Source organism: Anabrus simplex, chromosome 2 (genome assembly GCF_040414725.1).
Source record: "Anabrus simplex isolate iqAnaSimp1 chromosome 2, ASM4041472v1, whole genome shotgun sequence".
Lineage (NCBI taxonomy): Eukaryota > Metazoa > Arthropoda > Insecta > Orthoptera > Tettigoniidae > Anabrus > Anabrus simplex.
This window is the reverse complement of record NC_090266.1, coordinates 166,502,187-166,646,365: the sequence shown is the minus strand read 5'-3', so window position 1 is coordinate 166,646,365 and position 144,179 is coordinate 166,502,187.

Sequence of the window (144,179 nt, the reverse complement as noted above, 5' to 3'; positions counted from 1 at the left end):
GAAGGCTGCTGTCTCCGAGTGGTTGCAGAACGCTGGAGGAAATTTCTATGCATCCGGCATCGACAAGTTGGTTGTGCGTTCGCAGAAATGTTTGGAGTCTCTTGGAAACTATGCTGAAAAGTGGCGTTACAGTGTATGTCGTTATAGTCGTTTTGCTGTTCTATAGGTGGTGTAATAAATGGACATAACTGGGAAGTGCAACTTATTTTCTGATCTGCCCTCGTACAAAATAATTTTATTTCTTACCTGTATGTAGTTTCGCAGGACTTTATAGAGGGCTTTGCACGTTTCAGGGATTATTCTCGAAAGTAACTGTGGTGGAATTGCAGTGCTGTATTGAAGATCTGCATAATCCCTCCCTGTTGCCAAGTATCGTAACGTGGCAACCAGTCGCTCGTCAGCAGAGACTGCTTCTCTAATGATGGTATCTTGCTTTGGTATCTGTGGAGTCACTAAGCGTAGCAATGTGCTGAAACTTTCGTTCTCCATCCTCAAATAATTACAGAAGTCATTTGTATCCAGTTCTCTTATTAACACCATATGACTAAATCTTTTTCTTGCCAATAGCCACTTCTTCGCCCACAGTTTTCTTTCTCTAACATTGATATTGCTTAGCGATGGTGCAAGAGCGATAGCATCTTTCTGACGTTTATATAAAATGGGAGGCATGATCTGCTCTGCTCTCAGGAGCCAAAGCCAAACTGACGAAATCCGGTTATAGTCAGGCCGTCTGGAGGCAAGACCTGATCTGGTCAGGCCGACTGTCGGGCCGACCAAATCAGGTCGTGTGTAGGTCGTCTAAAGGATTAATGACCAGCCAGTCATGTCTTGACTGCTGGCTGGCTTGGACTAGCAACATTAGCAGTCTTCGCTACCCTTTACTACTGTACAAGAATGTACAAAGGTCGTCTTTTATTCCTCACACAGTTACGTATTGAGGAAATTACATTTCCATAGCCTTACTCAGTTTCAAGTCTCACTGAAAAAATTTATTAACCACTAGAAACTTAAAAATCTGCACGAATCAGTTCAACTGACTGAAAATGGCTTAGTTGGCCGGATAGAGCCCTAGACTGTAGTTTGGGCAACACTGTCTTATATAGATTCCAGACCATAGGCACGTGATTTTCATTTCAAAATGACTCACATGTCTTGCATGGGATTTGAACTATGGCCGCCTCAGTGAGATGCCCGTGTAAATATCAATAAAAATAATTGGGATGTGTTACATGCAAATAATCTTAGAGCCTAACACCAAAGAATTGTAGTATGTTTTAATTTTTCTACTTAATGGTGTTCTACCGAGTAAAGTTCGAATTGGATGGTTGGTGTCCGGCTCCATGGCTAAATGGTTAGCGTGTTCGTCTTTGGTAACAGGTGCCCGGGTTTGATACCCAGCAGGGTCTGAAATTTTAAACATAATAGGTTAATTTCCCTGACACGGGGGCTGGGTGTATGTGTCGTCTTCATCATTTCATCCCCTTTACGCCGCGCAGGTCGCCTACGGGAGTCAAATCAAAAGACCTGCATGTGGCGAGCCGAACTTGTCCTCGGACACTCTCCTTCATCTTAATCTGCTTACCCTCCAGGGTTGGTTTTCCCTCGGACTCAGCGAGAGATCCCACCTCTACCGCCTCAATGGCAGTGTCGTGGAGCGTGAGACATTGGGTCTGGGGATACAACTGGCGAGGATGACCAGTACCTCTCCCACGCGGCCTCACCTGCTATGCTAAACAGGGGCCTTCGTGGGGGATGGGAAGATTGGAAGGGATAGACAAGGAAGAGGGAAGGAAGCGGCCGTGGCCTTAAGTTAGGTACCATTCCGGCATTTGCCTAGAGGTGAAGTGGGAAACCACGGAAAGCCACTTCGAGAATGGCTGAGGTGGGAATCAAACCTACCTCTACTCAGTTGACCCCCCGAGGCTGAGTGGACCCTGTTCCAGCCCTCATACCACTTTTCAAATTTCGTTGCAAAGCTGAGAATCGAACCCGGGCCTCCGGGGGTGGTGGCTAATCACACTAACCACAACACCACAGAGGCGGACCCTCAGACACTCCCGGCACTAAAAGCCATAGCCAATTTTATTTTGGATAATTGGATAATAACCAAGGAAACTTTCTCGTGTTGTTTTTTTATGATGGCGTTTTACGTTATTTTTCAACGCTTTTTAAGTTATATTGTGTGTTAGTTGTACGGTGCAGTTCAAAACTACATCACTTAATTTAGCAAGCGACATTGTTATATTGTTGCCAGGGTATCTCGCAGTAATGATGTATCCCATAGCCTACCACAGCCCATTAGGCTCCTTGGTTTGCCAACTCTACCACTACGCAGGCACAGTTCCATATGGTCAGCCTGACAACATCCCTAGTAGTATTGCGTGACTTTCCTGACCGCGTCCGCTATCTCTCGTATCTGACAGCTCCTCAGATGGTCTTACGAGGCTGAGAGAACCCCGTTCTAGCCCTCAGATTTTATTCAGAATCCGTTGACAACATGGTACTCCATCTGGCTGAAGAACAGTCGTCTTGCCAGGGCAATGCCCTTATGGACTGTTTGTGCTACGGGTTTCCTTTTGTGTATTGATACAATCGCAAATATTCAGTCCCTGAGTCAGGAGAAATAACACTTTGTGGTCCTTTATCCAGTGGGATTCAACATATATACTCTCATTATTGCAGTCCTTTGGCCAGTCCCGTAGACCACAATGTGTTCCTTTAGGTATTGGTAATTTACTCTTGTACTGGGTGTTTCCACTAATGTTATCTGGAGAGTAATCTTAATTTGTGTTCTTCATTAACCTTTCTTAACTCTTATTTGTAAACATGGCGCCTACTACCAATGACCGTGACTTGAATGGCTCTGATATTGTAGATATTTTCTTGTCCGACTCATTGGCTGAATGGTCATCGTTGAGGCCTTCGGTTCAGAGGGTCTCAGGGTCGATTCCAGGCTGGCTCTGATTAATTCTTCTGGTCCGGGGACTGGGTGTTTGTGTTTGTTCCAACACTTTCCTCTTCATATTCAGATAACACACTACACTACCAACCACCACAGAAACACGCAATAAGAATTACATCCCTCCATATAGGGTTGGCGTCAGGAAGGGCATCCAGCCGTTAAACAGGGCCAAATCCACATGTGCGACACAGTTCGCATCCGCGACCCCAATGATGTGGCAAAAGCAGAGGAAGAATAAGAAGAAGAAGAATTGAGGATATTTTCTTGGGTGAGGGAAGACAATTTGACCTCTAATAATTGTGAAATTGTTGACGAAGACATTATTGAAGTTAGTGAGAGTGATTGGTTATGAATAAAGTGAAACAAAAGCAGAATGAGAAAGCAATACAACAAACGGTTCTGGATGGAGGTAGTCCTTTCATTCATAATAGCTTTTTAAGTTCCTAATCCTGGAATTCATTCATCAGGTTCTGCAGTCCCGAAGATGTTCTCAGATTCTTTCCATTTTTTTTTCCGGCCACCTTTTGACAGAAACCTGCTCAGATTTGTGAGACACCTGAAATTCCGGAATCAGTTGATATGAGAGTTAGTGGTCTCTGTGAGAAATCAACATCTGGCAGAAAAAAAAGGGGCAGACCATCGTTAGTGGTTCACTGTGTTTCATTCTTCCAAAAGAGCAAGTGTTACGGAAGCATTGGGTGAAGAACATTCCAAAAAAATACTGGGTGCCTTCGTCCTCGAAAGTCGTACGTATTATGCATTTTGAGTCGGATTGTATACAGCTTGAAGTTTTGTAAAATGATGCCAAGAGTGAGGAAAGGGTACTATAGGTCGTTCCATATTAAGAAAATAGTATTGCTCTTATGACAACAAGGTTGCCATATCGTACGGGTATACTCAACAGCATCACGGGAAAACTGCCGCACGTAAATTTGAGAAACTCAGCATTTTATTTCAAGATGAAAGGGGGGGAAGAAAATCATATGAGAATTATTTATAATAACTCAAAGGTACGGAAGGTTTAGGGGGGGACATTTGGGTTTTCACACCAATACGGGAAAACAGTGGTGGATAATTTTGTGAAATCTGTTATTTAGGTTGAAAGTAAAAGAGGGATTAAACTAAGTTGCAAATTATGTTTATGAAATGTAGAGTAGAGGGATTTTACAGGAGGCTTATAAAGGTCTTGACAGCTAAAGAGGTAAATTGCTGCACATACATTATTAGTATTGATTTTCAAGGCAAATTGGGGGGAAAATATAAAACAGATACGTTTTTATAGACTCGGGGGGTGAGGGTTGCAATTAATTGCATTTAATACATTTTTCCCAGACAACACCGGGTACTACTGTGCCGTCGTATCACCCCACGGAAAGAATGGCAAAGATTAAATGTGCTTCTAAACGAAAGTGGTAAAACGTGGCAAAAAAATAATAATCTACAGCTAAATAACCAAACCAAGCACAGATAAAAATCATAGCAAATTTCTGCATCAGTACAAGCCAGGCTGTATTGTATCGCTGTACACAACAGTACAGTGACAGCTGCTCTACAGTACAAGAAAATTAAAACACACACAAATAAATACGTGACGTCTCTTCAGCAGTGATAAGCTAGCGGAGATTCACAGAGTAACAGATTACGCCTTACATGTAGCGGAGCGACTCAGAAGGAAAATGAAGGTAGGCAACAATGTGATGGATGTTACCGCCATTGCGCTTCCTCCCTGCGAATGTATTTATGAAATAAGGAATTAGTTATTTTAATAACTCACGGGCAAAGTCATAAGTTACCTCATCCTTTTTCTTCCTTTCGTAATACAGTATGAAGTATATTATAAAACTTCTCAATGAAAAATTACAATATTATAATATTCCTTAATCACGAGGAATTATGGGTGTCTAAAAGGGGGCGTGCTCACTCGTAAGTCCATAAGAGCAGTACTGTTTAATTAACATGGAATGATCTATAGTGTATGAGAGACCAAAATTGGAAACTGATTATTTACCAACTATTTTCGATGGATTGCCTGCGCATCTGTCAAAATAAAATCCATCAGTTGAAAGAAAACATTCAAAGCAAAAGCAAGAGATTGAAGGAATAATAATAATAATGTTATTGGCTTTACGTCCCACTAAATACTTTGACGGTTTTCGGAGACGCCGAGGTACCGGAATTTAGTCTAGCAGGAGTTCTTTCACGTGCCAGTAAATATACCGACACGAGGCTTACGTATTTGAGCACCTTCAAATACCACCGGACTGAGCCAGGATCGATCCTGCCAAGTAGGGGTCAGAAGGCCAGCGCCTCAACCATGTGAGCCACTCAGCCCGGCAAGAAATGAGAAAGGATATTGATGAAGAGATATTGCAGGTGATAAATCGACGTCTTTCAACGATGTGTGTAGGAAATTTCTGGTAAACTAACAGATATTAAAACCGAAAACAAGGAGTGTTAGCAGTTCCCACTGATGAAGTCCTGGACGTAGGAAAGATCACATTCCAGATCATAAACACGCTAGTTCTCAGCAAATACGAGAAATTATTTCATTGAGGCTGTGGCAGTCCGCCTCTATGGTGTAGTGGTTAGTGTGATTAGCTGCCACCCCCGGAGGTCCGGGTTCGATTCCTGGCTCTACTGCGAAATTTGAAAAGTGTACGAGGGCTGGAACGGGGTCCACTCAGCCTCAGGAGGTCAACTGAGTAGAAGTGGTTTCGATTCCCACCTCGGCCATCCTGGAAGTAGTTTTCCGTGGTTTCCCACTTCTCCTCCAGCAAATGTCGGGATGGTACGTAACTAAAGGCCACGGCCTCTTCCTTGTCTATCACCTCCCATCTTCCCATCCCCCCGTAAGGCCCCTGTTCAGCATAGCAGGTGAGGTCACCTGGGCGAGGTACTGGTCATCCTCCCCAGTTGTATCCCCCGAACCAGAGTCTGAAGCTCCAGGACACTGCCCTTGAGGCGGTAGAGGTGAGATCCCACGCTGAGTCCGAGGGAAAAACCGACCCTGGAGAGTACACAGATAAAGAAGAAAAAGAAGAAGCTGTGGTAAGCAGTAGGAAGTGCTACACAGATTACTAGTGCAAAAACTCAAAGACAGTGAACTCAGTGAAACTTAGTAGAAACCAGTATCTGAGAATTTCCTGCCTTGGAAATTATAAACAGAACTGTTGATATTTTGCGTAACATTTAGCTTTCAAATAAAAAATGCGCAATGATTTTCTGTCCCATAATAAGGGAGGAACTTCTATAAGAAAGTTGAAAACCCTGAAATAATAGTCTCCAGCTATGTTACTGAATAAATCACAGCACCGTCGTGTAATCAGATTTCTTGTAAAAATGATTACAAGTGGAACTGTAGGCCTAACTATTAATAAAGGATTATTATTTTTACCATAAATAAACCATTATTTAAAAAAATAATGAACGATACTCTCCCTTGTATATTTTGGAAGTGTATCGCAGCTCCAATTACTCAGATATAAACTTATGTATTTTCTGCGCACTTATTTAGCGATCGATTTACACCCTAGTGCTGAATCGGTCGACTTCGATTATCTTCGAGATTCGTATTGGCAACCTTTGAAACACAAACTAAGAATCGCTTATCATCACTGTGCGACATCTGGCGTACACTGTAAGTACTCGTACTGCTGTTGTTTACACAGCAAAGCTAAACCATAGAATTCATGCTAGGAACACGTTTCGCATCGAGAAATGTTATATATTACTAGCGAATGTACCCGTGCTTCGCTACGGTATTCTACATTGTATTCGAATATCGAAGTAAATAGTGTGCATGCAGTAAATAAGATTGTTTTAAAATTGCATGTGTCTTAGCGTTATCCGAGAAAGAGCATGGGGAGGTCCCCGTACGTTGTTTCCAATGTACAGTGTTTGTTATGGATTTGTGATATAACGGCAGGCTCACTTGCCTACTGCCATTCACAATCGAGTTGGGAAGTTTACATTATAATTGCAGGCCCCATTGCCTACTACGCGGACAGAATCGATTTGGGGAGTTTTCGTTAAAATGGCAGCCCCCCTTTCCTACTTCCAGACAGATTACAGTTTTTATTATAATGGCAGGCAATTACCCTACTATCACTCGAAATTGAGTTGTGCAGTTATCATTATAATGCCAGGCCCATTTTCCTACTTCCAGCCAGCTTACTGCCAGTCACACCAAGTTGGTGAGTTTCCATCAAAATAGCAGGCCACTATGCCTAATGCCAGTCACATTTTAGATGAGGACATTTCTTTATAATGGCGGGCACCCTTGCCTACTGCCAAACACAATCGGGTGGGGGAGTTTTAAACAAAACTGCACGCTCACTTGCCTTCTGCAAGTCAAATCGAGAAGTGAACTATTCATTACAATTGTAGACCTTCCTTACTAATGACAGTTACACAGGAGTTGGAGAAGGAACCCTTTCATACTGCCAGTCAAAGTCGGTGTGGGGAGTACTGATTACAATAGCAGACCCACCCTTTCTCGATCGCTACAAATCGACATCAGTGAATATATATAGATCGACATACGAAAGTATATGCGTGTTTACAATATTGAAGACCTTCATTTACAGATTAACTGCTACTAAACGTACGTCATATCGACAAAGGATTATACCATAAGACACGCCGGATTTAGTGGCCTAAATGGCTGGTCCTATGATATGTCATCTATTCTTGGGTCAGATTGAGTTAGAAACGTAGAACAGAGTAACGTTCTTGTAAGATTATCTCACATTACATTACTTTTCGGATAATTATGTGACAGCTACATACATAGCATTTGGGTCATATATGGCTACTGGGCGGCCAATTTTCGTGAAGAGTTTGATGATTCTGTATTTCATATAAGTAATCGAAGGTATGAATTATGCATGTGAAAATTCCAAATTGACTTAACATACATTAATAGAGAAAAATCAAACGTAAAAGGGATACAGATACGGCAAAAAGTCATAAGACCAAGGTTGTAGATCATTCCAAATTGAACGGAGATTGTGCAATCTGTTATGTGATAGGAATTTCCGAAGGTCTGCACCATAATTAAAATTGCCTGCATATTTCGATATTCCTCGGGGATAAAAAGTGAAAAATTTAATGATCTTGGATGTTTTCCGTTCGTTGCAGGCTAAAACGTATAATTTTGTCAAATTTCAATGATCTTCTTTTTCTTCTGGCAGATTATGCCGCAATCTGGATTTTGGGCGAGGCGGGTAAAAATTAGGACTTTCAGGAAACTAAACCAAAAATTATGCAGATGGTCATTATTACCCCTTAAACGGAAAGCTGTAAGAAAATTTCGCCAAAATAGTCAGTGTAGAGGCACACAGTCGTTACGATTTGATTTATATAGATAAGGAATCTGCTCCATGTAAAACACCTTTTTGGCTATGTCCGCTGGACTTAACCTGCAAAACTGACCATTCATGATATCTCCCTTATTAATCCTCCTGACGAAAAAATGCACATGAGAAAAAAAAAAAGGTTTAGAGGTGGAATTCCATCACGTTTGGTCGGTTTCCAGTCAGGTTGGTCTTGTTCTGTATATATTGTGGAAGAGTAAAATCACCATTTCGGTTCCCTATAAACCGCCAGTCCATTCCGGAAAATGAAATGTTATTTACGTTTAAAACCTACCTTTGGACAGGTGGATGCTAAATATGAATTTTGGTTCGAATGTCTTCAGTAGTTTTCAAGTTGTAAGGAATACGCTTTACACGCACCCGCTCGTGAGTTAAGTCCGATGGGACTTGTACAAAAAAACGGTCCGTTAATGATATCTCCCTTATTAATCCTCCTATCGAAATGATGCACATGAGAAAAAAGGTTTAGAAATTAATTTCTACCAAGGCAGGTAGATTTAAATTAACGTTGGTTGTGTATATTCTGTGGAAGTGCAAAATCACTGTTTCGGTTTCGTATAAACCCCCAGTCAGTTCAGGGATTTAGAAACAATATTTGCCCTAAAACCTATCAAGGACAGGTGTATTCTAAATATGAGTGTTGGTGGAAATACATCCAGTAGTTTGTAGCACTCGCGTACATACGGCGTAATTAAGGAAGAAAATAATACAGTTAAGAAAGTTGAAAGTAATAGAAAATGGATTATAACTGAGGACAGCCGGATAACGACAAATATGTAAATGCCAAGTTAATGTATTGGAAAATCAAATGCCCCTCAATAAATTATGCTAGTGTGAGTTATGGATATAATAAAGCGGTAACAGAGGAGAAATTTAGGTCCAGTGATTCCTAGGTAAACAAATAATAAGAAGATGACTAACGGTGTTATTACTTAATCTATTCGAAGGCGGTTATAACATCCAACGATATTCCGCCAATATCCCGCAGATAGGCCGATTGACGCCTCTCTTGCCTTCTACCCAAGGAACAACCACGAATTTAAAAGCATGATGAGGAAAATGGCAATACGTTACTTCCCTGCTGGCATGCAGTCAGAGACGTTGCCATGTTAACCTGTAGGTTCGTTGTCGGTCTGTCGGTCACTCAATGCAGAGCATGGTACCAGCAGAAAATTGTAAATTTCTCCGTCATGTAAAGAGTAAGGTAAATTATGAACATAACGAAAGTTGTTTATAATGAAGAGACGTTTCACGTACGGTAAACGAAGTTTACAGAAAATCAATTGTATAAGAGAAAATGGAGGAAAACCATTCTGGTTTTCCTATAAACCCCCGTCTATTCAAAGATTTTAAACTGATATGCATATTGAAACCTTCCCCGGGATGAGTATACTCCAAGGGTCTTACTAATAAAAAGTCCTTATACCGTTGTTTAACTCTTGTTTTGTTATACAGTGAATAAACCCTGAATAAGCGTTTTACATTTTTCTTACTAATAAACGAGGTATACGCATTGTATTACTACACAGCACGTATACACTCGTTCCAAGGAGTAGGAATCTCTTCCTGCAGTTCACTGACGTATTTCGCACGTTCACCGCCTTTATGATCGCTTCTGCTGGTTATCTACGAGCAAAACTTTCCGGAAAGTCGCACAGTAGCACAGCATATCGAAAAGGCAGTGGCAACACTAAGTGAGACAGCTGGAAATTCCCTTATACTGATATCAACATTTCTTCAGCTTGCTTGTGTAATGAACGCCAAAAAAAGAAATGGAATGGCTTAAGAAAAGATCAATAGCTCCTAACTGGGATAGTACGGAAAACGTAAGCAATTGTAATTGAATCGGCGAGTTGAAAAGGGTACACATTCCAAAATCCTTACTTTTCAGGAGAAAGGAAAACCTGTTTTGTAGCTAAACGAAAGGTTAGATCAAAAAAGTTTCTATTAGGCATTTATACATCATATTTCTATGTATTCAACTACAAAGTATGGAAATCATATTACGTACGGTTTTCAAGTTATACCGTTTTTTATGTCAAGGAATATGTCCCTTATACTCGAATTTGAGAAAGATCTAAGATCTTTGTAGAGGCAGATAATCTATATATATATATAAAATAGCTTGTCCTGACTGACTGACTGACTGACTGACTGACTGATTCATCATCGCCGAGCCAAAACTACTGGACATAATGAAATGAAATTTTGGGGATATATTCATATTAAGATGTAGGTGCTCGCTAAGAGAGGATTTTTTGATATTCCTTCGCTAAGGGGGTAAAAAGGGGGGTTAAATTTTAAAATGAGTGTCTCTATATCTCAAAACTTAAAAAGTTTACAGATGTAAAATTTGGTATTTAGAATCTTCTTTAAAAATAAGGAAACACGTATTTTTTTGTTTTCAGAAAATCCCAATAGGAGGGGTAAAAAAGGGTGAAAAATGGGGGAAAATGGGATGAATGCCTTTAATCAGGATACCGGTATTTATATCTCAGAAAATGAAGATATTACAGACCTGAAAATTGGTACTTTTGATCTCTTTTAAAAATAAAGAAACACGTATTTTTCTGTTTTTGGAAAATCCAATTAATGGGAGGGTGAAAAGGGGGTGAATTTTTAAAATGAGTGAATCTATATCTCCAAACTTTTAAAGTTTGCAGATCTAAAAATTGGTATATAGAATCTTCATTAAAAATAAAGAAACACGTATTTCTTTCTTTTCGGAAAATCGCAACAGGAGGAGTGAAAAGGGGTGAAAAAGTGGTTGAATGCCTTAATGAGGCTACTTATATCTCAGAAACTGAAGATATTACAGACCTGAAAATTGGTGTTTGGGATCTCCTTTAAAAATAAAGAAACACGTACTTTTTTGCTTCTGGAAAATCCAATTAAGGGGGAGGTGAAAAGGGAGTAATATTTTAAAATGAGTGTATCTATATCTCAAAACTTTTAAAGGTTATAGATGTGAAAATTGGTATTTAGAATCTCCTTTAAAAATAAAGAAACACGTATATTTTGTTTTCGGAAAATCCCAATAGGAAGTGTGGAAAAGGTTGAAAAATTGGTCGAATGCCTTTAAAGAGTCTACTTCTATTTCAGAACCAGAAGATATTACAGACCTGAAAATTGGTGCTTGGGATCTCCTTTAAAAATAAAGAAGCAGGTATTTTTTGTTTTTGGAAAATCCAATTAATGGGGGGGGGGTGAAAAGGGGGTGATTTTTTAAAATGAGTGTATCTATATCTCAAAACTTTTAAAGTTGATAGATGTAAAAATTGGTATTTAAAATCTCCTTTTAAAATAAAGAAACACGTATTCTTTTGTTTTCGGAAAATCCCAATGGGAAGGATGTATAAGGGTGAATACTGGGTTGAATGCCTTTAATGAGGCTGCTTATATTTCAGAACCTGAAGATATTACAGACCTGAAAATTGGTATTTGGGATCTACTTTAAAAGTAAAGAAACACGTATTTTTTCGTTTTTGGAAAATCCAAATATTGGGGGTGAAAAGGGGGGTTGAATTTTTTTAAATGAGTGTGTCTACATCTTAAAACTTTAAAATTTACAGATGTAAAAATTGTTAGTTAGAATCTCCTCTAAAAATAAAGGAACACGTATTTTATTGTTTCCTGTAAATCCCAATAGCAAGGGTTTAAAAGGGTGAAAAATGGGTTGAATGTCTTTAATGAGGATACATATATCTCAAAAACAGAATATATTACAGAACTGAAGATTTGTATATGGAATCTCCTTTAAAAATAAAGAAAAACGTATTTTTTAGTTTTCGGAAAATCCAATTAATGGCGGTTAAACAGGACTGACAAATTGGGGTGAATTTTTTGAAAGACTATATCTACAGAATATCTTGGAAACATAAAATGTTTAAAGACGTAAAAAGTGGGTGTTTGGAATCCCCTGTAAATATAAAGATACATAGGTGATTTGTTTTTGGAAACTCCACTTAAGGGGAATTCAAAAGGGGTGAATTTTAAAATGAGAATTTTTACAGTATATCTAAAAAAAACTTAACATGTTACAGAAGTGAAGAATTGCATTTTTTAATCTCTATTAAACATAAAGAAACGTGTATTTTTAGTTTTCGGAAATACCACTTGGGTGGAGGGGGGGGGGGTAAATGTGACTGAAAATGGTGTTGAATTATTTTAATAATAATATTAATAATGTTATTTGTTTTACGTCCCACTAACTACTATTTTACGGTTTTCGGAGACGCCGGAATTTCGTCCCGCAGGAGTTCTTTTACGTACCAGTAAATCTACCGACACGAGGCTGACGTATTTGAGCACCTTCAAATACCACCGGACTGAGCCAGGATCGAACCTGCCAATTTGGGGTCAGAAGGCCAGCGACTCAACCGTCTGAGCCACTCAGCCCGGCTGAATTCTTTTAATTAGGCTACTGATATCTCAAAAATGAAGATGTTACAGACGTGAAATTTGATATTTGCAATCTGCTTTAAAAGTAAAGAAACACGTATTCTCGGAAAATCCAATGAAGAGGGGGGGGGGTGAAAGAATTGAAAAATTAATTGACTTAATTGTATGAGAATACATACATCTAATAAAAACTAAAGTTGTTACAGACGTGAAAATTCGTATTTGGATCTCCTTTAAAAACAAAGAAAAGCGCGTTTTGGGGGGGAAACAATCTTGGGGGGCGGGAGTGTGAAGGAGTAGAATTCCTTTCATAAGGACACATAAATAAAAAACTGAAGAAGTTCGAGTCGTGATAATTGGTATTTAGAATATCCTTTACTATTAAAGAAACAAGTATTCTTTGCGGGAAAACTCACTTGGGGGGGGGGGGGGGAGTAGTGTGAAATGAAGTGAAAAAATTAATTTTTTTATGGGGATACTTATATCTCAAAACTGAAGGTAATAGACGTGAACATTGGTGTTTGGAATCTCCTTTAAACATAAAGAAACACGCGTTCTTTTGACTTTGGGGGGGGGGGGGGCGGTAAATGAACTTAACGGCGGTGGGGTGTAAAAGGAGGTGAGACCAATTGATTTTACTGTTCTTGATGTACTTATAAGGATCCTCCGTTGCTCAGGCGGCAGCGCGCCGGCCTCTCACAGCTGGGTTCCGTGGTTCAAATCCCGGTCACTCCATGTGACATTCGTGCTGGACAAAACGGAGGCGGGACAGGTTTTTCTCCGGAAACTCCAGTTTTCCCTGTCATCATTCATTCCAGCAACACATAATCATAATAATAATAATAATAATAATAATAATGTTCCGGACCGTCGTCAAATGTGCGGACCGCGCTGGAAACGGCTCCTGGACGGGTAATGACTAAGAATGCAGTCCGGCCGCGGGTTCAGTGCCGCCAAGGCACCCAATATGACACCACGCCGGATCTCCTGAAGGATTTTATCCATATTAAAATTGATTATAGGAAAAGGTGGCAAAGATTTACGGACCCAACTGACCGGGAGGAATACCTGAGCCTAGCCCGGGAAGTACGAAATCGATTGCTGGAAAAGAAGATTGAAAAATGGGAGGAAACGTGCCGTAATCTAATAGAAAACGAGTCAGATCGGGAATTTTGGTGGATTCTCGCAGAAAACGAGTCAGATCGCGAATTTCGGCGGATGATATATCTAAAACAATAAGCATTCAATTATAAATTTCAGTATGATACCGTAGCGAAGCACGGGTATCTTGCTAGTGTATAATAAATTCGCAATTTAAAGTCTATTAAGCAGTGAAATGAAATGTCGTATGGCTTTTAGTGCCGGGATATCCCAGAACGGGTTCGGCTCGCCAGGTGCAGGTCTTTCTATTTGACGCCAGTAGGCGACCTGCGCGTCGTGATGGGGATGAAATGATGATGAAGACAATTCATACACCTAGCCCCCGGGCCATTGGAATTAACCAATTAAGGTTAAAATCCCCGACCCGGCCGGGAATCGAACCCGGGACCCTCTGAACAGAAGGCCAGTACGCTGACCGTTCATCCAACGAGTCGGACTATTAAGCAGTAACACCTTATTACACAAACATACGCCCAACCATCATTTCTTTTATAGTTATTCAAATTCATTCCGTGAGACAGCTGGAAATTGACTTATATTGATATCAACATTTCTTCAGCTTGCTTGTGTAATGGACGCTAAAAAAGAAATGGAAATGCTTAAGAAAATATCAAAAGCTCCTAACTGGGGTAGTACGGAAAACGTAAGCAATTGTAATTGAATCGGCGAGTTGAAAAGGGTACACATTCCAAAATCCTTACTTTTCAGGAGAAAGGAAAACCTGTTTTGTAGCTAAACGAAAGGTTAGATCAAAAAAGTTTCTATTAGGCATTTATACATCAGATTTCTACGTATTCAACTACAAAGTATGGATATCATATTACGTATGGTTTTCAAGTTATGCCACTTTTTATCTCGAGGAATATGTCCCCTTTTATACGGTAGGTACTCAATTAAGAAAGATCTTTGTAGGGGCAGATAGTGTATAAAACTCGCAATATCAAAGGTCTATTAAGCTGTAACACATTTTTACACAAAAATACGCCCAACCATCATTTCTTTTATAGTTATTCATTGTCATTCCGTCTCTTTAAAGTGTTTTACTTTACGAAGATGTCTAGCTTCCATAACCTCTGAATGGTGTACCGTATGTCTTCTATGTTTAAAATATCGTGAAGATCATCAACGTTATCGTCATTCTTTCAACGTGTGTTCAATGTTAAATGGATAAGTCGAATATTTTACAACGATTATATTACTGTCGACAATAAATACCACGAAAATAAACTGCTCACTCGTTTCTTTTTTCCGCTACACTCTGCTATACAACGCTTATACAAGGGTCGTGGACTGTATAAGCAATTCAGTGAATAACTATAACAGATGTATACACAGGAGGCTTATACACTGTTTATTAGTAACGAATTTCGCGTAAATGGTGTATAAACCTTGTATAAAAGTTATACACCGTTTATTAGTAAGACGGTCAATATGAAGTTTAGTTGAGATTTATCCAGCCGTTCCGACGTGATGGTGGAAAAACCATTCTGGTTTCCCTTTAAACCCCCGTGTATTCAAAGATTTTAAAATGATATGCATATCGAAACCTTCCCCAGGATGAGTATACTCTAAATATGAAATTTGGTTGAGATCTATCCAGCCGTTTCGACGTGATGGTGGAAAAACTATTCTAGTTTTCCTATAAACCCCCCGTGTATTCAAATATTTTAAAATGATATACATATCGAAACCTTCCCCGGGAGGAATATACTCTAAATATGAAGTTTGGTTGAGATCTATCCAGCCGTTTCGACGTGATGGTGGAAAAACCATTCTGGTTTTCCTATAAACCCCCGTGTATTCAAAGATTTTAAAATGATATGCATATCGAAACCTTCCCCGGGAGGAGTATACTCTAAATATGAAGTTTAGTTGAGATCTATCGAGCCGTATCGACGTGATGGTGGAAAAACCATTCTGGTTTTCCTATAAACCCCCATCTATTCAAAGATTTTAATATGATATGCATATCGAAACTTTCCCCGGGATGAGTATACTCTAAATATGAAATTTGGTTGAGATCTATCCAGCCGTTTCGACGTGATGGTGGAAAAATCATTCTGGTTTTCCTATAAGCCCCCCGTGTATTCAAAGATTTTAAAATGATATGCATATCGAAACCTTCCCTTGGAGGAGTATACTCTAAATATCAAGTTTGGTTGAGATCTATCCAGCCGTTTCGACGTGATGGTGGAAAAACCATTTTGGTTTTCCTATAAACCCCACGTGTATTCAAAGATTTTAAAATGATATGCATATCGAAACCTTCCCCGGGAGGAGTATACTTTAAATATGAAGTTTAGTTGAGATCTATCGAGCCGTTTCGACATGATGGTGGAAAAACCATTCTGGTTTTCGTATAAACCCCCGTCTATTCAAAGATTTTAAAATGATACGCATATCGAAACCTTCCCCGGGATGAGTATACTCTAAATATGAAATTTGGTTGAGATCTATCCTGCCGTTTCGACGTGATGGTGGAGAAACCATTCTGGTTTTCCTATAAATCCCCCGTGTATTCAAAGATTTTAAACTGATATGCACATCGAAACCTTCCCCGGGAGGAGTACACTCTAAATATGAAGTTTGGTTGAGATCTACCCAGCCGTTTCGACGTGATGGTGGAAAAACCATTCTGGTTTTCCTATAAACCCCCGGTGTATTCAAAGATTTTAAAATGATATGCATATCGAAACCTTCCCCGGGATGAGTATACTCTAAATATGAAATTTGGTTGAGATCTATCCAGCCGTTTCGACGTGATGGTGGAAAAATCATTCTGGTTTTCCTATAAGCCCCCCGTGTATTCAAAGGTTTTAAAATGATATGCATATCGAAACCTTCCCTGGGAGGAGTATACTCTAAATATGAAGTTTGGTTGAGATCTATCCAGCCGTTTCGACGTGATGGTGGAAAAACCATTCTGGTTTTCCTATAAACCCCACGTGTATTCAAAGATTTTAAAATGATATGCATATCGAAACCTTCCCCGGGAGGAGTATACTCTAAATATGAAGTTTGGTTGAGATCTATCCAGCCGTTTCGACGTGATAGTGGAAAAACCATTCTGGTTTTCCTATAAACCCCCCTTGTATTCAAAGATTTTAAAATGATATGCATATCGAAACCTTGTCCGGGATGAGTATACTCTAAATATGAAGTTTGGTTGAGGTCTATCCAGCCGTTTCGACGTGATGGTGGAACAGACAAACAGACAGACAAACAAACAGACACGAACAATTTTATTTATATAGATTATACTAGCAAGATACCCGTGCTTCGCTACGGTATCATACTGAAATTTATAATTGAATGCTTATTGTTTTAGATATATCATCCGCCGAAATTCGCGATCTGACTCGTTTTCTGCGAGAATCCACCAAAATTCCCGATCTGACTCGTTTTCTATTAGATTACGGCACGTTTCCTCCCATTTTTCAATCTTCTTTTCCAGCAATCGATTTCGTACTTCCCGGGCTAGGCTCAGGTATTCCTCCCGGTCAGTTGGGTCCGTAAATCTTTGCCACCTTTTCCTATAATCAATTTTAATATGGATAAAATCCTTCAGGAGATCCGGCGTGGTGTCATATTGGGTGCCTTGGCGGCACTGAACCCGCGGCCGGACTGCATTCTTAGTCATTACCCGTCCAGGAGCCGTTTCCAGCGCGGTCCGCACATTTGACGACGGTCCGGAACATTATTATTATTATTATTATTATTATGATTATGTGTTGCTGGAATGAATGATGACAGGGAAAACTGGAGTTTCCGGAGAAAAACCTGTCCCGCCTCCGTTTTGTCCAGCACGAATGTCACATGGAGTGACCGGGATTTGAACCACGGAACCCAGCTGTGAGAGGCCGGCGCGCTGCCGCCTGAGCAACGGAGGATCCTTATAAGTACATCAAGAACAGTAAAATCAATTGGTCTCACCTCCTTTTACACCCCACCGCCGTTAAGTTCATTTACCGCCCCCCCCCCCAAAGTTAAAAGAACGCGTGTTTCTTTATGTTTAAAGGAGATTCCAAACACCAATGTTCACGTCTATTACCTTCAGTTTTGAGATATAAATATCCCCATAAAAAAATTAATTTTTTCACTTCATTTCACACTACTCCCCCCCCCCCAAGTGAGTTTTCCCGCAAAGAATACTTGTTTCTTTAATAGTAAAGGATATTCTAAATACCAATTATCACGACTCGAACTTCTTCAGTTTTTTATTTATGTGTCCTTATGAAAGGAATTCAACTCCTTCACACTCCCGCCCCCCAAGATTGTTTCCCCCCCAAAACGCGCTTTTCTTTGTTTTTAAAGGAGATCCAAATACGAATTTTCACGTCTGTAACAACTTTAGTTTTTATTAGATGTATGTATTCTCATACAATTAAGTCAATTAATTTTTCAATTCTTTCACCCCCCCCCCCCCCTCTTCATTGGATTTTCCGAGAATACGTGTTTCTTTACTTTTAAAGCAGATTGCAAATATCAAATTTCACGTCTGTAACATCTTCATTTTTGAGATATCAGTAGCCTAATTAAAAGAATTCAGCCGGGCTGAGTGGCTCAGACGGTTGAGTCGCTGGCCTTCTGACCCCAAATTGGCAGGTTCGATCCTGGCTCAGTCCGGTGGTATTTGAAGGTGCTCAAATACGTCAGCCTCGTGTCGGTAGATTTACTGGTACGTAAAAGAACTCCTGCGGGACGAAATTCCGGCGTCTCCGAAAACCGTAAAATAGTAGTTAGTGGGACGTAAAACAAATAACATTATTAATATTATTATTAAAATAATTCAACACCATTTTCAGTCACATTTACCCCCCCCCCTCCACCCAAGTGGTATTTCCGAAAACTAAAAATACACGTTTCTTTATGTTTAATAGAGATTAAAAAATGCAATTCTTCACTTCTGTAACATGTTAAGTTTTTTTTAGATATACTGTAAAAATTCTCATTTTAAAATTCACCCCTTTTGAATTCCCCTTAAGTGGAGTTTCCAAAAACAAATCACCTATGTATCTTTATATTTACAGGGGATTCCAAACACCCACTTTTTACGTCTTTAAACATTTTATGTTTCCAAGATATTCTGTAGATATAGTCTTTCAAAAAATTCACCCCAATTTGTCAGTCCTGTTTAACCGCCATTAATTGGATTTTCCGAAAACTAAAAAATACGTTTTTCTTTATTTTTAAAGGAGATTCCATATACAAATCTTCAGTTCTGTAATATATTCTGTTTTTGAGATATATGTATCCTCATTAAAGGCATTCAACCCATTTTTCACCCTTTTAAACCCTTGCTATTGGGATTTACAGGAAACAATAAAATACGTGTTCCTTTATTTTTAGAGGAGATTCTAACTAACAATTTTTACATCTGTAAATTTTAAAGTTTTAAGATGTAGACACACTCATTTAAAAAAATTCAACCCCCCTTTTCACCCCCAATATTTGGATTTTCCAAAAACGAAAAAATACGTGTTTCTTTACTTTTAAAGTAGATCCCAAATACCAATTTTCAGGTCTGTAATATCTTCAGGTTCTGAAATATAAGCAGCCTCATTAAAGGCATTCAACCCAGTATTCACCCTTATACATCCTTCCCATTGGGATTTTCCGAAAACAAAAGAATACGTGTTTCTTTATTTTAAAAGGAGATTTTAAATACCAATTTTTACATCTATCAACTTTTAAAGTTTTGAGATATAGATACACTCATTTTAAAAAATCACCCCCTTTTCACCCCCCCCCCCCATTAATTGGATTTTCCAAAAACAAAAAATACCTGCTTCTTTATTTTTAAAGGAGATCCCAAGCACCAATTTTCAGGTCTGTAATATCTTCTGGTTCTGAAATAGAAGTAGACTCTTTAAAGGCATTCGACCAATTTTTCAACCTTTTCCACACTTCCTATTGGGATTTTCCGAAAACAAAATATACGTGTTTCTTTATTTTTAAAGGAGATTCTAAATACCAATTTTCACATCTATAACCTTTAAAAGTTTTGAGATATAGATACACTCATTTTAAAATATTACTCCCTTTTCACCTCCCCCTTAATTGGATTTTCCAGAAGCAAAAAAGTACGTGTTTCTTTATTTTTAAAGGAGATCCCAAACACCAATTTTCAGGTCTGTAATATCTTCAGTTTCTGAGATATAAGTAGCCTCATTAAGGCATTCAACCACTTTTTCACCCCTTTTCACTCCTCCTGTTGCGATTTTCCGAAAAGAAAGAAATACGTGTTTCTTTATTTTTAATGAAGATTCTATATACCAATTTTTAGATCTGCAAACTTTAAAAGTTTGGAGATATAGATTCACTCATTTTAAAAATTCACCCCCTTTTCACCCTCCCATTAATTGGATTTTCCAAAAACAGAAAAATACGTGTTTCTTTATTTTTAAAAGAGATCAAAAGTACCAATTTTCAGGTCTGTAATATCTTCATTTTCTGAGATATAAATACCGGTATCCTGATTAAAGGCATTCATCCCATTTTCCCCCATTTTTCACCCTTTTTCACCCCTCCTATTGGGATTTTCTGAAAACAAAAAAATACGTGTTTCCTTATTTTTAAAGAAGATTCTAAATACCAAATTTTACATCTGTAAACTTTTTAAGTTTTGAGATATAGATACACTCATTTTAAAATTTAACCCCCCTTTTTACCCCCTTAGCGAAGGAATATCAAAAAATCCTCTCTTAGCGAGCACCTACATCTTAATATGAATATATCCCCAAAATTTCATTTCATTATGTCCAGTAGTTTTGGCTCGGCGATGATGAATCAGTCAGTCAGTCAGTCAGTCAGTCAGGACAAGCTATTTTATATATATACTAGCAAGATACCCGTGCTTCGCTACGGTATTATACTGAAATTTATAATTGAATGCTTATTGTCTTAGATATATAATCCGCCGAAATTCCTTATCTGACTCTTTTTCTGCGAGAATCCACCAAAATTCCCGATCTGACTCGTTTTCTCTTATTTTACGGCACGTTTCCTCCCATTTTTCAATCTTCCTTTCCAGCAATCGAGTTCGTACTTCCCGGGCTAGGCTCAGGTATTCTTCCTGGCCAGTTGTGTACGTAAATCTTTGCCATCTTTTCCTATAATCGTTTTTAATATGGATAAAATCCTTCAGGAGATCCGGCGTGGTGTTATATTGGGTGCCTTGGCGGCACTGAACCGGCGGTCGGACTGCATTCTTAGTCATTACCCGTCCAGTAGCCGTTTCCAGCGCGGTCCGCACATTTGATGACGGTCCGGAACATTATTATCATTATTATTATTATTATTATTATTATTATGTGTTGCTGGAATGGCTGATGACCGGAAAACCGGAGAATCCGGAGAAAAACCTGTCCCGCCTCCGTTTTGTCCAGCACGAATGTCACATGGAGTGACCGGGATTTGAACCACGGAACCCAGTTGTGAGAGGCCGGGCGCGCTGCTGCCTGAGCAACGGAGGATCCTTATAAGTACATTAATAACAGTAAAATCAATTGGTCTCACCTCCTTCTACACCCTACCGCCGTTAAGTTTATTTACCACCCCCCCTCCCCCCCCAAAAATAATTAAAAGAAGGCTTGTTTCTATATGTTTAAGGGAGATTCCAAACACCAATGTTCACGTCTATTACCTTCAGTTTTGAGATATAAGTATCCCCATAAAAATACTTTCTTCACTTCATTTCACACTACTCCCCCCACCCCCCTAAGTGAATTTTCCAGCAAAAAATACTTGTTTCTTTAATAGTAAAGGATCCTCTAAATACCAATTATCACGACTCTAACTTCTTCAGTTTTTGATTTATGTGTCCTCATGAAAGGAATTCATCTCCTTTACACTCCCGCCCTCCAAGATGGTTTCCCCCCAAAACGCGTTCTTCTTTGCTTTTAAAGGAGTTCCAAATACGAATTTTCACGTCTGTAACAACTTTAGTTTTTATTAGATGTATGTATTCTCATACAATTAAGACAATTAATTTTTCAATTCTTTCACCCCCCCCCCCCCCAACCCTTCATGGGATTTTCCGAGAATACGTGTTTCTTTACTTTTAAAGCAGATTGCAAATATCAAATTTCACGTCTGTAACATCTTCATTTTTGAGATATCAGTAGCCTAATTAAAAGAATTCAACACCATTTTCAGTCACTTTAACCCCCCTCCACTCAAGTGGTTTTCCGAAAACTAAAAATACACGTTTCTTTATGTTTAATAGAGATAAAAGATACCATTTATCACTTCTGTAACATGTTAAGTTTTTTTAGATATACTGTAAAAATTCTCATTTTAAAATTTCACCCCTTTTGAGTTCCCCTTAAGTGGAGTTTCCAAAAACAAATCACCTCTGTTTCTTTACATTTACAGGAGATTCCAAACACCCACTTTTTACGTCTGTAACATTTTACGTTTCCAACATAATCTGTAGACATATTCTTTCAACAAATTCACCCCAATTTGTCACTCCTGTTTAACCGCCACTAGTTGGATTTTCCAAAAACTAAAAAACGCGTTCCTTTATTTTTAAAGGAGATCCCATATACAAATTTTCAGTTCTGTAATATCCTTCGTTTCTGAGATATATGTATCCTCATTAAAGGCATTCAACCCATTATTCACCCATTTCCACCCTTCCTATTGGGATTTTCCGAAAACAAAATAATATGTGTTTCTTTATTATTAAAGGAGATTCTAAATACCAATTTTTACATCTATAAACTTTAAAAGTTTTGAGATATAGATACACTCATTTTAAAAAATCACCCCCTTTTCACCCCCCCCATTAATTGGATTTCCCACAAACAAAAAAATACGTGTTTCTTTATTTTTATAGGAGATCCCAAACACCAATTTTTTGGTCTGTAATATCTTCAGGTTCTGAAATATAAGTAGCCTCATTAAAGCCATTCAACCCATTTTTCACCCCTTTTCACTCCTCCTATTGCGATTTTCCGAAAACAAAAAAATACGTGTTTCTTTATTCTTAAAGGAGATTCTAAATACCAATTTTTACATCTATAACCTTTAAAAGTTTTGAGATATAGATACACTCATTTTAAAATATTACCCCCCTTTTCACCCCCCCCCTTAATTGGGTTTTCCAGAAACAAAAAAATTAGTGCTCCTTTGTTTTGAAGGAGATCCCAAACACCAATTTTCAGGTCTGTAATATCTTCAGTTTCTGAGATATAAGTAGCCTCATTAAAGGCATTCAACCCATTTTTCACCCCTTTTCACTCCTCCTATTGCGATTTTCCGAAAACAAAAAAATACGTGTTTCTTTATTCTTAAAGGAGATTCTAAATACCAATTTTTACATCAGCAAACTTTAAAAGTTTCGAGATATAGATTCACTCATTTTAAAAATTCACCCCCTTTTCACCCTCCCATTAATTGGATTTTCCAAAAACAAAAAATACGTGTTTCTTTATTTTTAAAAGAGATCAAAAGTACCAATTTTCAGGTCTGTAATATCTTCAGTTTCAGATATATAAGTACCGGTATCCTGATTAAAGGCATTCAACCCATTTTCCCCCATTTTCACCCTTTTTCACCCCTCCTATTGAGATTTTCTGAAAACAAAAAAATACGTGTTTCCTTATTTTTAAAGAAGATTCTAAATACCAATTTTCACATCTATAAACGTTTAAAGTTTTGAGATATAGATACACTCATTTTAAAATTTAACCCCCCCTTTTCACCCCCTTACCGAAGGAATATCCAAAAATCCTCTCTTAGCGAGCACCTACATCATAATGTGAATATATCCCCAAAATTTCATTTCTTTATGTCCAGTAGTTTTGGCTCGGCGATGATGAATCAGTCAGTCAGTCAGTCAGTCAGTCAGTCAGTCAGGACAAGCTATTTTATATATATAGATAGATATTGTGTGTGTGACACAGTTGTTGGCGTAAGATAATAAAGGTTTAGAAAATTCATATCGATTGATCATATTATCGAATCAATTCAGATTTCATTTCCATTCAGTTGGCAGTATTACCGGAACCGGCAGTGCTCCCTCCTTACTCCTCAACCCAGTACAACAATCTAAAAAAGTGCGCGTACAATAGTCAATGAAACCTAATGCCGCATCTTTCCAGAGTCGGCCGTATGACATCAGTAGAAGTAGTGTGGAGTGAGGAGAAGACTCCTTTCTCTAACAGAATGAAGGAAGGCATATCCACAGGTTGAGACGCTGCTACTAGTCCATTCACACAGTGTCATCCAGCATCCAGCCATTACCGTCTTACAACTGGCGTGGCGCAGTGACTGACTAATCGGGCTCGGAGCACGGGGAGCCACGGGCACAGGCTTGTAGTAAACTGAGAGCGAAAGCCACCAGTGACTTACTTACCCTTAGATCAATAAAAATAAGAAGTATGGAAATTGCACGTCTCTGCTGTAGGATTTGAAGTCATTACCTCGTTACGCATTACAATATCGATCAGGTGAGTTCACGTCTCAGTTTATGGTTTCCCATTCATGGATTTCAGATTATATACCTGATTAGCCGTCTGGCTTGTTCATAGGTTCCCGTTGGGATTCAGAATCCTTACACTTATACGGGTAACAATGCTGCTGACGTCTCCCACCGCGACGTGCTTCTCTCATTACCTATAGCATCCGCAGTATTTGTATTCCTTTACCACTTCGAGGATGATCCATTAATCGATTTCATCCTGAGTGTCTCACTCTATGTTGCCAGTTCTATCCTTCTCGCAAAACTGTTCCGGATTGGAAGCAAAAATGAATGTATTCAGATCAATAATAATAAATTTAATTACAAAGACGAAAGTTATCAAAGAAAATTTCATATCAGTGAATGGTACATCTTTGTCCGTCTCTTTAGCTGAATGGTCAGCGTACTGCCCTTCGGTTCAGAGGGTCCCGAGTTCGATTCCCTGCCTCGTCAGGGATTTTAATCGAATTTGATTAATACTTCTGGGTCGGGGACTGGTGTTTGTGTCTGTCCCAACACTCTCCTCTTGATATTCAGACAACACACCACACTGCCAAACACCACAGAAACACGCAATTAGAGATTACAACCCTCCTTATAGGGTTGGTGTCAGAAAGGGCATCCGGGCGTAAAACAGGGCCAAATTCACATGTGCCACGCATTTCGCACCCGAGACCCCACAGATGTGGTAAGAGCGGAAGAGGAAGAAGAGGACGAAGAAGAAGAAGAAGAAGAAGAAGAAGAAGAAGAAGAAGACCACCTCTTTAAATACCTATCACCGTAACGAGTGAATAAGTTATAATCCACAATATCATTCCAATAGTTCAAAGTTACGATGTGCATATGTTACGCCATTCAGTGTAGGCTAATTCTATCCTGTCTAATTTTACTCCAGAAACATTCCAGTACGAGACTTTATTTCAAGTCCTGTTACACGCAGGGCCAAATATTTGCAATTGCTCATTAAACGCAGGTAATATAATATGAAAGGTTATCAGACACAAACCACAGCGCTAATGGCACATAATAGCCTAAAGCAATCATAATAATTGTACAAAAATCACACCCACACCCACCCACACCCACACACACCCACACACACCCACACACACACGCGCGCGCCCACACACATCTTACATTGTTGGATGCGCTTGAGAACGGTTGGCTGTTGAGAGACCTCTGGCATTATTGTAGTGATAAAGTAGTGAAAACCTATTGAAATAGCTTCATTTTGTGTATATCTGATTCATTTAGTGCTGTTTATATAGTGGTGTTTAGTGCTTGTTGGTAGAAATTGGGAGTAGTAATAATTATTTAAATTTTGTAACAAGTAATTCACTTGGTCTTCAGTAAATTACGTTTTCTAGGTTAAGTAGGCTAGCTAGGTGCACCTTGTTTCGAATTTAGGTTTAGGTAATACTTTAGGTAACAATATTAACTTTAAAAATATTTGTAAATACCGGTATCTGTAGGTTCGTTGGTTGTACTTACAAAGGCAGATTATCATAAGGAATAGTACCGTAACTTCTGCAGTAACTTCTCCGGTATTTCGTATAGATATACGTTCAAACTATCGCGAAGGTAATAATTTACTACATTAAAAAACACGATACGCCTGTAAACTTCCATTTAAAAAGAAGTTAAAGAGATTACACGGTAATAGTTAACAGTCGTATTGTTAATGATTATTGTCGCTCCTCATATTCAAATATTGCATTGTTGGCTAAAGTCGTGAACAAAGGGTGTAGTGTAGTCAAGTAAATATAAATAAAAATCAGCTGACCTTGTATTCCATTCATTTGTAATTCTGAGTAGGTAGTTAGTATCCGTAATTTATATTTCGCTCCCTCGATCTTTCAGTATTTATGAGCGGTTAGCTAATAATAATAAAGTTCATATATCCCAGTAATTGCAGTTCAAGTCCCTGGAGTAATAGTAGTAGTAGTTTTGACAGAAATATTTGAGAAATTATTGTAGACAACCTCGTATTTTTCAGTAGGCCTAATTAAGGACACTTTTCTTTTCTCTGTCCCGTGGAGTAGGGAAAATAATAGTAATCCACCAGCTGTAATAATCACATAACCACATTTCAGTAGAATTGTAGTGAAGATAAGGTATTAGACAGTATCTTGCCAGTTATATTCGTGTTTTTCTTCGTGTACGGCAATCCTTTTGATATTTAAGCATTTAACCAAACGCAGTGTAGTGTAGTGTAGATACATTGCAGTATAGATACAGTACATTTAGATAGTGCTGTATCTTGCCTGCTATATTCGTGTGTTATCTTTCGTGTGTATCTATTAGACCCTAATACTAATAATAATTTGTCTAAGCATTTAGCTTCGTTGGTAATCTTTGAGTACAGTAGTTCTTGCAAATTTCATTTCTGTTGTGCTTAGTAGTGACATACGGTACGGTACTGGTATCGTAATTAGGATACGTCTGAAAGTAGTTTAAAAATTACTGTAGTGTACTGTACAGTAGTATACGAGTAATATCCTATTAGAATTTAGTGTGCTCAATCAATCAATCAATCAATACTGATCTGCTTTTAGGGCAGTCGCCCAGGTGGCAGATTCCCTATCTGATGCTTTCCTAGCCTTTTCCGAAATGATTTCAAAGAAATTGGAAATTTATTGAACATCTCCCTTGGTAAGTTATTCCAATCCCTAACTCCCCTTCCTATAAATGAATATTTGCCCCAGTTTGTCCTCTTGAATTCCAACTTTATCTTCATATTGTGATCTTTCCTACTTTTATAGACGCCATTCAAACCTATTCGTCTACTAATGTCATTCCACGCCATCTCTCCGCTGACAGCTCGGAACATACCACTTAGTCGAGCAGCTCTTCTTCTTTCTCTCAATTCTTCCCAACCCAAACATTGCAACATTTTTGTAACGCTACTCTTTTGTCGGAAATCACCCAGAACAAATCGAGCTGCTTTTCTTTGGATTTTTTCCAGTTCTTGAATCAGGTAATCCTGGTGAGGGTCCCATACACTGGAACCATACTCTAGTTGGGGTCTTACCAGAGACTTATATGCACTCTCCTTTACATCCTTACTACAACCCCTAAACACCCTCATAACCATGTGCAGAGATCGGTACCCTTTATTTACAATCCCATTTATGTGATTACCCAGTGAAGATCTTTCCTTATTTTACTATTATTTTATCTTTGCTTATTTTATTATTGTAAAATATTTGTGTAGTACTGGTGTAGTAGAGGTATCCGTAGAAACTCTTACTAAAATATTGTTGAAATTAGGATAGGCTTAATTGCAGTTTGGAATTGTGTAGTTCTTGTGTATTACTTTCGATATTCAGTAATTAACAGCAGTTTTTATCCTGTTAGGGGTTGTAGGATAAAAAAAATAGAGCACGACTAAGTAGTATTGTAGTGTAGTCGCATATTAATTACCTTATTGTTGTGTACCATCCCAGACAATATATCCCTCCGTAAAGAATGGCTAAGGAGCGCGAGTGTACTTATTGTGGGTGTGGTGAGGCATTGAAGGGTATGAGGGAGGAGTTGGAAAGTTTGAGGGAGATAATTAGGATTCCCACAGAAGATAGGACTCCCTCAAACAATGTACAGGTTACAGTAGGTGTACAAGAGGGAGGGGAAGGAAAGGGAGGAGTTGTAGAAGACAGGTGGTCTAATGTTCTAAGGGGAAGGAGATTGCAGGCTAAGGGCTCTATTCAGGATCAGAATTCAGGACAGGTGTCTGTGCGAAATCGGTACGAGTCACTCCAGGTAGAACAACAGAGGGAAGATGAGGGACAGGGAACTGTTGGTGAGATGCATGGAAGTAGGAGGAGGGGAAAAGGTAGGAAAGGGAAATGTAGAGTAGAGGATAGGAAAAGACAGGTGGAACAGGGTCATGGGAAGGAGAAAAGGAACGAGGAAGTAGCTTCTGCAGCTATCAGGAAAGATAGGGCTGACCAGGAGGGGAGGGGATCAAATGAGGTGGGTAGGGTTGAGGCTCTGGTCATGGGGGATTCCATCTTTAGACACGTGGGGAAAGTGTGTGGAGGAAAGGGAACCAGGGTAGAATGTTATCCAGGAATTAGGTTGAGGCAGATGTTGAGGAAAGTAGAAGAGAGGGAGGAGGGGAAGGAGAAGGTGGTAGTGTCTCACGTTGGTACCAACAACGTAAGGCAAGCTGATATAAGTACCAACATAGTTGGAGATGTGTGGGATCTGGTAAATGCAGCACGGGTGAAGTTTAAGAAAGCAGAGATTGTTATTAGTGGAATACTGTGTAGGAGGGATACTGACTGGAGGGTGATTGGGGATTTAAATGAGACTATGGAGTGGGTATGTGGGAAACTGGGAGTGAAATTTCTAGATCCTAATGGGTGGGTAGGAGATAGGGATCTGCGCTCGGATGGCCTTCATTTAAACCGCAGTGGTACGTATAAGTTAGGAAATTTGTTTGGAAGAGTAATAGGGAGGTACATTCAGGGAAACGGGATGGCCTAGGGAGCGGTGATAAGGGAACAGGGAACTGGAAATCAAGTAGGGATGACATAAAATTGTTAGTGTTGAACTGTAGATGTATTGTAAAGAAAGGAATAGAATTAAGTAATTTAATAGATATATATTTACCAGATATTGTAATAGGAGTTGAATCATGGCTGAGAAATGATATAATGGATGCAGAAATTTTCTCACGGCACTGAAGTGTGTATCGTAGAGATGGGATAGGAAAGGTGGCAGGGGGAGTTTTCATTCTGATGAAAGAAGAACTTGTAAGCTACGAAAAAGTTAAAGATGAGACACATGAAATTCTAGGTGTAAGGCTCATTTCTAAAGATAATAGGCAACTTGATATATTTGGAGTGTACAGATCGGGAAAGGGTAGCACTGATGCGGATTCGGAATTATTTGATATTTGATATTTGCCAGACGTAAATTGGGAAGAAAATGCGAACGACAGGAAGCATGACCAACAAATGGCAAATAAGTTAATATGGGAAAGACAGCTGATTCAGAATGTGATGGAACCATCCAGAGGGAAAAATATCCTGGATGTGGTGCTGATAAAACCAGATGAGGTCTATAGGGAAACTGAAGTAATAGGTGGTATTAGTGATCATGAAGCTGTTTTTGTGGTAGTTAAAAATAAATGCGAAAGGATGGTCTTAAAAGTAGGACTGTTAGACAATACCATATGGCTGATAAAGCAGGTATGAGGCAGTTTCTAAAAAGTAACTATGATCGGTGGAAAACGGTAAATAAAAATGTAAACAGACTCTGGGATGGGTTTAAAGAAATTGTTGAGGAATGCGAAAACAGGTTTGTACATTTAAGGGTGGTAAGGAATGGTAAAGACCCACCTTATTATAATAGAGAAATAAAGAGACTAAGAAGGAGGTGCAGACTGGAAAGAAATAGAGTTAGAAATGGCTGTGGAAGTAAGGAGAGTTGAAGGAACTTACTAGAAAATTGAACCTAGCAAAGAAGGCAGCTAAGGATAACATGATGGCAAGCATAATTGGCAGTCATACAAATTTTAGTGAAAAATGGAAGGGTATGTATAGGTATTTTAAGGCAGAAACAGGTTCCAAGAAGGACATTCCAGGAATAATTAATCAACAAGGGGAGTGTGTATGTGAGGATCTTCAAAAGGCAGAAGTATTCAGTCGGCAGTATGTAAAGATTGTTGGTTACAAGGATAATGTCGAGATAGAGGAAGAGACTAAGGCCAAAGAAGTAATAAAATTTACATATGATAACAATGACATTTACAATAAGATACAAAAGTTGAAAATTAGAAAAGCGGCTGGAATTGATCAGATTACTGGGGATATACTAAAGACAATGGGTTGGAATATAGTACCATATCTGAAGTACTTATTTGATTATTGTTTGGTCGAAGGAGCTATACCAGATGAATGGAGAGTTGCTATAGTAGCCCCTGTGTATAAAGGAAAGGGTGATAGATATAAAGCTGAAATTTACAGGCCAGTAAGTTTGACATGCATTGTATGTAAGCTTTGGGAAGGCATTATTTCTGATTATATTAGACATGTTTGTGAAATTAATAACTGGTTCGATAGAAGGCAATTCGGTTTTAGGAAAGGTTATTCCACTGAAGCTCAACTTGTAGGATTCCAGCAAGATATAGCAGATATCTTGGATTCTGGAGGTCAAATGGAGTGATAAATAAGTTACAAGATTGTGAGCAACTGCAACGTGACCTCGAAAATGTTGTGAGATGGACAGCAGGCAATGGTATGTTGATAAACGGGGCTAAAATTCAGGTTGTGAGTTTCACAAATAGGAAAAGTCCTCTCAGTTTTAATTACTGCGTTGATGGGGTGAAAGTTCCTTTTGGGGATCATTGTAAGTATCTAGGTGTTAATATAAAGAAAGATCTTCACTGGGGTAATCTCATAAATGGGATTGTAAATAAAGGGTACAGATCTCTGCACATGGTTATAAGGGTGTTTAGGTGTTGTAGTAAGGATGTAAAGGAGAGTGCATATAAGTCTCTGGTAAGACCCCAACTAGAGTATGGTTCCAGTGTATGGGACCCTCACCAGGATTACCTAATTCAAGAACTGGAAAAAATCCAAAGAAAAGCAGCTCGATTTGTTCTGGGTGATTTCCGACAAAAGAGTAGCGTTACAAGAATGTTGCAATGTTTGGGTTGGGAAGAATTGAGAGAAAGAAGAAGAGCTGCTCGACTAAGTGGTATGTTCCGAGCTGTCAGCGGAGAGATGGCGTGGAATGACATTAGTAGACGAATAGGTTTGAATGGCGTTTATAAAAGTAGGAAAGATCACAATATGAAGATAAAGTTGGAATTCAAGAGGACAAACTGGGGCAAATATTCATTTATAGTAAGGGGAGTTAGGGAGTGGAATAACTTACCAAGGGAGATGTTCAATAAACTTTCAATTTCTTTGAAATCATTTCGGAAAAGGCTAGGAAAACAACAGATAGGGAATCTTCCACCTGGGCGACTGGCCTAAATGCAGATCAGTATTGATTGATTGATTGATTGACACACAAAACACACGCGGAGCATAGAAGTCATTAATGCTCTTGATCTACAATGGGGCTGCTGCTCAATCAGATTTCCTGCAGATATCAAAGTATTACGTAGTCAGGGTGACGATATCGTCAGCCGCAGTGCTTGGGTTTTGCACCGAATGCACTATCTTGAGTATCGGACAACTCCTCAGCTGGGCTCACCAGGCTGAGCGAATCCCGTTCCATAAATCAGACTGGCCGGAAATCGAATACGGGGACTCCAGATAACAGGCAGACACGCTACTTCTACTGCATGAGGCCGGCAATAATAATAATACAAGTAATAATAATAATAATAATAATAATAATAATAATAATAATAATAATAATAATAATAATAATAATAATAATTGTTACCGTGTTTCGGTGGATCGCAGAGAGGTAAAATAAGGTGCTGGGGTGAATGGGTCTATCTAAAATATCAAAATTAATTCAAAACTTGAACTGAATTTTGTATTTGTTCAAAACAACAAACTTAACAATTACAAATTAGGGGATTAAAAATAGAGAATCCCAGAATAGGGAATTTAACAGCTTTGGGCTGCAAGCCCCAGAGTTACAAGTTCTGAGCTACCAGCTCAAGTTTACACAATTTACAATTTTATAAATGAGGTATAATTTAGGCAACTGCAGAAATCCCCCAATTCAAGAGCGCTTGCTCCAAAAGTTACAATCTCTAGCCTTCCAGAGGCACCCCTCACAATTACGGAAAAAATAGAAAAGAACTTACATGCTCTCCAACATTAAAAAATTTCTAACAGCCCGCTTAAGGCAACATTACATCAAAAATCTTACACTCTCGGACCTCTCTAGGCACGATTTACAATTGAAATTACTTTTACACAGGGGTATCTCTTACCCAACCTACTGAGCCTTAAAAGAAAAAGAACAGGTTAAATTACTGGCCCGAACACAAATGAATGGAGGTGTATACTTGCACTCCTGGATAATGAAGAATAAAATCCTAACGGGGCTCTCGGCCCAGATATACAGGGGCTAATCCCAAGCTACTGAGGTGACTCGAATGAAGGTTAATTTAAGGCATTACAGAAAAGAAGAAAAACCTTTACAAAGTCGTAGTCACCTCGAAACAAGTTGAAGGGGAACTCGAGAGGGTAACGCACTCTCTATCCCCGATTTACAGTTAAAGACTTTATGAAATTTTTACTTTAGCCGAACGTAACTTTACATTTTAGAACATGTTGGTTACATAGTTATAAATTCGGACCTTCCCCTCGGATAAGTATGCGGAGACAGCAAGAAAGATAGAATGTATGTGGCCATTACCTGGCTGATGTTCTGCCTGCCGAAGAATGAGGCGTCCCGCCTCCAGCCTTAACACACACACTCAGAAAGACGACGATCAAATGAGACAAGGAAACTTAAAAAGCCGAAACTTATATACCCTCAGGGAAGGTTCGAGAGAATTCTGGACTAATCCGGACATACCCTCTGAATTTTCATTGGCTAATTCAAAGTGAACAAGAAATGCGGGATTGGTTGAAAATGAATTACAAAAATTCATGGTTGGCCAGATTCAAAACTGGTGGAATGAAAAGGAAGTGTTGCCAACCCAAAAATAAATGAAAGATTCAGTTATGAAAATTTAGAAATACAAAACTTCTTTAAATTATAACTTCTTCCACGTTGCACCAGAGCGCATGACCAGAGTTTTTGAAATGACATCTATGGAGGAAAGTTTAAACTTCTTGAAGTAAACAAACACAAAGCAAATAAATCCAGCCAGTTTAGGCAACTTCACAATAACACAATTACTTAATACTATAGTAGTGGCATCTTCAGATTAATGTCCCAAATTCCTGTAGTAGCAATTCCACATTTTGGTCGATAGAGGAGTTCATAAGTTCATTTGAATGTGTGGGCTTGAGGTGTACCTCCTGGTACAACAACAACAACAGCAGCAACAACAACAATAATAATAATAATAATAATAATAATAATAATAATAATAATAATAATAATAATAATAATAATAATGGGGTCGCGTGTGCGAATTGTGTCGTACATGTGGATTTGGCCCGGTTTTACAGCCGATGCCCTTCTTGACGCCAACCCTATCTGGAGGAATGTAATCACTATTGCGTGTTTCTGTCATGGTTGGTAGTGTGATATGTTGTCTTAATATGAAGAGCAAAGTGTTGGGACAAACACAAACACCCAGTTCCAGAGCCAGAAGAATGAATCAAATGCGATTAAAATTCCTGACCCGGCAGGGAATCGAACTCGGGACAGGTAAGGATGAATTATTATTATTATTATTATTATTATTAACATGTATGTTTAAGTCATTAGCAATAAGACTGGTTGGATCCTCAACAGCTCCGCCATTAGTTGTCATAAATGGCCTAGGCATCACTGAAGATGCGTACTAGGGAAATGAGTAGTGAGGTAGTTACCCGTTTCTTTCCTCAACGAGCCAGAAGTTGCTATTAAATATCAGTCTGCCAAGCCCACTGAAATGCATCTGCCGACTGACCCTATGACTAACAGTTTCACACCTTTCATAGCAGGGACTGGCTGCATAAGGAATTACATTACTAGCATCACTCATACCTCAGTCACTTTCATATTGTCAAAGTCAAGTATAAGACAGAGACAGATCAATGAAAGTAACAAAATTGCTCTAGCCCATACCAGAAGACATAGTGTAATGTAAACACTAGGTCCTGCCAGCAAAGGCACATTATTATTATCATCAAATACATCGCAATTGGGAAATATCCCGGTGGCAATGATAACTTACAGTATTGTGATAATAAAGTTAAAACAACTACTACAACAACAAGAGTACAACAAGCAATTCCATGGAAAGAAAATAGTAGAAGAAATATTACCATTTTAGCATTATAAATCCAGTATGAAAGCATGTAACTCCATGGCCACACAATTGAAATATTGTATAAAATAATTTTATATCAGGGCTTTTGTATAAGAGGAACAGGTGGACAGAAAAGTCAGACATGTGTGGGTAATCACAATTTCAGTGTCCGCCATTTACAACTTTTACTTTTCACTTTGCACAATCACTAATGATCTTTTAAACGTTTTCATACCGGAAGAGAATCTATCAAAGACTGCTGCAGGTAATTTATTCCAGTCCCTTATGGTCCTGTTTACGAAGAAATAACGCCCACATCCGTATGCTGACTTCTGGCCCTAATTTTATGCCTGTGATCATTTCTCGATAAGTACGAGGAAGGTTTGAACCATTCCTAACACCACTCCAGGCAGCCCTTCCCGTGTAGCGTTTGTAACCACGACACAGGCGACCTCTAGTTTTCTAGATTCAGGACTTTCCCAATTGATTGTATTCCTCCTATTCCCGTTTACGAAACGCACCGCTTTTCTATGAACATTTTCTAGGGAGTGTATTAAACCTATCCTGTACGAATCCCAGCACGCCGATCGATATTCGAGAATCGGTCATACCAAATTTTTATTAGCTTTACTTTTGGCAATAGAATTACCTTTCTTGAGATTCCGCGTAATAAAATATAACGATCTCCAGGATTTCTTAACTACATTTTCCACTTACTCCGACTATTTTATAATTTTTCTAATAGTGACAGTAATATAAATATTACTATTTTAACATTCTAAATTCAGTATGAAGGCATGTAAATCCATGGCCACACAATTAAAATATTATATAAAATCATTTTATATCAGTGCTTTTGTATAACAGGAAAAGGTGGACGAAGAAAACAGTCAGACACATTACACTAGCACTAATATCAGCTTCAACAACACTTTGCCACCAAGTCGTAATCCCTCTTTCCTGTCTTTTTTAATTGAAACACAATTCCTTGCTTTTTCTGCTGTGGATTTTCATTAGTTTTTCACACGCCCGTTTTTCAATCATATGTAAGTCCTGCTGAAGTAATAGTTCGTCCTGCTCTGTCTTTATCTCCCGCTATATGGCGCAATCAGCAACAAAGAAGCGTTGCTCCGATTTTATCGAACCAGGTATATCATTCATGAAAAGTACGAAAAGAATTGGTCCAATAACGCTACCCTAAGCAACGCCAGACCTAATGTTTATTGGAGAAGGTAGCGTTTCTCCTACGCGCACCCTCTGAGAAATTCCATCGAGAAGTTCTCGTATCCATTTTACGACTCTGATGTCAATATCCGTTAATTTGTTAAGGTGGATATCATGTTGCACAAGATCGAATGCCTTAGCAAAATCAAGTACTACTGCACCCAGCCTTTTCGAGCTTATGGAAGCTAACAGCTGCGCGACAATAACCACACGGCTAACTAGCTCGATCGTTCGGTTTTGACCTCACCCCAAAGTGAAGGAACCATTACGTGGCAGACAGTTTAGGACACGAGAAGGCATTGTTAGTGCTGTGAAATATGAGATTGTAAAATACACATATGGTTAGGCGACTAGTATCCGACATCTTCCGCATCGTTTGCAACCTGTTGTGAACAATTTAGGGAACTACTCTGAGGGTTTACCGTACTCTCTGAGAATGACCATTGTAAAGCTCAAGAATTCCATGGATGTCATTTTATATCCTACACCTGGTAAATATACTCGGCATTATTTATACATTTCACATCACATTACGCTCCCCAGTCCCATCTGTATATTTCAAATTTTTTGATAGATCCGGCATTCATGCGAAAAAATAGTTGCCAAGACTTAAGCCCTAGCCATCGTATATATTGATTTATATCAACATAATGCACACTTGATGAAAAAACAATCAATTAATTCATCAAACGTTTATCCCCATTTTGCAGCAATAAGCAGTAATCTAAGCTATCAGTGCACATGTCTTAATGGTCAGTTGTTTATTCTAGCATTTTCGAAACAAAAGTAGTGGTGACTTTTTGTTGTCAACATATCTACGTGGTCTCGGTGTGTATAGCAAACTCCCGTATCATTTAGTCATAATAGAACACAAATACGTATTAAGTGCTTATAGGTCAGTTTCATTGCGCGTTTTACTACCGTAATCAATCCTAACTGTATTTATCATTGAACAAGAAATAAATTATTGAGATGGCACATGGCACAGAAAATTATTGAATGGGACACATACCACTTGCCCCTCCCTCATGAACACATACTAAGTACATGAGCCTACCTGTCAAAATAAAAAGCAAAGACTCTATTGTGAAACAACCACAATTGTGTCATTTTCTCGGCCAAAGGAGTAGAGTTGTACACATTCAAGATACAGCTCCGTGACATGCTCCTGTACACCGAGGAGCTGATGTACCGTATCTCCATCTAGAGTGAATCAACAATAAAAATAAGACATCAGTGATCGTCTCTATACGTCTCCCTTACAAATGATCTGAAGGCTGTATTTATACCGACATGATAGATCGGCTCGAACCATGTCCAGGACCAAGGCTAAATAACTGCCCTCCTGTATTTTGTATTTTCTAACCTTCCCTGATGGTACCAAATTCCTCTTCCTGGTATTAAAGAGGGGGCTCATTACTGGTAACACCTTTCTCAACTCAGAGTCTATGTCACAGAATTGTCTGTCACCTCTCTTGAATCATTTTTATTAGTTTTTGAAGGGGATTAGTGAGTCAGACTGGAGAGCTACCGGCCATCTTGCCGGCACGTGACGACCTCTGCTTCTCTTGATCTATCGTCTGGTGTCTCCGTGAAGTTTCTGGAAGGCGAAACTAGAGCGCTTGTATTCTGGTAGTACCCTACGTAGAAGTTCATTACCAGGTATATTAAGGCAGGCTCGCCTCGAAGAGGTTGTTGTGTGTTGTATTGAGAGTGGTGTAGTCATTTACGAATCGTGAGCTGGGAGTTCACTGTGTAGGGCGGTCACGTGACTGTGAGAGTTATCGGACTCGTCTGGAGTAGAACCAAGCTTACAGCAGTTGGACGTGCGTTTGAGACTGACCACATGGAGCTGCTGTATGAAGTGACTGTGGTGTGTGCGCAGCGAAGTGAAAGGTGAGACCTCGCGTTCAAGATTACGGAGAATCACCCGTTCCAGGTATAGACTGCCAAACGAAGACCCCCAGTGAGGAGAACTTACTTTTGTATATAGCCACTAATTATTATTGTCGAGTATCATTGTGTGTATGTACTGACTGGTTCTTCCCCGGTTAAATTAGTTCAATAAAACAGGAAGTGTTTTTTTGTAATAAAAGTTGTGTCAGCAGTGGGATGGACCCCAAGTGTGACACACTACAATCGGTATGAATCAGCGGACCGAAACCTGCAGGTTTCCTCTTGTGGTAATTTACTGCATGCCATTTGAGCCCAGAAGCCACACAAAAATGGAGGCTCAGATGTGCTCTTTGAGATGATGAAGTACAAGAAAGAAGGCCGGAAGGAGATCAAAGAAAGACAGGGTAAGATCGAGGACGGTCACCGCGAGATAAATCTTATTCTGCAAGTAGAAATAGTGACAGTGAAAGACGGAGTTGAAGAAAAAATGAACTCAGTACTGTGCCCTATAATGCCTTTGTCAATGTCAAGCAAATGCTGAGATCTGACCAAGTACGTTATAGTGAACAATACGCTCACCAACTGGTGAATCCTTTTGGCACATAACTTACCTTGTTCGACTATCCTCTTCATCAGCTCCGGCAGCAACAGCAGTAGTAAGGGATCAAGGGTGCAAAAGGGGTCAACGTGACAAATAAAATAAATGAAGAGGAATAAAATGAGCAGGAGGTGAACTAACTCAAGCTTCAAAAAGATACTATAACTAAGCTGCAAGTTCGCTTAAAGGATCTAATTTATTACAATAATATATAAATTTCTGTTATAAACCAAAATAATCTGTGAAATTTACTTAATTGTGTAATATTAAAAAAAATTCTTGAAGTAAAGAGGCATCTCGCCGGGATATCATGGCTCGGTGTAGGAGATTTCTAGCATCGTGGAAAACACCTGATACTGCAACAGCCAGCATAATGGCTCCATCAAAAGAATATAAATTGAATCATAAGTCTGCTAATAACCAAATCATATTTACAAAGAACATAACATATTCCTAAAGTGAATCTATGCCACAGTACTCGTGATTAATCTAAGCTCTAAACTAAGCATGCAATACACACTCTACCGTCTGGGAATCGAACACGAGACTATTCCAGCTCCTACGACAACATGATTTATTGCATGGTAAGAAACACATTATTTGCACCGTGCAGACACATTTCGAATAGTTACATACACCTATAAATGACACACGTAATCGTGTATGGAATTTTATCTTCCAAACCGCAGTATTAGAAGGTCACTGCTCTCCATACCCCTTGACAGAAACCGCCTTGTTCCCCAACTGTAGACTTTTGTGTTGTGACGTCAGAACGACCTACTTTTTGTCCTTCAACACGTCTTGGCTTTTATATAAACTGAGCGGCCATGTTTCTACACCATAAATCTTTCCCTCGGTTAACAACTCGTAAACAGAGCCAAGTGGCGACTCTTACCCTCGTTCTTGCCCATTGATCTACCCTTCTCGGGCCTTCTTATTATGTAATTCCCATGTAATTACTACATGCCAATTTATTCCGTAGAGTTCAAAATTCAACACTCTATTCCGGTTATGACTCAAATACAACTGGCCCGTTTATTAACTTCACACTGGTGCTCTTACTGGCACATTCATTCAAATACACCTTGGCGCTCTTACTGGCACACAAATTATCAAATTACCACCTAAGCCCTTATTCATCATGCTATTTATGGGTCTTATCTCTATACTCTGGGCCTAACAAACATATTCCTCATTTCTTATGGGCTTTTTAGTTCATGACCCACTCATTTAATACGCTAGTCCGAGTGCATTAAAGAAATATAGAAGATCTTATGCCTTTCTCCGTCTCACAAATAAAACACTACAGTCTACCATGCTCCACGCATTTAGCTATTGCCTAAACAACTTGCCCTGGCTATACTCATTTGAGACTGCGTAAGTCTTGGATAAATGAAAGTACCCGAGTTTAACTTCCTTAGATTGAAACATTATGTCTATTCAATTATGACACTAACGAAATAAAATGAGAACAACAACATGCAGACATTAACTATCCAATTAAGCTTGAGTCCCGGGCATAAATTTTACTTACATGTGCCCTCAGCCACCTACATATTTACATATTGGCGGAAGGCCAAATTTATCTATGACGGACCTATCATTTTGCTACCTGTTGTATGCTAAGAAATGGAATGTTCTGACCTGTGTCTTGTGATATCATCTGAACAATTCTCCTATGGACATTGCTAATTTAAGCCATCATTTTAACGTTGTGCGCAGGCGACAGCAATCGTACTTTGATGACTGGTGACATCCTGGTCTGCTGTGACGTTCAACTGCAACTCGTTCAGGTGACTCGATCGCCGCCTCCTCGATGTGGTCGGTGTGCTGACTGGACGTCGTTGATGGTCCACGTTCGTACCTCCATGCCGTGAAGGATGTTCTGTTGCTCTGCTTCAAATTACTGCCTCAGCGCGATGGATGAGCAGCGTCCAGTGCACACACGTGACGTAAGAGAAACTGTAAGGAAAACCATATGACAATGTGTTCTTACTCGATGCCCTGGTCTCCCCTCTAGCCTTTTATTTAATCCCGTACTATAAGGACTCGTTCTTATCACCTTCTTCTAAAACAGTCCCACAATTCTCAGGAGCAATTTACTTTGTTCATGACCGATACTAATGCTGACCGAATTGAATAGGGGACACGGAACGAAAAAATGAAAAAATAACTTTTTATTTTATTATTTTGAATTTTCTTTCTGTGACCATTTCCCTTTCCAATGATGTATAAATTTTGATAATCCTCCTGTTGGAAGTATTTTTCATTAATTCTTTTATAATATGATGCATAGGCTCCAGGCTCCAGCAAGGCAGGTAATTTGACATTTAGACTGATGGAAGCAGTATTTTTTATATATATGCCTATAGAGTGGTAGATTTAAGTAGATGAGGGAAATATATTGCTGTGGAATTTCACTGTTGGCAGCATTGTCATGGATTTGGTTGTTGACTGTCATTTGTTTGCTTTGTTTATGGTTGATGTGATTACATGGTATGTGTTTCTGTTTACTTCGGTGTTCTTACTGTATTTTGATGATCCAGTATGCCTCGTGTTAATACTAAGAGTGTTCAAAAAGCGTGTTCGTTCGACGAAGAAGGCCAGAGTTGGAGAGAACTTTGTTTCTGACCGTTTAATAACCAGTCCTACTACTTGTAATGTTCTGTGATATGTCATCAACTGATGACAAGCTCCAGCATGGAATGTGTCTGCTGGGAGAAGACAGCTGATGTAAGTTCAACAGAGGAATAGAGACAGGAGAAACTTACAGTCATTCTCACAGCCTGCCATATGCTATTATGGAGAAAATACAACCTATTTTCAGGAATCTGTCAGACATTAACCTTTTGAAAAAATGCTTCCATGGTCGCACACAATATACTAATGAATGTGTAAATAGCATTATATGGAGCCGTTTGCAAAAAACGGTGTTTGTGTCAATAAGGATACTTCATTTTGGTGTATGTGATGATGTGGCATCATTTTTTTTTTGCTAGGGATTTTACGTCGCACCGACGATGGGATAGGAAAGACCTAGGAGTTGGAACGAAGCGGCCGTGGCCTTAATTAAGGTACAGCCCCAGCATTTGCCTGGTGTGAAAATGGGAAACCACGGAAAACCATTTTCAGGGCTGCCGATAGTGGGATTCGAACCTACTCTCTCCCAGATGCAAGCTCACAGCCGCGCGCCTCTACGCGCACGGCCAACTCGCCCGGTTGGCATCATTTAACCAGGGATATATCACAAAATGTGAAGTGCTGCGAAGACTGGGGCTGGGCATTGGCTCTCATACTCGTGACGCCATGCTGCCACTCAACTTGGAAAGACTGAGATATGCTGAAATGGCTGTTAAAAACTTGCACCAGAAGGCCAGACAAGTCAGAAGAGCTAGTAGGAGAAGCCTAGAAGATGAAATGGAAGAGGCTACAGATATTCCAAGCTACGGAGCAGGCATGCACTAAAGCTGTGACTTTAAAGTCCATTTCCTGAAAGTAATTGTTTTCTAATACACAAGCAACATTTTCTCAGGTTGTGTGAGATACAGAGGATTCAAACTTTCAGGGGTCCTATCTAATGTTTTTGTGCAAATGCTGAAATAATTATTATTGTTGTAGGTCAGATATTAAGTTTTTTATTGGAGTAAAAAGTGGCAAAAAATTGCCAAAATTTGTAACTTCCAAATAATAACTCAAAAATCAGAAAGTATTTCATATCATTCAAATCCAGTTATTTCAGAACCAAGCCAAGACATGTAGGTATATGCTGTGCAATTTTCAAATTGATAGCTATAATAGGTTTTTAGAAAAATGTACCTTTGTGAAGCAAGATTTAACATTGTAAGCATAGGGCGTTCCGTGTCCCCTTAACATCAACTTTCCGAGCCTACACTAGCATGTAACATTAGTTTGGAACAATATTAGCATCCGATCATACTATGCGCCTTTACGTGAACAAATTACTAGCAGAGAAATGTTCTCACAGAAAATCAAGTCAATCTTTGCTATACAAAGTTCTTATCTATATCATAAATAGTTGTTACTTACAAGTCCCTATTAAAAGGTAGAATCTAACTGCGAATGTCGTAGACAAAGGTAATCTTCCCTTCGCTGAGTCGCTGCGTAGCAGAGACCTTCCTGATAGCGATACACACAGTAAATGACGCTCGCGCAGTCGGCAGCCGTGTACATTAACAATCGGGCACCCACGCTACAGAGCTCGTCGTGTGTGGGCCTTCACGAGCATGCCCGCGAAGAGGAAATTCTCCCACGGTACGCAGAGTAATTATTCATTCCTTCATTGTGATTACCACTAGTGTCATGTAGAATATCAAAATTTCCAGAAAAATATGCTCATTGAAATTATTACATCCAATGCTCTATATTCCTCTTGTGGGCGGATATATCAAATAAATTAATTTCCCTCCAATATAAATTTCCCAGTGGATTCTCACGGAGTTGCTCGCGTCCTACGCTATAAGTCAAGAGGTTCGCTTGGAATAATAAATTTTAATAAGCATCTTGGGAACTTCAGCTCGCTTCTGACACTAAGTTCTCTGGAAAAGCGCGCAATGTTAGATACGATTGCACAATAAAATGCCATCTAACGTCCATTCTTTGTGGTCTCACATGTTTGCCATAATCATCAGTATATCAATGTTCTTCGACCATGAACAGAATGGTTCAGTACGACATGAGATTGATTAAAACTTATGAAAATAGGCAAAACTTACGAGAAAATAGACACGATACCAAACATTTTACGCTATTAGCAAGAACCAGCATTGAGAAGTCACCAAGCTATGCGTTAACGTACGAGATGGGACGTATGTGGAGGGACCAACATCTGCAGTATCGAGTTGGACCAAGGTAAAACCTCTAACGTTCGATGAGAATATGCCGTGAAGTACGTGCCCACGGCAGTTTGAGGCGGCCATGTTATGTAATTTGCTGCAGTGAAAGGGACGAATTCCTCGTCGTGACTGTGACAGGATGGCCTTAATGTTCTCCGAGTGACTACACTATGCTACTAGCCCACATTGAAACCCAATACGGAGATAGCCACCTCCAACACAGCTCCTAGACGCAGCTGTAGACAAGGACTCGACGGAGTACGGAGACGTTCCAAGAGTTCGAGACAGATGTCACCAGTCTCGTATGCCTGTCTTCTCCCCAACACGCTTCTTTTCCGCCGTCCCTCCCAATTTTAGATCTCCTGCGCCTACTCGCAAATTCAATTACCAATATCACCACCACCCTTTACTATTTTATGCTGCACCACTTCTCTTGTCCTCCTTTCACCACTTTCCCACCGACCCCGCAACCTGATCCGCCGCCCTCTCTGTAAACCTCTCCTTCGTAGTTCTCTGTAATTTTGTATCACTCACTGTCTATGTAACAATTTTCCTTTTCTGTAATGCGCGCCCGAGATACTTTGCTGTGTAAATAAATTTCTCGTCCCTCTTCCCTCTAGTGTTTGTAGAGGTTCGCTCGTTCGGGGCTTTGCGGCTCCTCCCTGGGTCCCGGCTTGTTATCACGGTCTCCCTGCGCCATTTCAATTAATATCCTCCCTTCAGGTATGTACGACACATGCCTTCTACATTAAACTTTTCTCTGATCCTTACTTTCACATACGGCCGAAGAGCTCCTTAGTTGAGCTGATGGCCCGCCCACCCTCCTGAGGTGGGAATGAAATGACCTTATGATGATGATTATGATGCCTATCTTAACCGCCAGCACCAGAAACGTTCCTTGAGCAGCATGATCGACTGCGCGGCTCATATACCCAACAGGCCCTTTGCTCACCTAACGCAAGATTCTCGGAGACGCTCTCGGCTGCGTGTTGGAGTTCGAGGCCGTGAGCTATCGGCCAGCTGCGGGAACGTGACAACCTCTGCTTCTGTTGTTCTTTCGTCTGGTAGCTCCGCGAAGTACACACTAGGTGCTTCGCCATGGAGTGGACGAAACTACGCGGCCACTGGAAGATAAATCCCTGAGCAACTTCCTTGTAGCCATAGGAAGGTTCTATGAAGCCAATCGCAACCCAGTGAACGAGACAACGGAGCGACATTCAAGCCAGCGGATACTCCGAGGATGTGCCTGAAATTGTGAAGAAGAGAGCCCCCAGCTGATGTCTGGACGACCGAGAAAATCACTGGTCAGGGAAGCGATATTTAGCCAGCTTGTGGGGCGAAGATTGGCTCAGGACTGTCGGAAAGCCACAGCAGCCCGAGCCCGCGTAACGAGACTAAGATCCAAAGGTAGCAGCCTGATGGTATACGAAGGCGCCGACGCGATAGTGCGGAGTGGGATGATCGACGCCGGAACAACAAGTCAAGTGCAGAATTCGGTCCTTGCTAGTGAACATCTGCTTACTTCGAGTTAGTGGTGGAATTCATCGAGGAGCAGAGGATAGTGAAGCACCGGGTCCTCTTGGCAGTCATCTTGGACGGGATAATCGTCGGACTGAACTTACAGAATGAGCATAGCATCATCCTGGTGATGCGCTTCAACACGCTTTTTTATGGGGATGAGGAAATTGCTATGCAACCAATGTGGGAAGACATTGCTTTACTCCAAGTGAAACTGCGAGATGACCCGACCATCCCAGACAGGACGTGGCTGTGGATGCGCGTGGCAAACACGAAGTTCCCTACCGAAAGACCACATGGAATTTTAGGGAAACTGATATTGTGATGCCTGAATGGAAGCGGAGAGGGACGACGAGAACATCGGAGTACTGGCTGATTGGAAGAGTACTCGTGTTCTAAGGAGTGGATGGACACACGTCATCATCATCAGCTCCAAGACTAAGTCGTAATACTTACAATGAGATTCGCTGGATGGATTGCTGAAATGCATCTCGGAAATAACAACGACAAGATGTTCGGGGGAGCAGGTGGTTGTTCCAAGAGGCATGGTGGCAGAAGTCTTGAAGGAAGTTCATAGTGGAACTTCGGAAGCATTCCTCGGATCAAGAAAACTCTGAAGAAAGTTCGGGAGAGGTTCTTGTGGGTGGGATGCTAGGCAGACGTGGAAAACATCTGCATGGATTGCAACGACTGTGCAGCCAGCAAGCAAGCCATAGACGGAAGGGCGGAGTGAAGACGTACAACGTGGTAGAAACCATCGGGAGAATGGCATTTGATGCGGGCAGACCAATTTCCACCAGTAACATGGGAAATCAGTACATATTCGTCGTCAGTGACTACTTCACGAAGTTTTCGGAGGCGTATGTGCTCCATAATCAGGAGCTTACTAAGGTGGAGGAAACCCTCGCGAATGAGGTCGTCACCCGAAACGGCGTAACGTTAGAGCTACATTCCAACCAATGATGGAACTCCGAATTAGAGGTCACCAATACCTGTGCCGACCGCTGAATATCCTCAGAACTAGTATTACTCCTCTACATCACCAGTCGAAAGGAACGGTGGAACGATTCAACAGGATCCTCGATTATCACCTGTGAATAGTCGTCAGCAAACACCAAAGGGACTGGGATCGTAATTTTCTTCCTATTCCTCTTAGCATACCGGTCTGTTGTACACGATGCCACGGAATGCACACCAGAAGGACTCTGTTTGGAAGAGGACTGCACCTTCCGGTGAATTAAGCGTTTAGCCTATCTGCGGACCATCCTGCCCCAATCGATCACTACTGCCAGCATCTGGCAAGGAAAGCGAATGATGTACTCGCCACTGTACAGCAGAGATTGAGAATAGAAAGCTAATTAACGGAGGCACAATGCGTCCAACGACGCTACAGGATATCGTGAGTACGACCAAGTGTGAGTATATAATCCCACAAGGAAGAAAACGTGGGAGGGCTCTTACCGCGCTTTGAACGGAATGAATGACGTCATCTTTAACGTACAACAGAGCTCAAGAAGCTAGATTAACATAATGCATCTGGACCGACTGGTGTCTCTCCGAGGAACTGCTGAAGAAGATAACTGATTAGTTCTTGAAGATCGGCAAATGTTACGTGGTAATGTGACTGTCAGCTCTCTTGAAGTTCCCTTCGGTAGTTCGTGGAGTCAGGCTGGTGACCAACCGGCTGGCTCGCAGGTGCGTGACAACCTCTGCTTCTGTTGTACCTTCGTCTGGAGTCTCCGTATATTTTCTGGAATGTGAAACTAGAACACTCGTATTCTGGCCCTACCACGAAGATACTAAACATCATCACCAGGAATATAAAAGTACGCTCTTCGAAGAGAGGTTGTTAGGTTGTGTTGAGTGTTGAGTAGTCAGTTACGGGCCTTGGGATGAAAGTTTAGAGTGCGGAGCGGGCACATGAGTTGATTCGTTAGTTATAGGTATTGTGTGGAGTCGAACCTGGTATACAGCAGCTGTGTGTTGTGATAGCCAATGGACGTGTGATCGAGCCTGACTGCAAGGAGCTGCTGTATGTAATGATTGTAGTGCATGGGCAGCGAATCTGAAAGGCGAGACCTCTCAGTCAAGATTACAGGGACCGCCCATTCCAGGTAAAGACTGCCAGCTGAAGAACCGCTGTAAATTGCTTGTAATTAGTTAAGTATTGTCATGCATTGCCGAGTATAATTTTGATGTTCTCTACTGTTTGGGCCATTTTCGTTAAATTAGTTCAATTAATCAGTCTGTGTTTTAGTGTGATAGACGAGATTTACACATAGTGGTGGGCAAGATGGTTCCAGTTCCTACAAGAAGCTGCAAGGAATCATCTTAGCTGAGAATGTCAAGTCATCTTCCCGTATGCTGGTTGGATCCTCAAACGTCACCACGAAAGTGTATGCAGTTATCGAGAATTCACAAAAACGGACGGCAGTGCCATAATGTGGCGTAATAAGCAAGATGAGGAGGCAGGCAGTTTACTGTTGCTTTCCTCACTGAGCCACGTTATAACTGGCTTTACGTCGCACCGACGCAGATAAGTCTTATGGCGACGATGGTGTAGGAAAGGGCTACTCGTAGGAGTGGAAAGGAGGCGTCCTTGGCCTTAATTAAGGTACAGCTTCAGCATTTGCCCGGTGTGAAAATGGGTAACCACGGAAAACCATCTTCATGGCTGCCGACAGTGGGGTTTGAACCCACTATCTCCCGAATGCAAGATCACAGCTGTGCCCCACTAACCGCATGGCCAACTCACTCGGCACTGATTCTATGAGTGGCACACAATATGCAGACGCACTAGTATTCTAAATGCCGTTATTCATTAAGCTGCGTCTATCCTTGTAAATATCTTAAACAAAATTAAAGGAATATAGTCGAAAAGGTACTGAATCAAGTTTGTGAGAGGAACACAATTTAACGAAATTTGATTAAAAAAAGAAATAGATTGACAGGACACTTCTTAGCACACCCAACACTTATTCGGTTGGTAAAGGCCAATTCTGAAGTAACTGATATAAAACTTTATTGTTGCCTTACCCCAGCATGAGGAGAGGGCATGATCAGCTTATTACATCCTCTAAATATGTTGTACTCTGACAGTAAAGGTTAAAAATTGTGCCGTGGATCCGTTTGGTGGTAGCATCAAGAAACTGCAGTACTTATCTTGTTTACTGTGTTTTGAAGATGTGAGTACCTACACCCTGTTTACTGCTTTCATGCAGTATTATTTGTAGCCGAAGTATTACGGATAAGTTGGTCGGCCACGGGGTGTAGGGGTAGCGTGCCTACCTCTTACCCGGAGGCCCCGGGTTCAATTCTCGGCCACTTCAGGGATTTTTACCTGGACCTGAGGGCTGGTTCGAGGTCCACTCAGCCTTCGTGTTTATAATTGAGGAGCTATCTGACGGTGAGATAGGGGCCCCGATCTAGAAAACCAAGGATAACGGCCGAGAGGATTCGTCGTGCTGACCACACGACACCCAGTAATTGCAGGCCTTCGGGCTGAACAGTGGTCGCATGGTAGGCCAAGGCCCTTCAAGAGCTGTAGTGCCATGGCTGGGGACTACAAATAATTTAATAAAATTAAATGAAGAGATAAATTATAATATCGTTTTGAGGTATAGCATAATAAATAATAGTTCCAGTTAATAAATATTATTTAGATATTCTTTCTCCAAATGAATCACATTTCTAACTTTGTCTGAATGTTGCCAATGTTTCCCAAATAGTGGGAGGCCAAGACATAAATATGACAATCGTATTGAATTAGGTACCGTAGGAATGAAGAGGTTAGCACAGGATAGGGTAACATAGAGTGCTGCATCAACCCAGTTTATTGTCAGAGGGCACAAACAGAAACAATAACACGTCGATCCTACGCACTTCGATTTTTAATTTCTTTATTTGAACTTTTAATTGAAGTAGGTTCTAATAGCGAAATTAATTGAAAAATTACAATCACATTTTACGCTGACAATTCATGCATGTTTAGATTCAGCATACCAACCAGCTCTGTAAATGGAGAAAATATTCCAGGCTGCAGCGACGACCTGGGTCCATTTGTTTCAATTTGGTCAGCTAGACCACTGAGACAGCAAGCAAGGATTCATTTCATACACATGGCGTAGCAGAATGTGACCGGATCTTTGTTTCCACATCTGATTCTAAGAGGACTTTAAAGCATTGTGTATTTCCATCGGATCCGGTGTGTGAATGGAATAGTAAGTGGCCACAGTCTCCAGCTCCCTGGTAACGGCTGGCGCCGAACTGTGAAGCTATAGTATACTAATATTGGGGCGTGCATCCTCGCTCCCCACTTTTTATTCACTGCTGTAATAGTACCATTGCCAAGTTTTGTTCTGCACTGCTCTATGCTGAATAATACTTCACGTACTTATTTGGGATCTTAAGGAGAGATATCTGGGAGGTAAGCAGTAGGGAGGCATTTAATATCCTGATGTTGTTCACGTCATTACTCAAGGTTCGAAATCCGGAAACTGTAAATATGGATCATCTTAAAAGGTTAGGGAAGATAATTTATTTATCCTGACCAAATTAAGGGCAAATTCCTTCTCTTAAACTCAACCAGTCCTAAAATAATACATTATTACTAGTAATAACCACACCCTTTCGGTAGTTGCAAGGGCGGCAGTCTAGATGATGACTGATAAGGCCTTGTAATAATACTCAACATGGCTTAGATGTGTTGATACTGGTACACGGCTGAAAGCAACGTGAAACTACAGCCGTAACTAACTCCCGAGGGTATGCAGCTCTCTCTGTATGAATGATGTACTGATGATGGCTTCCTCCCGGGTAAAATATTCCGGAGGTAAACTAGTCCCCCATTCGGATCTCCGGGTGGGGACTACACGAGAGGGGGCGATCATCAGGAAGATGGATACTGACATTCTGCGAGTCGGAGCGTGGAATGTTAGAAGTTTGAATCGTTGTGGTAGGTTAGAGAATCTGAAAAGGGAGATGGATAGGCTAAAGTTAGATGTAGTTGGTATAGGTGAAGTGCGTTGGTCATGAAATGATATCTGAAGTTGAAGAAATTGAAGAAAGGAAAGAATGCAAAAAGATGGGATCTAGACAAGTTGAAAGAAAAGAGTGTGAGGGATTGTTTCAAGGAACATGTTGCACAAGGACTAAATGAAAAGGCCGAAGGAAACACTATAGAGGAAGAGTGGAGAGTCATGAAAAATGAAGTCAGTAGGGCTGCTGAAGAAATGTTAGGAAGGAAGAAAAGATCAACTAAGAATCGGTGGATAACTCAGGAGATACTAGACCTGATTGATGAACGACGAAAATACAAGAATGCTAGAAATGAAGAGGGCAGAAAAGAATACAGGCGATTAAAAATCAAGTGGATAGAAAGTGCAAGGTAGCTAAGGAAGAATGGCTGAAGGGGAAGTGCAAGGATGTCGAAGGCTGTATGGTCCTGGGAAAGATAGATGCTGCATACAGGAAAATCAAGGAAACCTTTGGAGAAAGGAAATCTAGGTGTATGAATATTAAGAGCTCAGATGAAAAGCCACTTCTATGGAAAGAAGACAAAGCAGAAAGATATCAGGAGCATATCCAACAGTTGTATCAAGGTAAAGATGTAGATAAATTGGTTCTGGAACATGAAGGGGCTGTTGATGCTGATGAAATGGGAGACCCAATTCTGAGGTCAGAGTTTGACAGAGCTGTGAGTGACCTCAATAGGAAGAAGGCACCTGGAATTGATGACATTCCCTCTGAATTACTGACTGCCTTAGGAGAAACCAGCATGGTAAGGTTATTTCATTTATTATGCAAGATGTATGAGACAGGAGAAGTCCCATCCGATTTTCGGAAGAATGTTGTTATACCTATTCCCAAGAAAGCCGGTGCTGACAGGTGTGAAAACTACCGCACCATCAGTTTAGTATCTCATGCCTGCAAAATTTTAACACGTATTATTTACAGAAGAATGGAAAAACAAGTTTAAGCTGAGTTGGGAGAAGATCAATTTGGCTTCAGAAGAAATGTAGGAACACGTGAAGCAATCCTGACTTACGTCTGATCTTAGAGGACCGAATCAAGAAGGACAAGCCCACGTACATGGCATTCGTAGATCTAGAAAAGGCATTCGATAATGTTGATTGGACCAAGCTATTTATGATTCTGAAGATGATAGGGATCAGGTACCGAGAACGAAGAATTATCTACAATCTGTATGAAAATCAGTCTACAGTGATAAGAATCGAGGGTTTGGAAAAAGAAGCAGCTATCCAGAAAGGAGTGAGGCAAGGCTTCAGTTTGTTCCCTCTCCTTTTCAATGTTTACATAGAACAGGCAGTAAAGGAAATCACAGAGACATTTGGAAAGGGAATCACAGTCCAAGGAGAGGAAATAAAAACCTTGAGATTTGCCGATGATATTGTTATTTTATCTGAGACTGCAGAAGATCTCGAGAAGTTGCTGAATGGTATGGATGAAGTCTTGGGTAAGGAGTACAAGATGAAAATAAATAAGTCCAAAACAAAAGTAATGGAGTGCAGTCGAACGAAGGCAGGTGATGTAGGAAATATTAGATTAGGAATTGAAGTCTTAAAGGAAGTAAATGAATATTGTTACTTGGGTAGTAAAATAACTAACGATGACAGAAGTAAGGAGGACATAAAATGCAGACCAGCACAAGCAAGGAAGAGCTTTCTTAAGAAAAGAAATTTGCTCACTTCAAACATTGATATCGGAATTAGAAAGATGTTTTTGAAGACTTTCGTGTGGAGCGTGGCATTGTATGGAAGTGAAACATGGACGGTAACTAGCTCAGAAAGAAAGAGAATAGAAGCTTTTGAAATGTGGTGTTACAGAAGAATGCTGAAGGTGAGATGGATAGATCGAATCACGAATGAAGAGATACTGAAGAGAATTGGTGAGAGGAGATCAATTTGGCTAAATTTGACGAGAAGAAGAGATAGAATGATAGGACACATCTTAAGACACCCAGGACTTGTTCAGTTAGTTTTTGAAGGAAGTGTAAGTGGTAAGAACGGTAGGGGTAGACCAAGGTATGAATATGACAAGCAGATTAGAGCAGATGTAGGATGCAATAGTTACGCAGAAATGAAAAGGTTAGCTCAGGATAGGGTGGCATTCTACGTACTGATGACTCAAACAACAACACAAAATAATGCCAATATTATTGCTGATAATAATAATAATAATAATAATAATAATAATAATAATAATAATATGTCTAAAACTACCGTCTGCAGACATTTCAATTTGACACCTTTAAGGCTGCCTGATCGCCAATGGCGATGTTCCGTTTTCCTCCACCAGATGACAGAGTAACCTGGATCTCTATTGGGGATCTATAACTGAGATTTAGTTAATTTTGTCGGGTAAAAACAAAATGTGTCACCAGAGAAATTTTACATGCCAACATCGTACGCCATGGTGTAAAGAATGTACTACATTCCACCTTTTAAAAGTCTGACTACTCTCCCGGGTTTGAACTGCGATCTTGGGATCCGGGGCCAGCACTCTACCAATGATCCACAGGGGAGCTATAAAAACACTAATTAAGAAATTTTAACTTCTTGTGTCTTGACTGCTAATTTTTGTGCACTGGAGTGTACAATTAAGACCTTTTAGAACCAAAATTTTAGTTAATGTTAGGCACATCCTATTGCTTGCTTAATTAGAATTACGTGTTAATAATGCTAAATGATTTGTAGCTTTTGCCAGATCACTTCTGATACAAGAAAGCGTAACAAGTAACAAAAATATTTCTGCAATTTTCATGTCTAGCAGATTCGATTAAGTTAAAGTGACTTTTGGAAAACACCGAAACGAAATAATGATAGTGAAAGGACCTACTTAAATCTTTAATGGATGGCAACCAAGTATTACTTAATTGATAACCAGTGTCCCTGTTGAGATTATTAGGGGCTTTGGTCATCAGTTCCCTGTTTTCATATTTTCAGGAAACGTTTATCTACCTGTATTAGTTTTAGAATTGTGTGAGTGTACCTAGGCCTACTGTTGTGGAGGTAACTTGATATTGTTCCTTGCTACAAGTTTAATGTCACAGTAACACATAGGAGGTTTTGAGTGACGCAGATGTGGGAAAGGACAAGGAATGGGAAGGCAGCGAATTAAGGTACAATCCAAGAATTAGCCTCGTGTGAATATAGGCAAACTACCGAAAATCGTCTTCATGACAACCAACAGTGGGATTTTACCGAGCTGTGTGGTTTGCGTCATTTGGGAGATGTTGGGTTCGAACCCCACTGTCTGCAGCCCTGAAGATAGTTTTCCGTGGTTTCCCCCTTTTCACACCAGGGAAATGTTGGGGCTGTTCCTCAATTAAGGCCATGGGCACTTCATTCTCACACTTAGCCCTTTCCTATCCCATCCTGACCATGAGACCTATCTGTATCGGTGCGACGTAAAGCAATTTTGTGTGTGGGATTTGAACCCACCCTCTCCCGAATACAAGCTTACAGCTACGAGATCTGAACCGCCAACCCATCTCACTTTGCGGGTAGACTGGTCCAAAAGTACAACACTAGGGATCTTGAGAGGCATCCCCGAGATATAGGGGTTGGATGCCTGCTTTTTACCCGGAGGGCCCGGTTTCGATTCCCGGATAGGTCAGGGATTTTTACGTGGATCCGAGGGCTGGTTCGATGTCCACTCAGCCGACGTAATTATAATAATTATTGAAGAGCTATGCGACGGTGAGATAGCTGTCCCGCTCTAGAAAGCCAAGAATAACGGCCGAGATAATTCATCGTGCTGACCACATGACACAAAGTAATCCGCAGGCCCCCAGGCTGAGCGGCGGTCGCTTGGTAGGAACCGGCTCGTCGGGCTGTTGCACCATGGGTTTTCTTTTAGGTACCTTAACAATCGCTTTGAGTTGGTGTGGGGTGAAAATTAGGATAAATACATTCAGATTAGTTGGTCTCAACCCAGGGTATTGAACCTCAGATCTACGAATAGTCCTATAATGAAATGTGAGGTACGAAATGTTGGCTCTGTTACCCATTTACAATTGTTAAAATTAAAACTTATTTACCGTTATTAAGCTGGAGATATTTAGGCATTAAAAATCATGTTTTAGGCAGCCTAAATAAGAGCTAATAGTAGTTTCGCGTGAATTTCCTGAGAAGCACTTGTAAAACAGCCTCTCCGACAAAGGTGGGTGATATTTGTCGTGTAGGGAAACGGCGTGTTATTGTACTGGAGGATAGTGTTGTGTGTGGTGTGTGAGTTGCACGGAGGTTAGGGACAGTACAAACACCCAGTCCTAGAGCCAGGGAAATTGGCCTTTTACGGTTAAAGTGACCGACCCGACATGGAATCGAACCCGGGGCCCTCTCAACCGAAGGCGACAACGCTGACCATTCAGCCAAGGAACAGGACAATCTGCGCCTAAAATGTTGAAATAGGCAATAATAATATGCAAATATAACCATTTGTATATACTTGTGTTAACTATTTCACAATTTAAAATTTAAATAGTCTTTTATGCAGAGTCATATATAGAGACATTTTCTGCACTCGGAATTTGCTATTGATCCCATGTCGGTGCGACGTAAAATAAATAGCATATTCATAGCAGGAAGTTGCCACATGTTTCATGATGTGACCGCAGACCTGCGCACAGACTGAATGTAGCAGAAGACAGAAAGTACTTGATCGTTTGCTGCCTGTTCCGACGATCATAAGCAGATTGCAGCTCTCTGCCGATCTTTTGTTGTGAAGATAGAACGGAAATACTGTATACTGTGAAACTATTGAAACAACTTCATCTGCGGTTGCGTTAAAGCTGACTACCGTGTATTTTGCAAGGTTTTCTGGTGTAAATGTATGCCTCGCCTTAAGTCAGGATATTTCTAATTTGAGATAATGCCATATTAATGTCACAGGATGTGATGGGACGGTACACAAACCAATAGTGACAGCTTTCATGTAATGGGTGAAAACGTTCCACAGAAGACAGCATTTATTTGTTTTACATCTTCGGAACCAGGAAAATCTCTCTGTATTTGGTTCTGTACGTTTTGCACTGAAGCTGTTCCTAACTCCTTTACTAGTTTTTAAACATATAAATCTGAATTAAATTGAAAAATATGAAAATTAATATTCATTAAATAAAATACTCAATCGTCGGACCTTGTACTCACACTTGATTCTTACCTGATGTGAGTTTCCTAACTTGCAGACTAACTTTTTAAACATATTATTATATAAAACTGTATTTAACTTGAAAAATCTGAATATCTGTATTTAAAATGGAAATTATGAAAATTAATATTCATTAAATAAAATACACACTCGTCGGACCTTATACTCACACTTACTTGTTACTTGCTTACTTACACATACGTTATTTGAAGGGCGCCAGCTTCCACTCAGTACAGCAATAATAGAATGAGACTCTTGACTATCTCTAGGGTGTGGGGTAATAAGCTTACTTTTGACAACATACCATATAAGTTCTGGGAAAAGGAGATTGGGGTTCGGTTTCCCCATTAATTTTGAGGTTAAGATATTTTACTGTCAATGAAATGAAACTATGAATTCGTTTGATAGAACAATATATATTCTTTAAATAATATATCAAAAAATAGTGAGTCTTGTTGCGATAAAACAGATGAGAATATGAAATTATGACATTGCAACTGAAAGAAACTAGGCATGAATTTGAATTCTTCTTGACCGGACATTTAACAATTTATACGAAATATTTCCCTCACTGATTCACTTGACTGTACCTTCAACACTTTGAGTGTAATTACGACGTATTCCTTTGATCTGGTGTTTACTGTAGATGTGTCACGCCTAACTTGGTGATACATCCTTGTGACTGCTTCTTCTCCATATCATCTGACTTCTTTGTAAGTCAATATGGTATTACCTCTTGGCAGGTCCAGGGTTGCCCTCTCTGACTCCATGGTAAGCCCTTGCGTCCGTGCCTTCCACTAAGTGACGGACCATTTTTGTCCTCACTCTCTCAATGACCAATAATTAATGACTCACTGAGTCTTCTCCATCTCTCGTTCACACTCGTTGACTGACCGACTGAGGCCTCTTCATCTAGTAGACTTGTTCACTGTACTGCTTCCGTTTAAATAACGACTGACGCTACAATATGCACCCACCTTTTATAGACGTTGGTTGACACAGCTACGTAATCTCCAGAAATAACAACGACATACTCCCACAACGCGGCAAATATTACATACAATGGTGATATCCCCCGGGGCGGCTGAGTCTCTGAGCGCATTGCTAAATAAATACGATGACGTAGCCATGAAGTAGCGATGACTTGGCAGAATCGCCAGTGGTATAGCATTATAACAACGTCACTTCCACATCTGATACATCGAAACTCTCACTGTACAGGTATTTAATGATAATCTACATATACGTATATATGCATACATCTAAGTACAATCTTGCAAGCAACAGGCATTGCAAAATCGAATTAAATAAGACTGATAATTACAATAATAGTAACAATATCACAGATAACATAATAATAATACTGACATAATAATAATAATAATAATAATAATAATAATAATAATAATAAAATACAGATAAAATCATACAATAATAAAAATACAGATATCATCTTGTAACGGGATTTGAACCGTTACAATTCGCCTCCCTCATAAATAAATCGAAGAAGAAAGAATCGATTGATTTATGAACAACATAATATAAATATAACACTGAGACATGTAAACACTTTAAATGAGTATACAACAATAATTTTTTTCAACATCCATACATTTTATAAAATATCACAAATATGAGAATTTTTCTCGCACATTGCCATCGTAGATAACTGTTCAGTGTCCCATTCTCTTTTTCTCTCATACAAATCACAAGAGTATATAGCACTTGATTAAACACATACAAATAATTTTACTTGATTATACTACATTCTTCTTTTTTTAACATATCAAAACATTTTGTGAAAATTCACTTATATGAGAACTTTTCTCGCATATTGTTATCGCAGATAACTGTCCAATGTCCTGTTCTCCGTTTTTTGTCACACAGAACATGACAATGTAGCACTTAATCTTCCAATACACCAATACGACACTTGGTTCACACGCAAATCGCAGATGTTAGTTTTATTTGGCAGTTTCTTACAAAAATTAATCATCTTAATCTTATCTCAACAAATCTCACGTGAAGTACTTCTTCAAATTCCTAATGTTATAAGTACCGACAATCTTCCCTTCCTGATCTTTTAAGGAATATGCACACTTCCCGACACGGTTCACAATAGTGAAATACCCCTGATACAGAAAAATAACTTCAACATATTTCCCGCCTCTGCAGATGATGAAATGGAACTCTGAGTAGCACTCTGTCACTCAAACTGAATCTATTTTGCCCTTATTAACTTACATCTCTCAATAGATCACATCCTTCCTGGCAACAATAATTCAAGGATCAATACTATGACTACAAGATGGTTCAGTTATTCCGTAATCCAGCATAATGTTTATTTGTTCTTAGACATCACTAGCATTTTTAAGTTGAATGGGGTACTTACCTCCCACAAACGATCTATGGTCATTTACTACAAATTTATGTTCATATACGTGTTCTTCCTCACTTACCACTAAATACATCTTGATGCTTACCTAACATCGAACACAATTACTCCTCCTGTAATTCACCCAAATTACCTCACGTCACTGCCTCATACCGACTATCCCTCTAATACTGGTCGTACAGGCACGTAACACACCCAACAAAACATTTCCTCTCACTAGGAACAACTTCACTTTCCTCTCATATATTTCAAAGAACACACGTCACCAACACACTTACCTCAGACCATCATAATTAACACGTACTTCTTTGCCAGTTCCCTCACAGAACAAACACACACTACCTAAATTAAAGTCTACTCTACTTCCATGATTTGCAACCAAGTCAGCCCCTAAAATAACTGAATACACAAGTTTTGGTACAACAAGGCGTGGCTGAAACTTACAATTATCTTCAATTATGATTGGTACCGCTATCATTTTATTTACTCACTTTGACTTACCCAACGTCTGTTATAATATCTAATATTTCCTTCTTCACATCACAATTTCCATCATTGGAGTTACTACTTCACTACTTACATCATATTCTCAGTATTATAAGTACTTACATCACTTAACAGAACACTTCTTACGTCTAACTTACTACTACCATTAATTACTTCATTATCTACGACTACGTCACTACTTAAATATCTCACTTAACATTGCTTAGGTCACAATCACACTACTCTTAAATCTACTTTCACTACATAACTACTTATACTAAATACCTGTTCATTTTCTACCTTCAGCCTGTCCACTTACTGGTAACTTACCCGATTCCCTGTGAATCTGAAATACTCTGACTCGATAACGACACCTGGATAACGTTCATATTAAGACTATCATAGTCTCTCTGATAACTCAAACCCGTACGCCTCCCATCTTCCGATTCTCTCTGGTTACTCCTCTGATCCTCTCTCTCATAACTTAAATACATACGCCTCCCATCTTCCGATTCTCTCTGATTACTCTTCTGACCTCTCTCATAACTCAAATACATACGCCTCCCATCTTCCAATTCTCTCTGGTTACTCATCTGACCCCTAATAATATCGACATAACTCTTAATCCTCTGCTCATCAGGATTACTACTTCTCTGATACACGGCTACCATTTTTCCCCCTTTCTCTACAATACTACTTCCCCCAGATATCATGCGCTCTCTCTCGCGCCCCTGTAAACATTTCTCCCAGAGCCTGTCAATGAACTCTTTAATCTCTCCTAAATTAGACATATTATTACGATACACTTGAAACCAGGTTTTACTTTCACCAATAAAAACATTCGACAAAATCTCCAACACATATTCCCATTCATTAATATTATTCCTCGACTTACTTGTAAATCTTTTCTCAACTATTTTCACAAATTCTATAGAATTAAACTGTTTTCCAGAAAACTTGGTTAAATCACAATCCCTACTGAATAAACCACTCGCTACTATCACCTCTACCGCTGTCTTACCTCTACCTTTCTGCCGTATCACTCCCTGGCAGTTCACAACTTCTTCTTCTTCTTCTTCTTCTTCCGCTGCTCTTTCACTATTCTCTTCCACTATTCTCACGTCTTCCTGCAATTCTTCCTCTCTCTCTCTCACCTGCTGTGATAGCGTTTCCTGTTCGTTCTGTAGTTCACTGACTTCCACAAGTTTGCTTTCAATTTGTTCAATTCTACTAATCTGTTCCCTCGTATCTTCCCTAACTGCATTGTAAATTTTGTCCAATCTTTTCTCGACTACCTCATGAATTTCTTCCTGATTACTCGAAATTTTATTACTTAACAGTACGATCTTGTTCGTACATGTTCCTTTGACATGCTCAATTTGAGTACGAAGCTCGCTCCGACTCGACTCCATTTCTTCCCTAAGGTCAACACACTCTTTATTTAACTTATTTCCTAACTTAGATATCTGATTAGTTACCTCTACTATCTTAGTATCTATTTTAGAATTTAGTGATTCACTTAGCCAATCTATTTTATCATTAATCGCACTGTTACCATTTATCAATTCTTCGATTTTACTACTTAGAGAGTTAATCTGTTTATTACAATTTTCATTACTACTATCAATTAATTCATTCAGCTCTTTCTTATTATTTTCACTCATCTTTTCCATTCGTTTATTACTATTTTCATTACTAATACTAATTAATTCTTTCATCTCTTTCATCTCTTATTATTTTCACTACTAGTATCAATCTTTTCCTCCATCCGTTTATGACTATTTTCGCTACTAATATCAATCTTTTCCTCCATTCGTTTCTGACTTTATTCACTGAGCTCGGTCATACTGGCCATCAGCAAATTAAAGAAATCTTGGTTCATTCCCCCCGCGATTTCCTTTTGAGTTTCAGTATGCCTCTCAATTTCTGCACTTTCCTGAATTACCTCACAAGCTTCCATCGTATTCACCTGCTCCCTACTCTGAATTTCACCTTGGATATCCGCCGAAGCAATGACCTCGTCGTCACATGACTTGTTATTGTCTTCCTTGTCCATCTTTGGTTCACTAGTGATAGTGCGCGATCTCAAATTAATTTCCCTCTTCAAATCCCTTGAAATATCCCCAAAATACAAATATATATCACAAAATTACACTCCTGACATTTACCGGTAACGATTCCGTTGGCTTAAATGTGCATACTCTTCCCAAAATGAACCTATGATATGCTGTCATTCAGAACAAATTATGAATTTCTTCGTGCACCACGTTGCGGAGCCACATTGTGAGTTTCCTAACTTGCTGACTAACTTTTTAAACATATTATTATATAAAACTGCATTTAACTTGAAAAATCTGAATATCTGTATTTAAAATGGAAATTATGAAAATTAATATTCATTAAATAAAATACACACTCGTCGGACCTTATACTCACACTTACTTGTTACCTGCTTACTTACACATACGTTATTTGAAGGGCGCCAGCTTCCACTCAGTACAGCAATAATAGAATGAGACTCTTGACTATCTCTAGGGTGTGGGGTAATAAGCTTACTTTTGACAACATACCATATAAGTTCTGGGAAAAGGAGATTGGGGTTCGGTTTCCCCATTAATTTTGAGGTTAAGATATTTTACTGTCAATGAAATGAAACTATGAATTCGTTTGATAGAACAATATATATTCTTTAAATAATATATCAAAAAATAGTGAGTCTTGTTGCGATAAAACAGATGAGAATATGAAATTATGACATTGCAACTGAAAGAAACTAGGCATGATTTTGAATTCTTCTTGACCGGACATTTAACAATTTATACGAAATATTTCCCTCACTGATTCACTTGACTGTACCTTCAACACATTGAGTGTAATTACTACGTATTCCTTTTATCTGGTGTGTACTGTAGGTGTGTCACGCCTAACTGGGTGATACATCCTTGTGACTGCTTCTTCTCCATATCATCTGACTTCTTTGTAAGTCAATATGGTATTACCTCTTGGCAGGTCCAGGGTTGCCCTCTCTGACTCCATGGTAAGCCCTTGCGTCCGTGCCTTCCACTAAGTGACGGACCATTTTTGTCCTCACTCTCTCAATGACCAATAATTAATGGCTCACTGAGTCTTCTCCATCTCTCGTTCACACTCGTTGACTGACCGACTGAGGCCTCTTCATCTAGTAGACTTGTTCACTGTACTGCTTCCGTTTAAATAATGACTGACGCTACAATATGCACCCACCTTTTATAGACGTTGGTTGACACAGCTACGTAATCTCCAGAAATAACAATGACATACTCCCACAACGCGGCAAATATTACATACAATGGTGAAATCCCCCGGGGCGGCTGAGTCTCTGAGCGCATTGCTAAATAAATACGATGACGTAGCCATGAAGTAGCGATGACTTGGCAGAATCGCCAGTGGTATAGCATTATAAAAACGTCACTTCCACATCTGATACATCGAAACTCTCACTGTACGGGTATTTAATGATAATCTACATATACGTATATATGCATACATCTAAGTACAATCTTGCAAGCAACAGGTATTGCAAAATCGAATTAAATAAGACTGATAATTACAATAATAGTAACAATATCACAGATAACATAATAATAATACTGACATAATAATAATAATAATAATAATAGTAATAATAATAATAATAATAAAATACAGATAAAATCATACAATAATAAAAATACAGATATCATCTTGTAACGGGATTTGAACCGTTACACTGATTACTTACACATACGTTATTTGAAGGGCGCCAGCTGCCACTCAGTACAGCAATAAGAGAATGAGATTCTTGAATATCTCTAGGGTGCGGGGTAATAAGCTTACTTTTGACAACAAGCCATATAAGTTCTGAAAAAAAGAGATTGGCGTTCGGTTTCCCCCATTAAATTTGAGGTTATGCAATTCTTACCTTGAAATAAAACGATAAATTAATTTGGTAGAACAAAATATATTATTAAAAATGTATAGAAAAATAGTAAGTCTTGCTGCGATAAGGTAGATGAGAATATGAAATTATGACATTGCAATTGAAAGAAACTAGGCATGCATTTGAATTCTTCTTGACCGGACATTTAACAATTATACACGAAATTTATCCCTCATTGGTTCACTTGACTGTACATTCAACACTTTGAGTGTAATTACGACGTATTCCTTTGAGTTGGTGTTTTGCTGTAGGTGTTTCAAGCCTAATTTGGTGATGTATCCTTTTTGTTTCACTGACGATTAAGTATCCATGTGACTGCTTCTTCTCCATCCACATGACTTCTTGGTAAGTCTTTTCTATATGACTTCATGGCAAGTGAATCCTTCTATGACTTCATGGCAAGCCTTTTCTTCCAACAGCACTGACCGACCAACTGTGGCCTCTCCATCCTTTCAACTTCTTCACTATTCACCTTCCGTTTGACTAATGACTGACGCTACAATATGCAGCCACCCTATATAGACATTAGTTGACACACCTACGCAATCTCCAGAAAGAACTATGATCTACTCCCACCCAGCGACAAATGTTACATACAATGGTGAAATTGCCCGGGGGGCGGAAATAGGTATCTCCACAAAGTGAGCTCAGCGCTACATGCTCACAATGACGTAGCAATGACTCGGCAGTTACGCTAACAGTATTGCAACATATGCGTTGCAATGTCAAAACTTATTACAAAGCAGATCCATATCTGATATACAGCAACTCTTACTGCGCATGTCTTTAGTGTTAAACTACACACACACATATACACGTAACAGTTTGACTACAATCACGCAAGCGACAAGCATTGCAGAATTGAATTGAACAATAATAATAATTACAATAATAGTAAACTCACAGATAAAATAATAATACGGACATAATAATAATAATAATAATAATAATAATAATAATAATAATAATAATAATAATAATAATAATAATAATAATAATAATAATTGTACCAGGAGGTACACCTCAACGCCGCGCATTATAAAGTAGCGAATAAATGAACTCCTCTATCAATCAAAAGTGGAACTAACAACACAACAAATTGGAACTTTAATCAGAAGATGTCACCACCAAAATATTATGTAATTTTGTTATTGTGCAGTTTCCTAAACTGAGTGAATTTCTTCTAGTTTTGTTTGCCATATATCAAGAAGTTTGGACATTTCTTCACAGATGACACTACCAAAATAAATATGATCATGCACCCTGGTGCGAGGTGTAAGAACTTATAATTGAAAGAAGTTTTGTATTTCTAGGTTTTTGTAACTGTTTGATGTACATTTATTTTTGGGCTGGCAATATTTCCTTTTTCTTTCCGCCAGTTTTGAATCTAGCCAATCACTATATCTGTAATTAAATTTCAACCTATCACAGGCTTCTTGTTCGATTCTAAGGGTAACATTGTGATTAAACAATAAAATTGAGAGGGTGTGGCTAGTTTAGTCTTGAATGATCTTGAACCTTCCCTGAGGGTTTATAAACTGAGGCTTTTCACGTTTCCTGGCTATTTGATCGTCGTCTATCTGAGTGTGTGTGCTTAAGCAGGAGGCGGGCGGCCTCTTTCGTCGGCAGCAGAACATCTATAAGGTAATGGCCACATAATTTCATTCTTTCTTGCTACCTTCGCAGTTTAATCCGAGGGAAAGGTCCGAATCTTTAGTTATGTAACAAAGTTTTCTAAACTGTAAATCTTCTTCCGGTTAATGTAAAAACTTCCTAAAGCTTTAACCTTAAATCGGGGATAGAGAGTGAAATACCCTCTCGTGCTCCCCTTCATCTTGGTTTGAGATGACTACGTTTTGTAACCCTTCTTTTTTCTACTGTAAGGTGTTAAAGTAATTTCTATACGAGTCACCTCAGTAGTTTGGGAATAGTCCCTGCTTCATCGGCCTAGAGCCCTTTAGGTTTTTAGGTGTTCATTATCTTGGAGCGCGGTGTGTCTCCATTCACCTTGTGTTTGGGCCAGTTGTCTGACCTGTTCTTTTTCATGAAGGCCCAGTAGGTTGGGTATTAAATACCCCTGTATTACATTATCTTTCAATTCGTATGTTGTGCCTTGAGGGGCCACTGATTGTAATTTTCTGATATTGCCTTGAAGAGGCTAGAATATACTGAGAGCCTGTTCGCTCTTTTTCAAAGTTTTTGTAAGATTAATGAATGCCTCTGGTAGGCTTGAGATTGTGATTTAGGGAGCAAGTGCTCTTGAATTAGTGGTTTCTGTCCTTAACTAAGTAATACCACTTCCATTTTAAAAATTGTAAAACTAGGGGCTTGAACCCCAAAATTGTTAAGGTTATGAATCTTGGATTTTTCCTAATCTGGTTTCAAGATTGGCATTGTACCTGATATGTTTTTATGTTCACCAAGTGAAAATTGTTAAGTTGTTGTTTTCTGAAAAAATATAACCTTCAGTTCAAGTTTTAAATTAATTTTGATATTGTAGATAGACCCATTCACCCCGGCACCTTCTTTAACCTCTTTCTGCTCCACGGGTATCCCCGTAACAATAATAATAATAATAATAATAATAATAATAATAATAATAATAATAATAATAATCTCACCGGTAAAATAATAAAAATACGGACATCATCTTGTAACGAGATTTGAACCGTTACAGCACACATCTCCGAGAATTTCTTCCAACCCAGCTCCTATATTGCACACCGTCTTCACTGCCTTCACTTGAAGATGGCAGGTACCAAAATCTCGTCACTCTGTACAAAACACAACCACGTTCGAAAACCTCCGAAGAAAAAAAAACTCAGAAAAGCGTCACGACTTCTCTGTTCATCGCAGTACGCCGTTTGGGTCACGTAACCGTTAGCTTGCAATCTTGAGGTAGTGGGTTCGAACCTCATGTCGGCAATCCTAAAGGCAGCTTTCCGTGAGTTCTTACTTTTACATAAGGCAAATTAAACCACAGTCCTTTCCTTCCCAGTCCTAACCCTTTCCTATCTCATCGACCTCTCTGTATCGGTGCGAAGCAAAGGAAATAGCACGTTCATCGCAGGACGTTGTCATTTGTTTGGTCATGGTGACCTGCACACTGATTGAATGTAGCAGAACACAGAAAGTACATCACCTTTTGTTGTCCACTCCGAAGATCATAAGCAGCCTACTCTTCTACGCCGACCAACACGATGTATCGAAGCAAAGAGTAAAATAAAGTTACATTTAAAATAAAATTTAAAAAAACTTTTTAGGAGCTTAACTAGGAGTTTGTTTCGAATTATGTGCAAACGGCCAAAAACAGGCATTTATCACTAAGAAATGTATTTTTTTTGGTCATAATTCGACCATACGTATATTTAAATTTAATCTGAATGTTTAGATGTTAGTGGGAAAAAATGAGCATTTCAGGAAATATCCTCAGCTTAAATAGTCTATTATCTAATACACTTGAAGGATCTCCTGGCACGTTGAGAGTTAGTCGGAGTGTGAATGGAACATCTTGAGGTAATCAGTCCTGTGCATGCCAGGCCTCCATTACTCTTAGCCTCATTGGTGCACAAAGGGGCTTAAGTTTCGTTGCGGGAGTCAAGTATAGATCGATCAAGGAAGGCAGAAAGATGAGCAGCAGGGTGGGCTTGGCGCTGGTCGTGCCAGGGACGGCACACGCCACACCACATCACGCCACACTTGCATCACACACCGTCATCGTACACATGACCACCTTATACCTAAAGACTGCGTATATCACCTGATCACATTTCTACCCATGCGTTCAGATTGCATGTGGATTTGAAGCCTTCCGCCTGCATCCTTCAAATGATATTGCGTTGGATTTCATTTCAAATTCAAGTAGTAGTGCCTTCCTCATTGGTCACTCCAGTTGCATAGTATTGTTGGTTAGACGCTTGCCTCTTATTCTTCAAGGCTGTATAATCGAACCCCGACACACATTATTATTATTATTATTATTATTATTATTATTATTATTATTATTATTATTATTATTATATCTGAGCATGATGACTACCGCCGTGTAGCTGTGAACTTGTAGATCTATTCAGAAGACGATCAGTTCAAACAAATACGTAAGCCTCGTGTCGGTAGATTTACTGGCACGTTAAATAACTCCTAGTGGACTAAATTCCGGCACCTCGACGTCTTAGAAAAAAAAGTAGTTAGAGGTACGTAAAAACCATAAGATTCTTCTTTTTCTGCTTATTATTATTATTATTATTATTATTATTATTATTATTATTATTATTATTATTATTATTATTATTATTATTATTTGCTAGGGGCTTTACGTCGCACCGTCACAGATAGGTCTTATGGCGACGATGGGATAGGAAAGGCCTAGGAGTTGGAAGGAAGCGGCCGTGGCTTTAATTAAGGTACAGCCCCAGCATTTGCCTGGTGTGAAAATGGGAAACCACGGAAAACCATTTTCAGGGCTGCCGATAGTGGGATTCGAACCTACTATCTCCCGGATGCAAGCTCACAGCCACGCGCCTCTACACGCACGGCCAACTCGCCCGGTATTATTATTATTATTATTATTATTATTATTATTATTATTATTATTATTATTATTATTATTATTACAAATGACTACCGTTCTTCCAGTTATATCTTCGAATTAATGACTCATGCTCTAACAGAAGATACCACAATAGCATTCAAGCTCAACATGTGCACAAATTTGGTGACCGTAATTTTTTTTCTCAAAATGTAACAAACGCAGAAAGAATCCGGTGACATCCTTGGTGATCAAATCAAAGCTAATGGAATCAAATGAACGCAGAAAAAGATGCTTAGCTGCAGTTGGTTGGTTATGGTCAGGCTCTCAGCTTCCATGCTAAAATCAGGTATTTATTCTAAGAAAACTCCAAGCATTTCGGCATTTCGGCAATCACTTAAAACCGATAGTTCAAGTGTTATAATGTAAATTATGTTAGTTTTTCAACGTTCCTTCAATTACTGCAGATTTTGTTAATGGACGTAGTACAAGAGTGATGGAATTTTGTCTCATAGAGTTAATTAACTGCCAGGAGACAATGAATGGCTTGGAGTTGTTGCACTTACACATTCTCAAATGTCACCAACCTCAGCCTAGCTACCTTCAGAATAACAGGGCAACGAGCAACCAGCAACAGACTGTGCCACAGAGATCGGCGGACGTTAAACGCATTGTATTAATCAAATCAAATCAAATCAAATCAAATCAAATCAAATCAAATCAAATCAAATCAAATCAAATCAAATCAAATCAAATCAAATCAAATCAAATCAAATCAAATCAAATCAAATCAAATCAAATCAAATCAAATCAAATCAAATCAAATCAAATCAAATCAAATCAAAATCAAATCAAATCAAATCAAATCAAATCAAATCAAATCAAATCAAATCAAATCAAATCAAATCAAATCAAATCAAATCAAATCAAATCAAATCAAATCAAATCAAATCAAATCAAATCAAATCAAATCAAATCAAATCAAATCAAATCAAATCAAATCAAATCACCTATTACCATATAACTGAGAGTTTTTGTATGACATGGTATGTAAGAAATAGTTTTTTCGACTTGCTTCACGTCGCACCGACGGAGATAGGTGCTATGGCAACGATGGGATAGGAAAGGGCTGCGAGTGGGAAGGAAGCGCTCGTGGTCTTAATTAAGGTGCAGCCTGGTGTGAAAAAGGGAAAGCACGGAAAGCCATCTTCAAGCTGCCGACAATGGGATTCGAACGGTTGGCCTCGATTCGAACCCATTCCTCCCGTATGCAAGCTCACAACTGCGGGACTCTAACAGCACGGCCAGCTCGCTCAGTAAGGAATAGTTAAAACTAAGCAGTTTTACTTTACTGTTGATATCATGCCTAGCCCTGTGGTATAGAGGTAGGTATAAAATCTGCTTCTGACCAGGAGAACCCCCCCCCCCCTCCACCCGTATTCGATTCCCGGTCAGTTTAGTGTTTTTTACCTGTACTTGAGAGTTGGTTCGTAATCCGAAAAGCCCACTTGAGGACAATTGAGCAGCTATCTAACCAAAACTGGTGGTCGCGAAGATATCTTTTTTGATGTCCTATGTAGATTAAATCGATTGCCTGTGATATTATGTGTGAAGAAAGTGATCGCTCACTGATAGTTACCGATGTGAAGACCCTATTCATTAACTGGGACTATAAAGAGAGTCATAATAAATCTAATTCTGGGCCGATCTGAGCACCCCTCACAACAAGAGAGTTTCTAGCAGAAAATAAGATGATTTGAAATCCACCCTACGTATTAATGGCTATTGCCTGACCAACATATACAATTTCCGAGGACTAGCCAGCAGTCCCTCGTTCCCCGCAAGTAAGATGAACGACAGGGTCTTTGTACTCAACATTAAGAATGTGATAATCACACTGTGATACTTATCATGACACATTTTAAAGAAATCATCTGCTGCATACAAATAAGAGCATTATTTTCGTACCCTAATGCAGCCATAGACCCACCTCGGACTACTGATAAGAATGACATTTCCTGTTTATGTGGACAGGTTTACGATGGAACCACGAAACGAAGCATAAAAGCAAGGACAAGGAAGCATACAAGGAACTCCAAACACTAAAGGCCTGAAGAACATAAATAGAACTTTAAGTTGCTTTACGCTGACAAGGAAACTATTCGAAATAAGGAACTGAATTTGTCAAATAATATCGTCACATCCGATATACCGAACTCGATAGCTGCAGTCGCTTAAGTGCGGCCAGTATCCAGTAATCGTTTTTTTTTTTGCTAATTGCTTTACGTCGCACCGACACAGATAGGTCTTATGGCGACGATGGGATAGGAAAGGCCTAGGAGTTGGAAGGAAGCGGCCGTGGCCTTAATTAAGGTGCAGCCCCAGCATTTGCCTGGTGTGAAAATGGGAAACCACGGAAAACCATCTTCAGGGCTGCCGACAGTGGGGCTCGAACCCACGATCTCCCAGATGCAAGCTCACAGCCGCGCGCCTCTACGCGCACGGCCAACTCGCCTGGTTATCCAGTAATCGGGAGATAGTGGGTTCAAGTCCCACTGTCGGCAGCCTTGAAGATGGTTTTCCGTGGTTTCCCATTTTCACACTAGGCAAATGCCGGGCCTGTACCATAATTAAGGCCACGGCCGCTTCCTTCCAACTCCTAGGTCTATCCTATCCCATCGTCGCCATAAGACCTATCTGTGTCAGTGCGACGTAAAGCAAATAGCCAACCATCCGATATACGTTTTAAAAATCTACTTATGTGCAAAATTCTAGCTCTTTGCAAGAAAAATAGTCGCGAGTGCTAGAAACGACATTGAACGTGGGCATTTAGGGTAACTTGGAACTACTGTAGTACATTGTTTCGATTGTAAACATTTCACAGACAGCTGAGAGGTTTAGCGTATTAACCCCAGCTCTTTAAAACGCGAAAATTGAAAATAATGTTTGTTTCCATCACTACTGGACCAATAACCCTTATAGTAATTGTGCTTTACAAATCGGTATATAAAGAGCCTCCGTGTCTCAGGCGGTAGCGCTGCGGCCTCTCGCCTCTGGGTTGCATGGTTCAAATCCCTGTCAGTCCATGTGAGATTTGTGATGGACAAAGCGGAGACAGGTTAGGTATTTCTCCGGGTAATCCGGTTTTTCTTGTCATCTTTCATTCCAGAAACACTCTCCAATATCACTTCATTTTATCTGTCAGTCAATGGGTATCATTGCCCGAGAGGAGTTCGACAGGCATCGGCCGACGCCATAACTCCCATCCTCGCCGCTAGATAGGAGCTTCATTCATTCCGTTCCTGACCCTGTAAAATGATTGGAAACTGGCTGTGGATTTTCATTTTCAGATCGGTATGCCATAATTTAGCCTACATTGTAATGTGCAATTATAGCGTGTTATTCAGCCGCCCCTTCAAATGTCTTAAACATCGAACCGGATTGCGTATGTACTCTGTTCTCGTCGTACTATCAGCATGTTCCCAGCAGTGTAGCGTAGCGGATGTAGTTAGGCGTTAGCTTAGCATTCGATGGAATGTGCCAAATCAAATCAATCAATCGAATTCTGCATCATTCGAACATTTCTGCATCGGTATGATGTTGAATACGTAGAAACAGACCCACGTTTGCCACATTCAAGCAGTAGAACAACGCTGTTATTCACTTTGTGCCCTGCGCATACTCCGCTGATTAGGTCCTGAATGTAATCTCTGTTGTCATTTGGCATATTTTTCATAAAGGAATACGTTGGCATATTCCTCATTTATCGGTAAGCAAGACAAAACGCGTGAGAGGCACTACGTCTGTACCAGGAACGGTATCCCGACCGGGGAATCCGTGCTACTACGACATTCCGCAGTGTTGAAAGACGCCTAAGGACACCAGATGTGATTTCGAAACAGCCACCAGTCTCCGATAGGTCCGTTACATTGGGTGAAACAGAAGAGACCGCTCGTAATAATCCACACTTTAGTACAAGGGCGATTGTACAACAGGTGAACACTAGCCAGGCGTCCATCTGGCGAATACTGCTTGAACATAAATTTCACCCTTACCACCTTGAGCTACACCAGGAGCTCCATGGATGGGATTTCGAAGCTCGAATGGAGTTCTGTCGGTGGCTATTAGATAGGCTGGACAATGATGCAGCATTCATATCGTACATTTTATTCTCGGACGAATCGCGCTTCCACAATAATGGGAACGTCAATAGCCACAACATAATGCACTATTGGAGTCCGGACAATCCTCACTGGGGGCGACAGGCGACCTATCAAGTACGATGGGGAGTGAATGTGTGGTGTGGAATCTTGGGGGATCGGCTGACTGGACCTTATTTCCTTGAGGGCCATTGAACGGGTCCACGCTACCTGCACTTTCTGCATCAGAAACACCCATTGCTGCTGGAGGATATGCCCTTGCACGATCGTTTGACGATGTGGTTGCAACAGGATGGAGCTCCGTCACATTCGATTTTACCTGTTCGTAACCATCTGAAAGAGGAACTGCCAGGGAAATGGATAGGACGAGGACGTCATTTTCCTTGGCCCGCCGTATCACCGGATTGAACGCCGTTAGACTTCGTTTTGTGGTTGCATTGGAGAACGTCGTTTACACTCAAGCGTCGGAAAATCCCGACCAGCTCTGGCAACTCATCATGGACGCCTGTCAAGCAGTTACACCTGGAATGTTTCAGCATGCAAGACGGTCTATTGGGCACCGGGCACGAATGTGTATAAACCAAAACGGTCATCACATCGAACATTTGCTGCCATAAAGCATTGACAGGGCAGCTGTGTTCCTATTATTTCCGGTCTGTATGTGTCCGGCCTGTCCGCCTCTGTGGTGTAGTGGTTAGCGTGATTAGCTGCCACCCCCGGAGGCCCGGGTTCGATTCCCGGCTCTGCCACGAAATTTGAAAAGTGGTACGAGGGCTGGAACGGGGTCCACTCAGCCTCGGGAGGTCAACTGAGTAGAGGTGGGTTCGATTCCCACCTCAGCCATCCTGGAAGTCGTTTTCCGTGGTTTCCCACTTCTCCTCCAGGCGAATGCCGGGATGGTACCTAACTTAAGGCCACGGCCGCTTCCTTCCCTCTTCCTTGGCTATCCCTTCCAATCTTCCCATCCCTCCACAAGGCCCCTGTTCAGCATAGCAGGTGAGGCCGCCTGGGCGAGGTACTGGTCATACTCCCCAGTTGTATCCCCCGACGAAGAGTCTGAAGCTCCAGGACACTGCCCTTGAGGCGGTAGAGGTGGGATCCCTCGCTAAGTCCGAGGGAAAAACCGAACCTGGAGGGTAAACAGATGATGATGATGATGATGTGTCCGGCCTGCTAACTGATCAGCCCTTCTTAGGGCCACAAACACATTCATTCACACACAAATTGCATGAAAGCGGGTACTGAACTTACATTACGTGTGGTACGTATTAAACAAATATATGCAAAACACTGAATCTGCTCCCCGAACTTGAACCTCCCACCTCATACTTAAGTCCTAATCCCAGTGCCTTTTCCAACTACGCTACGGTACCATAAGACACACTGCCAAGCTTATAGCTTGTATTAGGTTTATTGCGGTCACAACGTCAATTTAGTATTTAGCCGGCGTGTATGTTCAAATGATCTAGAAGGCACATGCATGTATCCCTTTGTTTAATACGAGTATAATATTACGACGTATTATCATGGTGAGGTGGTAAATACCAAGATGTACGGTTGTGTTGTCTGAGCATACCGGCAGGGCAGATGTTTTCAGGACTGAATTAATATTGCGGTTTACATAAAACTACATTGGAAGGGGCGGCTGAATCACAAGGTAAGTGCCCCGATTTTATTAAAAACAATTTAACTCTTGAGCGTAATAATGACGTTAGTTTGTTTCCATATGACTGTTAACTTCCATTTCGCAGAAACACTCTACAGTGGACTTTGCCCTGAAGATGTGTACATTTGCGTAGAATTAAGAAGTAAGACATCAACAATAGCGTATAAAACCCATACCGACTACATATTTTATTTCTCGATACCTATCATGCTGTAATTACTTTGCGCTGTGGACTGTGCGCTGTCAGTACGACACTTTCCCATTACCAACACCAATGTTAATTTATGTGAAGGTGCGTATACTTATTCTTCTTTTATCTGTTTACCATCCAGGGTCGGTTTTCCCTCGGACTCAGCGAGGGATCCCACCTCAGTATCCTCTAGCTTCAGACTCTGGGTCGGGGGATACAACTGGGCAGGATGACCAGTACCTCGCCCAGGCAGCCTCACCTGCTATGCTGAACAGGGTCCTTGCGGGGGGGATGGGAAGATTGGAAGGGATAGACAAGGAAGAGGGAAGGAAGCGTCGTGGCCTTAAGTTGGGTACCATCCCGGCATTTGCCTGAAGGAGAAGTGGGAAACCACGGAAAACCACTTCCAGTATAGCTGAGGTGGAAATCGAACCCACCTCTACTCATTTGAACTCCCGAGACTGAGTGGACCCCGTTCCATCCTTCGTACCAATTTTCAAATTTCGTGGCAGAGCCGGGAATCGTCCGCCTCTGTGGTGTACTGGTACGGACAACTCTCTCGGTCAATTTGTAGTAAATCGTACTGTTAAATTATTGGAAATACCTAAGATTTCTGTGGATTTCTTTGTGAATGCGTTGTAATTATTATGCTACATCACTTATAACAGAGTACTTTAAGTTGATCTCCGTAATTCATGTGTAAATTTTATCGTATTTTCTGTGAATTTCGTATGAATTTCTATTCGTTTCACTAAAATATTAAGGTGTAACGCTCGCAAGTATTATTAATTGTTACGGTACGTAATTATTTTTTCCTGCTTTCATATATTTCTTCCTTTTTAACAAGGAATTTATTTTCATATGGTAGAAACCCGTTTATCCGGTTCAAACGGGATTGGATTCGAACCGGATGACCGAAAATTCAGAAAAATCGTTTACGTCGCAAGTAACACAGCTCGTGGTACATTTTATTTTTATAACGTTATTAACGGTACAAAACAGAACAATTAAAAACCTAATAACAAACACAAATGTAGTACATAGCCTGCAGCATATATGCGGCTTTAATTATAATATTTTACATCATTCCATTAATTAGTTCGTGAGGCTCATACGTTTCAGCTTTGAGTTATGCTTACGTGCTGCTCGGTCTCGTAGAAGCTTCTTCATATTCATAAGTTTAGTCAGTGCCATATCAGGTTGCCATTCTAAGTGTACAGTCATGAATAAAACTTTACCTCGAGTATGACCCAATTAATACACACACAAATTATACTTGGCAGTGAATGACAACACTTCACTAATTAGTGTACCGAGGATGTTAGCCATGCAATTAAGGTCGCCTAACTAAAAGCTTGCATTCGGGAAATAGTGGGTTCGAGCCCCACTGTCGGCAGTAGTATGAGTGGATGGTTCTGCCGCCACCTCCACCTCCGAGCCCCTGGACGAGGCCTCCACTTCATTGACTGCGCTGACTAAGACTGCAAGCTTACAATCACATGACTTTACTTGGCGGGTGATTTGAAAAATAAGGCGGCTGGCTAAGACTTGACCCTTAACCTTAATACGTGTTCAGGCTTAACCTCACAGGCCCTGGGTTCGACCTTAGGCTTAAGTTCCTAAGACCCAAATTCGATGCCAAAAAGTGCAAGCTGGACCCACCTGCTAACGTGGTAATAGTCAAGAGTGTCAGTTTAACCTAACATGTACGGATTCGACTCCAAGCTTAACCTGACAGGTCCTGGATTCGACCCTGGGATTAAGAGCGTTAGCTTTACAGACAGAAGTTTGATACCCGAGAATGCCAGCTGAACCCAACTACCAACGTGATTATGGTCAAGAATGCTAGGTTTACCTAACAGGCTCGCATTTGACGCCAGGCTTAATCTTACCAGGGAGCTACAGACTCAAGTTTGAGATTCGATTCCAGGCTTAACCTAACTAGACAAGATGAGACATGGTCCAGGGGCTTTGATGCTGAGATTGGTGGAAGCTGAACTTGAAAGAAGATGGCGGCTACACATAGGACTTGGGAGATGGTGTAAGGCTTAATGCACATGCTTTATTCATAGGGGCATAACGCTGAAAGGTAAACTTAGGTCTTGGAGCTGAGCGACTGAGTAATGGCAAAAGGTCAAAAAGGGCTAAATGCCGAAAGGGCAAAAGGCCTAAATGGCTAAAGAACCATGGGCAAGAGGGATAAATGGCTAAAGAACTAAAGGACAAAAGGGCAGACGGGAAGAAGGACAAAAGGGCAGAAGGGCAAGAGGATTAAAGGGTAGAAGGGCAAAAGGAAAAAAGGGAAAAAGGGCAGAGGGGCAGAGGAGCTAGTGGAGCAAAAGGACAAAAGGGCAAAAGTGTAAAAGGGCAAATGGTCAAAAAAGTAAGAGGGAATGAACTGTGGTCTGGGGCTTAGAGCTGAACTTAGAACAAGATGATGAACCGGGACTAAGAAGACGGTGTAAGGTTTAATACATGTGCTTTATTCGTGGGGACATAACTTTAGAAAAGAGTTTAAACACTTAAGTTCAGATAAGGAAAACTGTTCGCGCTTCTTGCATGATAGAAGAGGTTAATACCTACTGAATATACTGATAACATTTGTCAGACATGCAACTAGAACATAATCTTTTAAAAGGTCTGCATTGAATAATACTCGCCTGTAGCACAGTGCAAATATGTTTTTCTAGATAGCTGCACGTAGGTTCGTTGATGAAAGTAGAAATTGGATTGAGGTAATAGATGTGGTGGTTAAAGGATAGGCTTACTGAAATAAATCAATAATGTATTTGGTTTGTCGTATGTCTTATCACAACTGAGATACAGATTTCAAAAGCGTTTACTACAAAGTGTTGTTGGGAGGTTAAGTTAGGTTAACGCGTGGTCAGCGTAACATTAGGCCTGCAGTTAACCCGGGTATCGAAATTAAAGTCTCTTAAATTAAGCTTCTACTCTTATGCGGTTAGCCCGTGTGTTGAACTTTGAGTCTCTTAGGTTAAGCCTTGTACTCTTAGGCTTTGAACTAGGGTCTATACAGTTAACGCCCTAGGGCTGGAGTCGAACCCGGGATCTGCGACGTTAAGTCTAGACATGCCTGTTTGGTTAAGCTTCCCCTCTTAACCAGTCACTTGACACAGCAGTTTAATCAAGTGAGGCTCGAATATACGAAAGTTGACTGTTACACAGCTCGACAACTGTACGCTTGGCTCGACTCCACACAAAACCGATAACCCAAACAATAAACTCATTGGATTGATTCACACACACTGAACTATTCAACACGTATCACTCGACAATACAACAATACAACTCAGCACCAACATCTCAACACTACACCATGTTAGCCTTTCTAAAAATCTACGGAGGCACCAGATGGAAAGCATAGCCCGTCACATGCCCTCAGGCCGACAGGAAGCTCCCCAGCCTGACTCACTCATCTCTTCCAGAAAATACCGAACGGGGCTCCAAGGGGGGTGGCAGTCGCATGACCTTGTAATAACGTTAAAACATTTTCGAGTATCGTTGTCTTTTCGTTGTGACTTAAATGAGGATTTTTTCGCTCTATATGCGTTGTCATAGAATTACCATTATGTTTCACATTATCGTTAGTTGAACAAGCAGTAATAATTTTTTTCGTCCATCATCATTTAAAACTGAATTAATTTCGTTTAATCGATGAAACATTCTTAAATTCAAAGGATCACTTCTCACAGTTTCAAAACAATTTTTTGCAATAAATTCAATGTAGAAATATTGCACAAATAACAATTCCGGAGCATTAACGGTGTCCACGTAAACCGTGAAATATAATGTCTTGTAATATCTTGTTTCCATGTATACCTGGAATCATGTAGGGTTGTCCCGAAAGAAAAATATGGCTGCCCTAAGTATGGCTCATCACTGCTGTCAACTTGACTAGTTACATATTAAAATCAACGAACGTTACGAAAACAATCTAACCTCAATGTAAGCAGTAGGGCTCCGATTATAATGACACATCATATCTTTATCCTGGCTTGCTTGTCCATTTCTCATGAATTTAAACACGTTTCTAACATTATTGAAAACGATAAAGCACATTTTATTTGGTCATGAAAATGCATATTTGACCATAATGTTAGATCATATTTTGGCCAAATCATCAAATAACAGCATAACTTTAGCTATATTTATGTAGTATTTAACATTTCAGCAGATATTGTTCCAAACATTATTTCATAATGCTTGTGCAGATGATCGTAAAGAAGTTTGTTTGCCAACGTTCATCGGAATTTACCAGGAATGTTCTGTCAAAGCCTGCTGATGAAAGTTTCTATATATAGGATAATTCCGGGAGAGTTGCCGCACTTTTTATGTCTTTTGTTATATCTCGGTATATTTACTTTAAAAATTGTTGCAAATTCATCGAGCATAATTTGAAAACATGTACATTTGATCAGGGATGAACAAAATATTGGCAATTGAAAGTAAATGGGAGAAAGGAGTGAACAAAGGAATTGTTGCATCTGCGGCGTCTCTCCCTGGATCCCGGTATAGATGCCGACTTTGCTCGGGAGAGATGCCGCGAGTAAAATAATTAATGACAAAATCAAATTTAAGCCAATTTCTTCAACTTTAATATAACCGAACACTAGAACGTACTACAAGACAATTATATCCACATAATATAATCATTCAATGGAAAAAAATCTATCTGATAATTTACAACATTAAAATCATATTTTAATTTCGATTTACTATAAATGTGCATGTGCAATGGATTCTTCACTGTGTTATATAAAACCCCACGGCACTTAACTCCCTTGAAATGGCTCTGGCCTGCACAGCGACCGCTGCTCAGCCCGAAGGCCAACTATCAGGGAGAGACGCCGCACCCTCCTGTTTTCATACCTCAAGGCTATCATGGCCCAAAATTAGCTTACTCTCAACTACAGTTATGCTTCTGACGTCTACTGTACGAAAAACGTCTGATTTAAGCATTTGAAGCCAACTTAATATACAATAAATTAACACACGCAAAAACTTTGTCAGGAGGAAACATGTACTCGCCTCATGATATCGGCTATAATTGGCGTAATATACGAGCAAATTTCGTCACACTCGCAGACAGTAGTTCTTCCTTAGAAACTGAAAAACCACACATATTGCCATCTAGCTGTAACGATGGGAACCTTTAGCTACAGTGTATGCGGCATCTCTACCGGGGCGGCATCTGTCCTGGATTTACCTTATACGTGGAACAGCATGAGCCCGTTTGAGATGCCAAAAGTATAATTCATTGTGCGTGTAGGAGATACAAACAGCAGCTTTTCTCTCCCTCTCTTCCTCCTTTCTGATAGTCAATTTTCAGTTTTCTTGTTCTGCGGAGTGGTTGAAAGGAATTTTAAGCACACGCAATCCATGACCTTCTACAGTATCCTTTTGTCTCTGCTAATGAGTAATTCAGTGTAGTTTCAAGATGCCTGAAGTAAAGGGCTGTGATATTGTGTGTTAGCGAGTTGGTGTTAAATATTTTGGTGAAAAGGATTTTAGTACTGATGGTTATATTTTATTTTGTGAAATGTGTGAGGTGAAAATTACGACTGACAAACATTCTACAGTGCAACAACATTGCAATACTGGTAACACAAAAGCTGTGTAAACATACAATTAGCCGCGTAAAGCAGAAAACAATTGCTGCTTGAGAAACCACACCGTAGCTTATCTCCATCGGAAAATGCCTTTCAGTTTTCTAAAGATTTTTGTGAAGTGATGGATTCATCAAACATTCCTTCAAAGACTTTTGAGCAATTGAATGAGAGCTATGTACCGAGTGAGTTGGCCGTGCATGTAGGGGCGCGCAGCTGTGTGCTTGCATTCGGGAGATGGTGGGTTCGAACCCCACTGTCGGCGGCCGTGAAGATTGTATTCCTTGGTTTCCCATTTTGACACCAGGATAATGCTGGGACTGTACCATAATTAAGGCTAGGGTCGCTTCCTTCCCACTCCTAGCCCTTTCCTATCCCATCGTCGCAGTAAGACCTGTTTGTGTCGGTGCGACGTAAATCAACTTGTAAAGATATAAAGAATGAGAGACAGCTGCCACAGTTAGGGACTGATACTGTGCTCGGTCCAGAAAATGTAAAGTAACGTTACAAAGGCCTTGAAGATAGGGCACAGAAACGGTCCTTAACAAGTCAGAAATATAACGGCACTGCCCAAATACCGGCTATGGGTACAAGAAGTGATCGGGATGTGTAGCCAATGGCACCGGATGCAATCGCTCCAGGTCGAGGGCTCCCATGCCCGTGGGCAAGGGGGGCCAAGGACCCCCTAGCTCTCAGGGAAAGGAAAAAATCTTATGTAGTCAGGTGTTTTTCTTTCAAGAAAATGATTTAGAAGTCGGTAATACGTAGAAGTGGTAGTACCGCCCCCCACCAAGAGACAGGGGATACCGCGGGTGTTATTCTACCGCGAAATACAAGTCCCTATTCATCTTCCAAAATATTAAAAATAAAACATACCCCCAGGTCAAGGCCCCCCTATGCTACAATCTGTCATATGGGCGCCCATGCTCCAGGTGCTGGGCACGCATGACGATAACGAACGCAAGCTGGTAACCGCTCTCCTCGGTGCCACCACACATGATGCTGTACACAGAATCGGGTCACGTCTGAAAAGATGACGGGACGCCACTACTGTGTCTATGGGTTTCGTTCAACGCACCATTATATGCGCACCTGTCTCTGCTGTGGTGTCAACAATAGTCACCGTGCTTTAAGTACGTGATGATGCAGGCATCAAATGTCGATAAATTTCCAAGTTATTTGAAAGTGTTTAAGAGAAACCAGGTAAACATTTGGTAGGGAATCTGCCACCTGGGTGACAGCCCTAAATGCAGATTAGTCTCCCGGATGTTAGTAGCTGGGGCCCGCTGAGATCTTGCGTGGCGTTCTGAATGATTCTCCTGGACCAATCGATTCCATATTCACATGACAGTCTTCGGATCCTGACAAACGGGAGCAGCAATATCACGGAACGATAAACCTCAGTCTCGGTAGGCCAGGATCCACTGGCGTTCAAATTCCGACGCGTCCTGGTAGGCGTTCCTCCTTATTACACGAGGCATAACAGGACCTCTGCACAAACAACCAACGTTCGAATGTGACTTCCGTCTGAGAAACCCGCTCTGCAATCTTCTCTTTCATAGAGGTATTACGCCTACCTGCATTATGCGCATGCGCTGTAATGATAATCATTTGCATATCCCAGAGATTGTGCCATCCGTTTTGTGATACGACTTACCGTTTAGCCACCAAATACCTCGAAAGGAAGGTCTGCACCGTCATTAAAATTGCCTACATATTTCTATATTTTTTTGGGGGGGAGGTAAAAAACATTTTTAAACATCTCGTAAAATTTCCATCGGACCTTTAATACAAATTTGACGTTAGTTGTATGCCGCCGCCATAGTGTAACAATTTTAATTTTCTGCAGTGTATCTGTCCTTCCATTCATTTTTTGTTTGAATATTGTTTACTTCCTTACTTAATAAGAGAGGGGAATATCATGTAGAATGTAATTGTATATTTGTATATTATAATTTTAAGTGGTGATGGAGGCACTTTGTTGTATATGGGGCTATGCCCTTTCTCCATTCACCATCCCTAAATTGTAACTACAATTAGTGGAAAAATAAATAATAATAGTAATAATAATAATAAACGTATATGCAGCTTGCAGTCTTGCTGTATCATTGAACTTACAACATTATAGTAGAATAACCGAGGAAACGTGCAGGAACTCTAATGAGTCAAACTATATCGCTAGAAATTGGATCAGTTTTCAAGCTCGCTAAGGAATAAAAATTGGGAAATCAGTAGCACTCTCTGAGTCAGTACTGCTAAAATATACATAAACAAATGTATTAAATACACGTATAGATTTCAGACAAGTATAGGTCTGCACACAATAACACCATGGTGTGTAGAATAATATTTCAACAACGAGCTACGGTTAGTTAAGAGTTATATTTCATTCGCGCACTTCACAGAAAATTCTAGTATTAAACATTCCGTATCTAACTAAGTAGTACACAAAACTCATATATTTAGTACAAGAAGCAGGAAATAGCGTACCATACTAAACACATGAAATGTCACAAATGAATGACCTCAGAGAACAATCGACTGGGGAACGAGTATCCGACTGAAATAGAGGTTAAGCCCAAACTATGCTGTGACTAGAATAAAATAAAAGCTAACATCCAAAGGTTTAAATTTTGAAGATACTTAGTCGCAGTAAGACAAAAGAGAGGAGGTACAGAGGGTTAATAATCCGAGCATTCTCGTGACATTTACAATCAAAGGATAATGCTTACGTCAGTTTCACGGGGCGATATTAAATAGGGATGCCTAAAAATTGCCCTATTCTTAGTTTAGCAACTCAGAATTTCCATACATGCAATACCGGTCCAAGGTTTAAGACAACACTATAAAATGACTCATTTTTTAACAGTACATAATATCATAATTTCATAGTAAAACAACATAATTTCATATTTATACAACTTCAAAAGGCAAGGAAATGAATTCTCATGATACCTAACATCCAGTAGGACCTCCGGCTCTCTGAGACAGTCACGAACACTGTGGGGCATGCTGCTGACAAATAGTCCGTTTGTTATTTCGTTCCAGATCATGAAGATTTTCTGACGGAGCCCCACCACATCTTTACCTTGGGCGGCATCAATGCGAAATCCAATTATGTTCCCAGAATTTTCAATAGAACTGATGTCCAGGCTTTGGGGGACCAAGGCAGAACAGGAAACACCTTGCCCTCGAGCCACGCAAGTGTTGAGTGAAATTTGCGTTTTCCTGCTGGTACACGTAATAACCACCATGGAGCTTTTTAGCAGAGTGTACAAATGTACTCCGTGTAATCTATGGTCCCATCAGTGAAACAGAGAATTCCGGTGCCACATACCATGGATGCAGCCCCTCCTCCTTGCATGGCTGGAGCCAAACATTCTGGTAGGAATTTCTTAATCGGTGTGTAACGAACCCGGAATTTCCTCAATGAAAACTGCTGAAAGCGTGATTCATCACTGATGAGCTCCCTACCCCAGCGATTCATATCGCAGTCTTCCTTGGAACGACACTAGTTTCTTCTAGTCTGAATTCAGATCGCAGTTACAGGAGGTTTCTTCATCAAATAATATGGAAATACTCCTCATTCAAGCACGTGTCTTCTTATAGTGCGACGTGACACACTAAGAACACTTATGTCCATTCATTCCTTCAAAAGAGTTGGAACAATAGCACTGCGGCTTGCCTCAGGAATCATGGCAATGTTTCTACCTGGCGTGGATTTGTAGCTTTCTGCCGTCCACTGCGCGGCATGTCCTTCACAACACCTCACTGTTGGTATTTTCGTATTGTGTTCTTAACACACGTCTTACAGATGTTTAATTGTTGTGTTGTGAGACTAGTCGCAATTGAACATGCCAATAGTTTGGCACTTGACACTGTCTGACATATTCTTCCCCATTGTACACAGAGCAAACTTATAAAACCCTTGTTGCAATGTACTCCTGACAAGAAAATATCTCACGGCCAAACAGTAGTCGTCAGAAGTGTATTCTGTCAGTGCAAGTGACACTATCAGGGCAGATAATTCTGATACCGATAGCTCGTCCTGGGTGTTACATGACAAGAACAAGAAAAATGGACCATTTTGGCGCTCCTCTGTAAAACAATTAACACGCAAGGAAAAAAAAGATACCACATTTTTTGGAAATTTTGTACTTGTACTCCCACCTACAGAAGGTTGTTCGGGATCTCCTGGGACAATGTTTGAAGGGTAGTTAGCTTATGAAAAGCTATGTCTCCAACAACGATCATGCACAATTGGAAAACCAGCATTTTTGGCTATAGCCCGATAACGTAATTTCCATTGCAGCGGACTTTTTCTGAGAGCTAGCATGGTCTGTCTTATCCCACTCCTCCTGACAGGCTTTCCAGAGTCTATTGATAGTCCGTGCATGTCTATTTCCTAATGCACTTTTTAGGAGTCCAAATGCACTGAAGTCTATGGGTGACCCATCGGCTACGTTCACCGGAATGTCAGTAAAGGGAATTGCACGGATTCCAGTTTCTATCTCCATTCTCTCTAAGAACGAGATGTGTTACTAGATACTTTATCTTGGTGTACTCATACATTATTTTTCGCCCTCCCATACAGTGCTGTGATATCTGTGTTGTAGTGTAAATGGGTTTTAAAAACTCTTGCTGATAGTATGTACTGTTCACCTTCACGCTATCGACACGGGGAAGTGTTAACTTGCCACTGTAGCAGTTTCGAGCGACGATCATCAATGTCTGTCTATATCGGTCCCTCAATCCTAAGAATCATGATCTCTGAAGGTATTTCTTTGTACCTGTTTCCATCCTTCACGGTTTTCTGCTATACAGGTAGATTTTATGAACGATATCTTTGTTGCATGTTTTATGCCATCTGTCCAGCGTATAGGTGGTCGCCCACGCTCCCTCTTTCCGGGCACGTTTCCCAAGATTATGTGCTTTACAAGGCTTCCTTCTCCACGACGCATAATATGACCAAAGAATTGGAGGATCCTCTGTTGACATTTTGCCGATAACTTGGTACTGATGTTCAGCTCCTTGAGGATGGATTCGTTGGTTCGAAATGCTGTCCAAGGAATGCGAAGCATTCTTCTTCAGCACCACATCTCGAGTGAGTTGATCTTATTCAAATCTGAAGCTCGTAAAGTCCACGTATCAGCACCATAGAGGAAGACAGAGAATACCAGCGTCTGTACTAGTTTTATATTTTGCTTTACAGAAATGGGGAGATCCTTCCAAATATGAGATAACTGGGACATGATATTCTTGGCCATGGCAATCCTTCTCTTGGTCTTTATTTCACAGCTGTTGTTGCTTGTTATAATGGCACCCAGGTACAACATTTCTGAAACCATTTCCATTTTGCTGAAGACACTGAGTTCGTTCAGCTTGCCAGGCCTGTCAACAACCATAATTTTTGTCTTTTGCATGTTGATCTGCAAATCCAAACTAATGCTCTCAGTTCTGACACGGTCTAAAAATTATGTCATTTCTGCCTCGTCCATGGCAATCAATACAGTGTCATCTGCATATCGGAGTTTCGATATCATTCTGCTGCCTCCAATAGGAAATCCACCAGTTCATCCAGCCAATGCAGTTCTCATGATGTACTCGCCATAAATATTAACAAGCTGGGGTGACAATATGCAGTCTTGGCTAACGCCCCTTTGTGTCTTGAAGATTTCAGATATCTTGCTATTTATCCTGACAACTGCTGTGTTAGACTCATATACATTCTTTAACAACCAGATAAGATGTTTTGGAACTTCCATTTCCAATAACAGTTGCGAAAGTTTCTCCCATTGAACACAGTTAAAGGATTTCCTACAGTCAGGAAAGCAAATGATCATAGGAAGCTGGAATTCTTTGCACTTTTCGAATAGTTGTCGGATGTTCAACATCTGTTCCCTTGTGCCTTTTCCTTTGACGAAACCTGCTTGTTCAGGGGGAATCTGTGAACTAATATAATTTTGTAGTCTGTCTTTCAAGATATACAACATGATCTTGCTAGCATGTGAGATTAATGATAAAGTCCTATAGTTATCACATTTCATTGTTGAGCCCTTTTTATGCAGGGGGATGAAGACGGATTTTATTGCAATTGTCTGTGATAATTTGAGCACCAATATCGCTCGTCTCTTTCAGTAGTTCAGCTGTAATGTTGTCAGAACTCGGTGCTTTATGCGGTCGCAACGATGTGATTGCCTTTTTTGTTTCCTGAAGTCTGGTTCTTGCTCAAAATCTGGCCATTCAATCATCGGCTGTACTGTCTCTTCCTTATACAACTCCTCACAGTACTGCTTCCATCTATTCAAAACAATTTCAAAATAATATATTATATGTTCATTAGATCTCCTATGGATCATACACGAGGTTTGTATTTATTTGACAGCTGTTTTACTTTACCCTTAACTATGGACGTGCGGTCAACATGACCGCGGTGGAAAAGTAAACACGTGCCACACCTCGCTTATCGCCCTGCCAGTATATTTGCTTGCAGTACCTTTCTATTTTAAGATGACCTCTCCACTGTATTTATCTTATCTGTCATAAATAACCGTGCAGCTGCGATAAGAAGCTGATGAGTTTCGTAGCGGCCTGGGTGACCGCACGTCCATGGTTTGAAGCAGTCTTCAGTTGATAGTGCTGTGTGTAGCAATGAGTCAGCGTGCAGGTACTTCGGCGAGTGTCCGAACATGTGATGCAAATTACGAAGGAACAATTACCGAGTGGTTTGAAGAAGACATGAGTGATGTGGACGATGGTGATAGTGAAATAGAGAGTGATCACAATACCGATACTGAGACTGAAGGAGAGGGAGAAGAAGATGAAAGTTCCGCGCTACTGCCTGATGATTCACGTTCTGAGTGTTTTTATGGTAGAAATAGGTACAAATGGTCGTCTGCGGAACCTCCACAGAATGTGCGTACACCTCGTCACAATATCGTGATTCACCTTCCCGGTTTGCGCCCTTCAGCTCGAGTTGGAAACAGTGTGGATCCTGTTACGGCATGGACACTACTATTTAGTGAAGAAATGGTGAACTTACTAGTGCGATGGACAAATGTTAAACTCAGTGCAATGAGAAGTAATTACCGAAAGTCTACCCGACCAGAATTACAAAATGTTGACGCAGTTGAAATGAAAGCTTTTCTAGGCCTTCTTATTTATTCGGCGGTTTTCAAATCTAACAAAGAGGACATCGCTTCAGTCTTCGCAGCTGACGGTACGGGCCGTGAAATATTTCGTGTTGTGATGTCAGGTACAAGGTTTTCCATTCTCCTGTGCAGCCTGCGTTTTGACAATCCTGAAGACAGAACGCAGCGGAGAGAGACAGATCCTATTGCACCCATATCTGAGCTTCTGAATATGTTGATTCAGAACTCTCAAAGGTGTTACTCCATTGGCACAAATGCAACAGTAGATGAGATGCTAATTGGTTTCAGAGGTCGGTGTAAGTTCAGAATGTATATTCCGAACAAGCCTGAGAAATATGGAGTGAAATTGATGTGCCTAACCGATTCGAAAAATAGTTATTTGTACAATGCATATATTTATGCAGGGAAGGACACTGATGGAATAGGTCTTTCAAGGGAAGACAGAAAATTTTCAAAGCCAACTCAGGCAGTTCTTCGTTTATCGGAACCAATACAGGGTACAAATAGAAATATAACAGCTGACAATTGGTTCACCTCAGTGGAGCTTGTTCAGGAGCTGAGGAAAAGGGGACTCACTTATGTTGGGACAGTAAGAAAGAACAAGAAGGAAATTCCAACTAACTTCTTGCCTTCCAAGCAGAGAAAGGTCGGTTCCTCTGTGTATGGCTTCACGAAAGACATAACTCTTCTCTCACACGTTCCGAAAAGAAACAAAGCTGTTTTGTTAGTATCCTCTATGCACCATGGGAAAGCAACTGATGCGGACACGGGGAAGGAAGAGATGATTCAGTTTTATAATTCTACGAAGTCTGGAGTAGATACTTAGGATCAGATGTCAGCCAACTACTGCACAGGTAGAAGAACAAGAAGGTGGCCGATGGCAGTCTTCTTCCGTATCGTCGATATTGCAGCTGTAAATGCGAATATCTTGCATCAGTCCTATCGCGAGAGCCCCCAAATGACCAGGCAACATTTTCTGAAAGAACTTGCTGCTCAACTCACTAGGCCACACATGATAAGAAGATTATCAAATCCCAGGATCCCAAGAGATATTCGAGGCGCTATCTCTAGAATTTTGAGCATCCCTGCGGAGCGTATCAACATTTCCGAGGAGAAGCTTGAAAAACGGATAACTTGTCGTCTGTGGCCACCAGCAAAGAAGAGAAAAACATATTACAAGTGCTACAGATGTGAAAAACCAGTATGCTTGGAGTGTACAAGGAAGATCTACTTCGAATGTGTTGAGTGAGAGTAACATTGAGGGCCAAGTTCAGTGCTTGCAATTTCCACCCCAACAAGAGATCAGTCTAATGTGTCGTTAATTTTCAGTGCAGTGGTTATCAAACATCTTTAATACCCAAGTTAGGGTCAATTTTGTTGATAGTGTAAAGGATATGTGTGTGTTTAAATGGAACAGTGTATTCTGAATAACGAAAATTGCTGCAACTGCAATCTGAAGGTATGAGGGTTATACAAATTAACAAATGGAAAATATTTTTGTGGTTTTGGGTTCAATAAAGTGTAATTATTCAAATAAAAGTAGCTAGCAATTTATCTCATTAACCGTCCCTTCCGTAGTCAAATTAATTTTCATGCGGTCTCAGTGACCTCACGTCCATGTTGATGTCACTGAAAATGTACGTCAATAGTTAAGGGTGTGATTGCCTTTTTTGTTTCCTGAAGTCTGGTTCTTGCTCAAAATCTGGCCATTCAATCATCGGCTGTACTGTCTCTTCCTTATACAACTCCTCACAGTACTGCTTCCATCTATTCAAAACAATTTCAAAATAATGTGTTATATGTTCATTAGATCTCCTATGGATCATACACGAGGTTTGTATTTATTTGACAGCTGTTTTACTTTACGGTATATATCTAGTGTCTCATCAAGATGGCCATGAGCTTCAATTTCTTCACAGATTCCTGACAGATACTTACGTTTGTCTAAGCGGCAATTACGTTGAATTTCACGACACAGCTCAAAGTATCTGTCTTGAATGTGCAGGCCTGTTTCTTTCAGTTGTTTCTGCTGTTCTATGAGTTGCCACGTACGATCACTGATCCAATACTTACGATGGCTCTGTATTGGAGGAGAATGTTTCATTGCAAGGTCACTATATATTGTTTGAGGTCTTTCCATGTGGACCCTTCATCAATACTGTGCCCCCTTCTTCTGTAGTGATCAAAAGAACATTTTGGATTTCCGCATGAAAACTCCTTAAGTTTTCACCTTCTACCTTTTGCATTTTACAATGTACACGCCGCATACCTCTGAGTTTCAACCGGAACACCATAAACAGTAGTTGGTGATCTGTGCTACAATCTGCACCAGGGTATGTTTTTGTATTGATGGCAGAGGATTTCCAGTGATTGTTAACCAATATAAAATCAATCTCATTTCTATGAAAACCATCAGGGGAGCACCATGTATACAGTGGCTGATTCTGTCATTAATATATGAATATCCATCCACTAGATTTGCCAAATGCGAAGGGACAATTACTGCAATGCTACTGGTGCTTTCATTATCTGGTCCAGAAAAGTACACCCTATTAACCTTTGTGGTGCACAAGAAGCCATTACCTTTTCAGTGTGTTTCAGATAGACCTAGCAAGTCTAGATTGCGATTTTCCATTTCCTTTTCAGGTTGCAAGAGCCCCCTTACATTCCAAGTTGCTATTTTATTTTCTCGTCGAAGAGATGTTCTCTTTAAGATTTTACTCCTCCTAGTCGCATATTTTCCACACAAGGCCAGGGAGTCTACCTTCGTGTGCCCAATCACCAATTTAACACCATTCAGCCTGGACCTGAGATGGCGCCGGGTGTCAACCGGATCGCTTGGCGAATTCATTTCCAAATTAGCAATATCCGTCAGATATTCTCTTGGGAAGGTAGTGTGATAGTTTCCCCTTGCTATCCACACCGCAGTATCATGGCAGTTGATGTTGATTCAGCGTCGCCGATAATAATCCTGTGATGAGCCGATCCAAAGTCATCCAGGAACTGATAGGTACTGCTGCCCTCTATCACGGATGGATTCCAGTGGCATTTCCTCCACTGAGGGGGCCATCACCCCACTTAAAGGTGCTCATCCGCCAAAAGCCGTTGGCAGCCTTACGGAGTCGGGTTATTTACCGCAACGATCATGAAACTACTTGGAAAACTTTCCTGGCATTCCTTATACAAAGCTTGATAAAAACAATTCTGTAGGGCGGTAGTAAATTGATCGGTGTTTGTTAAAATCACTTAGGTACATATATGCTTCGTCTAATGTCACTACATTTTTCCATCTCTCTCCTGCCATACAGCTTTCTTGCGTTAGTGCGACGTTCCGAAATGTGATGAGGCAACAGCTTGTGAACTCGGCCCTTATGCCGCTTTTCTAATTGAAGTTCCTTTTCGATTATGGTGTTAACTATTGAAATAGATATCACCAACTTACGTGCGATAGTCCTTTGGGGGGGGGGGGCAGAGTTACCACCTGAGATAAAGGCTTTAACTTTCCTCACCACTTCTGGTGTACGACTGGTGGCCGGTCGTGGATTTGCCTGTTTTCCCCTCTGGAATTAAGCCCAGTCGACATTTTCCTTTTTTATTCAATACAACACCAATCCCGTTCTTTGATATCAAGAAATCACGCTTCTTGCACATTCCTTGGATTGCAGAATAGCTATATTTAGCACCGGAAAGGGCTGTTATGTAGCCCTCCCAGTGAGGGTCAGTCCGCTTCGGCATCGTTGTAGCTATGTTACGAAACTCTACACACCCGTTCTCAGTACTGACGTGAATCATCACTCCCTATTTTGACGTGCTCAAGTTGATAACAGCGCCGCCAGTGGCCTTCAAACTCGTCACCAGAGATCCCGGACGGCTTTCTGTGTAGCTAAGTCTAAAAAGAGACATGGGTGTAATACTTGCAATCAATTAGATTATAGAGTACATTATATCTCCGAAAAAATATTTTTTTCGTGTGACCTTTGAACAGTTAACAGTTCATAAGTTCCACAATACTTGCCTATCTCAATGAAAGAAGGCAACGTATATCCTAATAGATATAGAAGGTCAGAAAAAAGTTGCAGAGGACTAGTGGCACAATTTCCTGAGAACAACCTACTGGAGTACGAGTGCCCAATTGAAACAGGGGTTAAGCCCAAACTACGCTGGGACTAGGAGGAAAGGAAGCTAAAATACTAAGCGTTCAATAAGGGTTTTGATTTTGCAAATACTTAGTCGCAGTAATATAAAAGAGAGGAGGATACCGAGGGTTAATCACAGGAGCATCCTCGTGATATTTTCAGTCAAGGTCTGATGTTTACGTTAGCTCCAAGTGGCGATATTAAATAAGGTTGACTAAAAGTTGCTTTATATGTCTTTTAGAAACTCAGAACTTCCCTACTTAATGTAATAATAGAATACAAAATCCGATCTTGACAGTTAATACACTGACTGACAGAGCAAATGCAACACCAAGAAGGAGTGGTCAGAACTTTATGCCAATTGCAGGGTAGATTGACGTCACTGAGGTATGCTCATGATGTGAAATGCGCCGCTGTGCTGCGCACGTAGCGAACGATAAATGGGACACGGCATTGGCGAATGGCCCACTTCGTACCGTGATTTCTCAGCCGACAGTCATTGTAGAACGTGTTGTCGTGTGCCACAGGACGCGTGTATAGCTACGAATGCCAGGCCGCCGTCAACGGAGGCATTTCCAGCAGACAGAAGACTTTACGAGGGGTATGGTGATCGGGCTGAGAAGGGCAGGTTGGTCGCTTCGTCAAATCGCAGCCGATACCCATAGGGATGTGTCCACGGTGCAGCGCCTGTGGCGAAGATGGTTGGCGCAGGGACATGTGGCACGTGCGAGGGGTCCAGGCGCAGCCCGAGTGACGTCAGCACGCGAGGATCGGCGCATCCGCCGCCAAGTGGTGGCAGCCCCGCACGCCACGTCAACCGCCATTCTTCAGCATGTGCAAGACACCCTGGCTGTTCCAATATCGACCAGAACAATTTCCCGTCGATTGGTTGAAGGAGGCCTGCACTCCCGGCGTCCGCTCAGAAGACTACCATTGACTCCACAGCATAGACGTGCACGCCTGGCACGGTGCCGGGCTAGAGCGACTTGGATGAGGGAATGGCGGAACGTCGTGTTCTCCGATGAGTCACGCTTCTGTTCTGTCAGTGATAGTCACCGCAGACGAGTGTGGCGTCGGCGTGGAGAAAGGTCAAATCCGGCAGTAACTGTGGAGCGCCCTACCGCTAGACAACGCGGTATCATGGTTTGGGGCGCTATTGCGTATGATCCCACGTCACCTCTAGTGCGTATTCAAGGCACGTTAAATGCCCACCGCTACGTGCAGCATGTGCTGCGGCCGGTGGCACTCCCGTACCTTCAGGGGCTGCCCAATGCTCGGTTTCAGCAGGATAATGCCCGCCCACACACTGCTCGCATCTCCCAACAGGCTCTACGAGGTGTACAGATGCTTCCGTGGCCAGCGTACTCTCCGGATCTCTCACCAATCGAACACGTGTGGGATCTCATTGGACGCCGTTTGCAAACTCTGCCCCAGCCTCGTACGGACGACCAACTGTGGCAAATGGTTGACAGAGAATGGAGAACCATCCCTCAGGACACCATCCGCACTCTTATTGACTCTGTACCTCGACGTGTTTCTGCGTGCATCGCCGCTCGCGGTGGTCCTACATCCTACTGAGTCGATGCCGTGCGCATTGTGTAACCTGCATATCGGTTTGAAATAAACATCAATTATTCGTCCGTGCCGTCTCTGTTTTTTCCCCAACTTTCATCCCTTTCGAACCACTACTTCTTGGTGTTGCATTTGCTCTGTCAGTCAGTGTATAATGTATACCGTACATAGCAAATTTTTTAATTTCTCGATCAAGCAGGAGAGAAGTCACGAGGATGACGCACGTTTTTCACATTCCAAAGATACCTTACCTTATGTAGATTAGCCCAAGCCAGCAGTTGCACACTAACTTCACAAATCCTGTAACTCAGGTAGAAATAGACTCCCTGAGGAATTCAACGGCTCTTTCACTGTCCGAGAAGGGTACCAAACCCGAAAAAATAAATTCGTCACAGCTAAACTAAGTTCCGAGAGGTAGGACTGTGGCGGTATTCAATGCAGGCTGTGATGTGGTGTGAAGCAGGGCCCTTAACCAAGTCCTCCTAGCCTACACAGGATGAAGAGCCATATGGTCCACACATAATGATAGGCTTGCAGTCTGGATAGCACTGTAACAAACATCACTCGGAGTCAAGAAAAGTTCATGAAGGTTGAACAGGTAAATCGTAGTGCAGTTAATCAATCAATCAATCAATCAATACTGATCTGCATTTAGGGCAGTCGCCCAGGTGGCAGATTCCCTATCTGTTGCTTTCCTAGCCTTTTCCGAAATGATTTCAAAGAAATTGGAAATTTATTGAACATCTCCCTTGGTAAGTTATTCCAGTCCCTAACTCCCCTTCCTATAAATGAATATTTGCCCCAGTTTGTCCTCTTGAATTCCAACTTCATCTTCATATCGTGATCTTTCCTACTTTTATAAACGCCATTTAAACCTATTCGTCTACTAATGTCATTCCACGCCATCTCTCCGCTGACAGCTCGGAACATACCACTTAGTCGAGCAGCTCTTCTTCTTTCTCTCAATTCTTCCCAACCCAAACATTGCAACATTTTTGTAACGCTACTCTTTTGTCGGAAATCACCCAGAACAAATCAAGCTGCTTTTCTTTGGATTTTTTCCAGTTCTTGAATCAGGTAATCCTGGTGAGGGTCCCATACACTGGAACCATACTCTAGTTGAGGTCTTACCAGAGACTTATATGCACTCTCCTTTACATCCCTACTACAACCCCTAAACACCCTCATAACCATGTGTAGAGATCGGTACCCTTTATTTACAATCCCATTTATGTGATTACTCCAGTGAAGATCTTTCCTTATATTAACACCTAGATACTTACAATGATCCCCAAAAGGAACTTTCACCCCATCAACGCAGTAATTAAAACTGAGAGGACTTTTCCTATTTGTGAAACTCACAACCTGACTTTTAGCCCCGTTTATCAACATACCATTGCCTGCTGTCCATCTCACAACATTTTCGAGGTCACGTTGCAGTCGCTCACAATCTTGTAACTTATTTATCACTCTATAGAGAATAACATCATCCGCAAAAAGCCTTACCTCCGATTCCACTCCTTTACTCATATCATTTATATATATAAGAAAACATAAAGGTCCGATAACACTTCCCTGAGGAACTCCCCTCTCAACTATTACAGGGTCAGACAAAGCTTCACCTACTCTTACTCTCTGAGACCTATTTTCTAGAAATATAGCAACCAATTCAGTCACTCTTTTGTCTAGTCCAATTGCACTCATTTTTGCCAGTAGTCTCCCATGATCCACCCTATCAAATGCTTTAGACATGTCAATCGCGATACAGTCCATTTGACCTCCAGAATCCAAGATATCTGCTATATCTTGCTGGAATCCTACAAGTTGAGCTTCAGTGGAATAACCTTTCCTATAATCAGAAAGAATGCCTTCCCAAAGCTTACATACAATGCATGTCAAACTTACTGGCCTGTAATTTTCAGCTTTATGTCTATCACCCTTTCCTTTATACACAGGGACTACTATAGCAACTCTCCATTCATCTGGTATAGCTCCTTCGACCAAACAATAATCAAATAAGTACTTCAGATATGGTACTACATTCCAACCCATTGTCTTTAGTATATCCCCAGAAATCTGATCAATTCCAGCCGCTTTTCTAGTTTTCAACTTTTGTATCTTATTGTAAATGTCATTGTTATCATATGTAAATTTTATTACTTCTTTGGCCTTAGTCTCTTCCTCTATCTCGACATTATCCTTGTAACCAACAATCTTTACATACTGCTGACTGAATACTTCTGCCTTTTGAAGATCCTCACATACACACTCCCCTTGTTCATTAATTATTCCTGGAATGTCCTTCTTGGAACCTGTTTCTGCCTTAAAATACCTATACATACCCTTCCATTTTTCACTAAAATTTGTATGACTGCCTATTATGCTTGCCATCATGTTATCCTTAGCTGCCTTCTTTGCTAGATTCAATTTTCTAGTAAGTTCCTTCAATTTCTCCTTACTTCCACAGCCATTTCTAACTCTATTTCTTTCCAGTCTGCACCTCCTTCTTAGTCTCTTTATTTCTCTCTTATAATAAGGTGGGTCTTTACCATTCCTTACCACCCTTAAAGGTACAAACCTGTTTTCGCATTCCTCAACAATTTCTTTAAACCCATCCCAGAGTCTGTTTACATTTTTATTTACCGTTTTCCACCGATCATAGTTACTTTTTGGAAACTGCCTCATACCTGCTTTGTCAGCCATATGGTACTGCCTAACAGTCCTACTTTTAAGACCTTCCTTTCTATCGCATTTATTTTTAACTACCACAAAAACAGCTTCATGATCACTAATACCATCTATTACTTCAGTTTTCCTCTAGAGCTCATCTGGTTTTATCAGCACGACATCCAGGATATTTTTCCCTCTGGTTGGTTCCATCACTTTCTGAATCAGCTGTCCTTCCCATATTAACTTATTTGCCATTTGTTGGTCATGCTTCCTGTCGTTCGCATTTCCTTCCCAATTTATATCTGGCAAATTCAGACCTCCCGCTACAATCACATTTATTTCCATGCCGTTTCCCACATAGCTGACTATCCTATCAAATAATTCCGAATCCGCATCAGTGCTACCCTTTCCCGATCTGTACACTCCAATTATATCAAGTTGCCTATTATCTTTAGAAATGAGCCTTACACCTAGAATTTCATGTGTCTCATCTTTAGCTTTTTCGTAGCTTACAAATTCTTCTTTCACCAGAATGAAAACTCCCCCTCCCACCTTTCCTATCCTATCTCTACTATACACACTCCAGTGCCGTGAGAAAATTTCTGCATCCATTATATCATTTCTCAGCCATGATTCAACTCCTATTACAATATCTGGTAAATATATATCTATTAAATTACTTAATTCTATTCCTTTCTTTACAATACTTCTACAGTTCAGCACTAACAATTTTATGTCATCCCTACTTGATTTCCAGTTCCCTGTTCCCTTATCACCGCTCCCTAGGCCATCCCGTCTCCCTGAATGTACCTCCCTATTACCCTTCCAAACAAATTTCCTAACTTATACGTACCACTGCGGTTTAAATGAAGGCTATCCGAGCGCAGATCCCTATCTCCTACCCACCCATTAGGATCTAGAAATTTCACTCCCAGTTTCACACATACCCACTCCATAGTCTCATTTAAATCCCCAATCACCCTCCAGTCAGTATCCCTCCTACACAGTATTCCACTAATAACAATCTCCGCTTTCTTAAACTTCACCCGTGCTGCATTTACCAGATCCCACACATCTCCAACTATGTTGGTACTTATATCAGCTTGCCTTGCGTTGTTGGTACCAACGTGAAACACTACCACCTTCTCCTTCCCCTCCTCCCTCTCTTCTACTTTCCTCAACATCTGCCTCAACCTAATTCCTGGATAACATTCTACCCTGGTTCCCTTTCCTCCACACACTTTCCCCACGTGTCTAACGATGGCAGAAGATTGACGGACATTTTACCGATATGCTCGTGATTATTTACTACTGGACTCAAATTTTTTTGGCTGGTTTCGGGAAATTTACCAAAAAAAAATAATTAAGCAAAACTGGGGAACAGAGGAAAATTATTGAATAAAAGATGAACTTTGAGCAAGTGGAGACTTAGTTGCTTCCTAAATTAATTTTCAAAATATTAAATGTTGAATCATGACTACAACAGGTTAACATAATTATGACAATGGTATTTACTTTCGGAAACACACTAGAAAAGGCGCTACCACTTCCATTAACCTAACACCTTCCCATTAAATGGGACCTATCAATATGCAGAAGCGCATATTATTCTCAAAAGCCTTATAATGCACAATTTAAGTCCGTCAAAAACCGGAAAATTTACACTAATTCTTTCTCGTAAATAAAGGACACGTTAACTTTAGTGAAAGTCACACAGAAAGGCACATTGTAGAACGATGAAACAATAAAAACATCTCAAGAAATATAAATACCCACCTAGGTACCATTAATACAAAGATAACATGCAGGAAAATTAGTGTAGGCCTACAACTTTATATACAATCCATTATTTGGTCTTAACTTGGGATATATGCACCCCGAATACTTTTCTGTTTCTGCATTACTCGCAAGAAGATTAATTGGAGTTAGAAACCTCGAAATAGTACAGTGGTCAAAAGTATCTGGGGGCAAGTTTAGTAGAAAAGCGAGCTGTATGGCAGCACGCAATGACTTCTTTTTAAAAAATCTTTATGACCAACCGCAAGTTTTATATGCCACTGTCCATGATCGTACCTTACCTTAACTCCCTCATGAGCTAGTTTGAGATCGTGTTTAGTCTTCTGCCTTACTTCCGTAACTTCGGCAGGATCCACTAGTTCTGGCAGCAAGTCGTTGATAGATTAATGGTTAAAAAAAGGGGAGTTGGGAACAAAAGGAATTATTTAAGGTACTGGTGGTGGTTTATTCGGTTCGTCTAAGAACTCTAGCGACTGGAAGCTTGACTAGTTAGTACGCACATCAAGAATTAACTTGGCCTCAGGAACAGAAAATGAAAGAGTGACAACAAAAACCACTATAACCAAGAACACGTAAGGAAATAGAAAATAGGTAGAACAGATTGTTCAACATTTTCCCCACAAATTAAATTAAAAACAGAATTACACAAATTGAAATTTCGAAAAAGAAAGGAAAATATACAAGTGGGATTAATTCGTTAAAAAAGGATGATCCTGAAATAATAAATAATAAACGAAGAAAATGACATCATCCATATTATTAACAGGCAATTTAGAAATAACTTTCAAGAAAATATAAGGGGGATAAAGTAAACTACCATATCCCTGTGACACGGAAAAAATAAAATGCACAGAAGCTGTAGGTCGACATGGTTTTGGAGGCTTAGCACACTCGCCTATTCGCATGTGACATTCAGTATTAAATATCCGATGTTCGCTGTTTTTTTCATCAATGTTATAGATCTCAGGAAGAACAATGCCACACTTACTACCACCGGTACATGTTAACAAAATGGTTGCTTTAGAAGACAGGGAATCCACTTCTACAAAGGATACGATTTAATACTTAGCAGGATCTGTATTATTTGCATTGGACTTGGAGTTGGATCCCCATTTTCCATAAAGTTCACTACAGAAGAAATCAGAGAAATAATTGCTGTCACCATGGACAGAGACTCACCAGCTGCTTTCTCATCCTATATGGGAACAATCACGGTTTGGTTTCATGCTGCTTTGAGGCGAGGAGCGTCGGAATTCATAATTCCAGCCGCGGGGATACAGCTCATACAGAAGCTTCTTTTTCCTCAAGTAGTAAGGACAGGAGACATCTCTAGTAGCCATAGTACCGAAAAAGAAAAGAAACGGAAGAAATTATTAAACTGTGAGAACGAACAATTTTCAGAATGCAACACTGTATTGCCTCTTTGAGCTCACTTTGTTTCAAGTTATATTTCATTCAAACCGCCCAATGAACCACACTGCTCGCTACCGCCGTAATAATAATAATAATAATAATAATAATAATAATAATAATAATAATAATAATAATAATAATAATAATAATAATATTTAAATATTTTATCAGAGGTATCGTATTTATTCATTATTTTAAGTTCTTGATGTAGTATATACCACAAATTAATCTAAATCAGGTACTTAGGTTTCGACTTTATTAAAAGTCATCCCGGACTTCTGCAGAGTGCAAGTTCATCATTACTAAAACAGAATGGAGTAATAGTACTTACTCTGTGATATAAATACTTCATCCAGTGACGGGTTTCTTGCGTGCTATCGCAAAGCGTGCTCATATTTGTATTGAAGGGTATATATATCACATGATGGATCGCTACGTTGTGAGCCTGATGATGGTGTATCAGTAATACGTGCTTGGGGACGTATTATTAAGCTCACGTCTTGGCTTCTATGATCTATACCTCAAATAAGGCGGTTCGATAAGGAGCCATACTGCAGCACTGAAGAGTTAAGACTGGGGACATAGTTCTGTCATCCATCATAATTACTGTGCATTTCACCGGGTGGTGACAAGGGAGGCGAAAACGAGAGGAGTCGCCGCTGGGGCGGGGACGACCCCTATGACCAAGAAAACGTGCCCTTACCTGCAGTCAAAGGAACTTCCTTCTATAATAAAGTGAGAGAATAAAGAACCAAAAATGTAAAGGAGTAGATTAACAATTAGATTTAATATATTCTATGACGATTTCATGTACGGTTATTTCGTCTTCTTTATCTAGAATTGTATTAAAAATGACACACGCTAGAAATACCTTTAAATTCACAGACCCCAAAAAGTTCCCCAGAACCCTCAAGTCAACTATTCATTATCTCTTTCAAATAGTATTCTTTACATTCCAAACCGCCAGGAAATGCACTGTTGCAATAATTTGTTTATTTGAAGTAAAATTGTTAATAACTTTTGAATGTTTTTTTATATGAATAGCTGTAGGATACAATTAGCTACAGAAGGTAGCCATGTTCATGAATGCTTTGGAATAGACAACAATTTACTGGTGATTTTACCTTAAATTGTTAACCAAATAAATATACGATTATGTCATTGCAGAAATGTTAAATATCGAAAAGAACGCTTACTACTAAAAGTATTCAAGGTTGCCGTCTAGCCTCGTACATTGTACTAACAAGTGTCCTGCATGCGCTAATGATGAATGGGATGCCCAATAGCAGGTTCACAAAGAAGCGTTGCAACGTGCAATATTTCGGTTCTAAAAAATAACAGATATTTTACTACACACGTTCTGTAACGGGGTTCATTTGTAAATACGCCAAAGGTGCACAGAGAAAAGTTTAATAACTCATAAATTTATACATGTACAGATATTCCACTCTACCAAGGAGTTGCTTGTATGTGGTATGTGCCTTGAACAATCCATTAGCTCTTAATTGCAACTCTGTTTGGCTAAATACGTGTATAGAAGACTGGCGGCAGTTTGGAAACTCCTGCGCATATAGTCTGGAGCTTCTGCATTCCGAACAGATTCTCCAAACATAAAACTTATGATTGTGTATTCGTCGTTGCTGAACGCACCAGCCATTGTCGATTTAACAGTAAGAGGAATGCTACTGTGCCGAATACCAACCTACCATTATTTGTTCGAAAATGAGGCACGCTAACGCTGAGAAACATGCAGCCAGCGGCCGTCCGGTTCTTATCTCTTCGTATTCTGATGTAACCTGCCTGAAACCAGTAATACCCCTGTGAGAATCTGATAGTAGACATCCCATTCATCACCAGTGCATGCGGGATACCTATAAGTAGAAAGTGCGGCGCTTACAAGCCACCTACAATGTATTTAAAATGTACAATTTAACAGCACTCTGAATAACTTTTCATAATCGGATAAATTCAACTCTAATATCGTCTTTGAAACGAAGAAAAACAATCCAGAGATACATGAAAAAAGATTAGTTCATTATTGCAACACTAGTGACTAGTAGCACCTGGCGAGTTCATTTCAAGCTAGAGGTTAATGCACCCTTGTAAAGTTGTAAAACAGAAATAACATTACTTAACTGTCTAGCTCTAAGAGAATATATAGCAAGCAAGTAAATAATCTCATGCACATTTACAATACAGTGCACTTAAGGGTTAGTTCCAAGATATTTAATGCGAATGTATGGGCCATTTTTGGTCGTGGAGTCGTACGCAAATAATAATAACACTAAAACCCAGCTGTTCAGGCAGTAGAGCGCTGGTCCTCTGATTTTTTAAGAGCGGAGAAAAGCCCATTCTGCACTCCAAGTCGTACGATGTTGGCATGTAAGAATTATCTGGTTGCGCATTTGGTGTTCATGCGACAAAAATAATTAAGCAATCGGACGTAGATCATACAGCAGAGATCTGTTTCTCTGCCATCTGATAGAGAGTGACAATCAGGCAGCTTGAAGGGTCAAATTTCAAATGCTTGCACACGGAATTTATTCCATGCGATTATTATTATTATTATTATTATTATTATTATTATTATTATTATTATTATTATTATTATTATTATTATTATTATTATTATTGTGTTACACTTAGCATATTGAATTCTTGAAGACAATAGTAAACAGAAGCACGAAAATGTCTCAGATCGAACAGAACGTCTTACAAATCATGCTTCTATGCAGTAGATAGACTAGTCTTACACAAAAATATAAAAAAATGTTAATCAATAACTTCAAATCGGGCTGTAATTTTGAGGTTGTCGGAGTGGTATTAGAAGTCTTCACGGGAACAGCTTAATGTAGAATTTTCGAATACCGTATTTAATATATTTGAGAGTGCATTCATTACGTAACTGAGATGTGCAATGATTTTCATATATTTTTTAAACATCCAAATACTAGGAAATATCCTGAGTCAAAATTTTTAAAACGGAAACGGTTACTTAAATAATTCGTAATGGTTTTCGATGGCTACTGTACTAGCTCGAAACTAACTTAGTGTTAGGATTCCTAAAGATGAAACGAACTCGCGAGTTAGAAATAAAATTAACGGTTTCTCATCTAACCAGCAAAATCATACTTACTTGAAGCAGAGAGAGTTGCAAATAGAGTGCTCATGTGACCCCTTTGCAAAATCGTCTTGAATGATATTTACATTTGGGCACACTGAGGCCTGCAGTTAGTGAACCAGTGACGATCATTACGTGGGAAGGCAACTTCTCACAATGGTCCTTTGCTAAAGTAGCGTGCGAGCAGACGAGCTCAGAGCTCTTCTTTCAACTATTGATATCATAAATGTAGAGAATTCTACAGTAATTCACTTTGACTTATTAGTAATTGAATGAGGATACTGTACAGTTTGCTTCAGATACGAATAGCTTAGTAAATTGTGTATTAATGATAATATACTTATTTTACGTCCACTAACTACTTTTACGGCTTTTTGAGATGCCGAGGTGCCGGATTAGTTTAGCAGGAGTTTTTTCCTCGCCGGCGAATCTATGGACACTAGTCCGACTTAAATACCAGCGGACTGAGATGGAATGAATCCCGCCAACTTGTTTCCAAAAGACCAGTGCTCTACCGCCTGAGCTACTGAGCCCGAAAAACTAGTTTTTTTGGTGCTAAGAGAAGTAGATTTTCAGTCCAAACTCCCGATATGTCAATTCAAAATATCTACCTTCTTGTTCCGCACAAAGCATTATACACCCAGGGTCGTGCTGTACGTCTTATAACGCTTTCCAGCACCATCGACAGCGTCAAGGGCGACATTTTCACTTACTGCCCAAATTCGTCCTATAAGATCATGCCTTTTTCGTGGTTTCCCATTTTCACACCAGGCAAATGCTGTGTCTTAATCCCTCCTCTGCGAACCATGTGACCTTGCCGCGGTGGGGAGGCTTGCGTGTCCCAATGATGCAGATAGCCGAGCCGCAGGTGCAACCATATCGGATGGGTATCTGTTGAGAGACCAGACTAACGAATGGTTCATCGAAAGGGGGGTAGCAGCCTTTCGGTAGTTGCAAGGGCGGCAGTCTACACGATTGACTGATATGGCCTTGTAATAATACTCAACATGGCTTAGATGTGTTGATACTGCTACACGGCTGAAAGCAACGGGAAACTACAGCCGTAACTACCTCCCGAGGACATGCAGCTCTCTCTGTATGAATGATGTACTGATGATGGCTTCCTCCCGGGTAAAATATTCCGGAGGTAAATTAGTCCCCCATTCGGATCTCCGGGTGGGGACTACACGAGAGGGGGCGATCATCAGGAAGATGGATACTGACATTCTGCGAGTCGGAGCGTGGAATGTTAGAAGTTTGAATCGTTGTGGTAGGTTAGGTAATCTTAAAATGGAGATGGATAGACTAAAGTTAGATGTAGTTGCTATAAGTGAAGTACGTTGGCAGGAAGAACAGGATTTTTGGTCAGGCGACTACCGAATTATCAACACGAAATCAAAGAGGGGAAATGCAAGAGTTGGTTTAATAATGAATAAGAAAATAGGGCAGCGGATAAGCTACTACGACCAGCATAGTGAAAGAATTATGGTCGTCAAGATAGACACCAAACCAATGCCCACCACAATAGTGCAGGCCTATATGCCTACTAGTTCAGCGGATGATGAAGAAGTTGAAAGAATATATGAGGAGATAGAAGATTTAATACAATATGTAAAAGGTGACGAGAATCTAATTGTGATGGGAGACTGGAATGCAGTGGTAGGCCAAGGAGGAGAAGGTAGTACAGTAGGAGAATTTGGATTGGGACAAAGGAACGAAAGAGGAAGTCGGCTAGTTGAATTCTGCACTGATCATAATTTAGTCCTTGCCAATACTTGGTTCAAACACCACAAACGACGGCTGTATACGTGGACGAGACCTGAAGACACTGGAAGGTATCAAATAGACTTCATTATGATTAGGCAGAGATTCAGAAACCAGGTGTTGGATTGCAAAACTTTCCCAGGAACAGACCTCTGACCACAACTTGTTGGTCATGAAATTCCATCTGAAGTTGAAGAAATTGAAGAAAGGAAAGAATGCAAAAAGATGGGATCTAGACAAGTTGAAAGAAAAGAGTGTGAGGGATTGTTTCAAGGAACATGTTGCACAAGGACTAAATGAAAAGGCTGAAGGAAACACAATAGAGGAAGAGTGGAGAGTCATGAAAAATGAAGTCAGTAGTGCTGCTGAAGAAATGTTAGGAAGGAAGAAAAGATCAACTAAGAATCAGTGGATAACTCAGGAGATACTAGACCTGATTCATGAACGACGAAAATACAAGAATGCTAGAAATGAAGAAGGCAGAAAAGAATACAGGCGATTAAAGAATCAAGTGGATAGAAAGTGCAAGATATCTAAGGAAGAATGGCTGAAGGAGAAGTGCAAGGATGTCGAAGGCTGTATGGTCCTGGGAAAGGTAGATGCTGCATACAGGAAAATCAAGGAAACCTTTGGAGAACGATGTAGATAATTTGGTTCTGGAACATGAAGAGGTTGTTGATGCTGATGAAATGGGAGACCCTATTTTCAGGTCAGAGTTTGACAGAGCTGTGAGTGACCTAAATAGGAACAAGGCACCTGGAACTGATGATATTCCCTCTGAATTACTGACTGCCTTAGGAGAAACCAGCATGGTAACGTTATTTCATTTAGTGTGCAGGTTGTATGAGACAGGAGAAGTCCCATCCGATTTTCGACAGAATGTTGTTATACCTATTCCCAAGAAAGCCGGTGCTGACAGGTGTGAAAACTACCGCACCATTAGTTTAGTATCTCATGCCTGCAAAATTTTAACACGTATTATTTACAGAAGAATGGAAAAACAAGTTGAAGCTGAGTTGGGAGAAGATCAATTTGGCTTCAAGAAGAAATGTAGGAGCACGTGAAGCAATCCTGACTTTACGTCTGATCTTTGAGGATCGAATCAAGAAGGACAAGCCCACGTACATAGCATTCGTAGATCTAGAAAAGGCATTCGATAATGTTGATTGGAACAAGCTATTTATGATTCTGAAGATGATAGGGATCAGATACCGAGAACGAAGAATTATCTACAAGCTGTATAAAAATCAGTCTGCAGTGATAAGAATCGAGGGATTTGAAAAAGAAGCAGCAATCCAGAAAGGAGTGAGGCAAGGCTGCAGTTTGTCCCCTCTCCTTTTCAATGATTACATAGAACAGGCAGTAAAGGAAATCAAAGAGAAATTTGGAAAGGGAATCACAGTCCAAGGAGAGGAAATCAAAACCTTGAGATTTGCCGATGATATTGTTATTTTATCTGAGACTGCAGAAGATCTCAAGAAGTTGCTGAATGGTATGGATGAAGTCTTGGGTAAGGACTACAAGATGAAAATAAGTCCAAAACAAAAGTAATGGAGTGCAGTCGAACGAAGGCAGGTGATGTAGGAAATATTAGATTAGGAAACGAAGTCTTAAAGGAAGTAGATGAATATTGTTACTTGGGTAGTAAAATAACTAACGATGGCAGAAGTAAGGAGGACATAAAATGCAGACTAGCACAAGCAAGGAAGAGCTTTCTTAAGAAAATAAATTTGCTCACTTCAAACATTGATATCGGAATTAGAAATATGTTTTTGAAGACTTTCGTGTTTAGCGTGGCATTGTATGGAAGTGAAACATGGACGATAACTAGCTCAGAAAGAATGAGAATAGAAGCTTTTGAAATGTGGTGTTACAGAAGAATTATGAAGGTGAGATGGATAGATCGAATCACGAATGAAGAGATACTGAATCGAATTGGTGAGAGGAGGTCAATTTGGCTAAATTTGACAAGAAGAAGAGATAGAATGATAGGACATGTCTTAAGACACCCAGGACTTGTTCAGTTGGTTTTAGAAGGAAGTGTAGGTGGTAAGAACGGTAGGGGTAGACCAAGGTATGAATATGACAAACAGATCAGAGAAGATGTAGGATGCAATAGTTACGTAGGAATGAAAATGTTAGCACAGGATAGGGTGGCATGGAGAGCTGCATCAAACCAGTCTATGGACTGATGACTCAAACACAACACACGTGTCTTAATCGGGGCCACGGCCGTTGCCTTCCCAGTTCTAGCACTTCCCCATCCTTCGGTCGCCGAAAACCTTCGATGTTTTAATGCGACTTAAAAAAGTAGTAAAACATTAAAAAAGTAATGCCATCAGGTGATATAATGCAAATTTCGTCAGATATATACAGTAGTAATGGATAAAACCGACGGAGCGGCCGCGCGAAGTTCTGCATTCGCAAGTCGAGTGGGTTTTGAATTCCTGAAAATGTTGTTTTGGAATATACATTTTAACATCCAAATATAAGCTGGGGCAGTTCCTATTCATAAGCCACAGGCAATTCCACCCACCTCCTTATCAATGTCATTCATAATCATTCATTTCTTCTTCATTAGTTCTTCAACTGAGGTTGATGTCAGGAAGGGTATCCCGCCGTAAAACATGCCACATAGTTTCTTCTCACCTCTCTCCGACACCGTATCAAGAAACGCGACTAAATGGTATACGTGCATACATATAAACATACATACAATCCCACAAAGAGAAGTCCATTTCCTCCAATTTCCCCATACACTAGCAGTAGATCCACCAACTCGTTACCATACCTCCTATGCACCATTCAATAAAAAACAACATGCAGCCGGAACGTTTACTAATGATCTGCAGTGGGCAAAGTCCACAGTGCTTAACCCTCATCTATTGAGGCGTAGAGAGTCTTATTTGCTTCTAAAATGAACCCCTTTAGAAACCGTAGACCGTCTTGTTACACGGAAAAGGCAGAAGGGTTACCTGAACTTAGACTGAAAATCGACTTCTATTTCTTGAAAACAGTTTATTTTACGTCACACCGACACAGAACTTTCTTGTGGCCACGATGGGATAGGAAAGGGTTAGGAGTGGGAAGGAAGCGAAGCTGATAGCTACTTGAACAAAACTGCGCGGATCGAGCTCGATAGCTGCAGTCGATTAAGTGCGGCCAGTATCAAGTAATCGGGATATAGTGGGTTCGAGCCGCACTGTCGGCAGCCCTGTAGATGTTTTTCCGTGGTTTTCTATTTTCACACCAGGCAAATGCCGGGGCTGTACCTTAATTAAGGCCACGGCCGCTTCCTTCCCATTCCTAGGCCTTTCGTATCCCATCGTCGCCGTAAGACCTATCCGTGTCGGTGCGACGTAAAGCAAATCTGTGCGGCTAGTTTTCTTACTCGTTTTAAGTCCCGCTAACTACTTACATGCCAACGGCCGTAGCCGTGTTGAAACACCGGATCCGGTGAGATCTCCGAAGTTAAGCAACATTGGGCGTGGTGAGGAGTTGGATGGGTTGCCACGCGCTCTTGGTGGGGGGTAAGGGGATGGAGGAGCGGAAAGGAACTGGCCACCCTACCGCACGTAAACTCCGGCTCAGGAACACCTCTGCGGAGGTTCGGACCTGCCTTCGGGCACAATAACCCTTACTCTTAACTACTTTTATGGTTTTCGGGGACAAAGAGGTGTTGAGATTTTGTCCCACAGGAGTTCCCTTCCATGTCAGTAAATCTACCAATACAAGGCTGGTATATATTTGAGCTCCTTCACATACCACCAGACACAGCCGGGATCGAACCCATCAACTTGAGCTCAGAAGTACAGGGCTGTACCGAATGAGTTACTCAGCCCATGAAATCTACATCTCCGAACCATCCGTTTCTTTAGGCAACCCAACTTACTGAGCTGTATGTTTCTGGTGCATGTGGCACATAAACGAAATAACCTATTTTTACTCAAGATGTTTTTAAGATTAGCATGTCTTTTATTGTAAAATGGGAGCTCCATATCCCAGATTTATTATTATAAATTCTCTTTCTAATTTTTATTCTGGTTATCATTAGTTGTTGTTGTGGTTTTGAAAACAAAATAGAAACTAAAACAAAAGAAAACAAATGAAGAGGTTTTTTGGAAATACATCCAAAATGTACTTTTTGATTGTTCATCTGTTCAGCAGCCTAGACCTTGCCGTTTTCCCCCTCTACTGCTCTTTTAACTCTCTATAATAATACTAATAATAATAATAATAATAATAATAATAATAATAATAATAATAATAATCATGAGAAGTAATTACAGTTACTGATTTTTGTGGACAATATGATTCTTCGGTAGTCGAAACTGTAATTTCATTGATCCCCTTCTTTCATTCAGCTTCTGGCACGTTAGAGATTTACGAGGCAAAATTACAACATCCCAATGTCTCTTAAATTCTACAGCGTCGTAGCTGAACGATCGTTAAACAATTAACTTTATTATTATTATTATTATTATTATTATTATTATTATTATTATTGTTGTTGTTGTTGTTGTTGTTGTTGTTACGGGTTTTCCGTGGTCCAGAGAGGTGTACGAAGGTGCTCTGGTGAATGCTTGGAAAGTGAAATGTTCAGATTATAAGTTAAAGCATTAAATTTTGAATTTTTTCTTTCCTTTTTCTTATGAGTTCACAATTTTGTAGTTAGAAAATCTGGATACGCAACAATAATACAAAGATGAGCTCGTTAGCTCCCACAGTAAGAATGACTTAAAGTCAAAATCAGGTACAATAGAGAAGATTATCGACACAATAGTTTGCAAGTGTTGAGAGCAAACTAGCTCAAAACAGGTACACTTTTACAAGAGCATGTTTGCTCCACTAATTTTCATTCTCGGAGTCTGAATTCCAAAAGTTACTACAGTCCAGCCTCTTAGAGGCATAAGCTTCTAACACAATTACATCTGAAAAACTTCAAGAACTGTATTTACTGTTATTTCTGCTCGACAGTCTGTTAGACACTCGTCTATAAATAATGAAAATTTAAACAGGGGGCAACCAGTGACCATTCTAAATGACCTTAATGTACAAAATAAAAGGTTTAAGACGATCGGCCATGAACAAAATGCTAGGAGGCAAAACGCTTGAACTCCTTTTGAAAAACACTTAAAATTCTAATTGGGGTTATGGTTCGAAGTTGTAGAGGCTAAGCCTATAGAGCACAGGGGTGAGTAGATGCGAAATATTAAATACAAAAACAGAGTGAAGAATTTAGAGGTTTAGGAAATCTGAGTTCCCCCATACCAAGTTGAATGGGAATTATCAGAGGGTGACACTCTTCGTCCCCTAAATTTAAATACTTCCCGGCAGGGATTTGAACAGAGACTTTAGACTTGCCAGAAATTTACATTCAAACAGAGACTTTAGAATTTTACATTAATAAAAGTGGTTTGAAACCTTCCTCTTAAGTTATCCGCCTTGAGCTATCATATGTTAAGATGTGTCTGCCATTACCTTGAGTTGTAGGGCCTTCCGAATGCTGGTCTATAGCCGCTGCCTCCTGTTACGCCGTATACACACTAGACAGGAGGGATGAAATGACAATACGACCCTAAAGCGCCCTGCTTTTATAGTATATCAGAGGGGAAGTCCCAGAGCTCTCTTAAGCTAGGTAGAATGCCTGTACATAACCCCAATTTTAATTGGCTGGAGAAATATACACAAATTTCCTGATTGGTTAATAACTAAGGAAGAAGGAAGCCGGAGGAGTGCTGACCACCTTAGGGCATAAAAAACACAATCTACAAAACTCGAGATTTACAAACATCGAAAATTGAAAGTTCCTTTAAAGGGTAATTGTCCGTAATCCCGCCAGAGGGTGCACATAGGCCGATAGTAGAGACATCTAAAGGTTAAAATTCCAAGTATATTGTGAAACATAGTTTAGGACTCACAGCACAGATGCCCTTCTAGTAGGCGTGCAGTTCAACGGGACGGAGAAGATGTACCCCGGTACCATTATTATTATTATTATTATTATTATTATTATTATTATTATTATTATTATTATTATTATTATTATTTCATTCAGCCTGGAAAATGGACTCCTTCATGAATGAAATGTTCAGTTCCACATCGTACACGTCTTAAGAATAGTTCTAAGACACATTTAAATTATGTTATTCCTCTTGGGAAGTGGCGGCTCGTGAAGTTTGATGATTTCAAAATTTATTTGATGTGGCACTTTCTATCATGTATATTAACTCGTTTCGATATACAATAACCCTGAAATCAGACTGTAAGAATAAAATAATGCTCACATAAGTAAAAAATGTTCAAATGAATGGTGTTACTACCGTCCCACAACCTTGACTTCAAGTTTTCTTCTTATATCAGACTTGAAATTTTGACTTCTTCGTAAACAATAACGTTGTTTTCCGCCGTTATAAAACACACGTTTTACAGTGACGTAAAACATATTTGCAATAGCAAATATTTTCAAGAGTAAACAGGAATATACACCAAAGGAGCAACCTTGAAACTATTAGTAAGAATAATTTCCTTAGAAAAAAATTCTACAGTTTTCCCCCAGCTCCTTTTTAAGGGTTAACAAAAGAGAGACGAGCCCGGTTTGGTGTTTCTGGGTCCTTGCCAATTTGGAGAGCGGTTAGCGTGAGCGTGAGAAATAAGGATAGTATGAGTGACAAGAAGGGTGATGACAGGGAATGATAGTGTTGTAACAGAGATGAGAAGTATATGAGCTACAACTTTCCGTGGTGATTTCTGCGTTTCTAAACACGTGATTTTCTTAACTTATTAACATATTTACCCCGCATAGGGCTATTTTAGAAGTGACATAGCGAACCCACAGATGCAAGTATTCCACCCGGCTGGGTTGACTGGAACTCCCTTAAGTTTAAGCCAAGAAAGCCGTATAACCACTAGTATCCTTCCTGATTTCACCCTTCGGAAAATAATAATCAGCAAAATAGGTGACGTCTTAGCGATAGGATGTTCATGAACCATTGAATCTAATGATAAGCCCCACCTTCCTTCAGGTTCAGAGACTTCACTGCAACAGGTCACTGGGAAATGTCAGAAAATTACTGAAGTATTGTCTTCAGCCATCCCTCAATGCTCAACAATCATTGTTTGTTATCAAGTATGGCATAATATTCTGCATGAAGCAATCCAGGACTTCTTTATTCAATACAACCTTGAACCCAGAAATACATTTCAGTTCATGGTGGTCATTTGCTGCCTTTATTTGTCTAATCTCTAGGAAAACCACTTACTCATCACAAATTAGAGCTCACTGCTGTGACAGTCCACATAGTAGTAATCTTTATATTCAACGGAGTGGATGAACACAAGTAATTAAATGACATTTTTTTAAAGTTACTCGTCTTAAAGGTCCTTAGATAATAGATTTTATACTTCCTGAAACTGATGTTCAAGTAGAAGTCAAGGAAGAGGAAGAAGTGTTGACAGTTGAAGAATATCACAGATACAATTGGATGACTTAATATTGGTTCGATATCGTATGGGATTAGCCTATAACACTAACTCTCTGTTAGGGTTAATGAGAAGCATAACGAATATTTTAATGATGACTGAATTCGAAGGGGGTACATTTTATTGATTGACTTAAAATAAGATAACTTATAACCGGATATTCCAGTGGGTTAACGCGTGATAAATTTATAAATTAGTTTGGTGAGTGACAGAATTAGACGAAGCAAAAATACTCGTAAGACAGAAAATAAACAAGAAATACTAAAGGTTGTTGTTTAAGTAACTGATATGATTCGACAATAAGTGATAAAAGCAAATGTAGAGATAAAGCGTATGGCACAAAGGTGATGAAACAGTTTGGAAGAGAAAGGCTTTTCTTAGAATTTATTCGTAGACCATAATCTTTCGTCACAGACTAGACTAGATTCTCCTTTTACCGAAGATTGCTGAATGACTTTCCAATGGACACCAGTTACAATGGGATGTGAGATTGGATGGCGGACATATTCTCTGTCGTTGTCCTCCTTAAGCTCACTCTACTAAGGCTACCCTGTCAAATGATGGTACTTATGATGGTTAAGGTTGAAATCTTGGTGGAACTTTGTACAAGTAAATACAGCACCCTTATTCACAGACGTTCACCAAGCATGTTTTCATTGGTTCAGTAAGCCCATGGTAGCGACGGGATGTGAGTTACATTCGACAGGGCATTATAAATATCAGTAGGGATTTTGACAGAAGTAAAATACATTTGCTTAGTTGGAGAACAATAGACTGAGGGTAAGGACATCAGCGAGAGACTTAGGAAACGATGGTTGTACTCACAACGAGAAGTAGCAGCTATCGGGTCACAGATTTATCGAACTTCGTTATTTGCTTTACGTCGCACCAACACAGATAGGTCTTATGGCGACGATGGGATAGGAAAGGCCTAAGAATGGGAAGGAAGCGGCTGTGGCCTTAATTAAGGTACAGCCCCAGCATTTGCCTGGTGTGAAAATGGGAAACTACAGAAAACCATATTCAGGGCTGCCGACAGTGGGGTTCGAACCCGCTATCGCCCTGATGCAAGCTCACAGCTGCGCGCCCCTAACCGCACGGCCAACTCGCCCGGTGTATCGAACTTTGGAAGGTTGATATACTTAAATATTAAACACATTAGTGTTCGAAGGTTTGTGTCATTGACCCTTAATTATTGGCAAAATTGCCGTTAAAAATAATAGCTCGCATATCTGCTAACAATTAACGTGTACGTACCTGTAACATCGCTGATTTAGCTGCCAGAGTCCCTGACTTCCACGCTCGTGTCTGAGGTTTGAGGCCCAATATTGCCTCTTTTTTACCTTTTCCTTTCTTATCCCTTTCTCTATGTCCATGCAGACTTATTAGGGAATATGCAGAAGAAATAAAAACTGTAACAGCAAACATAGATATGTCAAACCGCGAGTGGCAAGACGGGACGATAGTAAATAAGTCCATGATACACCTTATATTTAATCTGAGAATTTTCTAGAGTGTATGGACAAAGAAGAAGCACATGAAAGAAGAAGAAGGAAAGGAGTAAAAACGAGGAGCTGGTGCACCTGAGACACAAGACACCCATATGGAAGTTAGAAACGCCTCTAGACCATGCTGCTACAGATACGTACAGCCAAATGCCAAAAGACGTGCAGGCTGTTAATTTTAAAGGGTTATTTCCTCCTTGAATAAGGGTCAATGATACAACATTCAGACACGTACCTATTAATTTCTTTTACGTACAACAGTACACCTAATTTTGAAATAAATCCATATCCCCATAGCTGTAGCTTCCTCCTGTCAGTGTTTATTGACCGGAGCTTAAGGAGCGCTTGGAACTGATGAGGCTGGTAGTGGATTATGGTGACTTGAAGCATGAACGCTGAAATTAATGAAAACATTATACTTAATATATTACGTTGAAATCGTGTAACTACCCATTTCGTAAACAGGACGAAGTTTTGTACATTTCACGTACTACAGCCTACACCTGCGTTGGGCAATTCGTGAAATGAGCAAAAGTCAATGTAATTCACGAGCAGAACATTAATATTTCCATTGTGACTAGAACTTTACAAAGAGCAGGGGCGAGTAGCTCGAGCGATGGAGAGCTGACCTACTGAGCTCAAGTTTGCAGGTTCGATCCTGGCTCAATAAAGTGGTATTTGAAAATGTTCAAGTAGTCAGCCTCTTGTTCGTAGATTTACTGGCACTTAAAAGAACTCCTCCGTCACAAAATTGCGGCACCTCGGCATCCCTGAAAACATTAAAAATGTTCTTAGTAGGACGTAAAACAAATAACATTATTTTCTCTACAAGGAAACATAAAATACTCCTCCGTTGATATTATCATGCAGGGGAATATAACTTTTTCAGGTCCAATAAATTTTGTGCAGACTGATCATATGAGAGCATCGTTATTTTAATACCGTTATACAAAGTTTACTTTGAAGAATTCTCAAACAAATAATAATAATAATAATAATAATAATAATAATAATAATAATAATAATAATAATAATAATAATAATAATAATAATAATAATAATAAAAAACGTATGGCCTCAGCTACCGTGTGCAGACATTTCAACTTGACGCCACCTGGCTGTCTGCTCGTCAATTTCGACGTTCCGTTTTACTCTAGGCCCCCACTAGATGGTAGACCGAGTAAACCGAAACTCTCTTGGGCGTCTGTGGCTGAGATTTAATGAATTTTGTCGGGTAAACACCAAATGTGTCACCAGAGATCTTTTACATGCCGACATCGTACGACATGGAGTGTCGAATGGACTTTCTTCCGCCCTTCAAAAATCTGACTACCTCTGCCGGGTAATGTTTTTGCAGCCAATAGCCATGATAATGAAAACCAAATGTAATTAATACTATTCATTAATACAAATCACTGCACAGTTTATTCATCGAAATAGTTCTCTTTGCACACGCTAGGGAATAATATCCGTGACATGGTTTCCCACTCCACTCACACTTGCAGTTTGACGTCGGCTCGTGAAATGTCTTATTTACGCATACCCTATGGTGAAGTCCATATATTCTGATACGTGTAACTGTGTGTCTTAGCACGTAATTTGCGCATGTCCCGTCATTGGATGCCATAGCGTCGATGGTGTAGAAATCCAAAAATATTTCTTTCTTCTTTTCTCATAGCTCCTTCAGCAATGCACTGCACTGAATTGTAGATGGCAGCAACATCTGGCATATCAAATCTTCTATGAAAAATGGGTTTCCTGCCATCTCATATACCAATCTTGACAGGGAATATTTCGATATATATATGACTCTTTCCAAATAGATGGACTTTACATGTTCTTTTTTCCAAATTTTCAAAGATTAAAGTTAAATGTTGCCATTACAGGGTGTATCATAATTAATAGCGCAAATTGAAACAGCTGTAAGTATACGATACTAGAAGGAAAAATGTCTTAGTATACAAGGGTCCGCAAACGAGCCGTATGTGAGATAATTTACAATTTTGGGTTAGCAGCCACTTCAATTACCCACATGATGTGCATGAGTCATTATATTAGCGACGTTTCTCATTGAATGTGTCGTCTTATTGGACCGTACATTTTATCAGACAAACTCAATGGACGGAATTACCTTCAGTTTCTGCCGCATCATTTTCCTGGATTGCCTGCATACGGGTACAAGGGCGATACTTTGGACACTTACTTTAACTACGAATAAGAACACTGTACAGACATTGTAACACGTAACTGTAACATACAATGGTAGACTGTTTTCTTGTTCATTAAAACAACTGCACTTATACCGAAGTGTCTGATAACTTTTCTTAACGTTGTGTTGGTACACAGACAAATGAGTGGTGTCTGGTAACCACAAATTCTAAATTATCTCACAAACGGCTCGTTTGTGGACCCATGTTTATTACTACATTTTTGCTTCTAGAATCGTTTACTTACAGCTGTTTCTCTTTGCGCTATTATGACACACCCTGTATATCTTGCAAGAAAGGCATTCAGGTGTAATTTTAACCGTATTTGGACTACAGATAATTTTAGGATCACCTAAACGTATTTCAAACGAAATATGAAATGGTACTACTTAAGATGACGACCTCAAGTAGGGCTATACTGGAATTAGCACTGTTGCGCATCTCGTGAAATGGGTAAAGATTCACCCGTTCGTGGTAATAATATCTGCACGTAATACATACACATAATTTATGTATGAATAAATATAATTATAGACGTATGTATCTTCGTGAGTTATTTCGTATATCTCTTGGCTCGCCCTCAAACAGTCTGCAGTAAGATATGTATTGCTAGAAGCGAGGACCATCTTGGAGACCTACAGGACGATGGTCGAGCGGAGCTTTAATGCCCCCGGCGGGGACGAGTCCCGAGTCCATTGAGCCGCAGCGGTCAAGTGCGATGGTTTATTGATACTGCTTATTCATTGGCCTGCCAAAGCGAGAGTAGAAATAGCGATATATTGTGAGAGATGAGAAAATATTTTCTTTGGTTGCCAGCTGAGTGAGCTTCCAAAGAGCGCGTCTGATATTGCATCAGCACCACAGAGCGTGTGAACGCTTGCTTCCATACACGACACAGATTTATGTAAAGGAGAGTATGCCCACTACAACCCGGGATGGATATTGCATTTTCGATAACGTCAGTGCATCTTTTATGTTCCCGTCTGTGTCTGAAATGAGCGGAAACTTACAGTAGTCGCTAATTACTGTGCAACATATGAATATTTTGACATAGTTTGGGGAATTTTGGTAAGAAACCTTTCTGAGACTAATTACTAAAAAATAACCTTAAGTAAAACCCAATGATATGTATATCTTATTTAGGGGGGGGGGACTGGTCTTCAAGGTCCTCAGTTCCTGGAATTGTTATTTTCAAGGAACCAGCCAAGAGAGAGAGGGATACTGCTGAGGTAAAAGTTAAAGAATAACAGGAGAACAACTTGCTGATTTGATGTAGGGTCTCTACTTCATACACTGGCAGAGTACGATCATTTTTCATTAATAATATGCGTCACAAAACTTGATAACCTTCGCGAAGAGATAGGAGATTCAATACAGCATGTGAATAAGAAACGTAAATGTAATTGTGATAGGAGACTGTAATGCAGTAGTAGACCGAGGCAGAGAAAAAGACATGGAGAAGATTAAATGACGTAAATACATGAAAGCGGAAATCTTCTGCACTAATCATAAACCATTCGTTAATACTTGGAGGACATGGATTCTGGAAAATACCAAGTAGGCTTCGTTATTAGATAGACATTCAGAAACGGGGTGCTGTTTTTTAAGACCCTTCCAAGAGCAAATGTGGACTTTGAGTACAATTTGATGACCATGTAAAACCAAAATTTTTTCACATGATCTCTTATGGAAGTGGCGAACGCTATCGTAATAATGGCCTAAAATTACTATAAATATGTGAAAAGGTACGTTAAGTTTAAAAACATATTACGCCAAAAGCTGGTCTACGTGACTTTCTTCTGACAGGTTGATTAGAATTCAGGCTTCAGAAACAATACTTCAGGAAGTATTAAAATTCTCTGCTACCTCTGGCGGAGGTTAATTTAGAGTTAACTTAGATTTGCATACTCTAATCTAAAAATCTCTAGATATGAATTTTTCTCCACCGTTAGCGTCCAACTAGGTTCGACAAGGTTCAACTCCCAACTGTTATATAACAATGGTTTGACAGTTTTGAATGTCGCATTACGAGTTAGAATCGAACCCTGAGAAACGAAGAAGAATATAATTCTGGCCTAGTTTATTCTATAAAGAGTTTTCAGTAATTTCTTCACGTAAAATCTAGGAGAATGTTAGAAGGGAACTTCACATGGATAATGAAAGTAGCCCTACGCCCGGTAATAGGGTAGGTTTTCCCACATAAGAATGCAATGTAAGTGTTCTACACTGAACTGGTGCCGAGTCATAATCGAGATAAAATATTGGAACTGTTACACAATACAATATTCATTCGAGAAGTACTAGTTAACCCGAATGGCAACAAGGAGGCAATTGAAAGAAGTACAAACTCTGGTACGAAAATGAGATGCAGGAAAGTCTTTACGAAAGTTGTTTAGATAAGGATTATTTTGCAACATGCCTATGGAGGCAATGATCTATCCCGACCAATAGTTTTTCGATGGTTTAGTGAATTCAAATCCGGCAGAGTTTTGTTCCAAGACGATGAAAGGAGTTGGCGTATTTTAAATTATACATACTTTTTGCCCTGATTTCTAATAAAAAGGATACTTCCTGAAAAAAGTACTGCAAAGGACTATAAGCAGAGGCTAGTGACACATCTGCACTAAACATAAAGGCTGAGAGATTTGCATTGTCACCTAATTAAAATTAGGAGAATAGTTTGGGTTTTTCAGTCCTTCAACGAGTGACAACATTCCAAATTAATAAATTGGGTTATTGACTTTACGTCCCACTAACTACTGTTAAGTTTTCGGAGACTCTAGGGTCACGGATTTTTGTCCCGTTGGAATTCTTTCACGTCTCAGTAAATCTACCAACACGAGGTTGGTGTATTTAAGCACCTTCAAGTACTACCGAACTGAACAAGGAATAAGCCAGCGAACTTGGGCTCATAAAATCAGTCACTTTGTCACTCAACTTGGCGACAGTATTTACGCCATCAGAGGTTTCACCCGTACTGACGTTCAACACCATGTAAGTTGCCAGCTTGTCCGTAACGCCTCTTTTAATTGGTGGTAGTTTTAGGCTCCGTATTTCCACAAGAATTGCTCTTTGAGAAATATTCTAAAAGATTTCAATTCTGAGAATAACCTAATTGTAAGCTTTTCGAAAATGTTATCTTTCAAATTCTAATTCATGAACGTTGTTAATAATAATAATAATAATAATAATAATAATAATAATAATAATAATAATAATAATAATAATAATAATAATAATAATAATAATAATAATAATAATAATAATAATAATGAGACGGTCTTCTGTTTCCTGAAATATAGAAGATCAGCACTTTCAGCGTTTCCCATTTCCAGTATTCAATTGTTAAACACTTGAATAACTGAAACACGACCACTACTGCAATCTATTAGTCACGCAAGTGACAGAAATGATGTCCTACCAACCTGTCCGTCCCTCAAATCCTACCATCAATTTTTCCCTCGTTTCAAGGGAGCAGGTATATGAGACTCGAACCCCTCCAGTCTCAGATGCTGAGCTTTTATGCCCCTTTTGCAAGATAAATAAACCTGGCTTTCCTCAACGCACAATATATGTATTCATCTCGTAACATATTTGCCTACCTTTGGTTCTAACGTCTATTCTCTCCCACTGTAAAGCTATGAAAGAACGGAATATGCAAGAGGGAGATTAAATTCACATCAGGAACACCCTACGAAGGAACATTTTTCACATTATTCCTCCCTTCACATGCATAAACAATACATGGTAGTAAGTATCATATCTTACCAAATACATCTTCAGCTAACTAGAATACGTGAAGTAGTAGTTATTGCTAATATTACCAGAATGAGTCGCATATGAATAAGATATGTCTTGGAACTACCGTACGTTAAAATTTCCAGCATGTCCATTTCATACTGGAATCTTCTGTTGATGCATATATATACAAGGGGTTCATGAACGAATTACGTAAAATTCGAAGCCGCGTAATTAGTGTCCCGAAAATCTTCGACAAGCAACATAACGTGAATGTTCATTTCAACACATAAAGCAGTGCACTGCCAAAATTCCAGAATGATCCCAATTTTCCATTTGGGACAATTGCCTTGTCAGTTATTTTACTTGAGACTGAATGTAAACCTCTCTACTTCTATAGAGGAGTCTTAAATGTGTGGTATAGCAGGGATTCCAACATGGGTGACAGAAATTTTATTAATTTCTCTGTTAACATATAATGGTCCAGAATACTCAAATTCAGCATCAGAATAGATATTAATTTCATATGACAGTTGAGATAAGTGATATTCATGTATGTAAGTACCCAACCATTTATGTTGAATTACAATATTTTGGTATGCATTATTTAAAAAAAGTGTAAAAATTGCAGTCACCACTTAGGAACATACCTAGGCCGACATCATGCATACATCTTCGCTATAGACCGTTATGCCTTTTAGCGTTCGTTTTTTTTTACTCTTAGGTTTTCAGCCTGCTGAAACTAATTTTTAGTAAATGAATTTATAAACTATCTGAAAAAGAAACCATATGGTAACATGATTTTACCTAGAAAACTTTACTAAAACAGGACGAAGTTTTTCCTTTTTCGGGTGTAATTTTGTTACCATATATTTTACTTATCAGATAGTTTAAAAAATTATTTATTCAAAGTTAGTTTCAGCAGACTGAAGATCCTAACAGTTATAAATTAACTGAGTCGAAACTGAAAAGTGATGGCTTCAGATATTACAAAATAATTATTTCAGTGGTCAGTCTGCAAGCTTGTGTAAATTAACTAAATGCTTATCTCTGTATCCTCCTTTAGTTCCACATCTCTATTCATTAAATCATTATTAATTGAGTCTAACTATCGTTGCCTTAGCTACCTCTACTTCTGATAATTCAACCTCCATGACCGAGTGAAATATTCTCCTAGGTAATCTATTCACCTCCATTCGCCTCAAATGATCCCGCCAAGGAAGCCGGGTATGCGCACAGCTTCAGCCATTGAATTCATTCCTAGCTTAGCCTCAGTATTCTCGTTCTAAGCACCCTCCTGTCATTAAACCCACCTGTTTAAATTAGCAACGATTCTCGCTAGTTTGATGTCTGTCACTTGTAGTTTATGAATAAAATCTCTTCAGTCCACTCAGCTTTCACTTTCATATAGCAAAGTCTGTCTGAAAACAGACCGGTGTAAAGATAGTTGCGTCCGGAAGCTGACTTCTTATAGTATACTGTTGACCGCAACTGCGAACTTACTGCGTTTTACTTGATGTACTTTGATTCAGTTTCACTTACTAGACTACCCTCTTAGCATAATACACATTTTAAATCCTTCAAATTATCTTACGTGTTCTAGTTTAGTAGTTCCGACATGACATTCGATCCTATTAGGATTCTTTCCTATAGACATCACCTAAATTTCATATCCTGCTCAAATTCCAAGATATTAGATCGCAGGCTTTCGGGATGTTTTATCAATCCTCAAGTATGAAGGAGTGAGGAAATATATTTGGAGATTATAAGAGCCTAAAAGCATACGACCGAGCAATAGCTGCAGTCGCTTAAGTGCGACCAGTATCCAGTATTCGGGAGATAGTAGGTTCGAATCCCACTGTCGGCAGCCCTGAAGATGGTTTTCCGTGGTTTCCCATTTTCACACCAGGCAAATGCTGGGGCTGTACCTTAATTAAGGCCACGGCCGCTTCCTTCCCACTCCTAGCCCTTCCCTGTCCCATCGTCGCCATAAGACCTATCTGTGTCGATGCGACGTAAAGCAAGTAGCAAAAAAAAAAAAACATACGATCTTGATATTATTCAACGTTTCACTCCAAAGTGTCCCCCAAGTTACAATTCACGTAACTTTGTCAGACACTGACCTGATAATAAGGGGTGCATATTTATGTACCTGTAGTCTGAAGAGGGTAAGGCGACCCCTGGACCACAATGCCTGATGCTAGTTGAGGAATGAACCCTTCTTGCGCATGTACAGTTTGAAATCCTCTTGCAGGGTAAATAGAAGAAATAAAGTTATTCGTATTATATACACAGCGATCGAATCTCAGCAATGTTTAAGAATGATGATGCACTTGCAATCTCTGCCTAGGCATGGCAGGTTTCTTCTGAGATCTTAGTGTCTCCCAAAAACGTTTTTCTCAATCATGCTACATATATGTTCGTCTTTAACTGCACTTGATGTATCCGCTAGTCCTCATAAGCCAGGTTATTGCTATACCTCAATGCTAACTTCGTTTCATTTTAATAATTCCTTAGCCACAGTTCATCTCTTGGACTGTCCGACTCGTTGGCTGAACGGTCAGCGTACTGGCCTTCGGTTCAGAGAGTCCCAGGTTCCATTCCCGGCCGGGACGGGGATTTTAACCTTAATTAGTTAATTCCAATGGCACGGGGGCTGGGTATATGTGTTGTCTTCATCATCATTTCATCCTCATTAAAACGCGCAGGTCGCTTACGGGAGTCAAATAGAAAGACCTGCACCTGGCGAGCCGAACCCGTCCTGGGATATCCCGGCACTAAAAGCCATACGACATTTCATTTCATCTCTTGGACTATATATTACGGATCGTTTGCGACTGGGCTAGGAAAACGGAAAAATATTTGCTCGCTTCTTGACGTCTTTAGGATTGATACTCTTTTATGCATGACAAATTAATGTTCCGCAGTGTAGAAACGGGCTTCGTGGAGCTGGCACTGGGTACCTCTGATGTCGCGTGCCAGTGTCCACGCGCAATGCATCATGGGACGTGAGGACGACCAGACTTTGCTTACCCTTGCCTGCCTTCCACAATTAACTTAGTCCGTCTCCTGACAAGTTTATGTAATCTCTTTCTTCGCTTTTTTCTCCTTTCGCTGAGAACACGTCATGAAGTAAAGAATGTATGTATATAGATGTATTTGTTTGATTTCTGTTTCGTGCGGAGACTCTGTGCGAGAGAGAACATTATGCATGGAATACACCGAGAATCTTAAAATAGAGCTCGTGTGCACGCTACAAACTGTCCAGAATTTTTATGTTTGAAAAAGCACTGTCTAATGTCGTAAAACCTGGAAGTAAATGAATGTTACAACCGAATGTCATAAACTTCCTGATGTCACGGGATTCCCCACGAAATTGTACTAGACACAGAGTATCCAGTAATGATGTAAGAAAGTGCAGTGATCTGCGTGACAAAACACTATGTTCACACATTTAGAGTAGGAAAATATGGAGTGGTATTTCATAATTAATTCAAACCCATCACCATCCTTCAAAACATAGAAGAAGTCTCATTACCAAGACTAAGGCTTATATGAACAGAATGAATATAATGCTCTTCTCTGGCAATCATGGATGAACCACAAATGGGTAGAGATAATTTGTTTATTGTCATCATTATAAATGTAAACAGTTAGTTTTTTATACTAGCTGTTCCTAAATACTGAAGATATTCTAAATATCAAGATGTTACAAAGCATAATTAAAATTTATGATATGGGTACTTTTAACTGTTGCGGTAAACTTGATGAATAAAGATAAATATTATTATAAATTAACAATAATTTTTATTAATATAATATATGTGTTTGAAATGTTTCATTTTTACCGGATATAATGAATAATCGTCGCCAATTGACGGCAAGGAAGATAAATTACCCTATGATGTCTACAACTCAATCAACTATGAACAGATGTATTGTACTCCAGAAGTGAATTTGCACCGTTTGAAAACATTAGACAATGTACCCAATATAAAAGTCCGTGTTTGGGAATGTGCAAGAAAAGTCTTTCATATCAGATATTCAAGGGCATCGCAGATGCACATGCAAATGAAAAATTGATGGCTGAGAACGATAGGGTTACAACTTTGAGATTTTGCCATGAATGAATGGCTTATTTCGATCTCTACAACCTGCGAAAATGTTACAACAAAAATCAAATGCATCCATGGCAGGAAGTACTTCTAATAATTATCAATGTTTTGACATTAGTCGGTTTGCTAGGGGTAATTTGAAAGAGTCACTTTGAGTTAAAGCTCTTTTCCATATTATAATAAATGATGTAACAACTACATGCACACCATATAAAATCATAGATAATATTAAAGTTGAAAACTAGAAAATCTGCTTGGATTGATAAGATCTCTGTGGATATACTAAAGGCAATGGGTAGGAATATAGTGCCATATCTGAAATATTTACTTGTTTGCAGTTTGCTTGAAGGAGCTGTACCAAATATAAGGAGAGTTACCGTGAAACAACTAATATACAGGATGAAGCGTAATTCGCGCACTCGGGCGTCGCAGCGCGACTCCTCACATGCCAGCAATAAAAAAATGTCTCTTACAAAATTTCATCTTGCGAATATATCCGGCAGAAAAACGACGTCGAAGATTAGCAATCTGGCAACACTGTAACCATATGTAGGGTAACTACCTCTGTCAGCAGTAGTTAATCGTATTGTACAGTTGGTGCAATGGATATAGTTTTGGGTTAGCATGCGAAGGTCGAGTGGTCGATCCTGGGTTGAGGCGTATGTTTTTTATTTCGTAAATGTAGTCCAGGTGGCATCTTAATCGTCAACAGCGATTGCAGCGGGTCCTCTAGAAACCATTTGCACTTACATACTACGATCCTAGAAATGGACGAACAATCGTTTTCATTGGTCAGCTTTGAAAGGCGCCCTTTCCACGTCGTGGGCGTGAATTTATTCGCACCACTTCATCTACTAGATGTGAAACCTGTTTTCTTTGTACCCTAATCCAATGGTCCCATAGATTAGTCATCATCATCATCATCATCATCATCATCATCTGTTTACCCTCCAGGGTCGGCTTTTCCCTCGGACTTAGCGAGGGATCCCACCTCTACCGCCTCAAGGGCAGTGTCCTGGAGCTTCAGACTCTTGGTCGGGGATACAACTGGGGAGAATGACCAGTACCTCGCCCAGGCGGCCTCACTTGCTATGCTGAACAGGGGCCTTGTGGAGGGATGGGAAGATTGGAAGAGATAGGCAAGGAAGAGGGAAGGAAGCGGCCGTGTACGTATGTTAGGTACCATCCCGGCATTCGCCTGGAAGAGAAGTGGGAAACCACGGAAAACCACTTCCAGGATGGCTGAGGTGGGAATCGAACCCACCTCTACTCAGTTGACCTCCCGAGGCTGAGTGGACCCCGTTCCAGCCCTCGTACCACTTTTCAAATTTCGTGGCAGAGCCGGGAATCGAACCCGGGCCTCCGGGGGTGGCAGTTAATCACGCTAACCACTACACCAAAGAGGCGGACCAAGAAAGAAATATAATTAAGTAATTTAATATATATATATATACTCACCAGATATTGTAACAGGAGTTGAATCATGGCTGAGAAATGATATAATGCATGCAGACATTTTCTCACGGAACTTTATAGTGTATTGTAGAGATAGGATAGGAATGGTAGGAGGGGAGTATTCATTCTGGTGAAAGAAGAATTTGTAAGCTACGAAAAAGTTAAAGATGACAAATATTAAATTCTAGATGTAAGGCTCCTTTATAAAGATGGCAACTTGATGTCTTTGAAGTGTACAGACCAGGAAACGGTAGCGCGGACTCTGATTCAGAATTATTTGATAAGATAATCAGCTATGTGGGAAACGACATGGAAAGGAATGTGATTGTAGCGGGAGATCTCGACTGACCAACTGTCAATTGGGAAGGTAATGAGAACGACAGGAAGCATGGCCAACAAATGGCAAATAAGTATATTTGGGAAGGACAGCTGATTCAGGAAGTGATGGAACCAACTAGAGGGAAGAATGTTCTGGACGTGGTGCTGGTAAAACCAGAAGAGCTCTATAAAGAAACCGAAGTAATAGATTGTATTAGTGATCACGAAGCTGTTTTCGTCGTATTTAAAAATAAGTGTGATAGAAAGGGAGGCCTTATATTTGGACTATTAGGCAGTACCATATGGCTGATACAGCGGGCATGAGGGAGTTTAAAATAGTAAATATGAACGGTAGAAAATAAAATAAAAATGTAAAAAGAATCTTGCATGGGTTTATTTATTTTTTTTTGCTAGGGGCTTTACGTCGCACCGACACAGATAGGTCTTATGGCGACGATGGGACAGGAAAGGCCTAGGAGTTGGAAGGACGCGGCCGTGGCCTTAATTAAGGTACAGCCCCAGCATTTGCCTGGTGTGAAAATGGGAAACCACGGAAAACCATTTTCAGGGCTGCCGATAGTGGGATTCGAACCTACTATCTCCCGGATGCAAGCTCACAGCCGCGCCCCTCTACGCGCACGGCCAACTCGCCCGGTGCATGGGTTTAAAGCGATTGTTAAAGAATGTGAAAACAAGTTTGTACTTTTAAAGGTGGTGAGGATTGGTAAAAGCCCACTTTATTATAACAGAGAAATGAAGAGACTAGGAAGGAGGTGCAGAGTGGAAAGGAACAGACTTAGAAATGGCTGTGGAAGTTAGGAGACATTGAAGGATCTTACCAGGAAATTGAATCTAGCAAAGAAGTCAGTTACTGATAAAATAATTGGCAGTTAAACAGACTTTGGTGAAAAATGGAATGGTATGAATATTTACTTTATGGCAGAAACAGGATCCAAGAAGGGCATTCCAGGAATTATTAATGAGCGAGGGGAGTGTGCATGTGAGGATCTTCAAAAGGCAGAAGTATTCAGTCAGCAGTATGTAAAGATTGTTGGTTACAAGGATAATGTCGAGATAGAGGAGGAGACTAAGGCCAAAGAAGTAATACAATTTACATATGATAACAATGATATTCACAGTAAGACACAAAAGTTGAAAACTAGAAAAGCGGCTGGAATTGATAAGATTTCTGGGGATATACTAAAGACAATTGGTTGGGATACAGTACCATCATACCTGAAGTAGTTATTTGATTACTCTTGCATGAAGGAGCTATACCGAATTAATGGAGAGTTTCTATAGCAGCCCCTGTGTACGAAGGAAAGGGTGACACGCATAAAGCTGAAAATTACAGGCCCATCAGTTTGACATGCATTGCATGTGAGCTTTGGGAAAGCATTCTTCCTGATTATATTAGATATGTTTGCAAAATTAATAACTGGTTCGATAGAAGGCAATTTAGGTTTTGGAAAGTTATTTTAAATGAAGCTCAACTTTAGGGGTTCTAGCAAGTTATAGCACATATCTTGGATTCAGGAGGTCAAGTGGATTGTATTGCGAATGACCTGCCTATGGTTTTTGATAGTGTGAATCATGGGAGACTACTGGAAAAAATGAGGGCAATTGGTCTAGACAAAAGGGTGACTGAATGGGTTGCTATATTTCTAGAAAATAGATCTCCGAGAATTAGAGTAGGCGAAGTTTTATCTGACCCTGTAATAATTAAGAGGGGAGTTCTTCAAGGCAGTATTTTTGGTACTCTATGTTTTCTTACATATAAATTATATGAGTAAAGATGTGGAATCAGAAATAAGGCTTTTTGCAGATGTTGTTATTCTGTATGAAGTAGTAAATGAGTTACAAGATAATGAGCAACTGAAAAATGACCTCGATAATGTTCTGAGTTGGACAGCAGGCAATGGTATGGTGATAAACGAGGTTAAAAGTCAGGTTGTGAGTTTCACAAATAGGAAAAGTTCTTTCAGTTTTAATTACTGCATTGACGGGGTGCAAGTTCCTTATGCGGATCACTGTAAGTACCTAGGTGTTAATATAAGGAAAGATCTGCATTGGGGTAATCTTACAAATGGGTTTGTAAGTAAAGGGTACAGATCTCTGCACATCGTTATGAGGGTGTTTAGGGTTTGTGGTAAGGATGTAAAGGAGGGGGCATATAAGTCAATGGAAAGACCCCAACTAGAGTATGGTTCCAGTGTATGGGACCCTCATCAGGATTACTTGATTCAAGAACTGAAAAAAAAAATCCAAAGAAAAGCAGCTCGATTTATTCTGGGTGATTTCCGACAAAAGAGTAGCGTTACAAAAATGTTACAATATTTGGGCTGGGAAGACTTGGGAGAAAGGAGACGAGCTGCTCGACTAAGTGGTATGTTCCGAGCTGTCAGTGGAGAGATCGCGTTTAATGACATTTGTAGACGAATACGTTTGAGTGCTGTCTGTAAAAGTAGGAAAGATCACAATATGATGATAACGTTGGAATTCAAGAGGACAAATTGGGGCAAATATTAGTTTATAAGAAGAGCAGTTTGGGAGTGGAATAACTTACCAAGGTAGATGTTCAATAAATTTCCAATTTCTCTGAAATCATTCAGGGAAAACAGCAGATAGGGAATCTGACACCTGGACGACTTGCCTAAATGCAGATCAGTAGTGAGTGTATGATAGAAGAAGTAAGGAATTATCTGATCCTAAAAATAAGAACTGGGGTCCCACAGGGTAATGTTATTGGAACTCAATATTTTCTTATGTATATGAATGATAGAAAAAAACAGCTTGAATCATAGTTAAGGCATTTTTGCAGATGACGTTGTACTGTATAGGGATGTGAATGAGTTACATGATTGTAAGCGACTGCAAATAGATCTCGACAATCTTGTGTGACTGACAGCAGATTATGGTATGATGGTGAACGGGATGAAAAGTAAGGTTGCGATTTCCACTAAGATGAAAAGCCCTTTCATTTCTAATTTCTGGGTTGCTGGGGTGAATGCACCTCACGAAATTCACTGTAAGTACTTAGGTATAAAGTACTCCATGACATAAACAAGTTTGTAAGTAAAGTTTGCAGATCTCTTCATATGTTTATGAGAGTATTTAAGGAGTGTTAAAGATTTAAAAGAGAGGACGTATAAGTCTCTGGTAAGACCCTAATTAGATTATGGTTACAGTGTATGGGACCAACTCCGGCGTTACTTGATACGGGTACTGAGAAAGATCCAAAGGAAATCGGCATGATATGTTCTGCAGTGTTACGAATACTCGTATGTTTCAAACTTCTAGGTAGGAAGACTTGGGAACAAGGAGACGAGCTGCTCGACTAAGCGGTGTGTTTTGAGCTGTCAGTAGAGAAGGCATGGAGGGACGTTAGCAGACGAATAAACTGGAGTGGAGCTTTTAATTGTAGGAAAGATCATAATACGAAGATAAAGCTGGAATTCAAGAAGACAAATTGGGGCAAATTAGGGACTGGAATAATTCATCAAGGGAAATATCCGATAAATGTCCAACTTCTTTGAAATAAGAAAGGGCTAGGTAAACCATTCATAGGGACACTGCCACCTGGTTGACAACCCTAAGTGCAGATCAGTATTGATTGAATCATTATTCTTTGATAGATAAATAGGTAGATAGATAGATAGATAGATAAGATAGATAGACTGATGGATTGATTGATTGATTGATTGATTGATTGATTGATTGATTGATTGATTGATTGATTGATTGATTGATTGATTGATTGATTGACTGCTTGCTTGCTTGCTTGCTTGATTGATTGATTGATTGATTGATTGATTGATTGATTGCTTGCTTGCTTGCTTGCTTGCTTGATTGATTGATTGATTGATTGATTGATTGATTGATTGATTGATTGATTGATTGATTGATTGATTGATTGATTGATTGATTGATTGATTGATTGATTGATTGATTGATTGATTGATTGATAATAAATTATTAAAATAGCCCAGGTGGAGAATAAGAGCAGAAGAAGAAGAAAATAAATTTACTTTCTACGTACCCAAAGCAAGGAAAATTTTACCATTTATGAATATCTACCGTTCTAAGCAGAAGACAAGGAGAAACATTTCTTGGTTTCGCAGGACATTCCAGGAATAATTAATGAACAGGGGGAGTGTGTAAGTGAGGATCTTCAAAAGGCAGAAGTATTCAGTCAGCAGTATGTAAAGATTGTTGGTTACAAGGATAATGTCGAGATAGAGGAGGAGACTAAGGCCAAAGAAGTAATACAATTTACATATGATAACAATGATATTCACAGTAAGACACAAAAGTTGAAAACTAGAAAAGCGGCTGGAATTGATCAGATTTCTGGGGATATACTAAAGACAATGGGTTGGGATATAGTACCATATCTGAAGTACTTATTTGATTATTGTTTGGTCGGAGGAGCTATACCAGATGAATGGAGAGTTGCTATAGTAGCCCCTGTGTATAAAGGAAAGGGTGATAGACATAAAGCTGAAAATTACAGGCCAGTAAGTTTGACATGCATTGTATGTAAGCTTTGGGAAGGCATTCTTTCTGATTATATTAGACATGTTTGTGAAATTAATAACTGGTTCGATAGAAGGCAGTTCGGTTTTAGGAAACGTTATTCCACTAAAGCTCAACTTGTAGGATTCCAGCAAGATATAGCAGATATCTTGGATTCTGGAGATCAAATGGACTGTATCGCGATTGACCTGTCTAAAGCATTTGATAGGGTGGATCATGGGAGACTACTGGCAAAAATGAGTGCAATTGGACTAGACAAAAGCGTGACTGAATGGGTTGCTATATTTCTAGAAAATAGATCTCAGAGAATTAGAGTAGGTGAAGCTTTATATGACCCTGTAATAATTAAGAGGGAAATTCCTCAAGGCAGTATTATTGGACCTTTATGTTTTCTTATATATATAAGTGATATATGTAAAGGAGTGGAATCGGAGGTAAGGCTTTTTGCGGATGATGTTATTCTCTGTAGAGTGATAAATAAGTTACAAGATTGTGAGCAACTGCAACGTGACCTCGAAAATGTTGTGAGATGGACAGCAGGCAATGGTATGTTGATAAACGGGGTTAAAAGTCAGGTTGTGAGTTTCACAAATAGGAAAAGTCCTCTCAGTTTCAATTACTGCGTTGATGGGGTGAAAGTTCCTTTTGGGGATCATTGTAGGTATCTGGGTGTTAATATACGGAAAGGTCTTCATTGGGCAATCACATAAATGGGATTGTAAATAAAGGGTACAGATCTCTGCACATGGTTATGAGGGTATTTAGGGGTTGTAGTAAGGATGTAAAGGAGAGTGCATACAAGTCTCTGGTAAGACCCCAACTAGAGTATTGTTCCAGTGTATGGGACCCTCATCTGGATTACCTGATTTAAGAACTGGAAAAAATCGAAAGAAAAGCAGCTCGATTTGTTCTGGGTGATTTCCGACAAAAGAGTAGCGTTACAAAAATGTTGCAAAGTGTGGGTTGGGAAGAATTGAGAGAAAGAAGAAGAGCTGCTCGACTAAGTGGTATGTTCCGAGCTGTCAGCGGAGAGATGGCGTGGAATGATATTAGTAGACGAATAAGTTTGAGTGGCGTTTATAAAAGTAGGAAAGATCACAATATGAAGATAAAGTTGGAATTCAGGAGGACAAACTGGGGCAAATATTCATTTATAGGAAGAGGAGTTAGGGATTGGAATAACTTACCAAGGGAGACGTTCAATAAATTTCCAATTTCTTTGAAATCATTTAGGAAAAGGCTAGGAAAGCAACAGATAGGGAATCTGCCACGTGGGCGACTGCCTTAAATGCAGATCAGTATTCATTCATTCATTCATTCACGTATCTAGACCCTGCATCAGGGACCGCGACTTCTTTAATATTCTTTAATGATGAATACTTTACCCCTCGATTAGTTTCCGTAGGCATGCATGCTAACAAATATTTCGTAAGCAGAGCAGTTAGATTTATTTCGTTCGATTTCGCTCAACACATCTTTCGGATGCTAACCAGTAAGCAAACTGACACTAGCTTGATGCGGTTCCTTCCTCTACGTATGCTTAGTCTCGTCCACACATCCATGCATATGTGTGTGTTATTCTCTTCTCCATTTTCCACTCATATTCCTGAAAAATGATTACAATAGCACTTCATTTGAAAATAGAATCAGAATTTACCTTTCGTTTTCTAGACATACAATTGTACATCAACCCATTAACGCCCATTCGGTATCAGCATGAAGATCAGGCTTTCTTGATACTCTCTGGAGTAAACACTCGTGGGTCATGGGAAATCCAGTTCTCAAAGATATATTTCCTGAGATTTGAATTTTGTTATCATTAATTATTGTAATAATCTCCTGTCATTTATGGGGAATAAATATGCCAGTAGTGTGGTGTAGGATTCTCCATGTTATCTTTTAAAACGTGTCACAGTAGCCATACATGAAACAGGCCCAACGTCAAAATGGCTATCAAAATATATCCTTTTATAAGCATATAATCGATGCAATCCTCCAGTGATACAAAGCATACTGTGTTCTACCAGTTTCCTATATGAACTTTCTTCTTCAGGAAACGTACATTCCTATATTTGTTACAGGCAGTGGATAGAAAAATATATAAAATGTAATGCTAAATCGGTACATTCTTGGCGTTCATAAACTACCATAGACATTAATAAATTAAAAAACAAACGTGTACAGGTCATGACCGAGTTAGTTGGCCATGCGGTTAGGGGCGCGCAGCTGTGGGCTTGCATTCGGGAGATAGTGGGTACGAACCCCTCTCTCGGCAGGCTTGAAGTTAGTTTTCCGTGTTTTCCATTTTCACACCAGACAAATGCTGGGGCTATACCTTAATTAAGGTGACGGTCGCTTCCTTTTCACTCCTAGTCCTTTCCTACCCCATCGTCACCATGAGACGTATCTGTGTCCGTGCGACGTGAAGCGAATATTTAAAAAATTGTACATGTCTTGAAGATTCGTGGACTAACGGGAGTAAATGTTCGTTGATTCGTAACGCGACACTAAATGGGGCGCAGTGCATAGTTATATTCCCAGCCACTTGTGCTTCTAGGAATTGATTGGTACTGTTGTCTATATTAGACTAGATCACCCCGTGGCTCTTCAGAATTCGCAGTCACGTTCAAACCCACGTTCTTGTAAATAAATCAAGTAAGCCTTTACTGTCTTGCTTTGGTAATCCTTGTAGGTATTCTATTAGGGTGCCTAAACTAAGGATGGCTACGCTCTACTCACGGGCGTTATAGAATCCTCTTCACAGATTTTAGGTGCCCACCTTGTATTTTGTAATTTTTTACATTTTATAATGAATATTTTCGCTTGATGAGTAACCGGATGATTGACAAGTATTATCTAAAATAAAAATTCTTTCTTAGGTATTGCTCATTAGCCAAGGAATTCTAACTCAATTCTGTAGCACTGCGGTTCTGTATACGCTCGGAAGACACATGGTTAAATTTGCTTTGGCAGTACTATGTAAGTGGATACTAAATTTTGTCTGGATAACTGCTTACGTACGGCAAGTTGGTACTCATGGCAGTACATTAAGATGGCTGATGTTATACAGTGCAATGTTTCACATTAATGTTGCTTCCAAGAGTCATAATATTAATACTAACTTGAATTCTTTATAAAGATTCCATTCATATCTTCATAACTCTGTTTTTAACAATAGTCCGATTTTTTACCCGGCCTCAAAATTTGATGTTAAAATATTGGAATCTCTAGAATGACACGGTGATTTTGTAGTTTTTGTGTTATATATTACATGTTAAATATGTTTGTTCTCAACATATAACTACTAAATATATTTTTAAAAGATGAAAATTCAGATATAAGAAACAGACATTTTGTGTGGTGCCCTCAGGGTAAAACACATTTTGCGAAATAGCTCTTCATGTTTAAATGTTTGCCTGCCCCTAGACTAGACTGCAATACCTTCATAGTTTAAAGGTAGCAAAATCTCTTGACCTGATAATAGGGAAACAAACCGTATTTTCTCCACCTACAACGGGGAACTGCCGCAATATTTTTATTTTACTCGTGTACTGAAGGTTCTTTGTAAATGTACACGCCCGAGAAAAATCTACCGAAGGCATGGTAAAGGCACGAACGTGCAGCAAAAGAAAGGCAAGTCTCTGACTCCTTCTCTCTTACCCACTGCTCAGCTCCGTATTGAAAACGAGGTTTCCAATATCCTGTAATGTTGTAAAGCAGCCGTCAATTCTGGTGTTGAGAGGCTCAGAGCTGCCCCTGGGTTGTCAAGACAGCAGCCACGCTTCACCTCACTATGTGTCTGCCTTCTGAAGATTCCAAAGAGCGTTTCACTAAAACGCAGCCCCACCACCCGTGGCATATTTATTTTTGAATAGTACTAGTGGCTGTGGTCAAACAAGTATTGAATTATGGTGAATTAGTCAAAGGTTCAGTTTCTTTCTTGCTGGCAGTACAGCGAATGTTCTCATTATAGAACTGCCTATCAACGTCCGTTTCTGTCAGCATCTAAACTTGACTCCGTCGGTGACGCAGAAGCCTAGAGGAATATTACTAGTCTTCTCGAAGATTTGAAAGAACACTTGGAAAAATCTGGAACCATAAATAGTATGGCACTAAACATCTCTAAATTTTCTAAGGAAATTTTTTCTCTTTGGAGAGCCCATATTAATGGAGTTAGATACTTTGGATACGCTTTTAAGTCATTAGTATGGTACCAACATTATTAAATGAATTATTACTCGAAAATAATATATTTTGTAAAACTTAGACCAAAAATTATGACAGAAATTCTCGACATACATATTTTATGTCGCTGCTTAAATGTTTGGTCTCTATACAGGTGTATCGTAATTAATAGCGCAAATTGAAACAGCTTTAAGTACACGATACTAGAAGCAAAAATGTCTTAGTAAACAAGGGTACGCAAACGGGCCAGTTGACATATAATTTAGGATTTGTGGTTACAGCCACCACTGATTTGATTACGTGTAAACGTCATTCTATTTAGGAAAAGGTACCAATACAACATTAAGAAAAGTTACTAGATACTTTGGTAGTATTGCAGTTGTTTTTTATGAACAAGAAATCAGTCTTACTTAGTATGTTACCCACATGCTGTGTATCAGCGAAGTTTCTCATTGAATGTGTGGTTAGGGCTACTAGGTGATCGCCTTCCTGGGCCGTATATTTTACCGAACAAACACAATGGACGGGATTACCTTCAGTCTCTGCGGCATCATCTTCTAGGATTGCCTCCATCCGGGTAAAAGTACGACACTTCAAACACTTCCTTTAACTACGAGCAAGTACACTGTAGAGTCATTGTAAAATGTAACTGTAACATACTAAGTAAGACTTTTTTGTTCATTAAAAACAAGTGCACTTATATCAAAATGTCTAATAACTTTTCCTAATGTTGTATAGGTACCTTTTGTTAACTAGGATGACGTTTACACACAATCAAGTCAGTGGTAGCTGGTAACCACAAATTCTAAATTATCTCACAAACGACTCGTTTGTGGACCCATGTTTACTAAGACTTCTTTTGCTTCTAGAATCGTGTAGTTAACACCTGTTTCAATTTGCGCTATTAATTATGATGCAACCCTTATACTTGATTGGAATGTTTCGCTGCTATTGAATGTACGTTCTTCTTTCTTCTTCTTCTTCTTGCTTTCCGGCCTTCTAAGGACCACGTTACAATTTCAATTGTTCCTCCTTAGTTGTTCTTTCCTTTTCTTCCAGTATTCTTTCATTGTTTCACTGTGTTTCTTTTTCTTGTCTTCAGTCCACTTTGTGCCTGTTTTCTTTTCCTTCCTCCCTTGGAATCCTTCCATTTGTAAGAATTTCTTCCTAAAAATCTTTCTTTCCAATAATTCTTCTTCTCGTATGTTGTTCCTTTCCAGGTCTTTCTTGACTTCTTGAATCCAGGTGGTAGTTGATTTCTTTTCCTAAAGGTACGTGAAGATTCGTTTAGTTAGTCTATTGTCATCCATTCTGTAAATGTGTCCAAGAAATAGCAATCTCCTTTTTCTTATTGTTTCTGATATGTTTTCTACGTTCATTTTCACTGTTCATTATTTTGATGTTTGATAAAACACATGGCATGAAGGTATAGGACTGAACCCTATATTGTTTGTTGATAAAATTCTAATTTGTGAAAAAATGGGAGAGGATTCTGAAGCTGCCAATGCACGATCGAACAATTTGCGCAACTGAGAAAACTGATTGAATGTGTATGATGTTATTTGAAGTGTTACGTAACTGTATGAAAGCAAAGCTCAGGTTTATATTCAGACACGTTCGAAATATTTTGTGCAACACGTAGCTTTGTAAAACAGACTGCAGCGTGTGTGGGGAATTTCTGCGAAGTTCTACGCATAAAATCCCGCCGGAACATGGAGCTCATACAACTAATATCATGACAACAGTATATTCCAAGAGAATTATTGAGAGGTTTCATTCACGCGTATCAGTCTCTTCCAGAGTTGTGGAAAGTGAAATGTAACGCCTAAAATAATCTGAACTTAAAGAATGCTAGTCAGAATTGTTTATTGAGAAATTAGAATAAACTGACAAGGATTACATCTGCGAAATATTTGAAAGAATATTACTGTGCGTAGAACATCTAACCACCAATTTTGCCAAGTTTTTGATCTGCAACGTCAGCTTTTAAAGGTTGAGTTCAGACGAAAGAAAGCGCAAGATTGCAAACAGTCTTGGTCTGAGTGACACGTTGTCTCCCATTACTATTGTTTCTTTTTCGATTAAAAAGGGTGATAAAATTTAATATTTCACAGAAGGAAGTTAGGCTCTTCTAATCCTTATAATCGAGCCATGCATGTGCTGGTAGTTCTGTCAGGTGAATTTCGTGGCAAAAATCAGCTTTCTTTCTCAACCAGTTCTTTATCCACATCCAGCGTCTTCTTCTCGGTATCAGTTTTATTCTTTCCGTCCGCAACAGAAGCAATAATTGGCTACACAAGCTGCTTCGGGCGATCGTGTGTAGGGCGCTTAAGAACATCGTGATGCAGTAAATGAGAAGTTGGAAGAATGGAGAGTCTGAATCTGTGTGGGGGAATTCAAGACATAAAACAATGTAATGTCAAGAGTAGAGGAGACGAGAGATGAGCATTGAAAATTGGAGATAATGGTATTGAATTTTACATATTTTCAAGGTGGATTAAAGAATAATTTAGAATTAGTTATGAGAATCGACTGAATGGAATATCGTGAATTTTCTACAACAGAGTTTGCAACTCCAATGGAACAAAGATGTACCAAAATTAGGCTAGAGAATAACTGCAAAGGATGTATTATTTATTTATGATGACATTGTTTAATGTAGGTAACTGGATTGAATTACTGTAGGATTGTACAGTATTTTAAAATAAGTACCCATACTAGATCACTCCAGTGGCTATCAAGCCGCGAGTTGCTTGATTGACCCTCAAAGACATGGGATCGATTAGCCGGTAAACACTATTACCACTTCTGGGTTAGACTACTTGACCAAACGGTCATTGGTTCTGAGGATTTCGAATTATATTCCAGACTGCATCGGGCATTTTAGTGGAATCCGATTAATTTCTCTCGTTTTATGAGGAATTCACAGCTGGTCGTTAGAACAATGCACGCCACATTACCAACCACCACACAGACTGGCAATACATAATACATCCATTCACATAGGAGTGGCTTCCGAGAGGGCACTGTATTAGGCTAAATAAACGTATAATGCCGATCACAAATACTTGAGAAAAGGCCAGGTAGAAAAATTTCCACTTCTGGAAAGGCAGATGGCGTAGAGATTCACTCAACCTACACCAAAATGAGTAGGTCTACCAGGTTAATCTCGAAGGCGTAGATCTAACCACTCTACCTCACTTACTTCCGAGGTTGTGTATAGTGAATACCTTTACATTTCACGCCTCCAAGGGCCATCAAAAGGCGTACGGAAGCAACAATGCCGTTGCTTTTGCTGAATCATTCTACGTGACAAAGTCCCGCTGGGAAGTACAGTACAGTACATGCTTTAAAGGAAACTAGATCCATTTTCTAAAGAAATGCCCTGTAATTCTAGAATAAGCGTACATGCAGGATATGAACGATAAGATAAAGGCGTGTTCAGTTCTCCAGGAAAGACGTGATATCCATTTCTCGTCACGGAGTTGAAACATTTAGAAACAAGATTTCCAGTTTTGGAAAGGCCGTGATGTTCACTCCCCCTACACCAGAAATGAGTACGAGGTTTATTTATGAGGGCAAACATTGACAGGCCTAGAGGTAACCACTCTTTCACACTTAATCTGAGCTTACGGACTGTGTGGTCTTTATGACGTGCGCGGAGGTGTAGTAACAACCGACTGATATTATTTCTGGCTTCTCACGAAGGCTGACACAGTTCAAATCTCGACAAATTTTAGGGAATTTTTGAAGCAAGACGTCATGACAGTGTGGTTCAGATACACTGGATTCCCCATTGCCATTATCAGGAAATCAACAATCAAATGAAACTGAAAGGTTTCTTACTTACTTTGCTTTCACTACATTCCTGAAAATAGGTGACATGCCTTTATGTATTTTTTCTGCAGCAGCTTCATCACTGGATTAGAATCATTCCTGTCATAAGCTCTGTGAGTATAAGATATTGTGAGGTGACACGGTGTCATGAGACTGATATAAAACTTCGAGCCTTCTCAACTCAGTGCCTTGCCGCCCGATATTGTGGAGCGGGCGCTGTGCTGTCGATAACGCTAGCCGTGTCGTCCCATTGCATTTGTGAACTTCGTTGTGCATTCTTGAACTAATTAACATTGCGCAAATGTTAACGTTTCATATACCGCCCATTCATTTCAAGACTTGCCACATTGAATATACTTAGTGATTATTTATTTATTTATTTATTTATTTATTTATTTATTTATTTATTTATTTATTTATTTATTTATTTATTTATTTATTTATTTATTTATTTATTTATTTATTATGTCTTCGTTTCATATTGAGGAAAAACACGTAAATTTATGAGTAGTGCATAAATTTCAATCAGCAGTTGATTTACTGCATACTTCCCCCTCGAAAACTAAACGGACATGTTTTTCTCAATAACAACTAAAAAGAGAAATAAGAACCATTCAGTGTATTCAAGTAGAGAAGTTTTGAAATTGACGCACAGTATATTAGAGACATATGAAATCAACTGACTGCAAACGAAATATTTTCGATATTAACCAAATGAATTATTTTGTAACTGGTATTATACCTACATATCCGACAATGTTTATAAATTAGTAAATATATACAATAAGCAATTAGATGCTTTCATCTTTAACAATTCAACTTCCTTACCTATTTTTAAACATTATAATTGCCCAACTCTTATTCTCACAATGATACTAGCTACTTATATTTTGCTCATAACATTAATGGAGAAAGACAACTCAATATAGTGAAGGAATACATTTTGTCCTACTCATTGGCTTCGTTTCAGAGGGACTCGGGTTCGATTCCCGGGCGGGTCGGAGATTTCAATCACGTTTGATTAATTCTTCTAGCTCGGGGACTGGGTATTTTATGTTTGCTGCAACATTTTCCTGTTCATATTCCTTTTCACTGCACCACCAGTCACTACAGAGGCACGCAACAGTGATTACATCTCTCCATATAGGGTTGGCGTCAGGGAGGGCATCCGGTCGTAAAACAGGGCAAATCGACACGTGCTACACAGTTTGCACCGGCGCCCCTACAGGTGCAGGAAAAGCGGTAGAAGAAGAATAAGAAGAAATGGTGGAATATATTTTAGAATTCCATCGCATTCTTTCATATTATTGTGCACAAGCCAACTACGCACTTTAGTTATTTGTGGCCGCTGCTGCAGCACTCAAATAAACAACTGGGTATCGATGCCCGCTCGCTAGCACGGAATGTGCTGACCTCACCCTTTACGCACTTTTCCTTGAGTTGACTCAGCAAGCTATAGGGCTATAACTGTGCAACCTGCTTCCATTTATCAATCAATACTGATCTGCATTTAGGGCAGTCGCCCAGGTGGCAGATTCCCTATCTGTTGCTTTCCTAGCCCTTTCCGAAATGATTTCAAAGAAATTGGAAATTTATTGAACATCTCCCTTGGTAAGTTATTCCAATCCCTAACTCCCCTTCCTATAAATGAATATTTGCCCCAGTTTGTCCTCTTGAATTCCAACTTTATCTTCATATTGTGATCTTTACTACTTTTATAAACTCCATTCAAACCTATTCGTCTACTAATGTCATTCCACGCCATCTCTCCGCTGACAGCTCGGAACATACCACTTAGTCGAGCAGCTCTTCTTCTTTCTCTCAATTCTTCCCAACCCAAACATTGCAACATTTTTGTAACGCTACTCTTTTGTCGGAAATCACCCAGAACAAATCGAGCTGCTTTTCTTTGGATTTTTTCCAGTTCTTGAATCAGGTAATCCTGGTGAGGGTCCCATACACTGGAACCATACTCTAGTTGGGGTCTTACCAGAGACTTATATGCACTCTCCTTTACATCCTTACTACAACCCCTGAACACCCTCATAACCATGTGCAGAGATCGGTACCCTTTATTTACAATCCCATTTATGTGATTACCCCAGTGAAGATCTTTCCTTATATTAACACCTAGATACTTACAATGATCCCCAAAAGGAACTTTCACCCCATCAATGCAGTAATTAAAACTGAGAGGACTTTTCCTATTTGTGAAACTCACAACCTGACTTTTAGCCCCGTTTATCAACATACCATTGTCTGCTGTCCATCTCACAACATTTTCGAGGTCACGTTGCAGTTGCTCACAATCTTGTAACTTATTTATCACTCTATAGAGAATAACATCATCCGCAAAAAGCCTTACCTCTGATTCCACTCCTTTACTCATATCATTTATATATATAAGAAAACATAAAGGTCCGATAACACTGCCCTGAGGAACTCAGGTGGCCCTAAATTAGCAGGAACTTCGAAAAAGTGCATTTACTTTGAAGAACGCTTCGAGTTATCGAATCAAGAAGATCTTAAATAAACAGTGCAATTTCGTTGCTGTGTTGCACAATATTATTTTCTTAAATGTTCAAAATACCTACCGTCTTGTTAAGTGCAAAGCACTACACGGCTCCTAAAGCTTTCTTGCTGTCCTCAAGGGCATGAAGGACGTATCACTTTCACTTCTACCCCTAATACTTCCCACAGTATCACCTTTGCTACCACGTAGTGTTGCGTAAATTACTTCACTTATGTAGATCGAAAAGAAATCAGTTTCTTCGACTTTCCCCATAACCTGACAGCGTAGCCACCTATATGAGTATCTGATGGGGTTGGCTTTGCAATATTTGGCAAATAGTATGTCATTGTACCATTCAATCAACTGTAAATAGTAGTAATATATGTTATGCTTGAATTTGTATCTGACCGACTTTTAATCATTATACCACACTAGATATAATGGAATATTTTTTTTTAAATTTTGGGTGTCTGCGTTGTAATTGCGCTAATCTAAGGGAATATATTAAGTTATTTTCCTTAAATTTTGCATTAATTTCAATGCGATTGCTTTTAATTATTATTTCACACTACTGGCGTTAATTTTCAGTGGCAGGTTATTTTGTTTCTTTTTTAACGCACCTACTTCTTACTCGCCTATCGTTATCGCGAAATTTCTTGTTATGTTATACACTCGTACAATAATTTTTTATAGTGTGATAGTTGTTGTATTAAAAAAAAATTTCATTGTTATACAGTAGTACTTCTACACCGTAAGTAAGCATTGAAAGTGACAAATCTCCTGATTGCGATGTATTTAATAATAATAAAAGCTCGTCGTTACGATAACGCACTACCGTGCTTATGAATATGAATCTGTTCGACTAGTTGGCTGAATGGTCAGCGTACTAGCCTTCGGTTGAGAGGGTTCCGGGTTCGATTCCCGGTCAGGTAGGGGATTTTAACCTTCATTGGTTAATTCCAATGGACCGGGGGCTGGGTGTTTGTGCTGTCCCCAACATCTCTGCAACTCACTCACCACACATAACACTATCCTTCACCACAATAACACGCATTCACCTACACGTGGCAGATGCCGCCCACCCTAATCGGAGGGTCTGCCTTACAAGTGCTTCACTCGGCTAGAAATAGCCGCACGAAATTACAATATGAACCTGCAGTATACGCCTTCAGTAAGAGGAGACCGTCCCGCTGCACAGATAAAGCCGAGAGGTTGCCTACATATCGGGAGTTTGAACAGAAAATCTACACCTTCAAAACATCTGTTATGTTAGACCATTCACATTACTGAGCTGTGTGTATCTATAATAATAACAATCGTATGGCCTCAGATACTGTGTGCGGACATTTCGATTTGACGCCATCTGGCTGTCTGTTTGTCGATATCTCAACGTTCTGTTTTACTCTAGGTTTAGTAGATGGCAGGCCGAGTAAACCGAAACTCTCTTGGGCGTCTATGGCTGAGATTTAATTAATGTTGTACGGTAAACACCAAATGTTTAACCAGAGATCTTTTACATGCCGACATCGTACGATATGGAATGTCGAGTGGACGTTTTCCGCCCTTCAAAAATCTGACTACCTTTGACGGGTAGTCCCACTCTCTTGGGATCTGGAGGCCGTCACTCTATCACTGATCTACAGAGGCAGCGTATGTATCTATGTACGTTATAAAGAGCATGTGAATGCAAGAAGATATTCCAGATACTCTGCCATGTGCGAACATATGTATGAAAACAATCATCATTTCACTGATATTGAACGGGACATTAAATGAAGGTAAACACATGAATATCCTTGAGAAGTTAGAAAATTATGAGTTACAAAAACTGTATAGTGATAATAGCCTTAATGAACACATGGGGGAGGATGATCAGTTGTTTAAATTGGTGGCCTAACATTCAATAAAGAGGGCAAAAGAGAATGAAGGAAAGAGCGTAAGGGGGGAATCATGACGGTAACAACACGTAGACGGCACTCTCCACCCCTCCTACCATCCGCTGCACCTCCCACTGCAACTCCACAATCAGTCTTCCAACAACTTCAGTTGCTTTTATATTACTTTGGCAGTCGCATGACAGCCATTTGCTCCACTTGTATTATAACATGGCTATATTTTAATAATGTTTTATGCGTTGTGTTCTCATTTGGTTTATGTTACACTATTGCACTTACAGTTGTTATTTTACCTCTCCTCCTTACAGACCATATAAAGTTCATATGAACCTGTCTGCATAAACACCTATTAACTGAGGGTATCGGCTTGACAACTTGGTTTTACATTATATTATTCTTAATTTCATCCTACTTGAATTTTATAAGGGAGTATTGGATCGCCAAGGACACAATGCCGTCACATCGCAACAGCGCTCAGTGCTCAACATTTTTATCCATGTAGACGTCATCCTACTGTATTTATATTGAAATGACAAGATATAATTTTATTCCATGCCACTATCCATCAATTTTTAATATGTTATATTGTACTTGCCATAGTTTTAGCTTTCTTAAAGGGCGCCTCCATTTTCATTAGGTCTTATTGTAATACACGAATTTTAACCTAATTAGCTGAAGAAGAGAATGTGAATATTCTCGAAACATGTACTAGACATAATGTAGGTGGACCATCCGTCTCTCTATTTACTGTGATTAAGTCAATACGGACCCATTACTGGCCTATATGGTCAACATTATTAATAGTGTATCTATGAAGCACGTGGTACATCCAGCGGTCACAAGCACAATAGAATATCCAGGATACCTTCAAGGTTTGTCCAATCAATCAATCAATCAATCAATCAATCAATCAATCAATCAATCAATCAATCAATCAATCAATCAATCAATCAATCAATCAATCAATCAATCAATCAATCAATCAATCAATCAATCAATGATCTGCATTGAGGGTTGTCACCCAGATGGCAGATTATATATTAATTGCTTACGTAGCTTTTTCTTCAACGTTTTTAGAGGACTTCGAAGTGTATCGACTATTCTCTTGATCATTCATTCCAAACCTGTACTCCTCGTTCTATAAATGAATATTTGGCCCAATTTGTCCTCTTGAATTCAAACTTTATCTTCATATTGTGACCTTTCCTACATTTAAAAGCTCCGTTCAAGGTTATTCGTCTACCAATGTCATTGCACGCCATCTTTCCACTGTCAACTTGAAGCGTACCACACGGTCGAGCATCTCGTCTCCTTACTCCCAAGTCTCCCCAGCCTAAAGTTTGCTACATTTTCGTAACATACTCTCTTTTGTCGGAAATCTCCCAGAACAATTTTTTTGCTGCTTTCCTTTGTTTTTTCAGTTCTCGTATCAAGTAGTCCTTATGTGGGCCACATACACTGGAACCACACTATAATTGAGGTTTCACCACAGACTTACAAGCCCTGTCCATTAGATCTATACTAAAACCCCAAAATACTCTCATAACCATGAGAAGTGAGATGTAACCTTTCTTAACAACCTGGTTAACATGATTACCCCAGTAAGACCATTACTTATATTAACACCCAGGAATTTACCCTCTTCCCCATGAGGTACTACCACAACGTTAACACAGTAATCAAAACTCAGAGGACATTGTGAAAACTCTCTCATGCTTTAACTACTGGCTATATTATCCTGAACAATTTATGGGAGAAATGTGATAGTACTGGACTGTATTACACTAGATTACATCATTCAGGAATCCTGACAGTTAGTTCACATATGTGTCAAGTATCACGGAGACCAAATATCGGAACTTGAAGAGTTAGCCTTCACACTGTCTGATACTGTCCAACGTATTGATAAGACAGTCACGATGCTTGTAGCAAAACGCGAACAAAGAAACAATAGCTCAAGAAAGGAAACATGTCATGAGTGAAATCCAAAGACGTCGGTAGTCGATGCTGAAACTATAAATACGAAGATTGGAAGGGGTGGATAAGTAAGATGAACATCAGAATAAACAACCTCAATCAATAATTTGTATGATACAAGCTGATATAACCCGTCTGCAATGGGACAGTTTTGTACAATTGCAGCAAAGTAACAGAAAACTATTTTCAGTCTATCAAACAAACAAGTACAATATAAAAATTCCACTATAGCATATCTGTAAGAAAATAACCACAATTAAACAAGGATTAAAATGCCCAGTATTAAACAAAGAATGACATGTTTCATTCCGGAAGGAACATCATCAGATTCTATCAAACCACACTCAATATTTGGAAATAATTATGTTTATTTCTTTCTAAACACCTCGGAATTTGAAATTTGGAACTTATCTTAATGAAGTCCTGCTTTGTCTTCACTCCCCTCCTCGTTTAAAAGTGTGTTTTTTACAGGTATGTTATAGTGTAATATGTATTTTGAGCTTGTTTGTTCGACAAACCTAAAAAATCTCTTCTTCTTCTTCTCTTCTTAATATGTTTACCATCCACGGTAGGCTTTTCCCTCCGACTCAGCGAGGGATCCAACCTCTACTGCCTCAAGGGCAGTGTCATGGTGCTTAAGACTTTGGGTCGGGGATACAACTGGGGAGGATGACCAGTACATCGCCCAGGCGGCCTCACCTGCTATGCTGAACAGGGGCCTTGTGGAGGGATGGGGAGATTGGATGGGGCAGGCAAGGGAGAGGGAAGGAAGCGGCCGTGTCCTTAAGTTAATTACCATCCCGGCATTTGCCTGGAGGAGAAATGGGAAACCACGGAAAACCACTTCTAAGGTGGCTGAGGTGGAAATTGAACCCACCTCTACTCAGTTGACCTCCCGTGGCTGAGTGGACACCGTTCCAGCCCTCGTACGACTTTTCAAATTTCGTGGCAGAGCCTTGAATCGAACCCGGACCTCTGGGGGTGGCAGCTAATCACACTAACCACTACACTCCAGAGGCGGACCAACGAATAACTTCTACGCTATATTTAACTAAGTCCACACTGGAAAATATGGCTTCTTTCTTAACAATTGCAGCAATACTATAATCTAGCGGAGATGAGTGGAAGCGGTGGATACAGGGCATAGGTCTACTTCAACTAACAGTAGTCGGTCTGTGTAACGTTATTGTTAGTTTTAGAGGCTCTGAATCACGTATATTAAGACGTAATAACGTTATTTCATGGAGAAACTTTTCAATTATAAATAAGATGTATGCTACTTTTCTTGCAGAAAAATGAATCACCCTACTGTGGCAAACGAACCAAAGTGGAAGTAGTCAATAAATGAGGAGAGCTGAGACAAGATTTTATTTCACTTGTAAAATCCATTTATATAATACTTTTATGATTGGTTTTATGTTTTAGCCTTTTAAAACAATATGTAGATGCTAGACTTTGTCAAACTGAAGTTCTTATATTCGTTCGTTCGTAAACTGTTTACCCTTCAGGGTCGGTTTTTCCCTCGGAATCAGCGAGGGATCCCACCTCTACCGCCTCAAGGGCAGTGTCCTGGAGTTTCAGACGTTGGGTCGGGGATACAACTGGGGAGGATGACCAGTACATCGCCCAGGCGGCCTCACCTGCTATGCTGAACAGGGGCCTTGGTGGGGGATGGGAATATTGGAAGGGATAGACAAGGAAGAGGGAAGGAAGCGGCCGTGGCCTTAAGTTAGGCTCCATGCCGGAATTTGCCTGGAGAAGAAGTGGGAAACCACGAAAAACCACTTCCAGGATGGCTGAGGTTGGAATCAACCCCCCCCCCCCCTCTACTCAGTTGACCTCCCGAGGCTGAATGGACCCCGTTCCAGCCCTCGTACCACTTTTCAAATTTCGTGGCAGGGCGGGGAATCGAACCCGGGCTTTCGGGGGTGGCAGCTAATAACACTAACCACTACACCACAGAAGTGGACAAGATCTTATATAAATAGTAAAATCTGGACCTTAACTTCAGAAATACAGATTCGCTAGTTTGTCACTTTCTCTGGTTCTCCAGACAGGGCACGATATGCTGATCTTCATTTTGTTGTACGTCCAATAATTTTTACAGTTTTTAAAATTTCTAGCGGACGGAACACAACGTGACTAATCGTGAAAGAAACAGACACCGTCTTATTTTGAGGTATTATACGATTGTTTGCAAATAGTTTCGAAAATAATAATTGTCCAGGTCAATATTTTAAAATAGTCACGCGAGATTTCCCTCTCAGAAAATTTATGCAACATTTCATGAAATTCTGGGAGTATTTTAGACGTGATGTCATTTCGGGATACAGACAGAAAAACGTTATTTAATTATGATAAATTTAATAGGGATAAATATTTTAAGGGTAAAAGAAAAACAAGGTAAAATACAGAAACTTTTCAGGAGAGAAGATGTTATATCCAGTGAAGTAGGGGACCTCCGTCCTATACCTATTGGATAAGAGCCAACCTTTTGTAGTGCCCAGATAATTACATTATCATTGTTTCCATATCAACATAAGAATGTGAAAGTACTTTCCCGTCCGTCCAACGCAATTTATAAAACAAATAAAATAATAAGACATACGAGCTCATGCTAGAGGGCTGCATTAATTCGTTTATATTCGCTTTGAGTTCGACTGGTAAGTTAATATAATGCGACGGTTGTACTAGACCAACACTTCATAGCGTACCGTGCACATACATCACTTAAGAAATAACACTGCGTACCTAACATGATATAGCCGAAGACGGTGGTTCCATACCGCATAACTAACCTGGACAATTACGTACATAAATTGTTTTTCGCTTATTTGCAAATTATTTTAACATGTTATTACGAATAATACACTGTTTTATCGCCCTAATTTAATTCTAGGATGGCCAAAGTTAATACACACACATATACTACTACATTTCATGGAGTGGCGCCTACAGTGTAGGCAACATGGCGTGCACTCATGTACTACAGTCAATAACTTCTTGGCCTGGCGCTTACATTGTAGGCAACGCAGTGTACAGCTATGTACGTAAAACAAAGCAAAGCAAAGTCATCTCCGTAGAGGCCACGAAGGCCCTTGAAGGGGTGGAAGGTAAAGGCTTCCAATATCCGTAACCTCGCCACTAGATGGGGTAAAGTGGTTAGCTGTACGCCCGACCGCCGCCTTTGCCCCCAGGAATTAACCTGGTACTCATTTTTGGCGTACGCTGAGTGAACCTCAGGGCCATATGCACCTCCGGAAGTACA